General features: G+C 46.1%; 1 long non-coding RNA gene across 1 annotated transcript; it reads left to right on the top strand.

Moving 5' to 3' along the window:
• The first annotated feature begins 55195 nt into the window (after positions 1-55195).
• On the top strand, positions 55196-124134 carry LOC144785392 (uncharacterized). Its single transcript, XR_013601851.1, has 3 exons — positions 55196-55717; positions 57890-58048; positions 124077-124134. It is a non-coding gene; the product is annotated as an uncharacterized LOC144785392 (long non-coding RNA).
• The last annotated feature ends 20045 nt before the right edge of the window (positions 124135-144179 follow it).

Here is a 144179-nt window from a genome sequence, read left to right as displayed (position 1 = left end):
GCCATGTCTGAACTGGGGTGGCAGAGTGGGCTAAAGAACGGTGATGGATTTAACCCAGATCTTTTGACTGGGTGTGAGTGTTTGATTGATTCAGATGCTCCGTCCAGCACCACCCCCTTTTGTACCGCTTTTGGCCGCCATAAGTGTGGCAGGGTATGCTCAGACGTGAGTCCCTTGCTCACTTAGCCACTGGATTCAAGCAAGCCAGGCTGAAGACGGCTGGAATGCCAGAAACAGGTCCTCGGAAGCTTGTTTTCGGTCCAGGGAAGGCATGGCTTGGCAGTTCGGGCTGGACTGTTCCCATGAGGCACAGGGTCAGACTGATTTGCATATAGCCATGTCTGAACTGGGGTGGCAGAGTGGGCAAAAGAACGGTGATGGATTACACCCAGATCTTTTGACTGGGTGTGAGTGTTTGATTGATTCAGATGCTCCGTCCATCACCACTCCCTTTTGTACCGCTTTTGGCCGCCATAAGTGTGGCAGGGTATGCTCAGACGTGAGTCCCTTGCTCACTTTGCCACTGGATTCAAGCAAGACGGGCTGAAGATGGCTGGAATGCCAGAAACCGGTCCTCGGAAGCTTGTTTCCGGTCCAGGGAAGGCATGTCTTGGCAGTTCGGGCTGGACTGTTCCCATGAGGCACAGGGTCAGACTGATTTGCATATAGCCATGTCTGAACTGGGGTGGTAGAGTGGGCTTAAGAACGGTGATGGATTAAACCCAGATCTTTGGGGGCGCTAGAGGGCGCGCAAGCGGAATGGCTGCTTGAACACGCAGCTCCCGCACCTTGGTAAATGATCCTGCATATATCTGCTGCCACGGAGTGCCAAACCTCCTGATTTTCACGTCATCTGCTGCAGGTGTCCCACTCTACAATCGTCCCAAGTCTGGTGGCGCTCTGTTGCTCGCAACTCGGGATGTGAGCGGTTGAAGTTCCAGCGGAGATCGCACTGGAGCTGACGGATTGCGGTGGCCGGCTGCAGCGGTCTACGATACACCGGGGATGACCACGAGGGTCTGGGCCACATGACGGAGCTGACGGCGGCCTGCTGCTGAGACCTCGTGTGTGGACCTGGCCGGGCGGTAGGAGGCTGTCACCCCGCCCGTGTAGAACCCCCTCCCATCTACTGCTACTACCCTCGCTCCTGGGGCTTTGGACTGACCCGCTACTGGTTGCTGGCGGGAGCCGCGGCGCGGCCTGTGTCCTGGATCCGTGTGGGGACCCCCGACTGCCCGGGGCTCTTGGAGGTGCGGTGAGTCCCTGAAGCATACCGGATCCGGGATCGTGTGTTGCGCTTGGCCCCCGTGGTGCACGGCGCCGCCGCGCTTTTACCCGGAGCGTCCATTACGCTGCTGCCCCACCTCTGGACCCTGAGTGGGCCTGCGGACTGCTGCGCCGCCGGCTGCTCCTCCGGACGGGGCCCTGCTCCTCTCCCGACTCGGCTGCGGCCTGGCTCCTCCTCCGGGGACCACGATACACGGGAGACTCACGCTGCACCTTCCCGAGGGGGCTCCTCCTATGCCACCCCTCTTCATCGGTGCCCCGCCACTCCCGGAGTCCACTCACCTGGGCCATCGGCGCCTCCATTGAAACGCGCACGGAGGTCCCGGAGCCTCCCCTGCCTCGGCGCCTTCTCCTGCTCGGCCTCACGGCACCTGAGATCCACGCAGGCCTCCTGTACCCCTGAGCCCGCCTTTGCATTGGCCCTTGCTGCCCTACCGTGGCGCCTGCGGCGTCGCTGCTCTTCTGCAGTCGCCTCCCTCTGGGATACCCTGACGCGCTACCACGCTCCACGGCGCACAGGTGCGGAGATAGCTTACCACCATGGTGCGGCCTGAACATCGGCAGGCGAAACTTAGCTTTGGAGGCGCAAAAAAAGGCGCGAAATCGGTACAAGCGGATCCTGCACCTAGTGCATCGTCCCCACAAGCTACCGGCTCAGCTACCACAAACATTGATCTGACCAACCTAATACAGGAGATGCGGCAGGGGTTTGCCACGGTGGTTGAGAAGGTGGATGGAGTCACTGCTCGACTGGACGCGCTGGTACACAAAGTTGACCGTCACGAAGAGCGCATCACAACTAAGCATGAGCGCAAAATCCGCTCCGATCGCGGATTTTTCGGATTTTCGGTAAATCCGCGATCCGCGAACTCTCGCGAATTTACCGAGAATCCGCAATCCGCGATCGGAGCGGATTTTGCGGTCAAAAGTTCAAGCCCCATGTAAATAATTTACGATGGTGCCGGCAAGCTGCCAGCGCCATCCTCAAATGGTTACTTAATTAGCTTCGACAGGAAGCTCTAACAGATAAGATAAAGCAGGGGCTCGAGCGCCTGCTTTATTTTATCAGTTGGAGCTTCCTGTTGAAGCTAATTAAGTAACTTTTGCAGGATGGCGCTGGCAGCTTGCCGGCGCCATCGTAAATTATTTACATGGTGTCTTCTTCTTGAATAAATATGAAGGGCAGGGTTCATTCTGGCACGACGGTCCTGGCACAAAAAAAAAACCTCAACAGGAAACACTTGCAGATATCAATAACGCATGTGCCCTAGTTGAAGCTTAAATTCAGTGACTCATTCATCAGCCCAAAAATAATCGTGAGCGCCCCCGTCCGTTTGGCCCCGCCCACACACTCGAGGTGTGCACCGTCTTCCCGCCATTTACCCACTATGATGGCCATTTCACTCCAGGGACCCCTGCGCACTTCGGCGCGATTGCATAGTAACACACACTTGGTCGCTGGAACTAGTTGAAGTGCAAATGCAGTGACTCATTCATCAGCCCAAAAAAAATTGTGAGCGTTGGGAGGCTGGGCAGATGTGCCTTCTTCACAAATATACCATCGAAAATCCGCTGTGATGCTGGCCAGATGCATTTGCATCTTTGACTTTCACGAGCGCAACCCCCGTGCTGTTCCTGTGACCAGGGGGCTTCTGTCTCTTAATCTGCTGCTCTGATCGATCTCTGACCTTTAATACACACAAGAGGCATGTGCGCTCGCATGGAAGCCCCGTCCGTTTGGCCCCGCCCACACACTCGAGGAAGCCCCGCCCCAAATCCGCAGATCCGCTAAATCCGCGGATTTTGCGGATCCACGATCCGTGAATCCGCAAATTCGTGAATCGTGGATCCGCAAAATCCGCCCATGCTTAATCACAACTGCGGAGCAACGTATATCCGACACTTCAGATGTTACCGCGACCCACACGACGCAATTGAGTAGGATGGACAACTTGCTTAGGGTCATTGCGGCTAAAAATGAGGACTTGGAAGCTCGCAGCCGCCGGAATAACATACGGGTCACCAACGTGCCGGAATCCACAGACACGGGCAGGATGGAGCTGTACATCGAGAAGTTGCTCAGAGGCTCGATTGGCGAGGATGCCTTCTCGCCACAATTCATCGTGGAAAGGGCCCACCGCTCCCTGGCACCCGTGCCCAAGCCTGGGCTCCCACCGAGGCCCATAATAGCTCGTCTCTTGAATTACCGTGACCGGGATACTGCGCTTCGGGCGGCGCGGACTCAGAGGTCGCTACATTATAATGGCGTGACGTTCTCCATTTATCCAGACTTCACGCCCATGGTTCAGGAAGAGCGGCGCAAATTCCTTCCGGTAAAGAAAAAGTTGCGAGAGGCCCAGATAGACTATGCGCTCTTGTATCCTGCGAAGCTCCGAGTCACGCACCAAGGCACACAAAGATTCTTCACTAATCCGCAAAAAGTTGAGGACTTCCTGAAATCGCTTCGAAGGACCCAGCGGGATGGTCGAGCAGATGATGAAGGACAAGAAGAGGCAGACTAGTCCCCAGCGCCCTGAAACGGCTAACTAAAGCCATGTGCTGCTCCTTACGCCTTGTCTACTCTGGATGTTGTTCTTTATACAAACTACTGCACAGACACTGGGGGAATTGCGGATGATGGACCTGCGCTGACCCTGCACCCCTGTGGTAACGTAAAACCAAGGTCCACTTTTCTGACCCTAGTCTCCCCCGAGGGCGGTACAGTGATGGAGCTCAGGGTCAGGGAGTGACTGTGCGTACTCTATGTGTTACCCCTATTGGGTGATCCCCTTTACCTTGCCAATGTTTGAGTTGTTGCTGTTGCGGGAATTGGGTGGGGAGGGTTGGGGGATGGGCTGTTGGGTGGGAGAGATCGGCTTCTGGCATGATTGGGATGCTGGGGTGGGTGGGGGGTGGGGATGTTTCAAGAGGCAACCATTGACTAGACTTTCCACGTGGACATTGTTCTGGTGTGCGCACCGTTGCTGGCTGGGCAGGGGTGGCTATGTTACGCTGCCTTTCTTAGCACCGCTATGTTATCTTACTGCTCTATCCATGGAGGCTCTGTCTGAGTGCATTCTGCTAGCCTGTTTGTCCCTTAATGCCTGGGGGCTGTACAAACTATGTATCTTTATGATAACCTGGGGTACACTCTGGCACCGCCAGGGTGGGGGAGGTTGCACTTTGCGGCCCTCTCGGGCTCTACCTTACTCATTGTTGTTTTGTCCATGGCTGATTTAAACGCGAATGCGCAATTGACATGTTTATCCTGGAATGTCCGCGGACTGAACAATGCTAAGAAATGCCGAAATGTTATTGCCTACCTCGATAGACATCATGTGCAGTTAGCCATGTTACAGGAGACACATCTGCCCGCACAGGGTGGCGCCACTTTTGCGAAGAGATGGGCTGGATACCGTATCTTTTCCTCTTATTCGACTTATGCCAGAGGTGTGGTAATTCTTGTTGCCCGCAATGTGCCTTTCCAACCATGTGGGGACATATCGGACAGAGAGGGACGTTATGCTCTATTGTGGGGCAGAATAGGCCGTGACCTGTATCTGTTTGTGTCCGTATATGCACCTAATATTGATTCACCTGCCTTTTTCACCACTCTATGGGGTAGGATTGTGGCTGTTGGGGCGCGACACATAATATGGGGTGGTGATTTCAACCTGGCGTTGGTACCCACATTAGACAGAGCAGATGGGGTTGGCTCCTATAAGCCGAGGGCCAGGGAGGCACTGGAGGGAGTTATCGAGGAGGGTGGCCTTTTAGATGTCTGGAGACACTTACATCCTAATGGAAGGGAGGGTACACATTTCACTTCTCATACTGGGACGTGGGCACGCCTGGATTACTTCTTAGTCACTAGGATGGTCGCTGCGGAATTAGTGGGGGCTACTCACCTGCCTAGAACCTACTCTGATCACGGCCCTGTACTTTTACGGTTCTGTATCCCTGGGTGGGACGCTCCCCGACCGCAGTGGCGGTTACGCCCTGCCGTACTTCTTGACAACCTGTTTCGCACTGAACTGGGGGAGGAGATAGCGGACTTCTTTCCCAGGAACAAGGGGTCGGTTGAATCGGTTGAAAACATATGGGAGGCGTTTAAGGTCACTGTCAGGGGGTACTGCATATCTAAAAGCCACGGGGTATTACGTGATATTTTGCATTCCATTACCACACTGGAGAAGGAGCTACGGGCCCTGGAACTCCGCATGACATCGGACACTGACCCCGGCCTGCATGCCACCTTTAGGGAGACACTGTCAAGGTATGAGGAGGAGGCTGCCAGGGAAGCGAAATACCGGGGCAAACACTGGGCAGCCCGTAAATACTGTGAAGGTGATAGGCCCGGGAAGGTACTGGCTACACTCACGCAACCCTCACATATACACCACACCATATTAGAAATCACTGACGCCGCCGGTACCACTGTGAGTGACTCGGATGCGATATTACACACATTCGTAACACACTACTCCTCACTGTACACTTCCACGGCTGAGGCGGATGCGCCATATGCATCGTACCTCAGCGATGTGGCGTTATGCTGGCTCAGCGATGGGGACAGGGAGTTTCTGGCGGCGCCCTTCGAGCTCGAAGAGGTGCGTGAGGCCATTATGTCCCTCAGGAACGGCAAGGCCCCGGGCCTTGATGGCATTCCTGCCGAGTTTTATAAAGCCTACATCGATGTTATGGCGCCAGTGCTCCGTGAGGTGTTTACGGAATCCCTTGCTGATGGTATTCTTCCCCGCTCTATGCGCGAGGTGGTGATCACCTCCCTCTTAAAACCAGATAAAGACCCCACATCCTGCGATTCTTACCGCCCGCTCTCCCTCTTAAACTGCGACGTCAAGATACTTGCTAAGGTACTAGCCACTCGGCTATCGCTCCTTATGACCAGACTTGTATTGCCTGATCAGTCTGGCTTTGTGGCGGGCAGATCTACGTCCCACAATCTTCGCACCCTCTTCTCCTTGCTCCGCACGGTTCACCCTGATACCCCGGTGGCAGCTGTATTCCTTGATGCCACCAAGGCTTTCGATTCTATTGAATGGCCTTACCTTTTTTCGGTGCTTGCCAGCATGGGGTTCCCTCAACTATTCCTGTCTTGGGTCCGCCTCCTGTACACGGATCCCACGGCCAGGGTGCTGATTAATGGACGACTGTCGCAGGCCATCACGCTCACGAGGGGCACCCGTCAGGGATGCCCGCTCTCTCCCCTGTTATTCGCCATCGCGGTTGAGCCTCTTGCCTGTCGCCTACGGCAACTGCATCGAACTGGTGCTGTGCAGTGCCTTCAGCGGCAAATTGACGTATCGCTCTATGCGGATGACATCACGCTATACGTCAAGCACCCTGAGACGCATCTGAATCCCCTACTTCGGGAATTTATTCTATTCGGCGGAGTGTCAGGAGTCCACATAAACTGGACCAAGTCGCAATTTTTCCCACTAACGGATGCGGTGCGCGACTTCCCCCTTGATTACCCGTTGGAGTGGTGTAGTACGGATCTCCGTTATCTCGGAATCCGCATCTCTCGTGACAAGGACGAGACACTGCGTTCCAATTACGGAGTGGCCATGACCAAATTAACTGCCTCCGTTGACAGATGGATCACGTTACCACTCTCTATGGCCGGGAGGGCCTCGCTCATAAAAATGGTGGTCCTACCCCGCTTTCTGTACCTTTTCCTCAATATCCCTTATTTCCCTGGCGCTTTCTTTTTCAAAACGCTCCGGACGGAGTTGCGCAGGCTTTTCTGGGGAGGCAAGAGCCCCCGGTTAAAATGGTCGACGCTGATCCTTCCCTATGACAAGGGAGGTTTTGATGTCCCTGATTTTGAGGCATACTACCAGTGCGCACAGGCGCAATTCGCCTACCACTGGATGGCTCCTACCCCCTTTATGCCACACATAGCGGTCGAAGACTGGATCGTGCACCCGATCCCTCTCAATGGGCTGCTGCACTGTCCTGAGGCGTCCATAACCACGCCGAATACCTCGGTTTCCTGCACTCTGGACGCGTGGCGCCGCATGGCTAAGAGTTTATCGTGCCCATTGATCTACTCGCCCAGGTTACCGCTTGCCTATCACCCAGAGCTCACACTGTTATCGGAAACGGGTTTCCGACGTCTTTGTGATACACTGCGTGTCACCTGCTGGGGCGATCTGTTTCATGAGGGTGGTTTCAAGTCAGCTGAACTGTTTTTCAGTACGCATGAGCGCACTCCCCTCGAGCTCTTTTATTACATTCGTTTGCGTGCGGGGATGAAAGATATCTTACCTGATTATCCTATTGAGCCCAAGATCCTTCCTCCGCTGCACTTCCTATTAGGGTCACAGGACGGGGCACATCTGGTCTCTGGACTCTACCGTCAGATCCGCAGTGCTGCCCCTGATCCGGAGTCCGCTGCTCGGATGCGCTGGTCTGCTGAGCTTGCGACTGAGGTGTCGGACGACCAATGGCACTACTGCTGTACGCTCACTTCCCGTATCTCTGCCAGTAGCAGGTTGAAAATTATCCACTATAAATTTCTTCAACGAGTGTACTACACGCCGGTGCGGAAACGTAGGTTTGGACTGGCGGATAGTGACCGGTGCGAGCGCTGTTGTGCTGACCATGCTGATTTTCTTCATCTGGCATGGGAGTGTCCCCAGGTGGCTCACTACTGGCGGCAGGTGCTGGAAGCTCTTGCCGAAATGGCGGAGGAGGTGGTTCCTGCGGACCCCCTGGTGGCCCTCCTCGGGTATACGATGCAGATGCCTAGAGGCTGCAGGAAATTCATTGACACTGCCTTACTCTTGGCCAAGCGGCGGGTCGCGTGCCGATGGGGCAGAGGAAGGGCGCCCAAATTCAAAGACTGGCTCACAGACTTGATATACTGCCAAGACCAGCATGCTACCTTTGCAGAACTGCTGCCTCCCTCGTGTCGTCCCAGTGACATCTGGGAGCCGCTTGTGCACTATCTGCTCGCACGCCCGGATGACAATGCTCGATCGGAAGGTCAGCCCGACGTCAATTAAGAACCTGAATTGTGCTCTAGACCCAGCCTGAAGTCCCGTCTGGGCTATCTTGATTCTCATTGCCCGGGCCCCCCCTTGTACCCCTGAGCAGTCATTGACATTATAGGCTATCCTGCCTTGGCCTACCCACCGCTCCTCCCTCTCTGTACGTGTCAGCTCTATACTATACTCTCTGCACGCTCCTACACCTTCAGCGGATGATGCTCCAGGGTTCCCTGCACCTTTCCACGACCGACCCTTGTTGGTTCCTCTTGTATTGGATCATGCATTCTGAACACGAGATCTCACACGCACCTCTGCTTGCCTGGGTCGCCACGCCAGAACTCTATCACTGATCCTGCTATACAGTCATGCATTGCCTTTTCGTTGTTACCTAGTTGGGGTGTTTTTGTGTTACTGTTTATGACTTTTGACAAACGGGAGAGAACCCTCTCTCGCAAAAAACCCTGTTCCACTGCTGCTCATCCTTGCTAGCCCCACGCCATCAGCTGCCGAACAAGATTACCATGTGTGTATGATTGCCGCCGGGCCCCCGGGATGCCGGCTATATGGCTGTGTACAGACCTCTCCATTCTGCTGCCGGCCTCCGGGTTGTGGGCGAAGCAAGCTGTGTACTGTGCTCTATCTCATACAATAAAGCAGATTTGAACTCCAAAAAAAAAAAAAAAAAAAAACCCAGATCTTTTGACTGGGTGTGAGTGTTTGATTGATTCAGATGCTCCATCCATCACCACCCCCTTTTGTACCGATTTTGACCGCCATAAGTGTGGCAGGGTATGCTCAGACGTGAGTCCCTTGCTCACTTTGCCACTGGATTCAAGCAAGCCGGACTGAAGACGGCTGAAATGCCAGAAACCGGTCCTCGGAAGCTTGTTTCCGGTCCAGGGACGGCATGGCTTGGCAGTTCGGGCTGGACTGTTCCCATGAGGTACAGAGTCAGACTGATTTGCACATAGCCATGTCTGAACTGGGGTGGCAGAGTGGGCTAAAGAACGGTGATGGATTAAACCCAGATCTTTTGACTGGGTGTGAGTGTTTGATTGATTCAGATGCTCCGTCCATCACCACCCCCTTTTGTACCGTTTTTGGCCGCCATAAGTGTGGCAGGGTATGCTCAGACGTGAGTCCCTTGCTCACTTTGCCACTGGATTCAAGCAAGCCGGGCTGAAGACGGCTGGAATGCCAGAAACCGGACCTCGGAAGCTTGTTTCCGGTCCAGGGAAGGCATGGCTTGGCAGTTCGGGCTGGACTGTTCCCATGAGGCACAGGGTCAGACTGATTTGCATATAGCCATGTCTGAACTGGGGTGGCAGAGTGGGCAAAAGAACGGTGATGGATTACACCCAGATCTTTTGACTGGGTGTGAGTGTTTGGTTGATTCAGATGCTCCGTCCATCACCACCCCCTTTTGTACCGCTTTTGGCCGCCATAAGTGTGGCAGGGTATGCTCAGACGTGAGTCCCTTGCTCACTTAGCCACTGGATTCAAGCAAACCGGGCTGAAGACGGCAGGAATGCCAGAAACCGGTCCTCGGAAGCTTGTTTCCGGTCTAGGGAAGGCATGGCTTGGCAGTTCGGGCTGGACTGTTCCCATGAGGCACAGGGTCAGACTGATTTGCATATAGCCATGTCTGAACTGGGGTGGCAGAGTGGGCTAAAGAACGGTGATGGATTAAACCCAGATCTTTTGACTGGGTGTGAGTGTTTGATTGATTCAGATGCTCCAGCCATCACCACCCCCTTTTGTACCGCTTTTGACCGCCATAAGAGTGGCAGGGTATGCTCAGACGTGAGTCCCTTGCTCACTTTGCCACTGGATTCAAGCAAGCCGGGCTGAAGACGGCTGGAATTCCAGAAACCGGTCCTCGGAAGCTTGTTTCCGGTCCAGGGAAGGCATGGCTTGGCAGTTCGGGCTGGACTGTTCCCTTGAGGTACAGGGTCAGACTGATTTGCATATAGCCATGTCTGAACTGGGGTGGCAGAGTGGGCTAAAGAACGGTGATGGATTAAACCCAGATCGTTTGACTGGGTGTGAGTGTTTGATTGATTCAGATGCTCCGTCCATCACTACCCCCTTTTGTACCGCTTTTGGCCGCCAGTGTGGCAGGGTATGCTCAGACGTGAGTCCCTTGCTCACTTTGCCACTGGATTCAAGCAAGCCGGGCTGAAGATGGCTGGAATGCCAGAAACCGGTCCTCGGAAGCTTGTTTCCGGTCCAGGGAAGGCATGGCTTGGCAGTTCGGGCTGGACTGTTCCCATGAGGCACAGGGTCAGACTGATTTGCATATAGCCATGTCTGAACTGGGGTGGCAGAGTGGGCTAAAGAACGGTGATGGATTAAACCCAGATCTTTTGACTGGGTGTGAGTGTATGATTGATTCAAATGCTCCATCCATCACCACCCCCTTTTGTACCGCTTTTGGCCGCCATAAGTGTGGCAGGGTATGCTCAGACGTGAGTCCCTTGCTCACTTTGCCACTGGATTCAAGCAAGCCGGGCTGAAGACGGCTGGAATGCCAGAAACCGGTCCTCGGAAGCTTGTTTCTGGTCCAGGGAAGGCATGGCTTGGCAGTTCGGGGTGAACGGTTCCCATGAGGCACAGGGTCAGACTGATTTCCATATAGCCATGTCTGAACTAGGGTGGCAGAGTGGGCTAAAGAACGGTGATGGATTAAACCCTAATCTTTTGACTGGGTGTGAGTGTTTGATTGATTCAGATGCTCCGTCCATCACCACCCCCTTTTGTACCGCTTTTGGCCACCATAAGTGTGGCAGGGTATACTCAGACGTGAGTCCCTTGCTCACTTTGCCACTGGATTCAAGCAAGCCGGGCTGAAGACGGCTGGAATGCCAGAAACTGGTCCTCGGAAGCTTGTTTCCGGTCCAGGGAAGGCATGGCTTGGCAGTTCGGGCTGGACTGTTCCCATGAGGCACAGGGTCAGACTGATTTGCATATAGCCATGTCTGAACTGGGGTGGCAGAGTGGGCAAAAGAACGGTGATGGATTGCACCCAGATCTTTTGACTGGGTGTGAGTGTTTGATTGATTCAGATGCTCCGTCCATCACCACCCCCTTTTGTACCGCTTTTGGCTGCCATAAGTGTGGCAGGGTATGCTCAGACGTGAGTCCCTTGCTCACTTAGCCACTGGATTCAAGCAAGCCGGGCTGAAGACGGCTGGAATGCCAGGAACCGGTCCTCGTAAGCTTGTTTCCATTCCAGGGAAGGCATGGCTTGTCAGTTCAGGCTCGACTTTTCCCATGAGGCACAGGGTCAGACTGATTTGCATATAGCCATGTCTGAACTGGGGTGGCAGAGTGGGCTAAAGAACGGTGATGGATTAAACCCAGATCTTTTGACTGGGTGTGAGTGTTTGATTGATTCAGATGCTCCATCCATCACCACCCCCTTTTGTACCGCTTTTGGCCGCCATAAGTGTGGCAGGGTATGCTCAGACGTGAGTCCCTTGCTCACTTTGCCACTGGATTCAAGCAAGCCGGGCTGAAGACGGCTGGAATGCCAGAAACCGGTCCTCGGAAGCTTGTTTCCGGTCCAGGGAAGGCATGGCTTGGCAGTTCGGGCTGGACTGTTCCCATGAGGCACAGGGTCAGACTGATTTGCATATAGCCATGTCTGCACTGGGGTGGCAGAGTGGGCTAAAGAACGGTGATGGATGACACCCAGATCTTTTGACTGGGTGTGAGTGTTTGATTGATTCAGATGCACTGTCCATCACCACCCCCTTTTGTACCGCTTTTGGCCGCCATAAGTGTGGCAGGGTATGCTCAGACGTGAGTCCCTTGCTCACTTAGCCACTGGATTCAAGCAAGCCAGGCTGAAGACGGCTGGAATGGCAGAAACCGGTCCTCGGAAGCTTGTTTCCGGTCCAGGGAAGGCATGGCTTGGCAGTTCGGGCTGGACTGTTCCCATGAGGCACAGGGTCAGACTGATTTGCATATAGCCATGTCTGAACTGGGGTGGCAGTGTGGGCTAAAGAACGGTGATGGATTTAACCCAGATCTTTTGACTGGGTGTGAGTGTTTGATTGATTCAGATGCTCCGTCCAGCACCACCCCCTTTTGTACCGCTTTTGGCCACCATAAGTGTGGCAGGGTATACTCAGACGTGAGTCCCTTGCTCACTTTGACACTGGATTCAAGCAAGCCGGGCTGAAGACGGCTGGAATGCCAGAAACCGGTCCTCGGAAGCTTGTTTCCGGTCCAGGGAAGGCATGGCTTGGCAGTTCGGGCTGGACTGTTCCCATGAGGCACAGGGTCAGACTGATTTGCATATAGCCATGTCTGAACTGGGGTGGCAGAGTGGGCAAAAGAACGGTGATGGATTACACCCAGATCTTTTGACTCGGTGTGAGTGTTTGATTGATTCAGATGCTCCGTCCATCACCACCCCCTTTTGTACCGCTTTTGGCCTCCATAAGTGTGGCAGGGTATGCTCAGACGTGAGTCCCTTGCTCACTTAGCCACTGGATTCAAGCAAGCCGGGCTGAAGACGGCTGGAATGCCAGGAACCGGTCCTCGTAAGCTTGTTTCCATTCCAGGGAAGGCATGGCTTGTCAGTTCGGGCTCGACTGTTCCCATGAGGCACAGGGTCAGACTGATTTGCATATAGCCATGTCTGAACTGGGGTGGCAGAGTGGGCTAAAGAACGGTGATGGATTAAACCCAGATCTTTTGACTGGCTGTGAGTGTTTGATTGATTCAGATGCTCCATCCATCACCACCCCCTTTTGTACCGCTTTTGGCAGCCATAAGTGTGGCAGGGTATGCTCAGACGTGAGTCCCTTGCTCACTTTGCCACTGGATTCAAGCAAGCCGGGCTGAAGACGGCAGGAATGCCAGAAACCGGTCCTCGGAAGCTTGTTTCCGGTCCAGGGAAGGCATGGCTTGGCAGTTCGGGCTGGACTGTTCCCATGAGGCACAGGGTCAGACTGATTTGCATATAGCCATGTCTGCACTGGGGTGGCAGAGTGGGCTAAAGAACGGTGATGGATGACACCCAGATCTTTTGACTGGGTGTGAGTGTTTGATTGATTCAGATGCACTGTCCATCACCACCCCCTTTTGTACCGCTTTTGGCCGCCATAAGTGTGGCAGGGTATGCTCAGACGTGAGTCCCTTGCTCACTTAGCCACTGGATTCAAGCAAGCCAGGCTGAAGACGGCTGGAATGCCAGAAACCGGTCCTCGGAAGCTTGTTTCCGGTCCAGGGAAGGCATGGCTTGGCAGTTCGGGCTGGACTGTTCCCATGAGGCACAGGGTCAGACTGATTTGCATATAGCCATGTCTGAACTGGGGTGGCAGAGTGGGCTAAAGAACGGTGATGGATTTAACCCAGATCTTTTGACTGGGTGTGAGTGTTTGATTGATTCAGATGCTCCGTCCAGCACCACCCCCTTTTGTACCGCTTTTGGCCGCCATAAGTGTGGCAGGGTATGCTCAGACGTGAGTCCCTTGCTCACTTAGCCACTGGATTCAAGCAAGCCAGGCTGAAGACGGCTGGAATGCCAGAAACAGGTCCTCGGAAGCTTGTTTCCGGTCCAGGGAAGGCATGGCTTGGCAGTTCGGGCTGGACTGTTCCCATGAGGTACAGAGTCAGACTGATTTGCATATAGCCATGTCAGAACTGGGGTGGCAGAGTGGGCTAAAGAACGGTGATGGATTAAACCCAGATCTTTTGACTGGGTGTGAGAGTTTGATTGATTCAGATGCTCCGTCCATCACCACCCCCTTTTGTACCGCTTTTGGCCGCCATAAGGGTGGCAGGGTATGCTCAGACGTGAGTCCCTTGCTCACTTAGCCACTGGATTCAAGCAAGCCAGGATGAAGACGGCTGGAATGTCAGAAACCGGTCCTCGGAAGCTTGTTTCCGGTCCAGGGAAGGCATGGCTTGGCAGTTCGGCCTGGACTGTTCCCATGAGGCACAGGGTTAGACTGATTTGCAAATAGCTATGTCTGAACTGGGGTGGCAGAGTGGGCTAAAGAATGGTGATGGATTAAACCCGGATCTTTTGACTGGGTGTGAGTGTTTGATTGATTCAGATGCTCCATCCATCACCACCCCCTTTTGTACCGCTTTTGGTCGCCATAAGTGTGGCAGGGTATGCTCAGACGTGAGTCCCTTGCTCACTTTGCCACTGGATTCAAGCAAGCCGGGCTGAAGACGGCTGGAATGCCAGAAACCGGTCCTCGGAAGCTTGTTTCCGGTCCAGGGAAGGCATGGCTTGGCAGTTCGGGCTGGACTGTTCCCATGAGGCACAGGGTCAGACTGATTTGCATATAGCCATGTCTGAACTGGGGTGGCAGAGTGGGCAAAAGAACGGTGATGGATTACACCCAGATCTTTTGACTCGGTGTGAGTGTTTGATTGATTCAGATGCTCCGTCCATCACCACCCCCTTTTGTACCGCTTTTGGCCTCCATAAGTGTGGCAGGGTATGCTCAGACGTGAGTCCCTTGCTCACTTAGCCACTGGATTCAAGCAAGCCGGGCTGAAGACGGCTGGAATGCCAGGAACCGGTCCTCGTAAGCTTGTTTCCATTCCAGGGAAGGCATGGCTTGTCAGTTCGGGCTCGACTGTTCCCATGAGGCACAGGGTCAGACTGATTTGCATATAGCCATGTCTGAACTGGGGTGGCAGAGTGGGCTAAAGAACGGTGATGGATTAAACCCAGATCTTTTGACTGGCTGTGAGTGTTTGATTGATTCAGATGCTCCATCCATCACCACCCCCTTTTGTACCGCTTTTGGCAGCCATAAGTGTGGCAGGGTATGCTCAGACGTGAGTCCCTTGCTCACTTTGCCACTGGATTCAAGCAAGCCGGGCTGAAGACGGCAGGAATGCCAGAAACCGGTCCTCGGAAGCTTGTTTCCGGTCCAGGGAAGGCATGGCTTGGCAGTTCGGGCTGGACTGTTCCCATGAGGCACAGGGTCAGACTGATGTGCATATAGCCATGTCTGCACTGGGGTGGCAGAGTGGGCTAAAGAACGGTGATGGATGACACCCAGATCTTTTGACTGGGTGTGAGTGTTTGATTGATTCAGATGCACTGTCCATCACCACCCCCTTTTGTACCGCTTTTGGCCGCCATAAGTGTGGCAGGGTATGCTCAGACGTGAGTCCCTTGCTCACTTAGCCACTGGATTCAAGCAAGCCAGGCTGAAGACGGCTGGAATGCCAGAAACCGGTCCTCGGAAGCTTGTTTCCGGTCCAGGGAAGGCATGGCTTGGCAGTTCGGGCTGGACTGTTCCCATGAGGCACAGGGTCAGACTGATTTGCATATAGCCATGTCTGAACTGGGGTGGCAGAGTGGGCTAAAGAACGGTGATGGATTTAACCCAGATCTTTTGACTGGGTGTGAGTGTTTGATTGATTCAGATGCTCCGTCCAGCACCACCCCCTTTTGTACCGCTTTTGGCCGCCATAAGTGTGGCAGGGTATGCTCAGACGTGAGTCCCTTGCTCACTTAGCCACTGGATTCAAGCAAGCCAGGCTGAAGACGGCTGGAATGCCAGAAACAGGTCCTCGGAAGCTTGTTTCCGGTCCAGGGAAGGCATGGCTTGGCAGTTCGGGCTGGACTGTTCCCATGAGGTACAGAGTCAGACTGATTTGCATATAGCCATGTCAGAACTGGGGTGGCAGAGTGGGCTAAAGAACGGTGATGGATTAAACCCAGATCTTTTGACTGGGTGTGAGAGTTTGATTGATTCAGATGCTCCGTCCATCACCACCCCCTTTTGTACCGCTTTTGGCCGCCATAAGGGTGGCAGGGTATGCTCAGACGTGAGTCCCTTGCTCACTTAGCCACTGGATTCAAGCAAGCCAGGATGAAGACGGCTGGAATGTCAGAAACGGGTCCTCGGAAGCTTGTTTCCGGTCCAGGAAAGGCATGGCTTGGCATTTCGGGCTGGAGTGTTCCCTTGAGGCACAGGGTCAGACTGATTTGCATATAGCCATGTCTGAACTGGGGTGGCAGAGTGGGCTAAAGAACGGTGATGGATTTAACCCAGATCTTTTGACTGGGTGTGAGTGTTTGATTGATTCAGATGCTCCGTCCATCACCACCCCCTTTTGTACCGCTTTTGGCCACCATAAGTGTGGCAGGGTATGCTCAGACGTGAGTCCCTTGCTCACTTTGCCACTGGATTCAAGCAAGCCGGGCTGAAGATGGCTGGAATGCCAGAAATCGGTCCTCGGAAGCTTGTTTCCGGTCCAGGGAAGGCATGGCTTGGCAGTTCGGCCTGGACTGTTCCCATGAGGCACAGGGTTAGACTGATTTGCAAATAGCTATGTCTGAACTGGGGTGGCAGAGTGGGCTAAAGAATGGTGATGGATTAAACCCAGATCTTTTGACTGGGTGTGAGTGTTTGATTGATTCAGATGCTCCATCCATCACCACCCCCTTTTGTACCGCTTTTGGTCGCCATAAGTGTGGCAGGGTATGCTCAGACGTGAGTCCCTTGCTCACTTTGCCACTGGATTCAAGCAAGCCGGGCTGAAGACGGCTGGAATGCCAGAAACCGGTCCTCGGAAGCTTGTTTCCGGTCCAGGGAAGGCATGGCTCGGCAGTTCGGGCTGGACTGTTCCCATGAGGCACAGGGTCAGACTGATTTGCATATAGCCATGTCTGAACTGGGGTGGCAGAGTGGGCTAAAGAACGGTGATGGACGACACCCAGATCTTTTGACTGGGTGTGAGTGTTTGATTGATTCAGATGCTCTGTCCATCACCACCCCCTTTTGTACCGCTTTTGGCCGCCATAAGTGTGGCAGGGTATGCTCAGACGTGAGTCCTTTGCTCACTTAGCCACTGGATTCAAGCAAGCCGGGCTGAAGACGGCTGGAATGACAGAAACCGGTCCTCGGAAGCTTGTTTCCCTTCCAGGGAAGGCATGGCTTGTCAGTTCGGGCTGGACTGTTCCCATGAGGCACAGGGTCAGACTGATTTGCATATAGCCATGTCTGAACTGGGGTGGCAGAGTGGGCTAAAGAACGGTGATGGATTTAACCCAGATCTTTTGACTTGGTGTGAGTGTTTGATTGATTCAGATGCTCCGTCCAGCACCACCCCCTTTTGTACCGCTTTTGGCCACCATAAGTGTGGCAGGGTATGCTCAGACGTGAGTCCCTTGCTCACTTTGCCACTGGATTCAAGCAAGCCGGGCTGAAGATAGCTGGAATGCCAGAAACCGGTCCTCGGAAGCTTGTTTCCGGTCTAGGGAAGGCATGGCTTGGCAGTTCGGGCTGGACTGTTCCCATGAGGCACAGGGTCAGACTGATTTGCATATAGCATGTCTGAACTGGGGTGGCAGAGTGGGCAAAAGAACGGTGATGGATTACACCCAGATCTTTTGACTGGGTGTGAGTGTTTGATTGATTCAGATGCTCCGTCCATCACCACTCCCTTTTGTATCGCTTTTGGCCGCCATAAGTGTGGCAGGGTATGCTCAGACGTGAGTCCCTTGCTCACTTTGCGACTGGATTCAAGCAAGACGGGCTGAAGATGGCTGGAATGCCAGAAACCGGTCCTTGGAAGCTTGTTTCCGGTCCAGGGAAGGCATGTCTTGGCAGTTCGGGCTGGACTGTTCCCATGAGGCACAGGGTCAGACTGATTTGCATATAGCCATGTCTGAACTGGGGTGGTAGAGTGGGCTAAAGAACGGTGATGGATTAAACCCAGATCTTTTGACTGGGTGTGAGTGTTTGATTGATTCAGATGCTCCATCCATCACCACCCCCTTTTGTACCGATTTTGACCGCCATAAGTGTGGCAGGGTATGCTCAGACGTGAGTCCCTTGCTCACTTTGCCACTGGATTCAAGCAAGCCGGGCTGAAGACGGCTGAAATGCCAGAAACCGGTCCTCGGAAGCTTGTTTCCGGTCCAGGGAAGGCATGGCTTGGCAGTTCGGGCTGGACTGTTCCCATGAGGTACAGGGTCAGACTGATTTGCATATAGCCATGTCTGAACTGGGGTGGCAGAGTGGGCTAAAGAACGGTGATGGATTAAACCCAGATCTTTTGACTGGGTGTGAGTGTTTGATTGATTCAGATGCTCCGTCCATCACCACCCCCTTTTGTACCGTTTTTGGCCACCATAAGTGTGGCAGGGTATGCTCAGACGTGAGTCCCTTGCTCACTTAGCCACTGGATTAAAGCAAGCTGGGCTGAAGACGGCAGGAATGCCAGAAACCGGTCCTCGGAAGCATGTTTCCGGTCCAGGGAAGGCATGGCTTGGCAGTTCGGGCTGGACTGTTCCCATGAGGCACAGGGTCAGACTGATTTGCATATAGCCATGTCTGAACTGGGGTGGCAGAGTGGGCTAAAGAACGGTGATGGATTAAACCCAGATCTTTTGACTGGGTGTGAGTGTTTGATTGATTCAGATGCTCCATCCATCACCACCCCCTTTTGTACCGCTTTTGACCGCCATAAGTGTGGCAGGGTATGCTCAGACGTGAGTCCCTTGCTCACTTTGCCACTGGATTCAAGCAAGCCGGGCTGAAGACGGCTGGAATGCCAGAAACCAGTCCTCGGAAGCTTGTTTCTGGTCCAGGGAAGGCATGGCTTGGCAGTTCGGGCTGGACTGTTCCCATGAGGTACAGGGTCAGACTGATTTGCATATAGCCATGTCTGAACTGGGGTGGCAGAGTAGGCTAAAGAACGGTGATGGATTAAACCCAGATCTTTTGACTGGGTGTGAGTGTTTGATTGATTCAGATGCTCCGTCCATCACCACCCCCTTTTGTACCGCTTTTGGCCACCATAAGTGTGGCAGGGTATGCTCAGACGTGAGTCCCTTGCTCACTTAGCCACTGGATTTAAGCAAGCCGGGCTGAAGACGGCTGGAATGCCAGAAACCGGTCCTCGGAAGCTTGTTTCCGGTCCAGTGAAGGCATGGCTTGGCAGTTTGGGCTGGACTGTTCCCATGAGGCACAGGGTCAGACTGATTTGCATATAGCCATGTCTGAACTAGGGTGGCAGAGTGGGCTAAAGAACGGTGATGGATTAAACCCTGATCTTTTGACTGGGTGTGAGTGTTTGATTGATTCAGATGCTCCGTCCATCACCACCCCCTTTTGTACCGCTTTTGGCCACCATAAGTGTGGCAGGGTATACTCAGACGTGAGTCCCTTGCTCACTTTGCCACTGGATTCAAGCAAGCCGGGCTGAAGACGGCTGGAATGCCAGAAACCAGTCCTCGGAAGTTTGTTTCCGGTCCAGGGAAGGCATGGCTTAGCAGTTCGGGCTGGACTGTTCCCATGAGGCACAGGGTCAGACTGATTTGCATATAGCCATGTCTGAACTGGGGTGGCAGAGTGGGCAAAAGAACGGTGATGGATTACACCCAGATCTTTTGACTGGGTGTGAGTGTTTGATTGATTCAGATGCTCCGTCCATCACCACCCCCTTTTGTACCGCTTTTGGCCGCCATAAGTGTGGCAGGGTATGCTCAGACGTGAGTCCCTTGCTCACTTAGCCACTGGATTCAAGCAAGCCGGGCTGAAGACGGCTGGAATGCCAGGAACCGGTCCTCGTAAGCTTGTTTCCATTCCAGGGAAGGCATGGCTTGTCAGTTCGGACTCGACTGTTCCCATGAGGCACAGGGTCAGACTGATTTGCATATAGCCATGTCTGAACTGGGGTGGCAGAGTGGGCTAAAGAACGGTGATGGATTAAACCCAGATCTTTTGACTGGGTGTGAGTGTTTGATTGATTCAGATGCTCCATCCATCACCACCCCCTTTTGTACCGCTTTTGGCCGCCATAAGTGTGGCAGGGTATGCTCAGACGTGAGTCCCTTGCTCACTTTGCCACTGGATTAAAGCAAGCTGGGCTGAAGACGGCAGGAATGCCAGAAACCGGTCCTCGGAAGCATGTTTCCGGTCCAGGGAAGGCATGGCTTGGCAGTTCGGGCTGGACTGTTCCCATGAGGCACAGGGTCAGACTGATTTGCATATAGCCATGTCTGAACTGGGGTGGCAGAGTGGGCTAAAGAACGGTGATGGATTAAACCCAGATCTTTTGACTGGGTGTGAGTGTTTGATTGATTCAGATGCTCCATCCATCACCACCCCCTTTTGTACCGCTTTTGACCGCCATAAGTGTGGCAGGGTATGCTCAGACGTGAGTCCCTTGCTCACTTTGCCACTGGATTCAAGCAAGCCGGGCTGAAGACGGCTGGAATGCCAGAAACCAGTCCTCGGAAGCTTGTTTCTGGTCCAGGGAAGGCATGGCTTGGCAGTTCGGGCTGGACTGTTCCCATGAGGTACAGGGTCAGACTGATTTGCATATAGCCATGTCTGAACTGGGGTGGCAGAGTGGGCTAAAGAACGGTGATGGATTAAACCCAGATCTTTTGACTGGGTGTGAGTGTTTGATTGATTCAGATGCTCCGTCCATCACCACCCCCTTTTGTACCGCTTTTGGCCACCATAAGTGTGGCAGGGTATGCTCAGACGTGAGTCCCTTGCTCACTTAGCCACTGGATTTAAGCAAGCCGGGCTGAAGACGGCTGGAATGCCAGAAACCGGTCCTCGGAAGCTTGTTTCCGGTCCAGTGAAGGCATGGCTTGGCAGTTTGGGCTGGACTGTTCCCATGAGGCACAGGGTCAGACTGATTTGCATATAGCCATGTCTGAACTAGGGTGGCAGAGTGGGCTAAAGAACGGTGATGGATTAAACCCTGATCTTTTGACTGGGTGTGAGTGTTTGATTGATTCAGATGCTCCGTCCATCACCACCCCCTTTTGTACCGCTTTTGGCCACCATAAGTGTGGCAGGGTATACTCAGACGTGAGTCCCTTGCTCACTTTGCCACTGGATTCAAGCAAGCCGGGCTGAAGACGGCTGGAATGCCAGAAACCAGTACTCGGAAGCTTGTTTCCGGTCCAGGGAAGGCATGGCTTAGCAGTTCGGGCTGGACTGTTCCCATGAGGCACAGGGTCAGACTGATTTGCATATAGCCATGTCTGAACTGGGGTGGCAGAGTGGGCAAAAGAACGGTGATGGATTACACCCAGATCTTTTGACTGGGTGTGAGTGTTTGATTGATTCAGATGCTCCGTCCATCACCACCCCCTTTTGTACCGCTTTTGGCCGCCATAAGTGTGGCAGGGTATGCTCAGACTTGAGTCCCTTGCTCACTTAGCCACTGGATTCAAGCAAGCCGGGCTGAAGACGGCTGGAATGCCAGGAACCGGTCCTCGTAAGCTTGTTTCCATTCCAGGGAAGGCATGGCTTGTCAGTTCGGACTCGACTGTTCCCATGAGGCACAGGGTCAGACTGATTTGCATATAGCCATGTCTGAACTGGGGTGGCAGAGTGGGCTAAAGAACGGTGATGGATTAAACCCAGATCTTTTGACTGGGTGTGAGTGTTTGATTGATTCAGATGCTCCATCCATCACCACCCCCTTTTGTACCGCTTTTGGCCGCCATAAGTGTGGCAGGGTATGCTCAGACGTGAGTCCCTTGCTCACTTTGCCACTGGATTCAAGCAAGCCGGGCTGAAGACGGCTGGAATGCCAGAAACCGGTCCTCGGAAGCTTGTTTCCGGTCCAGGGAAGGCATGGCTTGGCAGTTCGGGCTGGACTGTTCCCATGAGGCACAGGGTCAGACTGATTTGCATATAGCCATGTCTGCACTGGAAGGGCCGAGTGGGCTAAAGAACGGTGATGGATGACACCCAGATCTTTTGACTGGGTGTGAGTGTTTGATTGATTCAGATGCACTGCCCATCACCACCCCCTTTTGTACCGCTTTTAGCCGCCATAAGTTTGGCAGGGTATGCTCAGACGTGAGTCCCTTGCTCACTTAGCCACTGGATTCAAGCAAGCCAGGCTGAAGACGGCTGGAATGCCAGAAACAGGTCCTCGGAAGCTTGTTTACGGTCCAGGGAAGGCATGGCTTGGCAGTTCGGGCTGGACTGCTCCCATGAGGACCAGGGTCAGACTGATTTGCATATAGCCAAGTCAGAACTGGGGTGGCAGAGTGGGCTAAAGAACGGTGATGGATTAAACCCAGATCTTTTGACTGGGTGTGAGTGTTTGATTGATTCAGATGCTCCGTCCATCACCACCCCCTTTTGTACCGCTTTTGGCCGCCATAAGGGTGGCAGGGTATGCTCAGACGTGAGTCCCTTGCTCACTTAGCCACTGGATTCAAGCAAGCCAGGATGAAGACAGCTGGAATGTCAGAAACCGGTCCTCGGAAGCTTGTTTCCGGTCCAGGAAAGGCATGGCTTGGCATTTCGGGCTGGAGTGTTCCCTTGAGGCACAGGGTCAGACTGATTTGCATATAGCCATGTCTGAACTGGGGTGGCAGAGTGGGCTAAAGAACGGTGATGGATTTAACCCAGATCTTTTGACTGGGTGTGAGTGTTTGATTGATTCAGATGCTCCGTCCATCACCACCCCCTTTTGTACCGCTTTTGGCCACCATAAGTGTGGCAGGGTATGCTCAGACGTGAGTCCCTTGCTCACTTTGCCACTGGATTCAAGCAAGCCGGGCTGAAGATGGCTGGAATGCCAGAAATCGGTCCTCGGAAGCTTGTTTCCGGTCCAGGGAAGGCATGGCTTGGCAGTTCGGCCTGGACTGTTCCCATGAGGCACAGGGTTAGACTGATTTGCAAATAGCTATGTCTGAACTGGGGTGGCAGAGTGGGCTAAAGAATGGTGATGGATTAAACCCAGATCTTTTGACTGGGTGTGAGTGTTTGATTGATTCAGATGCTCCATCCATCACCACCCCCTTTTGTACCGCTTTTGGTCGCCATAAGTGTGGCAGGGTATGCTCAGACGTGAGTCCCTTGCTCACTTTGCCACTGGATTCAAGCAAGCCGGGCTGAAGACGGCTGGAATGCCAGAAACCGGTCCTCGGAAGCTTGTTTCCGGTCCAGGGAAGGCATGGCTCGGCAGTTCGGGCTGGACTGTTCCCATGAGGCACAGGGTCAGACTGATTTGCATATAGCCATGTCTGAACTGGGGTGGCAGAGTGGGCTAAAGAACGGTGATGGACGACACCCAGATCTTTTGACTGGGTGTGAGTGTTTGATTGATTCAGATGCTCTGTCCATCACCACCCCCTTTTGTACCGCTTTTGGCCGCCATAAGTGTGGCAGGGTATGCTCAGACGTGAGTCCTTTGCTCACTTAGCCACTGGATTCAAGCAAGCCGGGCTGAAGACGGCTGGAATGACAGAAACCGGTCCTCGGAAGCTTGTTTCCCTTCCAGGGAAGGCATGGCTTGTCAGTTCGGGCTGGACTGTTCCCATGAGGCACAGGGTCAGACTGATTTGCATATAGCCATGTCTGAACTGGGGTGGCAGAGTGGGCTAAAGAACGGTGATGGATTTAACCCAGATCTTTTGACTTGGTGTGAGTGTTTGATTGATTCAGATGCTCCGTCCAGCACCACCCCCTTTTGTACCGCTTTTGGCCACCATAAGTGTGGCAGGGTATGCTCAGACGTGAGTCCCTTGCTCACTTTGCCACTGGATTCAAGCAAGCCGGGCTGAAGATAGCTGGAATGCCAGAAACCGGTCCTCGGAAGCTTGTTTCCGGTCTAGGGAAGGCATGGCTTGGCAGTTCGGGCTGGACTGTTCCCATGAGGCACAGGGTCAGACTGATTTGCATATAGCCATGTCTGAACTGGGGTGGTAGAGTGGGCTAAAGAACGGTGATGGATTAAACCCAGATCTTTTGACTGGGTGTGAGTGTTTGATTGATTCAGATGCTCCATCCATCACCACCCCCTTTTGTACCGATTTTGACCGCCATAAGTGTGGCAGGGTATGCTCAGACGTGAGTCCCTTGCTCACTTTGCCACTGGATTCAAGCAAGCCGGGCTGAAGACGGCTGAAATGCCAGAAACCGGTCCTCGGAAGCTTGTTTCCGGTCCAGGGAAGGCATGGCTTGGCAGTTCGGGCTGGACTGTTCCCATGAGGTACAGGGTCAGACTGATTTGCATATAGCCATGTCTGAACTGGGGTGGCAGAGTGGGCTAAAGAACGGTGATGGATTAAACCCAGATCTTTTGACTGGGTGTGAGTGTTTGATTGATTCAGATGCTCCGTCCATCACCACCCCCTTTTGTACCGTTTTTGGCCACCATAAGTGTGGCAGGGTATGCTCAGACGTGAGTCCCTTGCTCACTTAGCCACTGGATTAAAGCAAGCTGGGCTGAAGACGGCAGGAATGCCAGAAACCGGTCCTCGGAAGCATGTTTCCGGTCCAGGGAAGGCATGGCTTGGCAGTTCGGGCTGGACTGTTCCCATGAGGTACAGGGTCAGACTGATTTGCATATAGCCATGTCTGAACTGGGGTGGCAGAGTGGGCTAAAGAACGGTGATGGATTAAACCCAGATCTTTTGACTGGGTGTGAGTGTTTGATTGATTCAGATGCTCCATCCATCACCACCCCCTTTTGTACCGCTTTTGACCGCCATAAGTGTGGCAGGGTATGCTCAGACGTGAGTCCCTTGCTCACTTTGCCACTGGATTCAAGCAAGCCGGGCTGAAGACGGCTGGAATGCCAGAAACCAGTCCTCGGAAGCTTGTTTCTGGTCCAGGGAAGGCATGGCTTGGCAGTTCGGGCTGGACTGTTCCCATGAGGTACAGGGTCAGACTGATTTGCATATAGCCATGTCTGAACTGGGGTGGCAGAGTGGGCTAAAGAACGGTGATGGATTAAACCCAGATCTTTTGACTGGGTGTGAGTGTTTGATTGATTCAGATGCTCCGTCCATCACCACCCCCTTTTGTACCGCTTTTGGCCACCATAAGTGTGGCAGGGTATGCTCAGACGTGAGTCCCTTGCTCACTTAGCCACTGGATTTAAGCAAGCCGGGCTGAAGACGGCTGGAATGCCAGAAACCGGTCCTCGGAAGCTTGTTTCCGGTCCAGTGAAGGCATGGCTTGGCAGTTTGGGCTGGACTGTTCCCATGAGGCACAGGGTCAGACTGATTTGCATATAGCCATGTCTGAACTAGGGTGGCAGAGTGGGCTAAAGAACGGTGATGGATTAAACCCTGATCTTTTGACTGGGTGTGAGTGTTTGATTGATTCAGATGCTCCGTCCATCACCACCCCCTTTTGTACCGCTTTTGGCCACCATAAGTGTGGCAGGGTATACTCAGACGTGAGTCCCTTGCTCACTTTGCCACTGGATTCAAGCAAGCCGGGCTGAAGACGGCTGGAATGCCAGAAACCAGTCCTCGGAAGCTTGTTTCCGGTCCAGGGAAGGCATGGCTTAGCAGTTCGGGCTGGACTGTTCCCATGAGGCACAGGGTCAGACTGATTTGCATATAGCCATGTCTGAACTGGGGTGGCAGAGTGGGCAAAAGAACGGTGATGGATTACACCCAGATCTTTTGACTGGGTGTGAGTGTTTGATTGATTCAGATGCTCCGTCCATCACCACCCCCTTTTGTACCGCTTTTGGCCGCCATAAGTGTGGCAGGGTATGCTCAGACGTGAGTCCCTTGCTCACTTAGCCACTGGATTCAAGCAAGCCGGGCTGAAGACGGCTGGAATGCCAGGAACCGGTCCTCGTAAGCTTGTTTCCATTCCAGGGAAGGCATGGCTTGTCAGTTCGGACTCGACTGTTCCCATGAGCCACAGGGTCAGACTGATTTGCATATAGCCATGTCTGAACTGGGGTGGCAGAGTGGGCTAATGAACGGTGATGGATTAAACCCAGATCTTTTGACTGGGTGTGAGTGTTTGATTGATTCAGATGCTCCATCCATCACCACCCCCTTTTGTACCGCTTTTGGCCGCCATAAGTGTGGCAGGGTATGCTCAGACGTGAGTCCCTTGCTCACTTTGCCACTGGATTAAAGCAAGCTGGGCTGAAGACGGCAGGAATGCCAAAAACCGGTCCTCGGAAGCATGTTTCCGGTCCAGGGAAGGCATGGCTTGGCAGTTCGGGCTGGACTGTTCCCATGAGGCACAGGGTCAGACTGATTTGCATATAGCCATGTCTGAACTGGGGTGGCAGAGTGGGCTAAAGAACGGTGATGGATTAAACCCAGATCTTTTGACTGGGTGTGAGTGTTTGATTGATTCAGATGCTCCATCCATCACCACCCCCTTTTGTACCGCTTTTGACCGCCATAAGTGTGGCAGGGTATGCTCAGACGTGAGTCCCTTGCTCACTTTGCCACTGGATTCAAGCAAGCCGGGCTGAAGACGGCTGGAATGCCAGAAACCAGTCCTCGGAAGCTTGTTTCTGGTCCAGGGAAGGCATGGCTTGGCAGTTCGGGCTGGACTGTTCCTATGAGGTACAGGGTCAGACTGATTTGCATATAGCCATGTCTGAACTGGGGTGGCAGAGTGGGCTAAAGAACGGTGATGGATTAAACCCAGATCTTTTGACTGGGTGTGAGTGTTTGATTGATTCAGATGCTCCGTCCATCACCACCCCCTTTTGTACCGCTTTTGGCCACCATAAGTGTGGCAGGGTATGCTCAGACGTGAGTCCCTTGCTCACTTAGCCACTGGATTTAAGCAAGCCGGGCTGAAGACGGCTGGAATGCCAGAAACCGGTCCTCGGAAGCTTGTTTCCGGTCCAGTGAAGGCATGGCTTGGCAGTTTGGGCTGGACTGTTCCCATGAGGCACAGGGTCAGACTGATTTGCATATAGCCATGTCTGAACTAGGGTGGCAGAGTGGGCTAAAGAACGGTGATGGATTAAACCCTGATCTTTTGACTGGGTGTGAGTGTTTGATTGATTCAGATGCTCCGTCCATCACCACCCCCTTTTGTACCGCTTTTGGCCACCATAAGTGTGGCAGGGTATACTCAGACGTGAGTCCCTTGCTCACTTTGCCACTGGATTCAAGCAAGCCGGGCTGAAGACGGCTGGAATGCCAGAAACCAGTCCTCGGAAGCTTGTTTCCGGTCCAGGGAAGGCATGGCTTAGCAGTTCGGGCTGGACTGTTCCCATGAGGCACAGGGTCAGACTGATTTGCATATAGCCATGTCTGAACTGGGGTGGCAGAGTGGGCAAAAGAACGGTGATGGATTACACCCAGATCTTTTGACTGGGTGTGAGTGTTTGATTGATTCAGATGCTCCGTCCATCACCACCCCCTTTTGTACCGCTTTTGGCCGCCATAAGTGTGGCAGGGTATGCTCAGACTTGAGTCCCTTGCTCACTTAGCCACTGGATTCAAGCAAGCCGGGCTGAAGACGGCTGGAATGCCAGGAACCGGTCCTCGTAAGCTTGTTTCCATTCCAGGGAAGGCATGGCTTGTCAGTTCGGACTCGACTGTTCCCATGAGGCACAGGGTCAGACTGATTTGCATATAGCCATGTCTGAACTGGGGTGGCAGAGTGGGCTAAAGAACGGTGATGGATTAAACCCAGATCTTTTGACTGGGTGTGAGTGTTTGATTGATTCAGATGCTCCATCCATCACCACCCCCTTTTGTACCGCTTTTGGCCGCCATAAGTGTGGCAGGGTATGCTCAGACGTGAGTCCATTGCTCACTTTGCCACTGGATTCAAGCAAGCCGGGCTGAAGACGGCTGGAATGCCAGAAACCGGTCCTCGGAAGCTTGTTTCCGGTCCAGGGAAGGCATGGCTTGGCAGTTCGGGCTGGACTGTTCCCATGAGGCACAGGGTCAGACTGATTTGCATATAGCCATGTCTGCACTGGAAGGGCCGAGTGGGCTAAAGAACGGTGATGGATGACACCCAGATCTTTTGACTGGGTGTGAGTGTTTGATTGATTCAGATGCACTGTCCATCACCACCCCCTTTTGTACCGCTTTTAGCCGCCATAAGTTTGGCAGGGTATGCTCAGACGTGAGTCCCTTGCTCACTTAGCCACTGGATTCAAGCAAGCCAGGCTGAAGACGGCTGGAATGCCAGAAACAGGTCCTCGGAAGCTTGTTTACGGTCCAGGGAAGGCATGGCTTGGCAGTTCGGCTGGACTGCTCCCATGAGGACCAGGGTCAGACTGATTTGCATATAGCCAAGTCAGAACTGGGGTGGCAGAGTGGGCTAAAGAACGGTGATGGATTAAACCCAGATCTTTTGACTGGGTGTGAGTGTTTGATTGATTCAGATGCTCCGTCCATCACCACCCCCTTTTGTACCGCTTTTGGCCGCCATAAGGGTGGCAGGGTATGCTCAGACGTGAGTCCCTTGCTCACTTAGCCACTGGATTCAAGCAAGCCAGGATGAAGACGGCTGGAATGTCAGAAACTGGTCCTCGGAAGCTTGTTTCCGGTCCAGGAAAGGCATGGCTTGGCATTTCGGGCTGGACTGTTCCCATGAGGCACAGGGTCAGACTGATTTGCATATAGCCATGTCTGAACTGGGGTGGCAGAGTGGGCTAAAGAACGGTGATGGATTTAACCCAGATCTTTTGACTGGGTGTGAGTGTTTGATTGATTCAGATGCTCCGTCCATCACCACCCCCTTTTGTACCGCTTTTGGCCACCATAAGTGTGGCAGGGTATGCTCAGACGTGAGTCCCTTGCTCACTTTGCCACTGGATTCAAGCAAGCCGGGCTGAAGATGGCTGGAATGCCAGAAATCGGTCCACGGAAGCTTGTTTCCGGTCCAGGGAAGGCATGGCTTGGCAGTTCGGGCTGGACTGTTCCCATGAGGCACAGGGTTAGACTGATTTGCAAATAGCTATGTCTGAACTGGGGTGGCAGAGTGGGCTAAAGAATGGTGATGGATTAAACCCAGATCTTTTGACTGGGTGTGAGTGTTTGATTGATTCAGATGCTCCATCTATCACCACCCCCTTTTGTACCGCTTTTGGTCGCCATAAGTGTGGCAGGGTATGCTCAGACGTGAGTCCCTTGCTCACTTTGCCACTGGATTCAAGCAAGCCGGGCTGAAGACGGCTGGAATGCCAGAAACCGGTCCTCGGAAGCTTGTTTCCGGTCCAGGGAAGGCATGGCTCGGCAGTTCGGGCTGGACTGTTCCCATGAGGCACAGGGTCAGACTGATTTGCATATAGCCATGTCTGAACTGGGGTGGCAGAGTGGGCTAAAGAACGGTGATGGATTTAACCCAGATCTTTTGACTGGGTGTGAGTGTTTGATTGATTCAGATGGTCCGTCCAGCACCACCCCCTTTTGTACCGCTTTTGGCCACCATAAGTGTGGCAGGGTATGCTCAGACGTGAGTCCCTTGCTCACTTTGCCACTGGATTCAAGAAAGCCGGGCTGAAGATAGCTGGAATGCCAGAAACCGGTCCTCGGAAGCTTGTTTCCGGTCCAGGGAAGGCATGGCTTGGCAGTTCGGGCTGGACTGTTCCCATGAGGCACAGGGTCAGACTGATTTGCAAATAGCATGTCTGAACTGGGGTGGCAGAGTGGGCAAAAGAACGGTGATGGATTACACCCAGATCTTTTGACTGGGTGTGAGTGTTTGATTGATTCAGATGCTCCGTCCATCACCACTCCCTTTTGTACCGCTTTTGGCCGCCATAAGTGTGGCAGGGTAGGCTCAGACATGAGTCCCTTGCTCACTTTGCGACTGGATTCAAGCAAGACGGGCTGAAGATGGCTGGAATGCCAGAAACCGGTCCTCGGAAGCTTGTTTCCGGTCCAGGGAAGGCATGTCTTGGCAGTTCGGGCTGGAATGTTCCCATGAGGCACAGGGTCAGACTGATTTGCATATAGCCATGTCTGAACTGGGGTGGTAGAGTGGGCTAAAGAACGGTGATGGATTAAACCCAGATCTTTTGACTGGGTGTGAGTGTTTGATTGATTCAGATGCTCCATCCATCACCACCCCCTTTTGTACCGATTTTGACCGCCATAAGTGTGGCAGGGTATGCTCAGACGTGAGTCCCTTGCTCACTTTGCCACTGGATTCAAGCAAGCCGGGCCGAAGACGGCTGAAATGCCAGAAACCGGTCCTCGGAAGCTTGTTTCCGGTCCAGGGAAGGCATGGCTTGGCAGTTCGGGCTGGACTGTTACCATGAGGTACAGGGTCAGACTGATTTGCATATAGCCATGTCTGAACTGGGGTGGCAGAGTGGGCTAAAGAACGGTGATGGATTAAACCCAGATCTTTTGACTGGGTGTGAGTGTTTGATTGATTCAGATGCTCCATCCATCAGCACCCCCTTTTGTACCGCTTTTGACCGCCATAAGTGTGGCAGGGTATGCTCAGACGTGAGTCCCTTGCTCACTTTGCCACTGGATTCAAGCAAGCCGGGCTGAAGACGGCTGGAATGCCAGAAACCGGTCCTCGGAAGCTTGTTTCCGGTCCAGGGAAGGCATGGCTTAGCAGTTCGGGCTGGACTGTTCCCATGAGGCACAGGGTCAGACTGATTTGCATATAGCCATGTCTGAACTGGGGTGGCAGAGTGGGCAAAAGAACGGTGATGGATTACACCCAGATCTTTTGACTGGGTGTGAGTGTTTGATTGATTCAGATGCTCCGTCCATCACCACCCCCTTTTGTACCGCTTTTGGCCGCCATAAGTGTGGCAGGGTATGCTCAGACTTGAGTCCCTTGCTCACTTAGCCACTGGATTCAAGCAAGCCGGGCTGAAGACGGCTGGAATGCCAGGAACCGGTCCTCGTAAGCTTGTTTCCATTCCAGGGAAGGCATGGCTTGTCAGTTCGGACTCGACTGTTCCCATGAGGCACAGGGTCAGACTGATTTGCATATAGCCATGTCTGAACTGGGGTGGCAGAGTGGGCTAAAGAACGGTGATGGATTAAACCCAGATCTTTTGACTGGGTGTGAGTGTTTGATTGATTCAGATGCTCCATCCATCACCACCCCCTTTTGTACCGCTTTTGGCCGCCATAAGTGTGGCAGGGTATGCTCAGACGTGAGTCCCTTGCTCACTTTGCCACTGGATTCAAGCAAGCCGGGCTGAAGACGGCTGGAATGCCAGAAACCGGTCCTCGGAAGCTTGTTTCCGGTCCAGGGAAGGCATGGCTTGGCAGTTCGGGCTGGACTGTTCCCATGAGGCACAGGGTCAGACTGATTTGCATATAGCCATGTCTGCACTGGAAGGGCCGAGTGGGCTAAAGAACGGTGATGGATGACACCCAGATCTTTTGACTGGGTGTGAGTGTTTGATTGATTCAGATGCACTGTCCATCACCACCCCCTTTTGTACCGCTTTTAGCCGCCATAAGTTTGGCAGGGTATGCTCAGACGTGAGTCCCTTGCTCACTTAGCCACTGGATTCAAGCAAGCCAGGCTGAAGACGGCTGGAATGCCAGAAACAGGTCCTCGGAAGCTTGTTTACGGTCCAGGGAAGGCATGGCTTGGCAGTTCGAGCTGGACTGCTCCCATGAGGACCAGGGTCAGACTGATTTGCATATAGCCAAGTCAGAACTGGGGTGGCAGAGTGGGCTAAAGAACGGTGATGGATTAAACCCAGATCTTTTGACTGGGTGTGAGTGTTTGATTGATTCAGATGCTCCGTCCATCACCACCCCCTTTTGTACCGCTTTTGGCCGCCATAAGGGTGGCAGGGTATGCTCAGACGTGAGTCCCTTGCTCACTTAGCCACTGGATTCAAGCAAGCCAGGATGAAGACGGCTGGAATGTCAGAAACCGGTCCTCGGAAGCTTGTTTCCGGTCCAGGAAAGGCATGGCTTGGCATTTCGGGCTGGACTGTTCCCATGAGGCACAGGGTCAGACTGATTTGCATATAGCCATGTCTGAACTGGGGTGGCAGAGTGGGCTAAAGAACGGTGATGGATTTAACCCAGATCTTTTGACTGGGTGTGAGTGTTTGATTGATTCAGATGCTCCGTCCATCACCACCCCCTTTTGTACCGCTTTTGGCCACCATAAGTGTGGCAGGGTATGCTCAGACGTGAGTCCCTTGCTCACTTTGCCACTGGATTCAAGCAAGCCGGGCTGAAGATGGCTGGAATGCCAGAAATCGGTCCACGGAAGCTTGTTTCCGGTCCAGGGAAGGCATGGCTTGGCAGTTCGGGCTGGACTGTTCCCATGAGGCACAGGGTTAGACTGATTTGCAAATAGCTATGTCTGAACTGGGGTGGCAGAGTGGGCTAAAGAATGGTGATGGATTAAACCCAGATCTTTTGACTGGGTGTGAGTGTTTGATTGATTCAGATGCTCCATCTATCACCACCCCCTTTTGTACCGCTTTTGGTCGCCATAAGTGTGGCAGGGTATGCTCAGACGTGAGTCCCTTGCTCACTTTGCCACTGGATTCAAGCAAGCCGGGCTGAAGACGGCTGGAATGCCAGAAACCGGTCCTCGGAAGCTTGTTTCCGGTCCAGGGAAGGCATGGCTCGGCAGTTCGGGCTGGACTGTTCCCATGAGGCACAGGGTCAGACTGATTTGCATATAGCCATGTCTGAACTGGGGTGGCAGAGTGGGCTAAAGAACGGTGATGGATTTAACCCAGATCTTTTGACTGGGTGTGAGTGTTTGATTGATTCAGATGGTCCGTCCAGCACCACCCCCTTTTGTACCGCTTTTGGCCACCATAAGTGTGGCAGGGTATGCTCAGACGTGAGTCCCTTGCTCACTTTGCCACTGGATTCAAGAAAGCCGGGCTGAAGATAGCTGGAATGCCAGAAACCGGTCCTCGGAAGCTTGTTTCCGGTCCAGGGAAGGCATGGCTTGGCAGTTCGGGCTGGACTGTTCCCATGAGGCACAGGGTCAGACTGATTTGCAAATAGCATGTCTGAACTGGGGTGGCAGAGTGGGCAAAAGAACGGTGATGGATTACACCCAGATCTTTTGACTGGGTGTGAGTGTTTGATTGATTCAGATGCTCCGTCCATCACCACTCCCTTTTGTACCGCTTTTGGCCGCCATAAGTGTGGCAGGGTAGGCTCAGACATGAGTCCCTTGCTCACTTTGCGACTGGATTCAAGCAAGACGGGCTGAAGATGGCTGGAATGCCAGAAACCGGTCCTCGGAAGCTTGTTTCCGGTCCAGGGAAGGCATGTCTTGGCAGTTCGGGCTGGACTGTTCCCATGAGGCACAGGGTCAGACTGATTTGCATATAGCCATGTCTGAACTGGGGTGGTAGAGTGGGCTAAAGAACGGTGATGGATTAAACCCAGATCTTTTGACTGGGTGTGAGTGTTTGATTGATTCAGATGCTCCATCCATCACCACCCCCTTTTGTACCGATTTTGACCGCCATAAGTGTGGCAGGGTATGCTCAGACGTGAGTCCCTTGCTCACTTTGCCACTGGATTCAAGCAAGCCGGGCCGAAGACGGCTGAAATGCCAGAAACCGGTCCTCGGAAGCTTGTTTCCGGTCCAGGGAAGGCATGGCTTGGCAGTTCGGGCTGGACTGTTCCCATGAGGTACAGGGTCAGACTGATTTGCATATAGCCATGTCTGAACTGGGGTGGCAGAGTGGGCTAAAGAACGGTGATGGATTAAACCCAGATCTTTTGACTGGGTGTGAGTGTTTGATTGATTCAGATGCTCCATCCATCAGCACCCCCTTTTGTACCGCTTTTGACTGCCATAAGTGTGGCAGGGTATGCTCAGACGTGAGTCCCTTGCTCACTTTGCCATTGGATTCAAGCAAGCCGGGCTGAAGACGGCTGGAATGCCAGAAACCGGTCCTCGGAAGCTTGTTTCTGGTCCAGGGAAGGCATGGCTTGGCAGTTCGGGCTGGACTGTTCCCATGAGGTACAGGGTCAGACTGATTTGCATATAGCCATGTCTGAACTGGGGTGGCAGAGTGGGCTAAAGAACGGTGATGGATTAAACCCAGATCTTTTGACTGGGTTTGAGTGTTTGATTGATTCAGATGCTCCGTCCATCACCACCCCCTTTTGTACCGCTTTTGGCCGCCATAAGTGTGGCAGGGTATGCTCAGACGTGAGTCCCTTGCTCACTTTGCCACTGGATTCAAGCAAGCCGGGCTGAAGACGGCTGGAATGCCAGAAACCGGTCCTCAGAAGCTTGTTTCCGGTCCAGGGAAGGCATGGCTTGGCAGTTCGGGCTGGACTGTTCCCATGAGGCACAGGGTCAGACTGATTTGCATATAGCCATGTCTGAACTGGGGTGGCAGAGTGGGCAAAAGAACGGTGATGGATTACACCCAGATCTTTTGACTGGGTGTGAGTGTTTGATTGATTCAGATGCTCCGTCCATCACCACCCCCTTTTGTACCGCTTTGGCCACCATAAGTGTGGCAGGGTATGCTCAGACGTGAGTCCCTTGCTCACTTAGCCACTGGATTCAAGCAAACCGGCCTGAAGACGGCTGGAATGCCAGAAACCGGTCCTCGGAAGATTGTTTCCGGTCCAGTGAAGGCATGGCTTGGCAGTTTGGGCTGGACTGTTCCCATGAGGCACAGGGTCAGACTGATTTGCATATAGCCATGTCTGAACTAGGGTGGCAGAGTGGGCTAAAGAACGGTGATGGATTAAACCCTGATCTTTTGACTGGGTGTGAGTGTTTGATTGATTCAGATGCTCCGTCCATCACCACCCCCTTTTGTACCGCTTTTGGCCACCATAAGTGTGGCAGGGTATACTCAGACGTGAGTTCCTTGCTCACTTTGTCACTGGATTCAAGCAAGCCGGGCTGAAGACGGCTGGAATGCCAGAAACCGGTCCTCGGAAGCTTGTTTCCGGTCCAGGGAAGGCATGGCTTAGCAGTTCGGGCTGGACTGTTCCCATGAGGCACAGGGTCAGACTGATTTGCATATAGCCATGTCTGAACTGGGGTGGCAGAGTGGGCAAAAGAACGGTGATGGATTACACCCAGATCTTTTGACTGGGTGTGAGTGTTTGATTGATTCAGATGCTCCGTCCATCACCACCCCCTTTTGTACCGCTTTTGGCCGCCATAAGTGTGGCAGGGTATGCTCAGACGTGAGTCCCTTGCTCACTTAGCCACTGGATTCAAGCAAGCCGGGCTGAAGACGGCTGGAATGCCAGGAACCGGTCCTCGTAAGCTTGTTTCCATTCCAGGGAAGGCATGGCTTGTCAGTTCGGGCTGGACTGTTCCCATGAGGCACAGGGTCAGACTGATTTTACATATAGCCATGTCTGAACTGGGGTGGCAGAGTGGGCTACAGAACGGTGATGGATTTAACCCAGATCTTTTGACTTGGTGTGAGTGTTTGATTGATTCAGATGCTCCGTCCATCACCACCCCCTTTTGTACCGCTTTTGGCCACCATAAGTGTGGCAGGGTATGCTCAGACGTGAGTCCCTTGCTCACTTTGCCACTGGATTCAAGCAAGCCGGGCTGAAGATGGCTGGAATGCCAGAAACCAGTCCTCTGAAGCTTGTTTTCGGTCCAGGGAAGGCATGGCTTGGCAGTTCGGGCTGGACTGTTCCCATGAGGCACAGGGTCAGACTGATTTACATATGGCCATGTCTGAACTGGGGAGGCAGAGTGGGCAAAAGAACGGTGATGGATTACACCCAGATCTTTTGACTGGGTGTGAGTGTTTGATTGATTCAGATGCTCCGTCCATCACCACCCCCTTTTGTACCGCTTTTGGCCGCCATAAGTGTGGCGGGGTATGCTCAGACGTGAGTCCCTTGCTCACTTAGCCACTGGATTCAAGCAAGCCGGGGCTGAAGACGGCTGGAATGCCAGGAACGGGTCCTCGTAAGCTTGTTTCCAGTCCAGGGAAGGTATCGCTTGTCAGTTCGGGCTGGACTGTTTCCATGAGGCACAGGGTCAGACTGATTTGCATATAGCCATGTCTGAACTGGGGTGACAGAGTGGGCTAAAGAACGGTGATGGATTTAACCCAGATCTTTTGACTGGGTGTGAGTGTTTGATTGATTAAGATGCTCCGTCCATCACCACCCCCTTTTGTACCGCTTTTGGCCACCATAAGTGTGGCAGGGTATGCTCAGACGTGAGTCCCTTGCTCACTTTGCCACTGGATTCAAGCAAGCCGGGCTGAAGATGGCTGGAATGCCAGAAACCGGTCCTCGGAAGCTTGTTTTCGGTCCAGGGAAGGCATGGCTTGGCAGTTCGGGCTGGACTGTTCCCATGAGGCACAGGGTCAGACTGATTTGCATATAGCCATGTCTGAACTGGGGTGGCAGAGTGGGCTAAAGAACGGTGATGGATTTAACCCAGATCCTTTGACTGGGTGTGAGTGTTTGATTGATTCAGATGCTCCGCCCATCACCACCCCCTTTTGTACCGCTTTTGGCTGCCATAAGTGTGGCAGGGTATGCTCAGACGTGAGTCCCTTGCTCACTTTGCCACTGGATTCCAGCAAGCCGGGCTGAAGACGGCTGGAATGCCAGAAAACGGTCCTCAGAAGCTTGTTTCCGGTCCAGGGAAGGCATGGCTTGGCAGTTCGGGCTGGACTGTTCCCATGAGGCACAGGGTCAGACTGATTTGCATATAGCCATGTCTGAACTGGGGTGGCAGAGTGGGCTAAAGAACGGTGATGGATTAAACCCAGATCTTTTGACTGGGTGTGAGTGTTTGATTGATTCAGATGCTCTGTCTATCACCACCCCCTTTTGTAAGGCTTGTTTTGCAGCACCAATTTCCATGGGTGTGATGGGTTCCTTTAGTTCTAGGACTTGTGCTTGGTCCAGTGCTGGAAGCGTTATTTGGGAGAGGACAGTGGCAAGTGATGCATCATCATAAGTATATTTGGACGTGTAGAGGGCCCTATAGTGTTGGGTTAATTATGCATGTATTTCTACCTGTGTGTGTATTAGTTGGCCTGTCACAGCACCGAGCATCATTATAGGTTGAAATACCTGGTCCTGTTTTATAAGCCACGCCAATAAGTGGCCCGCCCGGTCTGACCGCTCATGCACCATGGCAGAGTGCACAGCGTAATATATATTTCACAGTTGTCCCAGAAATTCTGCCAGTTCTCCCTCCTTGCTTCCAATGACACCATGCCCCCATGACCAGTCACTCAGTCAGTTTCTAATTGCAGCAGCTCACCCTCCACCTTCAACACCAATTCCTCTTAGTGCTTACGGATGGTCTGGCTGATGCCCAAGCATCTGCCTCTGACCACCACATTAAACTCCTCCCACTCTGTCAACAAGTCCCCAGTCGACCCCATATTGTGTTAAAAATATTCAACCGTGGCTTCTCCCACTGCTCCATGGAATTCTGCATCATCCAGGGCCGCGGGTTCGAAGGCATCAAGCGGTCACCGTGGGTGAGGCGAATCCCATGAGAAGCTCAGGAGTTGGGGGTTGTGATCTGAACGCGTGCGACCAAGGCACTCCATGTGGTCCATCATGTTGTGGAACAATGGGTACCCCATTATTCTGTCACTACGTACATGTAGTACATGTGGGGCCGACTAAAAAGAATATACCTTCATACTAGGATAGCGTGTCCACCACAAGTCTCCTAATGACCGTATCGAAGCCAATTGCACAATGTTCGCTCATTGTTAGTGGGTTGTGTGCCTGACAGCGGGGGAAGTAGTGGTCCAATGAGACATCAGTGACTGCATTATAGTCGCCCCCTATTAACCACAGGTGACCACTTCAGCTAGCCAGTACCGCCACAGGTGAGTGGTAAAATTGTGCTTGTTCGGAATACAGAACAAATTAAAACATTCACCCCCAGTCAAAAGATCTGGGTTAAACCCATTATTCTTGTGCCCACATTGCCTCCCCAGTTCATTCCTTACCATATGTAAATCAGTCTTGACCCTCTGCTTCATGGGAACAGCCCGAACTGCCAAGCCAAGTCCTTCCTTGAACGGAAACAAGCATCCTAGGACTGGTTTTGGGGTTTCACCTCTTATCAACCAGGGTAGTTTGAATCCAGTGGCACAGAGAGCCCAGTGTTTGACGGCATATATCAAACCCTATATCAACAAAACTCCATTAAGGGATGCCTTTATAAATACGTACCTCCCGTCAGGGTCAATTTTTACTTCTTCCGGTATTAGTGGTGTTCCCGCCTTCACCCATTTTAGGATACCCCACGCATATGATTAATAGTCAGTGGCATAGACCTGTCCCTGCCAAAGGTGTCGCAGGCGCTCAACCTCAAGGCTAGTCAGGTGAGTGTCCTGTGGAAGAGCTATGTGCACCGCTCTACGTCTGAGATAGGAATAGACCGAGTAACGGCGTGATGGTATCTGCATGCCCCTCACATCAGTGCAACTATAGTGCCTAGTGCAGTAGGTTTTATGTGTTTAAAAAGTAGTAGCAGAGTGGTGAGGTCGAGCAACTCACCTATAAAACAATCAAGACTGGCCTCATCAAATCACAGCCTGTGATGGACACGTTAAGGTAACGAGTGCCCTAGGGAGGTGGCTAAAAGTTGTGAACAGTTAAAAAATGAAAGTGGAGGCCGGGGTCCTCACTCTGAATACATATTAGAAGTCACAGCATCTGATGTGGCAAGGATAGTGACTGAGGTGGCTTGTTGTCATAGCCCTACCTCGACGTGTTCGGTCTGTGGGTACCTGTGGGCTTGGTGCCACCCAGTCCATGTTTTATAGACCTTGAGGAGGGGCCCTGACTTTAAGCCACCTCATAAGTAAATAAACAAAAGAAATCCAACATCAAGGGAAGGAAAGAGTGATCAATGGATATTGAAGCACTCAGTGTTTGTTAAAATACCCCTCACACACCAAAAGGCCCCTTGGTGTCATGCTTCATCATTGGGGTCTTCGCACCCCTCTATCGGGATGCGGCGTGCTGCGACCTACGGATACGCGGGAGCACTATAGAGTTGGCTATGTGTGGTGTACAGTGTGTGGGGTATGTGACTAAAGTGAGTAGGGAAAAAGTGGTGAAGGAAATTAAAAAGTATCTGGCACTCGAGTGAAAATTTTTTTTATTCTGAACTCTGGCTGATACTAGTAAAAATAAGTGCAGGGCGAGATCAACCTGTTATATTAATGAACAGGATCTCTGGTGTGCTGTGTTTGTCGACATGTTTCGGAGACAAGCTCCTTCTTCAGGACAGGGGCACAAACTCCCTTCCCTACTCACGTCTTCTTCTACAAAAAAAGTGTAATATTTACAAAAAAGTGAAATTTTGTAGGAATAGGCTAAATGTGCCTACAGCGGTCTGCTACAAGTACAATGACCTGTAGAAAGACAAAAACCAAAAAACTAATGGTTACCCATGTAGCGGGTAGTTGCAAGGCGCAGTCGCCTAGAACCACACCATGTGCTTTTTAATAAGCTAGTAAAAAGGACTCACAACACAAACAACATAAAACACATAGAACTAGGATTTTTACTGTCAGGTATACTCATACTTGTGAAGCCTGGTTGGTGGGCTTCATGAACAGCGCGTTGGGGTGTAGCTTCAATGGCTATCTGTGGTAGAGAATAATGCATTTTGTAAATAGCCATCTATTCCCACTTACTTCTAAGGATAAAGGTCGATTTCAAATGAGATGTTTTCTTGGATGGTATACTCACAAGGTCCGGACACTTTGATCACCGCCTTACCCCTCTCGCTGCTCCGCTGGTATGGAGTCATGCGAAAGACATGGGTATTTATACTCTGTTTTGTTAATTGGTTTCGTTAATTGGGCGGAAACCGGAGTGTCTCCATGTATGGGTATTCCGCATGGTAGCCATACAGGGCGCTCGTATGTTGCTGCCGTGTTAACATGAGAATCGCGTCTGTCTGGTCTTGTCAGTGCCGCTTGACGCCGCTACTTCCTCGCGCATGCGCAGTTCTTCGTTCCTTCGCGCATGCGCACAGCCTGCAAGCGCTCCGATTCTTGAATGGGAAGCGCTGAGGATTTAGTGTATTCGAGAAGTGCCAATTATCTTCAGAGTGGTACAGTATGTGGTCACAAGGCTTAGTACAGCGGGTGAGAAAAACAGTAGGAGCAGTGTTGTTCCCTCGATGTTTTTCAATAGGACACTACTTGAAAAAACTTCGTGGTCCTTTCTTGAGAGTAATGGAATATTTGGCTGTGTGATCTGTGGCATAGGTGTTATTATGATGTTCATGCTGACAGTTGGCTCCATGGCACATCATCATTGAGCCCATTGATATGTGTGCCCAGACGGAACACCCATCTTTGTTCCTTTTGGAAAAGGCCAGCATCAGTGGGTAATTGTTCGATTATTGTCCATCTCAAATCATTAACGCAATGTTGCATTGTGAGAAAATGTGTGGCCATTTTCGTTGTGCTTTTCTTGCATCGTACGTTACTTTTGTGTTCATTTAGACGCGTTTTTATGGCTCGTGTTGTCATTCCCACATATTCAAGGTGGCAAGGGCATTTGATGAGGTAGATAACGTTTTTTGAGTTGCAGTTCGTAAATCTACGCTGCTCCCATGTTGATCCATTACTGAAGGTGAGTTTTTTACTTTTTTCCGTTAAGTGACAGCTGCTACAGTTCCCACAGGGAAAATGGCCTTGGATCCCTATTGATAGTTGCGGGGACACAGTAGTAGGTTTTGGTCTGGTGTGTACCAAAATGTCTCTTAGGTTGCGTCCTCTGCGGTGGGCAAACATCGGTTTGTCTAGATCCAGATCACCATTTGTTAGTATTCTCCAGTGCTTGTTCACTATCTTGGATACTTCATTCGACATGGTGTTGTAGGTTGTCACACAGATTGGTCTTTTATTTCCAGTGGGTTCCCTTGTTCGTTCCTCCAGTAATGACTCTCTGTTGTTATTTCTTGCTCTTTTTAGCGCTTTGTTGATGATCCTGTTTGGGTATTCTCGTTGTTTGAGTTTGTCTTTGAGGTCAACCGCTTGTTCCTTGAAAATAGACACATCTGTGCAGTTACGCCTTAAGCGCAAGAACTGCCCGTAGGGCAGGTTTTCCCGTAGATGCCGAGGGTGAAAGCTATCGTACCTCAGTAGGCAATTTCTGGAAGTAGGTTTAAAATGGGTAGTCGTTTTTAGTATGCCTGCATCTGCATAGATGTTGAGATCTAGGAAAACCATTGTTTGGTCAGAAATTGTGCTCGTGAATTTCAAGAATGTGTTTTGGGTATTTAACCAAATCACAAAGGTTTCCGCTGACTGGCGGTCGCCTTGCCATATGACCAGGATGTCATCAATGTACCTTCTCCAACATTTTATATTTGACCTGTACGGGTTCTGTTCATGGAGTATCTTGCTGGTCTCTAGGTGGTGCACATAGAGACCAGCCAGGCTGGGAGCAAAGGTGCTTCCCATGCTGGTCCCGTGGCATTGTTGGTAAATAGTTGTTTTATATTGGAAAAAGTTTTTTTGCAGAGCCAGTGAGATACATTCCAGAACTAAGCCTCGTGGTGTTTGATAATTCCATTTGGTGGTGAAGAGTACTTCTTCGATGATCATCAACGTTTCATCGTGGGGCAGGCTGGTGTATAGACTTTCCACGTCAAGGGACATGAGTAGTTGGGTATGTGGGTCAAAGGTCATTTCCTGAAGAAGTTGTAATACTGCCTTGGTATCCTTAAGGTACGTGTTTGTAGATTGCACCAACGGTCTCAAGAATGCGTCCGCAAATTTTGACAGTGGTTCTAGGATGGAACCAATGCCTGAGACTATTGGTCTCCCCGGAGGTTTTCTGAAGTCCTTGTGTATCTTTGGGATACTGTAAAAATAGGGGATGCGGGGTTTCTTTTGCTCAAGGAATTCGCCTTCCTTTTTGCTCAGCCAATTGTGTGTTAGACCCTCCTCAATCATACTTCCGATCTTTATCCTGAGTTGTTCCGTTGGATCCTGTTGTAGAACCATATAATTGCGTCTGTCCGACAGGAGGCGCATGCATTCAGTGTCATAGTCCTCAGCGGACTGTAACACTATTGCTCCCCCCTTGTCCGCTGGTTTTATGACTATACTGGTGTCTCCAGATAGACTCTTTAAGGCAAGTTGTTCCTCCTTTGTAGTATTATGGAAGACTTGTGTGGATGACACATCTAATTTGTTGACGTCCGTCATGACAGCCTTTTCAAAGGCGAGTAGTTCGATTGGGAGTGCTGGGTCTGGAGGTGTGAAGGTCGATTTAGGTCTCAGACCAGTGTCTGTTGATGTGGTTATTGTCGGTTTGTCACTGAAAAAGACCTGTAGTTTCAGTTTTCGTACAAATTCTTTCATTTCGACATTTACTTTGAAGATGTCCGGTTTCTGTGTTGGTACAAAACCCAGTCCTTTATTTAGTACCTGTCTCTGGATACTCGTGAGTGGTTTAGAGGTGAGATTCACCACTAGGTCCCTCTCTGGTTGCTGGTTGATGCCTGGTTCGGTAGGGAGCCCGTCATGCTCCTGGTTTGTCTGGGGTTCCCTTGGTCTGTTGACTCCCATGTGACGTTGTTGCCCTTCCGGTTCCTTCCCCGTGTTCCTGGACGGGAGCCTAAAAAAGGCTGTGGATCATAAAAACCTCCATTGTAGTCTTGGTTCCATTGTGGGAAACTTTGTATATCCGGTTGATGGTTGAACTGGAAAGGTTGGAAAGGGGGGGGTTGGGGTGGTCCCATGAATTGTGGATACTGGGGCGGGTATCCCCTCCATCCTCTTTGTCTTGGGAATTGTTGTCGTCTTTGTCTCCATCCGCCTCTATTCGGGCGGTTCCTTCTGCCACCGCTGGAATTCGAACTGGCGGAGCTGCCGTCTGATCCATCACTATCTGTGTCATTTCGCGTGGATACATAGTCAGCCCTGGTGTATGGGTACGTTCCTTCCGGTGTAAATTTATCTTTGTCCTTACTCAATTTATTGAGTTTGTTTTGTTTCAAGGTGAATTCAAATTCCGTCATTTGTTGGTTCAATTCATCCAGTCTAGTCTTTAGGTCTTCTGTCGACATGTATGTTTTTAATTTGACTTCGATTTTGCCGATCTCTATTTTAAGTTCTTGTGTGATTCTGGTTGCTGTTTTTATTATTAGAACCAACCAGTCCCTGGTACAATGCCAAGAGATCAGTGACCACTCTTTTTTAAATTGTAAGTCGGTCTGAAAAATGAACGGTTCATTTTTTACAATAAGTCCTGCAGGTCCCATCTTGTTCCTCAAGTATCCTGTCATTATCAAGCCATGTAGAGCTGCCTTTATTTGGTTGCGTCTTAGTTTTACCAATTCATTCCAATCATCAATGTTTGGGCCGGGTTCAGGGTTGGTAAGTCCCTCAAAAGGGTTTACTGCTGCCAAAATTCTGCCAATCTCATCTTCGCCGAAGGTTAAGCCATGTTCGTCCTCCATTTCAGAGAGACCGCTGTGGTATACAGTGACCTAGTGTATGTGTTTATGTGTTGTGGAGAGGTTGGGTTACTCCCGCAGCTGCACGCTGCCTAGACTATAATTTAAACAAAGGAGGGAGGTAGAGCTATTAGTTGGATTTATACTCCACTATCATAAGTAAATAAACAAAAGAAATCCAACATCAAGGGAAGGAAAGAGTGATCAATGGATATTGAAGCACTCAGTGTTTGTTAAAATACCCCTCACACACCAAAAGGCCCCTTGGTGTCATGCTTCATCATTGGGGTCTTCGCACCCCTCTATCGGGATGCGGCGTGCTGCGACCTACGGATACGCGGGAGCACTATAGAGTTGGCTATATGTGGTGTACAGTGTGTGGGGTATGTGACTAAAGTGAGTAGGGAAAAAGTGGTGAAGGAAATTAAAAAGTATCTGGCACTCGAGTGAAAAAAATTTTTATTCTGAACTCTGGCTGATACTAGTAAAAATAAGTGCAGGGCGAGATCAACCTGTTATATTAATGAACAGGATCTCTGGTGTGCTGTGTTTGTCGACATGTTTCGGAGACAAGCTCCTTCTTCAGGACAGGGGCACAAACTCCCTTCCCTACTCACGTCTTCTTCTACAAAAAAAGTGTAATATTTACAAAAAAGTGAAATTTTGTAGGAATAGGCTAAATGTGCCTACAGCGGTCTGCTACAAGTACAATGACCTGTAGAAAGACAAAAACCAAAAAACTAATGGTTACCCATGTAGCGGGTAGTTGCAAGGCGCAGTCGCCTAGAACCACACCATGTGCTTTTTAATAAGCTAGTAAAAAGGACTCACAACACAAACAACATAAAACACATAGAACTAGGATTTTTACTGTCAGGTATACTCATACTTGTGAAGCCTGGTTCGGTGGGCTTCATGAACAGCGCGTTGGGGTGTAGCTTCAATGGCTATCTGTGGTAGAGAATAATGCATTTTGTAAATAGCCATCTATTCCCACTTACTTCTAAGGATAAAGGTCGATTTCAAATGAGATGTTTTCTTGGATGGTATACTCACAAGGTCCGGACACTTTGATCACCGCCTTACCCCTCTCGCTGCTCCGCTGGTATGGAGTCATGCGAAAGACATGGGTATTTATACTCTGTTTTGTTAATTGGTTTCGTTAATTGGGCGGAAACCGGAGTGTCTCCATGTATGGGTATTCCGCATGGTAGCCATACAGGGCGCTCGTATGTTGCTGCCGTGTTAACATGAGAATCGCGTCTGTCTGGTCTTGTCAGTGCCGCTTGACGCCGCTACTTCCTCGCGCATGCGCAGTTCTTCGTTCCTTCGCGCATGCGCACAGCCTGCAAGCGCTCCGATTCTTGAATGGGAAGCGCTGAGGATTTAGTGTATTCGAGAAGTGCCAATTATCTTCAGAGTGGTACAGTATGTGGTCACAAGGCTTAGTACAGCGGGTGAGAAAAACAGTAGGAGCAGTGTTGTTCCCTCGATGTTTTTCAATAGGACACTACTTGAAAAAACTTCGTGGTCCTTTCTTGAGAGTAATGGAATATTTGGCTGTGTGATCTGTGGCTGTAGGCACATTTAGCCTATTCCTACAAAATTTCACTTTTTTGTAAATATTACACTTTTTTTTGTAGAAGAAGACGTGAGTAGGGAAGGGAGTTTGTGCCCCTGTCCTGAAGAAGGAGCTTGTCTCCGAAACATGTCGACAAACACAGCACACCAGAGATCCTGTTCATTAATATAACAGGTTGATCTCGCCCTGCACTTATTTTTACTAGTATCAGCCAGAGTTCAGAATAAAAAAATTTTTCACTCGAGTGCCAGATACTTTTTAATTTCCTTCACCACTTTTTCCCTACTCACTTTAGTCACATACCCCACACACTGTACACCACACATAGCCAACTCTATAGTGCTCCCGCGTATCCGTAGGTCGCAGCACGCCGCATCCCGATAGAGGGGTGCGAAGACCCCAATGATGAAGCATGACACCAAGGGGCCTTTTGGTGTGTGAGGGGTATTTTAACAAACACTGAGTGCTTCAATATCCATTGATCACTCTTTCCTTCCCTTGATGTTGGATTTCTTTTGTTTATTTACTTATGATAGTGGAGTATAAATCCAACTAATAGCTCTACCTCCCTCCTTTGTTTAAATTATAGTCTAGGCAGCGTGCAGCTGCGGGAGTAACCCAACCTCTCCACAACACATAAACACATACACTAGGTCACTGTATACCACAGCGGTCTCTCTGAAATGGAGGACGAACATGGCTTAACCTTCGGCGAAGATGAGATTGGCAGAATTTTGGCAGCAGTAAACCCTTTTGAGGGACTTACCAACCCTGAACCCGGCCCAAACATTGATGATTGGAATGAATTGGTAAAACTAAGACGCAACCAAATAAAGGCAGCTCTACATGGCTTGATAATGACAGGATACTTGAGGAACAAGATGGGACCTGCAGGACTTATTGTAAAAAATGAACCGTTCATTTTTCAGACCGACTTACAATTTAAAAAAGAGTGGTCACTGATCTCTTGGCATTGTACCAGGGACTGGTTGGTTCTAATAATAAAAACAGCAACCAGAATCACACAAGAACTTAAAATAGAGATCGGCAAAATCGAAGTCAAATTAAAAACATACATGTCGACAGAAGACCTAAAGACTAGACTGGATGAATTGAACCAACAAATGACGGAATTTGAATTCACCTTGAAACAAAACAAACTCAATAAATTGAGTAAGGACAAAGATAAATTTACACCGGAAGGAACGTACCCATACACCAGGGCTGACTATGTATCCACGCGAAATGACACAGATAGTGATGGATCAGACGGCAGCTCCGCCAGTTCGAATTCCAGCGGTGGCAGAAGGAACCGCCCGAATAGAGGCGGATGGAGACAAAGACGACAACAATTCCCAAGACAAAGAGGATGGAGGGGATACCCGCCCCAGTATCCACAATTCATGGGACCACCCCAACCCCCCCCTTTCCAACCTTTCCAGTTCAACCATCAACCGGATATACAAAGTTTCCCACAATGGAACCAAGACTACAATGGAGGTTTTTATGATCCACAGCCTTTTTTAGGCTCCCGTCCAGGAACACGGGGAAGGAACCGGAAGGGCAACAACGTCACATGGGAGTCAACAGACCAAGGGAACCCCAGACAAACCAGGAGCATGACGGGCTCCCTACCGAACCAGGCATCAACCAGCAACCAGAGAGGGACCTAGTGGTGAATCTCACCTCTAAACCACTCACGAGTATCCAGAGACAGGTACTAAATAAAGGACTGGGTTTTGTACCAACACAGAAACCGGACATCTTCAAAGTAAATGTCGAAATGAAAGAATTTGTACGAAAACTGAAACTACAGGTCTTTTTCAGTGACAAACCGACAATAACCACATCAACAGACACTGGTCTGAGACCTAAATCGACCTTCACACCTCCAGACCCAGCACTCCCAATCGAACTACTCGCCTTTGAAAAGGCTGTCATGACGGACGTCAACAAATTAGATGTGTCATCCACACAAGTCTTCCATAATACTACAAAGGAGGAACAACTTGCCTTAAAGAGTCTATCTGGAGACACCAGTATAGTCATAAAACCAGCGGACAAGGGGGGAGCAATAGTGTTACAGTCCGCTGAGGACTATGACACTGAATGCATGCGCCTCCTGTCGGACAGACGCAATTATATGGTTCTACAACAGGATCCAACGGAACAACTCAGGATAAAGATCGGAAGTATGATTGAGGAGGGTCTAACACACAATTGGCTGAGCAAAAAGGAAGGCGAATTCCTTGAGCAAAAGAAACCCCGCATCCCCTATTTTTACAGTATCCCAAAGATACACAAGGACTTCAGAAAACCTCCGGGGAGACCAATAGTCTCAGGCATTGGTTCCATCCTAGAACCACTGTCAAAATTTGCGGACGCATTCTTGAGACCGTTGGTGCAATCTACAAACACGTACCTTAAGGATACCAAGGCAGTATTACAACTTCTTCAGGAAATGACCTTTGACCCACATACCCAACTACTCATGTCCCTTGACGTGGAAAGTCTATACACCAGCCTGCCCCACGATGAAACGTTGATGATCATCGAAGAAGTACTCTTCACCACCAAATGGAATTATCAAACACCACGAGGCTTAGTTCTGGAATGTATCTCACTGGCTCTGCAAAAAAACTTTTTCCAATATAAAACAACTATTTACCAACAATGCCACGGGACCAGCATGGGAAGCACCTTTGCTCCCAGCCTGGCTGGTCTCTATGTGCACCACCTAGAGACCAGCAAGATACTCCATGAACAGAACCCGTACAGGTCAAATATAAAATGTTGGAGAAGGTACATTGATGACATCCTGGTCATATGGCAAGGCGACCGCCAGTCAGCGGAAACCTTTGTGATTTGGTTAAATACCCAAAACACATTCTTGAAATTCACGAGCACAATTTCTGACCAAACAATGGTTTTCCTAGATCTCAACATCTATGCAGATGCAGGCATACTAAAAACGACTACCCATTTTAAACCTACTTCCAGAAATTGCCTACTGAGGTACGATAGCTTTCACCCTCGGCATCTACGGGAAAACCTGCCCTACGGGCAGTTCTTGCGCTTAAGGCGTAACTGCACAGATGTGTCTATTTTCAAGGAACAAGCGGTTGACCTCAAAGACAAACTCAAACAACGAGAATACCCAAACAGGATCATCAACAAAGCGCTAAAAAGAGCAAGAAATAACAACAGAGAGTCATTACTGGAGGAACGAACAAGGGAACCCACTGGAAATAAAAGACCAATCTGTGTGACAACCTACAACACCATGTCGAATGAAGTATCCAAGATAGTGAACAAGCACTGGAGAATACTAACGAGTGGTGATCTGGATCTAGACAAACCGATGTTTGCCCACCGCAGAGGACGCAACCTAAGAGACATTTTGGTACACACCAGACCAAAACCTACTACTGTGTCCCCGCAACTATCAATAGGGATCCAAGGCCATTTTCCCTGTGGGAACTGTAGCAGCTGTCACTTAACGGAAAAAAGTAAAAAACTCACCTTCAGTAATGGATCAACATGGGAGCAGCGTAGATTTACGAACTGCAACTCAAAAAACGTTATCTACCTCATCAAATGCCCTTGCCACCTTGAATATGTGGGAATGACAACACGAGCCATAAAAACGCGTCTAAATGAACACAAAAGTAACGTACGATGCAAGAAAAGCACAACGAAAATGGCCACACATTTTCTCACAATGCAACATTGCGTTAATGATTTGAGATGGACAATAATCGAACAATTACCCACTGATGCTGGCCTTTTCCAAAAGGAACAAAGATGGGTGTTCCGTCTGGGCACACATATCAATGGGCTCAATGATGATGTGCCATGGAGCCAACTGTCAGCATGAACATCATAATAACACCTATGCCACAGATCACACAGCCAAATATTCCATTACTCTCAAGAAAGGACCACGAAGTTTTTTCAAGTAGTGTCCTATTGAAAAACATCGAGGGAACAACACTGCTCCTACTGTTTTTCTCACCCGCTGTACTAAGCCTTGTGACCACATACTGTACCACTCTGAAGATAATTGGCACTTCTCGAATACACTAAATCCTCAGCGCTTCCCATTCAAGAATCGGAGCGCTTGCAGGCTGTGCGCATGCGCGAAGGAACGAAGAACTGCGCATGCGCGAGGAAGTAGCGGCGTCAAGCGGCACTGACAAGACCAGACAGACGCGATTCTCATGTTAACACGGCAGCAACATACGAGCGCCCTGTATGGCTACCATGCGGAATACCCATACATGGAGACACTCCGGTTTCCGCCCAATTAACGAAACCAATTAACAAAACAGAGTATAAATACCCATGTCTTTCGCATGACTCCATACCAGCGGAGCAGCGAGAGGGGTAAGGCGGTGATCAAAGTGTCCGGACCTTGTGAGTATACCATCCAAGAAAACATCTCATTTGAAATCGACCTTTATCCTTAGAAGTAAGTGGGAATAGATGGCTATTTACAAAATGCATTATTCTCTACCACAGATAGCCATTGAAGCTACACCCCAACGCGCTGTTCATGAAGCCCACCAACCAGGCTTCACAAGTATGAGTATACCTGACAGTAAAAATCCTAGTTCTATGTGTTTTATGTTGTTTGTGTTGTGAGTCCTTTTTACTAGCTTATTAAAAAGCACATGGTGTGGTTCTAGGCGACTGCGCCTTGCAACTACCCGCTACATGGGTAACCATTAGTTTTTTGGTTTTTGTCTTTCTACAGGTCATTGTACTTGTAGCAGACCACTGTAGGCACATTTAGCCTATTCCTACAAAATTTCACTTTTTTGTAAATATTACACTTTTTTTGTAGAAGAAGACGTGAGTAGGGAAGGGAGTTTGTGCCCCTGTCCTGAAGAAGGAGCTTGTCTCCGAAACATGTCGACAAACACAGCACACCAGAGATCCTGTTCATTAATATAACAGGTTGATCTCGCCCTGCACTTATTTTTACTAGTATCAGCCAGAGTTCAGAATAAAATTTTTTTTCACTCGAGTGCCAGATACTTTTTAATTTCCTTCACCACTTTTTCCCTACTCACTTTAGTCACATACCCCACACACTGTACACCACACATAGCCAACTCTATAGTGCTCCCGCGTATCCGTAGGTCGCAGCACGCCGCATCCCGATAGAGGGGTGCGAAGACCCCAATGATGAAGCATGACACCAAGGGGCCTTTTGGTGTGTGAGGGGTATTTTAACAAACACTGAGTGCTTCAATATCCATTGATCACTCTTTCCTTCCCTTGATGTTGGATTTCTTTTGTTTATTTACTTATGATAGTGGAGTATTAATCCAACTAATAGCTCTACCTCCCTCCTTTGTTTAAATTTTAAGCCACCTCAGTCACTACCTCAGTCACTACCTCAGACGTTGTGACGTCTAATCTGTACTCTGAGTTGTTCGACCTCACCACTCTGCTACTACTTTTTAAATACATATTATCTACTGCACTAGGCACTAAAGCTGCACAAATTGTGTTTTACCACTGTGTTGTGAGCAATTGCTACGTGTTTACCCACAGTGGGCTATCTTAGGGGAGGGCCGCTACATCAACAGGTACTACACCTTCCTGGTGCAACTGATGGTAAAATTAGGTTAACACACCACATTACCAGTGTTATTTTGTGTAGACATATCACATTTTAACTAGGTCCTGAGGAATTGCTGCCAGATCAAACAGACTAATAGGCAAGAAACATGTTGACTGCATGAGATTAAGCGCAACAATGTGCAACATCATTGCAGATAGGCACCACTCCATTTTTTAACCAGGTTGGGAGGAAGCATCATTAAATATTTTGCCTGCCTCTTCCATTTCCCTGCTTTAAATCACATGGTCTACTTGACTTACACTTTTGCACTTCTACACTCCCAAGGCCCCTTACACCCACTGCACCAAATGGCAAGGAATAAAATCTCTCCACCAAAGACCCCCTGCATAGGGTGCCCGTCGGGTATTGCAGTGCCGACCTGACAAGGAGCATGACCGATGATGAAACATGACATCCAGCGGGCTGGGTGTGTGAGGGCCCTCATTCCGTAAGAAAGGCTCCCCCTTCCCTCCTTTCGTTAGATACCTGTTTTCTTCCTGCTTAGGATCCCGCCTCTTTACCTTTTTACCTTCCTTCCCCCTTAGGAACTGCATACCTATTTGCTTTGTGCATGGTATCCATAGAAATGTCACCCCGTGGACAAGTAATGTATGTACCTCCACATCATGTCATGATGCACATTACTGTGTAGACATACAATGTGCGAAATAGTTGACTGTGTGTTGCATAACCTGCAAATGAGATACATCAAACAACAAGCTTGAGGGGTGTACAGCAATGACCATTTCCCCTCTGTCCCACAGGTGACCAAGAACTGACTGCAGAGGACGACAACATCAGCCTGCATCCCGGAACCAGGACTCCCTGGATTTTGAGGATGCTGTGCTTGAAGCCGGCCAGGGCGCAACAGGTCCCAGGACACCACTGTTCCTCCACCACCATATCAGCAACAACAACTATGCTGACCCCTGCTGGAACAACCTGTGCGGCCTCCACCACCACCACCACCACCAATGCTCCCTGCAACACTCTCCCTGCCCCAGAGGATGACCACCCCACCCACTAACTGAGGAGGGCAGTGGTGAGGCCTCAGGTCCGTGACAGCAGGGCAGGTTGGAGGGCAACGGGGAGTCTAAGCGAACAGGGCACTGGAACCAAAGCCCCGGACAACATCACCAGAGTCCTTGGGGCCTATGAACAGGTCCAGGTACAAACAGGCCAGGCTCAGGAAGATTAGAGCGAGCTTCACCTGCTGCTCTGGTCCATAGACACCCGCATGGGCCAAATCTTGGACCTCTTGGGCCAGCTAGTGGCGGTTCTGAGGGATAGGCCTGCGGCACAACCAACACCTCCACTTCCTCCGGTGGCCTGCAGGATGACAGTTGAATATCCACCCCTGCGGCCACAGAGAGGGGGGACTCTTCAGACCCCAATGGCCCGCAGCAGAGGCCCCCCTGCCAAACGACCAAGGAGCCGTCTGAAGAAATCCAAGGGATAAACCCATGGCACAGCACCTGCCAAATGCCAGTCAAGGAGCCAGCCATGATGGCAACCCTCCTAACTATTGCATTGACTTTGATGACTGTCCTTCCCCACACTGCCTTGTTAATGGCATCCGTCTGTTGGACTGGGTCACCACATCAATGTGGTAACTACTCAATTGTCTCATCTATCCTCAATAACAACTCATTGCTTCACAATTTACCATTTTGTAAATATTCACTCCCCTCTCACATGTAGCCATTATAAATAAACACTCCTTACACACCTATGTTGTTGTGTCTACTCCGTGTTTATCACAGGATGTGCAATGTTTACCATGATGACAGTGGCGGTTCTGAGGAATAGGCCTGCGGCACAACCAACATCTCCACTTCCCTCCGGTGGCCCGCAGGATGACAGTTCCATATCCACCCCTGCGGCCACAGAGAGGGGAGACTCCTCAGACCCCAATGGCTCGCAACAGAGGCCCCCCTGCCAAACAACCAAGGAGCCGTCTGAAGAAATCCAAGGGACGAACCCATGGCACAGCACCTGCCAAATGCCAGTCAAGGAGCCAGCCATGATGGCAACCCTCCTCACTATTGCATTGACTTTGATGACTGTCCTTCCCCACACTGCCTTGTTAATGGCATCCGTCTGTTGGACTGGGTCACCACATCAATGTGGTGACTACTCAATTGTCTCATCTATCCTCAATAACAACTCATTGCTTCACAATTTACCATTTTGTAAATATTCACTCCCCTCTCACATGTAGCCATTATAAATAAACACTCCTTACACACCTATGTTGTTGTGTCTACTCCGTGTTTATCACAGGATGTGCAATGTTTACCATGATGACAGTGGCGGTTCTGAGGAATAGGCCTGCGGCACAACCAACATCTCCACTTCCCTCCGGTGGCCCGCAGGATGACAGTTCCATATCCACCCCTGCGGCCACAGAGAGGGGAGACTCCTCAGACCCCAATGGCTCGCAGCAGAGGCCCCCCTGCCAAACAACCAAGGAGCCGTCTGAAGAAATCCAAGGGACGAACCCATGGCACAGCACCTGCCAAATGCCAGTCAAGGAGCCAGCCATGATGGCAACCCTCTTCACTATTGCATTGACTTTGATGATTGTCCTTCCCCCCACTGCCTCGTTAATGGCATCCATCTGTTGGACTGGGTCACTACTCAATTGTCTCATCTACCCTCACTAACAACTCATTGCTTCACAATTTACCATTTTGTAAATATTCACTCCCCTCTCACATGTACCCATTATAAATAAACACTCCTTACACGCCTATGTTGTTGTGTCTGCTCCGTGTTTATCATAGGATGTGCAATGTTCACCATGATGACAACGTACCAGGAGCACAGATTATTTGTAGGCAAAGAGAGGCTGAAGGGACCTAGGGAAATACAACAGAACAATATTCACTAGTCAGGAGGTGGCCTCACATCCATCACACAACACATGTCATCAAGGTACTCCAATCTGCACACATTACAATGAGCAACTGTACCAACATAGACACCCTGTATCTGTGCCAAACTACCCTGTCCCAGAAACATTTGCAGCGAGCACTGAGTCAACAACAGGCTGCAGTAACAAAGCTCACATAGACTTTTTCACCAACAACGACATCAGCAGACAAGGACCCGTTGTACATTGTCACTCACCTTCAAGTGAAGTAGTGGTTGATGAGCTGTTGACGCAGGTCGACACCTTCCTCCTCTCCACTATCCTCGTCACTGGACATGGGTTGGTTTGCAGGCGGGGGCCTCAGCTGCTCATCAGCATCCAGGAGCATAGGGATCTCCTTGCCAAGGCCAGGTTGTGGAGCAAGCAGCAAGCAACTACAATCGGACACACCTTTTTGGGCGAGGACATCTGTTTACCTCCGGTCTTGTCAAGGCAGAGGAAACGTGACCGCAGGAGACCAAAAGTACGCTCCACCACACAACGTATTATAAAGAAAAATGGTCCTAGACGTTAATTCCTGATATATAATGTAATTATAAATCAATCAATCATTCCTTTCATTTTTGCTCGTCATCAGATTGAATCCATGATGATAGACATTAATCAAAATAAAACATATACTAGCCCAAAAAATGTTTGTTGTCATACAGAACACACTTGAAACAGGAAAATCTGTCTAACCAAATCTGGGGGACTGTATGATTTAATGCATACTTAAAATCATCAGTTTTTTCAACAAATAGAAAAACACAATTATTTACATATAAGAGGGGGTTTTTGTCAAAATGACGTGCATAGAGAGAAGAGATAGTAAGTGCTCGTGCGTTAAAAGCGACCAAAGAGGTCAGTGAGGGTCAATATAAAACAAATTAAGGTTTTAAACTAATAAGGTTCAATCCTAAAGTTAAAGAATGAGCCTGCCCTACACAAATGCAAAAAAAAGGGTAGTTCTTTCTTGCCGGTACAGAAATGATAAAATCCTCTATTTTCAGGTAAGCACCGCGAGAAAAAGGGCTTGAGGAAATCACAGGTGCAGGCTCCAGATGAAAGAGTATGTCGACGTTTCGACCCGAAGATAAACAGGGTGACTGGTTTCCTCAGGGGCGGGTCTTCATCAGGACGGGTAAAGGGTAAGGACTCAATATGCACAAGGTAAAGTAACCCCAACAACACGTGGGTACCTGTAACAACAAACAAGCGGGCTAGACGTTATTCATGAGACCTATATCCAGTGTCAATTATCCACCAGAGGAAAAACCATTGGAGGAACTCACCCTTTAATCGGTGTGCCACAGAATGCGCAATTAGTCAGCGCCCACCAGCCTTGGAAAAACTCAGGCGGTTCCAATGCAATAGTCCATGCTAAAGGAGCAGAAGGAAAATAACCCTCAGTCATCTTTATTCAACAGCCATGGGAGACATTTTTCTGGACAGCCTTAATGTTCATGATGTGGCATAATGTATTAATTAGTCCAACATAAAAGTGATGTTGTACTCATACACCAGATTACCCGAAAGTATAATCAGAACCAGCATGCTGTGTATTATTTAACAGCACTGCGCCTACCAAGTCCGCATAGTTTGGTCAATACATCAAAAATTTACTTTAAAAATAACCACAATTGGGGGGGCGTGGTCTGGCCACTGCTGAAGATGGCCGCCTAATCTGTGAGCTCCGTCACGAGAGGGGCTTCAAAAGGAGTTGGCACCCATTAAATGCGAGCCTTTTGACATCATGTCAGCATTAAGAAGGTCATGAAGTCAACGAGGAACAGGTGTGCTGTTTTTTTTTCAGCGTGGGTGACTCTGTTCCTGAGGAATGGAAACTACGACACCGGAGCTCCGTGTTGAGAGGATGTCCTGACGTCACTGGCAGGCTTCCTTTTCATTTAATGAAACGTATTTCTATCCACAGCACAGCTTAAATAACTGTGCTCACTGAGGTGAGAATTACAGGACACTGCATAAATCTCTTCCGAGGATATGTGGCTGTTTTCCTTTCAGCGCCACTTTTTCAGCCTCTGACAGGAACCAGCTGTCCCTGCTCGAGATTCTGAAGTAAGATAAGCTGACTGGATTCATGAATCTTGAAATACAGAAGCTGAGAGAGAAAAGCACGGAGCCTTTCATTATGAGTCATGACTTCAGCTGACTTCAGTCAAGGTCTGTAAAGTTCATTTGGAGTTCATATGCTTGCTCTTTTAAATAATTACTTCAAGAAGCGTGGGAGGGGCTTCAGCTTTGAGGGGCTTCAGCTGTAATCACTGGTGTGAAGTCTGCCTTCCTCTGAGGAATTAAACGTGGCTGTTTTGTGGTGCTGAATTATCTAATTATAATAAACAAAGGCTTTACTCTTTTGTGAGTGAAATCTGAGTATTCTGCGCACAGTCTGCAACATGGTATACCAAGGCTTACATTTTTCACTGTGAAGTGCCTGGTATGTCGACAGAGGTTTCTTTGGTGAAGGAGACGGTGGTGAAAAATCCTAGCTGAAATATAATTGACATTGGAGCAGTTCCTGTGCTATTTTTGGAAAATATCCTCTTAAGCCTTAACTAAATTACAATAAGGTTTTATGAAGTTTATGTGTTACTGGGATGGCTGCCCTATGAAATTAAGCTGTTGTGGTGTTCAGCACACAGTTTAACTGATCAAATGCCCAGACTGCCTTTTATGTTTCTGGCGCAATTTGGATTTACTCTTCTCAGCCGCCATTTTGAATGCCTGAGTGCCTCACACACTTCTCACGCTGCAATGTGCTCTTATGATGCAAACTGTGTTTTCTACGTTCCTGAAGAATGTTAAAGAGGAGGGATGTCGTCTATACTGGCTCTTATTCTCCACCGCTGCTCCTTCACTTCTCGCATATCATTAGCAGCCAGGTTGTCTTTGGAATATAACACCTGTCTCCATGCTCCTGCATACTGCTTTCTTCAATATGCCTCCTCAGCTTTCTGACTTTATGGCCTCTAATGCTTAAACTGGCTCTGTTTTTCTAGCACTGGATTTGGTTACTCAGGGTTGCATGCTCTTTTATATATCCTGTATTTCCTCAGAAGTGGGATTTTATGAGCTTGTTCCTGCGTATATAGGAGAATTAACTACGTATTTGCGCTCCTCATCAAGAGCGTTTTTCAGGTTTCTCCTCCTTGCCTACTGCTGTACTTTTCAATTGTGTTCTATCACTTCATTTTTTCACGCTTTCCTTGACCCTTTATGGGGAAGCTCCGCAACTTAAAACTGTCTAAGGTCAATAAACTACCTGCTGGCTCGGATTCTGACTCCACATTTCAGGACATGGAGGAGGACAAAATGTCCAAGTCTGACACTTCGCATGGTGCTATTCCCAAATCCCAAAATGGTGGCAAAATATCTTCCACCTTAGCTTCCACCAAACGTCTCAAAAAAGACCCGCCTTCTCCAGGTAATGCCTCCACCTCTTCATCCATGGACCTTATTTTGGAAGAATTGCGAGCCCTCAAACCCTTCATGGAAGCCACCACTAAAAATATGCAAGCCATGCAAGAAAAATGGTCATCCATGGACTCTCGTGTCCTCATCCTAGAGCAATCTACGGAGTCTCTTCAATCCTCCTGTTCACGTCTCCCTGTTATGGAAGCGGAAATACTTCTTCTTAAAAGACAGACAGAGGACTTGGAAAACAGAAATCGTAGGAACAAACTTCGTTTGTATGGTCTTCCTGAACTTACAGAAGGGTCCAACCCTACAGTGTTCTTTCAGTCTTTTCTCTCAAAGATTCTAGACGCTCCTGCTTTAGCATCCATCAACATTCAGACAGCCCACCGTCTTGGTCCTAAAGTTTCTGCTAAACCCAGAGGAGTCATCATGTTGTTCCTTCAATACACTGACCTTTTGCAAGTTCTTTCAGCCGCTAAGCTAAAGAAACAAATCTTCTGGGAAGGTCATCGGCTGTATTTATCTCAGGATGTCTCCAAGGCCACTGCTGATAGGCGGAAAAGGTTCTTGGACTTGCGTCCGCAACTTAGAGCCCTCAATGCTCGTTATGGCCTTCTTCAGCCGTGCCTTTTCAAGGTTACCTACAAAGACAAAACTACCACTTATGAGGATCCTGCTGTCCTGCAAGCGTTCATCCGTCAACATAGTCCTGAAGTTATGGATGTCTCCAGACCGGTTTGGCTCTCTTTGCAGATGCGGAATATTCTGAAGATCCTTCAATGTTGTTGAATTTGTTCTCTAGTTATACTCTTCTCTTAGTGTTGTCTTTTTTCCCTTGCTTCTTTGCCATTTTTTAACTTATTCCTTTTCTTCTCTTTTGTACGTCACATGCTTTTACCCCATTTCTCTTATTTACAGATGGCTTCCTCTTTTTCCCATCCCTGACATTTCCCAATGTCTCTGTGTACTGCCTACTGGACTTGTGTAATAGAGCTATGGTGCCCGCTCCTGATGTTTCTCGCCGTCGTCTTCCTCTTGGCGCCACCACCCCGTCCTCGTTTGCGTTTTTTCCGTTTTGTAAGTATGTCTCTCAGTCGTCCATTTTGGACTTGTACTGTCTTCTTGCTCTTTTTGTTTCTCTCTTTTTCTTCACTCTTCTCTGTCATCTTTCTTTCCTTTCCTTCTATTTCTGCATCAATGTTCCTTCTCATTTCACTATCTATTTCTCCTGCCTTCTTTATACTTTTCCTATTCTACTCCTTCTACACTTCTCCTTTTTTCCATTCTATCAACCACTCCATTATTCTTGCATGTAACAAGCATGTTATCGCTAGTTGCTTTTATATATTGCTTCATTCAGAGTTACAACATGGAATGTTAAGGGATTAAATAATCCCATTAAAAGACAGAGGGTTTTATCTCACCTGGCAAGACTTAAATCTGATGTTGCCCTCCTCCAGGAATCTCATCTTTCGGAGGCTGAAGCTTTAAAACTTAAAAGATGTTGGGTGGGTCATGTTTTCTGTTCCCCCACTGTTGATAAGAAAAATGGTGTTGTGATTTTGCTACACAAGAAATTACATATTGCTTCAGTTTCTGATGAATGTGATGTTAATGGCCGTTGGGTCATTGTTAACTTGCTTATTGATAATGTCCCCCTTGTTCTTTTTAATGTGTATGCCCCTACTGGAACTGATAAATCCTTTTGGCCCTCTATTTCTGACAAATTAGCTTCTATATCTGCAGATTACATTTTGTTTGGGGGGACTGTAATCAAATTATGGACCCCTTCCTCGACCGTCATTTCAAGTTCAGATTTATTCCCTCCAAGATGCATTCCCAATTTGTCAAAACTTCTCAGCATAATGCTTTGGTAGATATCTGGAGATTATGCAACCCTGACCTCCGAGAGTATAGTTTCTTCTCACCCCCACACCAATCCCAATCTCGTATCGATCATATTTTCCTTAGTAAACCCCTAGCCCAGCATGCCATCCATTCTGAAATAGGCTCCATTCTTCTCTCTGACCATGCCCCGGTCCTTGTGGACTTTGACCTCCTCCCATTCTCGCCTCACTCAGGCAGATGGAGATTCAACAATGCTTTACTCCAGAATCCCACTTTTTGCTCTGAGTTCTCTACTTTTGCCAATGAATTTTTCATTTTTAATCACACTCCTGAATCTTCTTTTGTCATGGTTTGGGACTCATTCAAAGCAGCTTCTAGGGGTTTCATTATCAATTTTGTGGCTAGACGGAAAAAACTCAGAGAAGCTAAGTCAGCTCAAATCCTAAACGAAATTAAACAACTAGAACTCGTTTACCACTACACTAACTCGGAGTCCTCTCTTAAAAAACTTCTCGAGGCAAAAATCTCCTTCAATAGATTTACAACGGAAGCTGCCTCTAATCTTCTATTAAAATGCAATTCCCGGTACTATGGTGGCAAAAATAAGATGGGGAAGCTTCTAGCTAATTATTTAAAAATAAGGAAGGAACGTACAAAAATTGAATCTATAAAAACTTCCTCGGGTGAATCTTGTTTCAAAGACAAGGATATTCTCTCTGAATTCGTCAAGTTTTATGATAATCTTTATACTCCTGAACTGGTTCCCACACCTGTAGATCTTCTTTCCTATTTCCATCACCTTCCTTCTCCTTCTATATCTCATGTTAATTTCGACTCTTTGGACCTTGACTTATCTCTTTCTGAGATATCTCTTGCTGTATCTAAACTACGACATGGGAAAGCCCCTGGCCCTGACGGCTTCACCATCGAATTCTATAGTCATTTTGCCTCCCTCCTTCTCCCTAAACTCCTACTCCTATTTCAATCCTTCCTTGATTCAGGGACTTCGACCGGATCCTTTCAACAAGCTTTAATTTGTTTAATTCCCAAAGAAGATAAAGATCACTCTCTTTGCAAGAACTATCGCCCGATTTCTCTGGTCAACACCGACTATAAAATACTAGCAAAAATTCTAGCTCTACGTTTGGATCCCCTCTTGCCAGATTTAATAGGCCCCGAACAATCCGGTTTTGTAAAGGGACGTCTTTCTTCAGACAATTCGCGAGTCTTTCTTAATATTATTAGCAGGGCCTACAAGTTAGATCTTCCTCTCGCAGCTATCTCCTTGGACGCGGAGAAAGCTTTTGATGGGATTGGGTGGGATTTCATGTTTCAGGCTCTTCAATGGTTTGGCATTCCTTCTAAATTTATTTCTATTATCTCCTTACTCTATTCTAATCCTCAAGCTTCCATTTTCGTCAATGGGATGACCTCTGACTATTTTTCTTTACATAGAGGTGTGCGTCAAGGATGCCCACTTTCCCCTTTACTATTTGTTTTAGCTCTAGAACCCTTTCTTACCAAGATTCGTCAAGACGACAGGATTTCTGGGTTTCCCTTCGGTTCCACTCAAGTTAAACTTTCGGTTTATGCGGATGATATCCTCTTTTATTGCTCTGACCCCCTATCCTCTTTACCTCCTTTCTTACAACAAGTATCCTCTTTTTCTGAGGTTTCTGGCTATCGACTAAACGTCGATAAATGTGAAGTACTTCCTTTGAATCCTCTATGTCAACGACATCATTTCGCTCACTCGGGTTTTTCCTGGCAACCATCTAAAATCAAATATCTGGGTGTTTTATTCGCGCCACATCTATCCGACACTCTTAAATTGAATTTTACTTATATTTCTCAGAAACTGGACTCGGCCATTACTCGTTGGCACCCGCTCTTTCTATCATGGTGGGGTCGCCTTAACTCCATAAAGATGATGCTTTCTCCTCTTCTTCTTTATACCCTATCTATGCTTCCAATTCATATTCCGGTTTCTTATTTCAAAAAAATGGACTCTCTGCTTTTACAATTTTTGTGGCAGGGCAAGCGCTCTAGGATAGCCATTGCTTCTTTGCGGAAAGATAAAGCTCAGTCCGGTATTCGTTTTCCCGACTTTAGAGAATATCACCGAGCTTTTGTTCTGAAACAAACCATCCGTTGGCTTTCGAATGATATTCCCTTTTATCCTCCCATATGGTTACCCTTGGAATCTTCCTTCATTTTTCCTTTCAACTTCCGAGAACTTTTATCCTTCAAGTCCTTTCCTGCTTGCCTTCAATCTCCTATTATATCTCATTGTCGTGCTCTTCTTCTTCCCTTTCAATCTTCTTCATATCCCTCCCACGCCTCTCTTCATGAACAACCTATCTGGTTTAATCCTCATCTTAAAATTCGTAATCGTACTATTTATTGGAAGGTCTGGCATTCTCGAGGATTGTGTTGGATCTCTCAATTACTGTCTCATAATATCCCCTTATCCTTCTCTAATCTTAAGTTTTCTTTCTCATTACCCTCCAGTACCCGTTCACAATACGATTCACTTCTCCCTGTTCTTACCTCTTATCTTCAGTCATTGCCACTTTCCAACAATATTCCTTTAGAGCTCAAAACCACTTCCTCCTTAATTGATTCTACCCCCTCTGCTTCTTCCCTTTATAATTCTTTTCGCTACACGGCTACTCGAGAGAAATCTAAAATTGAGCTTGCTTGGGAATCCGATCTATCTCAACAATGGTCGGTTCTTCTCTGGGAGAAAATCTGGTCCAAACTTCATGGTACCTCTAGAGCTGCTAATAATACCCAAACTTTATACTTTATTTATAATAGAATTTTATTCACTCCTCTCTCCCTTTCCCGTTTTTCACCAGAGACACCCTCTACCTGTTGGTCTTGCCCTTATCCCTCAGCAGATTTAAAACACATGCTCTTTGATTGTCCGCATATTTCCAGGTTCTGGCACTCTGTGTGGGCCCAAATCCAAAAGATTTTTCATTTTCAGGTTCCCTTCTCCCCTGCCCTTATTTTTCTTGGCTCTGTCTCACCTGACCTTCCTCAGTCCTCCAATCACTACCAACTCCTTGACCTCTTAATAGCGGTCGCCCTGCATTCTATCACATCTAACTGGAAACAAGCTGCAAACGTGTCCTATCGTTCTTGGTGGAACGCTGTGTGTTTTCATCACAGATTAGATACTAATTTCGTTTCCCCCATTTCACTGGCAATTAAGCGAGATCTTATATGGCTTCCTTTGGTAAATTACCTATGCCCCGACAAGCTCCTTCATGGACCCTGAGGCTGTTGAGGTCCGTAAACCACCATGAATTTCCCTTTCCTTTTGTTATCTGTAATCCCAATATTATCATAAAGTGTATTTGATGTTCACACCCTTTTTTGCTATTGATATTTTCATGCTCATTTACCTGCCTTATTTGAGATTTTATTGTAATTAGCTAATGTATTTTCCCTCCATTGTAATTATTGACATACCCTTCTTACTGTTTCTTCTTTTCTACCCTCCTCCTTTTCTTATTTAATCTTCAATAAAAATCAAACTTAAAAAAAAAAATAACCACATTTGGCATATGAACAAAAAATGCACCACTCGTGCGTATGTGACTCACCACGTTAAATTCAAGGTCTCTGTCCCCAGAATTTTGAAAAGTATAACTATGGAGAAAGGTAGAAGTAAAAATCCCATCAGTACCGACACGCACGGATAAACCTAGAGTATAAAACAAGGACGCGTGGAAAGTCCTGATTCACCTACCCGTAGTTAACAGCGAGGCAGCATATAGCTAGCTCCGTCTCAGTATGCTGTTTCCGACACCAACTCCGCGTGAAGGAATGCGGAAATGGCGAGCGCACCGCTGTTAAAAAACCCCAGCAACACTCCCGTTTCCGGAAGTCTCTGCAGTACGTCATTCCAGTGCGTCCCTACCTAGCAACCACAAGGGCGTCATTGGAAACGTGGTCGAGTCTCTATCAATCACAGACTGTTTAATTCTACCTTTCTCCATAGTTATACTTTTCAAAATTCTGGGGACAGAGACCTTGAATTTAACGTGGTGAGTCACATACGCACGAGTGGTGCATTTTTCGTTCATATGCCAAATGTGTTTATTTTTAAAGTAAATTTTTGATGTATTGACAAAACTATGCGGACTTGGTAGGCGCAGTGCTGTTAAATAATACACAGCATGCTGGTTCTGATTATACTTTCGTGTAATCTGGTGTATGAGTACAACATCACTTTTATGTTGGACTAATTAATACATTATGCCACATCATGAACATTAAGGCTGTCCAGAAAAATGGCTCCCATGGCTGTTGAATAAAGATGACTGAGGGTTATTTTCCTTCTGCTCCTTTAGCATGGACTATTGCATTGGAACCGCCTGAGGTTTTCCAAGGCTGGTGGGCGCTGACTAATTGCGCATTCTGTGGCACACCGATTAAAGGGTGAGTGCCTCCAATGGTTTTTCCTCTGGTGGATAATTGACACTGGATATAGGTCTCATGAATAACGTCTAGCCCGCTAGTTTGTTGTTACAGGTACCCACGTGTTGTTGGGGTTACTTTACCTTGTGCATATTGAGTCCTTACCCTTTACCCGTCCTGATGAAGACCCGCCCCTGAGGAAACCAGTCACCCTGTTTATCTTCGGGTCGAAACGTCGACATACTCTTTCCCCTGGAGCCTGCACCTGTGATTTCCCCAAGCCCTTTTTCTCGCGGTGCTTACCTGAAAATAGAGGATTTTATAATTTCTGTACCGGCAAGAAAGAACTACCCTTTTTTTTGCATTTGTGTAGGGCAGGCTCATTCTTTAACTTTAAGGATTGAACCTTATTAGTTTAAAACCTTAATTTGTTTTATATTGACCCTCACTGACCTCTTTGGTCGCTTTTCACGCACGAGCACTTACTATCTCTTCTCTCTATGCACGTCATTTTGACAAAAACCCGCTCTTATATGTAAATAATTTTGTTTTTCTATTTGTTGAAAAAACTGATGATTTTAAGTATGCATTAAATCATACAGTCCCCCAGATTGGGTTAGACAGATTTTCCTGTTTCAAGTGTGTTCTGTATGACAACAAACATTTTTTGGGCTAGTATATGATTTATTTTGATTAATGTCTATCATCATGGATTCAATCTGATGACGAGCAAAAATGAAAGGAATGATTGATTGATTTATAATTACATTATATATCAGGAATTAACGTCTAGGACGATTTTTCTTTATAATACTTGATACCCAGGTCCTTTGACTTTTGTCGGGTTACCCCATGTTTATAACACCCACCACACAACGTGTCCTCCCATGGGCATCATTGTAGCGGACTTCACTTGGGGTCCTGGAATTCCTCAGTGGGCTCAGCAACCAAGGACGGTTGGGATATGCAGAATCACCTACGTGTGAGATACACAGATCAACTTTGTAATATAACTGTAGCAGAGGGCAGCATGTCACACACAGAGCACGCTACTTGACCCTGCGTACTCACCGACAATCCATGCATGCTCCCGAAGCAGATTAGCCATCAGCCTTGGCACAATGCTGTTACACATGATGTACGAGTCATGGGCCGAGCCAGGGAATTTTGCAAAGACATGTGAGATGATCATATCGGCCTGGCACACTACTTGCACATTGATGGAATAGAAATGTTTCTTGTTCCTGTAGATGTGCTCATGTGCCTGTGGTGGAACAATCCAACATGTGTACAGTCAATGGCACCAACAACATTGGGGATGTGCCCAAGGGCATTAAAATCACATTTCACACCCGCTAATTCATGTCTCCTGGGGAAATAGATATCTCTGTCCTTGTAGATCATCATAGCGGAAAGGACATCACGTAGCACCATGCTAAACATAAATTGTGACATTCCACCTGCACTTTACGCAGTGGACTGGAAAGATCCAGTAGCAAAAAATGCAGGGCCACCATCACTTTAGACATTGGTGTGAAAGCCATCGGATATGATCTGCGAGGCCGCAGGTGGGGCTCCAACATAGCACATCGGTCTTATAGGGTGGGTCAATCCAGATGGAATTTCTGTATCACCTCCTCATCCTCCATGTCTGCCAGCACTGTGAATGGACGATGCACATTTGGTCACCCCCTAGGTGAGGTGAAAGGGGATGCATGTCAATGCAATAGACCAAGAGATGTGTCTGACATCTTATGTTTTGACTGACACAACGCCAACAATGACTGTCATCACAGTTAGGCTTACAGCCCAACTTACATGTAGGGACACCTTCAGCTACACCAGTGGTACACCTCCCACTTTTCACACAGCTAGCACCTTCAAAACAATATCTGAGCATGTGAATGCACAAAGGGATATGGCCACATCTTGCCTGAGCAGCCCTGAGAGTAGTAGTTCATACAGCATATGTGTGAAACTGCAACACTACTGTCTCCTACCTAGCTGCTGTACCTGCCACATCTTCTTGCATAAGTCGAACAGGGCACACATCAACAACACAATGAGCACAGTCTGTGTGTAAAGTACAAGTATGTGCATGAGCAAAGAAAAGCAAACATGGAAATATGCACATTGTGTAGTCAGACATTCATCGCTGTGAGTTGCTTAGCCTTATTACAAATGGACATGTATACCCATTGGAGAGTACATCGCAACACTGTTCTGTGTACATGGCCCACAAGTCACATGTGAGGGAGTAAATGCCAATGTTTTCAATCATATACATCAACATGGCATGTGTAGTCAGCAGTGGGATAAATATTACATTGGCATTGTATGCACAATCTTGTGCCATAAATCATGTGTCTATTGTGCATTGTTGAGAACTGGCCATTGGCCATTCACACAACATGATGTAACCATAGGTTCTGTAAAATGCTCTGCCACCCAAATCACGGTCACTGGCACCAATGTATGGCTGCCAATGGTAAAGTCTATAATACAAGTGACTGCCTGTCATTTGACCCTACCTGCACTGCGATTGCAAAACCCTATCGTTTTGCTCTCTTTTAACCAAAATTTGATATTCTCAATCCACTTTTACTAGATTGATCAACAATATTTTCAAAGGTCAATTGTAACCATTAATCATTTGTTACATTTACTTTACCATAATCCACATATGTTTCTTACATGAAACTTATAATATCAAACATAAACATATCGTAACTTTGAAGTTCAATACAATAAAAATACATTAACATCAACGCTGTGTTGAGTCCCAATGCATTTCGGGATATGATCCCTTCTTCAGGGGAACTGAAAAATGAAAACATTGTACATCACTTTTCTGTCTAATATACAAAGTGGGTAAACATTCGCTGAAAGTTCATTTAGATTTCCACAACAATTATAATCTGCTCAAATACAATAGAAAATGCACAACTTATACTCAATTTCTCTAGAACCAGCACAAAAATAATCACTAAAAGATTACTTATTGTTATGAAAGAACCACCACCTTGAATCCAAAACAAGCTCATCACTGTAGTGTGAATATTGTTGAAATTCCCTTACCAACACGTTAAAAATGATGTCACCTATCCAGGTCACAATAATCGCTCGGTGGACTCACTCCCTGAGTAAACCCTGAAGCTTCTGGTTATTGCTCAGAACCTGTTTGCAAAAAGTCTAATCATACCTCTATGCAAACAAAGATTTACTGTGAGTCAACAACCTTCACAGAACGGTAACTGCCACTTTGTGAATGATCGCCTAAAATTCACGAAATATTCAATGTCAGTGAATGTTCTCAAATACGGAAATCGTTCTGTCATTAAAAATGCAATATGAAACCGAAGTACCTCAATGGAAGACTAGTCATCTGCTGCTTCAAACTTTGACCTTCTAGATTTACTGTTCGACATGTATATGCTGGTTAGAACCTGCAGTGTTTCTTGAAATGAAAAGATGTAATAACAACCGTCACCGACACTTTCTGATTTGTATAGGCTATAATTCAATCACCACATTATTCCCCCAACCATACCTCAAAATTAGCACAGTATCCTTAAATCGTGTGTAGCTTCACACTGGTACAAGCAAACAAACAACATATGTGCTCAGTATGTTACCCTCAACCACCAGCTATATGTACTCTTTGTACCCCCATCAGTCCGCCTTCTGGCAGTTCAAAATATCACCATCCGTACCTTCACAGTGCCTTTTTAATGCCGCATCTCCGTTGTGTGTGTATTCAACGCCGTAGACACCATGCCGTTCTTAATATCACTGTTTCACAGACTCCCGGTGTGCGTCGAAGGACGCGCCCTGTTACTAAGACCAATGAAGGACTAAGCTCCCTCAACTGCAATATTAAACAACGTTCCACCATCGTGGAGTGATCTCTCTGATAGTAACTGCGAGTTAGTTATATCTCCAAAATCTAATAAGTACTCAAACTCATGCCGCTACCTGATCTTGCTGTAATTCTAATGATTTTCATGTAAATAAACCATAACGCACCCGACTTTGAGAAAAAACTCCGATTTGACTGATATACGCTAGTCCTTCTATTGTGTCAATACCTACACCATCTAGAGCGCCGACGTATACCCGCAAATACTGTGTGTATTTATGTAGTGAAAAAGATTTGTGAAACTTAAATAATGGAATTGTTAGTGTTTGTCTCAGACATGCAAAATAAAAAAATTATGAAAATAAAACCAATGTGCACTTTTTGGTCAGACCTAAAGTCATAAAATACAGTACAATCAATCTAAAATGAGAAAGTGTATGCTACAAAATCATAACTGCTTACATGCTTACATTCAGGCACACTATATAACAAGCACCATATTCAAAGCAAAAAGGCCTGTAACTCTAGCTTGTAACCATGAATGTGCTCAATCTACATGTAGATCTACACTTCCTGCATGAGTACATAACTAGTCTTGCTTGCCTTGATCTTGAAATTTAAGCATGACGGATATATGGATTAATGTTAACTGATACATTTCCCTAATATTCCCTACATCCCTAATACAAAGTCACGAGTTATTGTTTATACACTTTATGATTATTTAATCTATTAGGGACCCTGTTTGTTTGTTATTAGATGTTATAAAAAGCTGTAGCGATATCGATGTCGAGGGGGCTCCAACCATACCATCCTCGTAGTCTCCGCTGTTTACCTGTCCGACATAAGATGAGGATAAACATCCGGAAAACTACTGCTACCAGCATGCCTAGGGACAAGACACATGGAGGCTCAGGGCGTAACTTACTAAAGCACCTCCTTAACGATGGGAAGGTGCTTGTCAATCAACCTGTTTCTGTGGGAATGGCGGATGGTGTTCCCCGCCGGATTTCAGCTTGAAGATTGCAGCCGTTGCTGTCCTGGACACTTATTGAATACCGTTTTTGGAATCGAGTCAGGTATTTCAGCGGAAGGAGTGCGGGCTCGCCTCCTCCGCATCCGCCTCGTATCTGTGCATAGTTTTAGAAAGGAAAAGCCACGGTGCAGTTTAAACGCGCTATTCCGCGTTTACATCGCATTCGGCGGCTGAGAAGGGTTATTGCCTCTGAACGCGTCTGATGACTAAGACGCGCTCTGCGTAATTTCCTTTCAGCAGTATCCAGGGGGAGGTGCCTTGTTTAATTTCATTCTGTTGGTGACCTCTTGCCGCAGTTCCTGTTTATACCGGTCACTCTTTCTTGAACGCTGCTGCTCCAGTTATTCCTGTTATTCATTCTTTGTGCTCGATCACCAGAAGAACAGTCCATTAGAACTAGCGTTGTGCCCTTTTAACAACGCTATCACACTTGGAAAAGAACTCTTCCTGGGTGTATTTAATCTTATGGTGACTTTGAGATTCTTCACGTTTTCCAGCAGCAAGTACAGACTGCGCATTTTTGTATACACCGAACCAGCTAAAGAGCCATTTGAGTTGGACTACTATACCCTTATTTTTTACTTTTTGTTTTGGGACACAAGGGACAGGATCTACCTTGTCTAGATGTAAGACTTTCTGTGTGGACGTCCTTCCAGGTACCTAGCAGTTCTTTTGACCAGAGCTTGAGGGAACCACAGAACCCACAGCTAGTTTCTTATTTTATCCACTTCCCTTTTCCCCGGGGCAGGAGTCCACACAGAGGGATTACAGACTCCTTTGTTGGGGGTCGTGTCTAGGAGGAATTGGGGGGCCTATCTTCAGACATCGTCTCCGCTGGTCACAAGGATAAGGTTAGTGGCATTTATATATTCTTGGGCTACTGGCAATCCCGACAGATTGACAAGCCTAATTATACACGCACCTGCCTAGACGATGGACATCAATGTCGTGTTGGCCTCTGCGGTGGAAAGCTTGGCAGCTTTGCAGCAAGAGGTACACACTTCAAGAACTGAGAACAAGGTACTACATAAGGAAGTACTGAGAGAAAGGGTCCCAGTGTATGGTCATTAATTAATAAACTTCAAATGAATATAGAGGAACAATCAATTAAGCTACACTGTCTTATTCATCACATAGCTTTTATATTCAATATCATATCTTAAAGGCACAATTTACAAAGGCTGTGTGGTGCCCCAAAGGAGGAGGGAGGTGAAAGTGAGGGTGGTGTAGAAGGGAAATAGTGACATTAAAAAACAACCAAATGGACAAGTCTGTGCATCTGTTAATTTAAATATATAAACTAACACAAAACCATAAGTTCATTGAATCACTTAATTACAAATCATACTTCACAGTATACATAAATGTTATAATGGTGGCGTGAAGCTGATGATACGAAAACAGTTGTCGACGTTTCGACCCTCTGACAGTTGCAGGAAATAGTGTAACCCTTGCTGCGGGGTCTTCTTCAGGACAGGGTAGGGGCTGACCACCTAATTCAATACATATCAAAAGTCAATTAATTTAGGCTCCTGAAACTAGGTACGCAGTCAATGTAGCACACTGAAGGTATTGGAACATACCAAGATCAATTGGCGCTCTTTATCAATTAGTCAAGCGAAGAGTGATGGACATCACAGATATGTTTCAGATCCTACAATTAAAAACGGGAAAATATAAATGCCTAATCACGTCCTAATCTATGTTATTACTGTGGCACAAAAACTGGAAAGGCACTTACATGCTGTGCCGAGTTCTCTGTTACTTGGAAGTGGCGTAGACGGTAGGGAAGACACGAATCGCAGGTGGAGGTCACAGGGACTGTCACAAAGAAAGACAATGGTGGGGAGACCTAGTTAACCCTCTACAACGGAATACTTCCGATTGAATGGCGTACAACAATGAATGAAGCTTACCCGTGGGTAGATTGCAAGAAGCTTCATCCACGTTGACTCCTCGTCGGGGCCAACCGGCATCACACACTAGTTAAGGAAAGGGACGGGTTACCTAGCATCGAGTACAAAAGAGTATGGCGTGTGAAGGAAGCCGTATCTTACACAGGCTAGGTTACTCACCAAAAACGGAATGAATCCGATGTCTAGGGGGCTCGCGTCTCACAATGGCGGAGAACGCTTCCGGCTAGAGCGGTAACTAAGGCAACTGCATCACATGGGTGTAGTTGCACTGAAAAAAGACTTGCTTACAGAGTCGGAAAAAACGGGTCAAGTATGCGATCCTTCTTAAAATAAATCAAAAGGTCAAAAAGAGGGTGGTTAAGGGAATCCTAACATTAGAAACCACTTACACGATCATGTGGGTAACATTTTTAACCAGATTGTGAAGGCGTCATTATACTGCGTGTCCCGCAGTACAAGAGGGAAGGTAATGAGAGATATCTGATGGACCTAACATCTGTATCTTTGATTACATCAGATAGTGGCTGCGTAAGGTGAGATGGACATTTGCTCAGTGCGAGACACGTAATATAATTAGACCTATTTGAAGTGTGTTTCCACGGTTGCACACTAGCAGTTATACTGGTCGTCAACAAATTGCATACCTTGCTTGAATTATAAATCACATATAAGATATCAACTCATTGTCCCACCATTGTGTGCTAAACATGGTATAGGTCACGACCACCTGAATCTTTGCATATATTCCAAATGTCATATCATTACAGTATGAGGGAGAAAGTAAAAAGAGAGATATTGTCAACAAACAACAATACATCGTATTTATCAGTGGTCATCACATACATGGCGTACCAATCACAGGACGGTAAAGGCCATACGTGTCAAAATTCATATATCTCAAAATTGCCTACAAAACCATAATCAGAAAGGAACATGGGGATAACTGCGAATAAGTTAGGGCAATGTTGACAATTGAGAAAATGAGCTGTCCAGTTCATTAAGGCCGTTTTGAATAGAGTAAAAAAACAGCATCCATTTTAATTCCCGTCTGTTGAGAATACTGGCAATACTGCCTCCACGAGGTCCTAGAGTTGCCTTCTCAAGCACCACCCATCGTAAACTGTCGGGGGAGTGGGCGGTCGATTTGAAATGGTCAACAAGAGGTGCCCCCTGTACTTCGCATCTGATCCGACTCATGTGTTGGAGGATCCTCATTTTAGCCTTCTGTTGTGTTTGCCCAATATAAATCAAATTGCATGGACATATTATTGCATAAATGATGTTGGAGGTGTTACAGTTGCTATGGGATTTGAGCTGAATTTTGCGTTGGTTATGCTCAAATTCTTTGGTTTGTATAGTGCTCCCGCAGGCCTTGCACTGCCCGCACCTGAAATGACCGATAATTGGTGGAAGGTTCCATAGAGAGGCGATAGTTGTGTCCTCCGGAGTGGGTAGGAAGGATCTTACTACATAGTCTTTAATACTCTTTGCCTTCCTGAAGGCGTGTAATGGTGTACTAGTCTGTTGGATGTCGTCTGCAATCAAATCCCAGTGTTGATTTATAATGCGCTTAATTTTGTTGCTCTTAGTTGAAAAAGTCGTCACACAGACAAGCCGCTCATGTTGTGGATCAGTTTTGTCTATAGGGGTGAGTAATTCTTCACGAGGGTAAAACCAAGTGCGTTTCCTAGCTCGTCTCACTAGACGTCGCAGGTATCCACGTTGTTGGAGACGATTGGCAAGATCTTCTGATTCATCAAAATAATGTAAGGGATATCAAAAAAGGGAGTGAAGAGGTGGTGCAACTCAGCACCGCGGTGGGCTAATCCTCCTCTTACGAAAGTATGAATAATCAACAGAGACCACCTGAAAATAAATCAGTAGATATTCCGATGTAGTTGGAGTATACTCAGTGTGTTAAAATACCCCTCACACACCAAAAGGGCCCTTGGTGTCATGCTTCATCATCGGGGTCTTCCCGCCCCCGCTGCGGGACGGGGCAGTGCTGCGACAAGCGACTACGCCGGAGCACCTTTTTATTGTGAGTGCTATGTGAGTGAAATGAGGTGAGTGTCAGTGGGGTCAGGAGTGATATGAGTGAGGATTAAAAAATACCTGGCCTAGTGTTAGAAAAAACTATTTAATAGGCACTGGCTGGTATTGTTAAAAAAGGGTGAGGCGGAGGGCAAGAGCGGGTTACTAGCCTTGCTCTCCTGTGTGGGTCAACATGTTTCGGGGCGACATGCCCCTTCGTCAGGACCGGGTATAGATCCCCCTGTCACTCACTAATGTGCTCCCACAGATTGAGAGTGTAATGTATTATCAATGTGTATAGATAAACTTTATAGATACACGTGTTAAAGCTAAATCAGAACTTCTGATGATATAAGCCTGAAAGGATAAGAACACAGGTTTTAGAAAGAGCGCGAATCCCAATGCGCTGGACTCATGAGTACCTGTAGGGAAAGAAAATGCAAAAGAGAGGAAAAAAAAAAACCACACTTGTCGGCTATTCCATGACACGCCGGACGGTCCTTGGGAGGGCCATGTTGCCAAATAAAGTGATCGTGGGAACGAATAATCAGACATACATTTAGACACACACAACACTGTAGAGCACCAGAAACTAGCAGCGAGATGTATATACAACAAGATACATACTTTTTAAATGAGGAGGCAATGCCTCATGAGCCAAGCTGGGCGAAGGGTACAAAGGGTCCAACTGTGTGAAGGAATGAAAAGAAGGGGGGGAGAAAAAGGAAGAGAAGGTATTGCTAGGACCTAGAGTGGCTATATACACTAAGTTGATCAAAATAGTGGATTCCAGGTCGGTTCCATCGGCTATGCCGTACTTACTCAACCCCAACACCTCAATGCTTCCTCCTTCGTCAGTGGCTTCCGTGGTAATGGTAAGCCAGAGCGGGGCGGGTCTTTTTATAGTCTGGCTATAACAGGATGATTGAGTACTGATTGATTAACTCGATTCCGATGTGAGCGTTCGATCGAGTAGTTATGCCGGGAATCCAGGGCGGCCATTGTTAAGTGTCCGCGAAAGGCTGGGAGGAGGCGCGTTTTTTGAGATCATTAATAGGGTATGGATGTCCTATTGTAGTGGTAAATCGTAATAGGCAGGTAGTTTCAAATGGCAGGTAAAATATACCGATGTCCGCGCTGGTGAGTGATAGGGCGTCTAAACAGACACAACCGCGCATGCGCGGAGAAGCTCTGTCTGCAGTTTTCGCTTGGCGCATGCGCGGAGGAAAGCGTGCCTTCGCGCTACTCGATAGTGAAGGTCTGAGCTGCATGGGAAGTTCCCTAGTATTTAAAAAAGGGGAGGCAAAACACGCAGCGTTATGTTCTTACAGTATAACTGCAGAGCATGGGAAATATCTGGTTTTTTATCATTGCAAATGTTATACACACTATAATAACAACGCATATTAACCAATCCTGACTCACATAGCTCAGCCTGTAGATTTTTTGGGGTGGCGGAGGGGGAAAAAAAGGAGAAAAGGATTGTTTAACTGTGATTAGACACTGTCTTCATGTTCAGATTATGCGAGCAGGGGCTCACATAGTACCTGGAATGGATTATACCCTGAGTTGGGACCAGGGAATGTCGTCGTTCAACCCTGTTAGGTGGGTGCCCAAGCGGTAAACCCAACGTTGTTCCTTAGCTAGAAGGTCCTTGTCACTTCTGTAGGCTTCTATGACTGTCCATTTTAGGTCATCCACACTGTGACCCATTGTGGCGTAATGGGTGGCCATTCTCGTGGTAGTCTTTTTGCAACGTACGTTGCTGCGATGTTCGCCCATCCGTATTTTGACAGGCCTTGTGGTCATGCCCACATATTCTTTTTTTATACGGGCAGGTGATCAGATAGACCAAGTTCCGGCTGTTGCAGTTAGTAAAGGAACGTTGTTCCCATGTAGACTGGTTGGAAAAAGTGATATTGCGACTTTTCTGCATGTACTGGCAGGATGTGCATGAGCCACATGGATGGTGCCCGCCAACAGTTGAAAGTTTGGGGGGTCCCTCGTTTGTGAGTTGTTTTGGTCTTGTGTGGACCAACAGATCCTTAAGGTTCTTACCTCTTCTGTGTGCAAACATAGGTTTTGGGAAATCTAGTTTCCCGCAATTTAGTATTCTCCAGTGTCTGTTCACAATCTTTGTGATTTGGTTAGAATTGGTGTTGTATGTTGTGACACAGATAGGGCGTTGGTCTTGTTCCTTTTTCCCTGTGGGTTCTAATAGGGCTTCCCTGTTGTTGTTCCGTGATCTCTTAAAACCCTTATTGACCACCTTACTAGGATAGTTTCTGTTACTGAGCTTGGTTTTCAAGTCAGCTGCTTGGGTCTTAAAGTCTTGAATAGCGCTGCAATTACGCCTAAGGCGGAGGAATTGTCCGTAGGGTAAATTGTCACGTAGATGTTGTGGGTGAAAACTGCTATATAGCAACAGACTGTTTTTAGCCGTAGGTTTGAAGTGGGTGCATGTTTCCAATTTACCATTGGAGGGGTAGATATTGAGATCAAGAAATACAAGGTTCTCCTTGGAGGCTGAGTGGGTGAACTTGAGGAACCGGTCTTGTTGGTTCAGCCAAGTCATAAACTGGACAACAGAGTCTTGGTCACCCCTCCAAATGACAAAGACGTCATCAATGTATCTTTTCCATGCGACCACATGGTTCTTGTAAGGATTCTGGTCGTTCAGGATTTTGGTGGTTTCGAGGTGGTGCACGTAGAGCCCTGCTAGGCTCGGCGCACAGGTGCTGCCCATACTCGTGCCGTGTTTTTGTAGATAGTATGTATTTTCATACATAAAATTTTTTTTCTTCAGGGTCATGGATATGCATTCAAGGACCACCTGTCTCGGGGTGTGGTAAACCCAAGCGGTAGAGAACAGAACTTCCTCAATTATTTCCAACGTCTCTTGATGGGGGAGACTCGTGTAGAGGCTCTCTACATCCAGACCTAAGAGGAGGTCTTGTTCAGGGTCAAAAGTTATTTCTTTGACCAACTGAAGGACAGCTTTGGTGTCCTTTAGATAGGTACTTGTCCTTTGCACTATTGGTCTTAGGAAGGCATCGGCAAATTTTGATAAAGGTTCAAGAATTGACTGTATCCCAGATACTATGGGGCGTCCAGGTGGATAGGGGGCGTCCTTATGAATCTTGGGAATGGTGTAAAAATAAGGAGTTTTGGGATTTTTTTGAATCAGAAAATCACTCTCTTGTTTTGTTAGCCAATCATGTGCCATTGCTTCTTCAATCATAATGAGGATACAAATCCTAACTTCTTCAGTCGGGTCTTCCCTTAGTATTTGATAATTGAGTCTGTCTTCAAGTAATTTCCTGCATTCTCTATCGTAATTGGTATATGTTTGTATCACCGTAGCCCCGCCTTTGTCGGCTGGCTTAATTACAATAGTTTCATTATTGGCGAGTTCGTGGAGGGCAGTTCTCTCAGATCTGGAAGTGTTGTTAAAGATGTCTCCAGCGTCCGTGGATAACTTTTCCAGATCTACCATGACCGCCTTTTCGAAAGCTAACAGTTCAACTCCCCTTTTTTAAATACTAGGGAACTTCCCATGCAGCTCAGACCTTCACTATCGAGTAGCGCGAAGGCACGCTTTCCTCTGCGCATGCGCCAAGCGAAAACTGCAGACAGAGCTTCTCCGCGCATGCGCGGTTGTGTCTGTTTAGACGCCCTATCACTCACCAGCGCGGACAACGGTATATTTTACCTGCCATTTGAAACTACCTGCCTATTACGATTTACCACTACAATAGGACATCCATACCCTATTAATGATCTCAAAAAACGCGCCTCCTCCCAGCCTTTCGCGGACACTTAACAATGGCCGCCCTGGTTACCCGGCATAACTACTCGATCGAACACTCACATCGGAATCGAGTTAATCAATCAGTACTCAATCATCCTGTTATAGCCAGACTATAAAAAGACTCGCCCCGCTCTGGCTTACCATTACCACGGAAGCCACTGACGAAGGAGGAAGTATTGAGGTGTTGGGGTTGAGTAAGTACGGCATAGCCGATGGAACCGACCTGGAATCCACTATTTTGATCAACTTAGTGTATATAGCCACTCTAGGTCCTAGCAATACCTTCTCTTCCTTTTTCTCCCCCCCTTCTTTTCATTCCTTCACACAGTTGGACCCTTTGTACCCTTCGCCCAGCTTGGCTCATGAGGCATTGCCTCCTCATTTAAAAAGTATGTATCTTGTTGTATATACATCTCGCTGCTACTTTCTGGTGCTCTACAGTGTTGTGTGTGTCTAAATGTATGTCTGATTATTCGTTCCCACGATCACTTTATTTGCCAACATGGCCCTCCCAAGGACCCTCCGGCGTGTCATGGAATAGCCGACAAGTGTGGTTTTTTTTTTCCTCTCTTTTGCATTTTCTTTCCCTACAGGTACTCATGAGTCCAGCGCATTGGGATTCGCGCTCTTTATAAAACCTGTGTTTTTATCCTTTCAGGCTTATATCATCAGAAGTTCTGATTTAGCTTTAACACGTGTATCTATAAAGTTTATCTATACACATTGATAATACATTACACTCTCAATCTGTGGGAGCACATTAGTGAGTGACAGGGGGATCTATACCCGGTCCTGACGAAGGGGCATGTCGCCCCGAAACATGTTGACCCACACAGGAGAGCAAGGCTAGTAACCCGCTCTTGCCCTCCGCCTCACCCTTTTTTAACAATACCAGCCAGTGCCTATTAAATAGTTTTTTCTAACACTAGGCCAGGTATTTTTTAATCCTCACTCATATCACTCCTGACCCCACTGACACTCACCTCATTTCACTCACATAGCACTCACAATAAAAAGGTGCTCCGGCGTAGTCGCTTGTCGCAGCACTGCCCCGTCCCGCAGAGGGGGCGGGAAGACCCCGATGATGAAGCATGACACCAAGGGCCCTTTTGGTGTGTGAGGGGTATTTTAACACACTGAGTATACTCCAACAACATCGGAATATCTACTGATTTATTTTCAGGTGGTCTCTGTTGATTATTCATACTTTCGTAAGAGGAGGATTAGCCCACCGCGATGCTGAGTTGCACCACCTCTTCACTCTCTTTTTTGATATCCCTTAGTCTATAGACAGCGTGCAGCTGTGGGAGTTTTTTTGCTCCAATTAGAGTTGACCGGAATTTCTGGACCTCAGTAGTAAATCCAATTTGGTTTTTTCTACTTTTCTTACCTTTTTCCTATCACCCCATACACATAGTCACAACGCTTTACACACACATCCAGTACATACACCTCTTACTAGCCACGATGGAGGAAGCTGGAGGCCTCGCATTTGACGATGAGGAGGTCGACAGGATCCTAGCAACCCTACGCCCATTCGAAGGGCTGAGCAACACAGAACCAGGCATCAATGAAGGCGACTGGGATGAGTTGGCTGCTCTTAGGAGAACACAAATAAAGACAGCCCTGCACGGGCTTCTCATGTCCGAGTATTTGAAATCAAAAACGGCCCCTCCTGGCCTAATAGTGAAAAACGAACCGTTTATCTTCACTCATGATTTGGAATTTAAGAGGGATTGGTCTCTAATAAGTTGGAGGTGTACTAGGGACTGGCTAGTCCTCATAGTAAAAACTGCGACAAAACTAACACAAGAACTTAAAATAGAGATAACCCAGTTAGAGGTGAAGATAAAAAGTTACCTATCCCCGACTGCTCTGAAAAAAAGACTGGAGGAACTAAATCATGAAATGACAGAATTTGAATGTACCCTGAAGAAGAACAAGTATAAAAAAAACACAAAAAAGATACAGAAAACTTTACGCATGAACGCATATATCCCTACATCAAAAAAGATCATGTGTCCAAAAATCAGAACAACGATCAAGACACTGACTTTTCTGATACAAGTTCCAACGGATCAAACTCCAGTAGGAATAGCAACCAGAGCACACGAGGAGGAACACAATTCTTTGGCAAGGGCTACCCACGGGGAGGGAGAGGTTGGGGCCCCTATCAAGGACCACCTCCCTTCATGCAAGGACCTCCAGGTTTCATGCAATACCCACCAGGGCCCGCCTTCATGGGGAATCAATTCCAACCATGGGACCAACAAATGCCCCCTTTCAACCACTATGGCCAACCGCCTTTTTTAGGCCAGCGCCAAGGAACAAGAAAGGGCCGAAATCGGAAAGGTACACAGGTCCACTGGAATCAACAGCCAGTGACACCCCTAGGTGTATCAACTCGGAGCCAAACAGCGTCGACCAGTCGAGGAACTTAGTGGTAAATTTGTCAGACCACTTACTAACGGAAGCCCAGGAGAATGTCCTAAGTAAGGGCTTGGGTTTTGTTCCGACTCACAAAATGGATAAATTCAAACTCTGCCAAGAGATGAAAGAGTTTATGCGTAAACTTAAGCAAAAAGCTTTTTTTCAGGATTCAAACAATGAAACAAACGTCCAATCAGATACAGGCCTAAAAAACAAATCCTCTTTCACCCCTCTAGACTCAACTTTACCAGTTGAACTGTTAGCTTTCGAAAAGGCGGTCATGGTAGATCTGGAAAAGTTATCCACGGACGCTGGAGACATCTTTAACAACACTTCCAGATCTGAGAGAACTGCCCTCCACGAACTCGCCAATAATGAAACTATTGTAATTAAGCCAGCCGACAAAGGCGGGGCTACGGTGATACAAACATATACCAATTACGATAGAGAAAGCAGGAAATTACTTGAAGACAGACGCAATTATCAAATACTAAGGGAAGACCCGACTGAAGAAGTTAGGATTTGTATCCTCATTATGATTGAAGAAGCAATGGCACATGATTGGCTAACAAAACAAGAGAGTGATTTTCTGATTCAAAAAAATCCCAAAACTCCTTATTTTTACACCATTCCCAAGATTCATAAGGACGCCCCCTATCCACCTGGACGCCCCATAGTATCTGGGATACAGTCAATTCTTGAACCTTTATCAAAATTTGCCGATGCCTTCCTAAGACCAATAGTGCAAAGGACAAGTACCTATCTAAAGGACACCAAAGCTGTCCTTCAGTTGGTCAAAGAAATAACTTTTGACCCTGAACAAGACCTCCTCTTAGGTCTGGATGTAGAGAGCCTCTACACGAGTCTCCCCCATCAAGAGACGTTGGAAATAATTGAGGAAGTTCTGTTCTCTACCGCTTGGGTTTACCACACCCCGAGACAGGTGGTCCTTGAATGCATATCCATGACCCTGAAGAAAAAAAATTTTATGTATGAAAATACATACTATCTACAAAAACACGGCACGAGTATGGGCAGCACCTGTGCGTCGAGCCTAGCAGGGCTCTACGTGCACCACCTCGAAACCACCAAAATCCTGAACAACCAGAATCCTTACAAGAACCATGTGGTCGCATGGAAAAGATACATTGATGACGTCTTTGTCATTTGGAGGGGTGACCAAGACTCTGTTGTCCAGTTTATGACTTGGCTGAACCAACAAGACCGGTTCCTCAAGTTCACCCACTCAGCCTCCAAGGAGAACCTTGTCTTTCTTGATCTCAATATCTACCCCTCCAATGGTAAATTGGAAACATGCACCCACTTCAAACCTACGGCTAAAAACAGTCTGTTGCTATATAGCAGTTTTCACCCACAACATCTACGTGACAATTTACCCTACGGACAATTCCTCCGCCTTAGGCGTAATTGCAGCGCTATTCAAGACTTTAAGACCCAAGCAGCTGACTTGAAAACCAAGCTCAGTAACAGAAACTATCCTAGTAAGGTGGTCAATAAGGGTTTTAAGAGAGCACAGAACAACAACAGGGAAGCCCTATTAGAACCCACAGGGAAAAAGGAACAAGACCAACGCCCTATCTGTGTCACAACATACAACACCAATTCTAACCAAATCACAAAGATTGTGAACAGACACTGGAGAATACTAAATTGCGGGAAACTAGATTTCCCAAAACCTATGTTTGCACACAGAAGAGGTAAGAACCTTAAGGATCTGTTGGTCCACACAAGACCAAAACAACTCACAAACGAGGGACCCCCCAAACTTTCAACTGTTGGCGGGCACCATCCATGTGGCTCATGCACATCCTGCCAGTACACGCAGAAAAGTCGCAATATCACTTTTTCCAACCAGTCTACATGGGAACAACGTTCCTTTACTAACTGCAACAGCCGGAACTTGGTCTATCTGATCACCTGCCCGTGTAAAAAAGAATATGTGGGCATGACCACAAGGCCTGTCAAAATACGGATGGGCGAACATCGCAGCAACGTACGTTGCAAAAAGACTACCACGAGAATGGCCACCCATTACGCCACAATGGGTCACAGTGTGGATGACCTAAAATGGACAGTCATAGAAGCCTACAGAAGTGACAAGGACCTTCTAGCTAAGGAACAACGTTGGGTTTACCGCTTGGGCACCCACCTAACAGGGTTGAACGACGACATTCCCTGGTCCCAACTCAGGGTATAATCCATTCCAGGTACTATGTGAGCCCCTGCTCGCATAATCTGAACATGAAGACAGTGTCTAATCACAGTTAAACAATCCTTTTCTCCTTTTTTTCCCCCTCCGCCACCCCAAAAAATCTGCAGGCTGAGCTATGTGAGTCAGGATTGGTTAATATGCGTTGTTATTATAGTGTGTATAACATTTGCAATGATAAAAAAACAGATATTTCCCATGCTCTGCAGTTATACTGTAAGAACATAACGCTGCGTGTTTTGCCTCCCCTTTTTTAAATACTAGGGAACTTCCCATGCAGCTCAGACCTTCACTATCGAGTAGCGCAAAGGCACGCTTTCCTCCGCGCATGCGCCAAGCGAAAACTGCAGACAGAGCTTCTCCGCGCATGCGCGGTTGTGTCTGTTTAGACGCCCTATCACTCACCAGCGCGGACAACGGTATATTTTACCTGCCATTTGAAACTACCTGCCTATTACGATTTACCACTACAATAGGACATCCATACCCTATTAATGATCTCAAAAAAGGCGCCTCCTCCCAGCCTTTCGCGGACACTTAACAATGGCCTCCCTGGTTACCCGGCATAACTACTCGATCGAACGCTCACATCGGAATCGAGTTAATCAATCAGTACTCAATCATCCTGTTATAGCCAGACTATAAAAAGACCCGCCCCACTCTGGCTTACCATTACCACGGAAGCCACTGACGAAGGAGGAAGCATTGAGGTGTTGGGGTTGAGTAAGTACGGCATAGCCGATGGAACCGACCTGGAATCCACTATTTTGATCAACTTAGTGTATATAGCCACTCTAGGTCCTAGCAATACCTTCTCTTCCTTTTTCTCCCCCCCTTCTTTTCATTCCTTCACACAGTTGTACCCTTTGTACCCTTCGCCCAGCTTGGCTCATGAGGCATTGCCTCCTCATTTAAAAAGTATGTATCTTGTTGTATATACATCTCGCTGCTAGTTTCTGGTGCTCTACAGTGTTGTGTGTGTCTAAATGTATGTCTGATTATTCGTTCCCACAATCACTTTATTTGGCAACATGGCCCTCCCAAGGACCCTCCGGCGTGTCATGGAATAGCCGACAAGTGTGTTTTTTTTTCCTCTCTTTTGCATTTTCTTTCCCTACAGGTACTCATGAGTCCAGCGCATTGGGATTCGCGCTCTTTCTAAAACCTGTGTTCTTATCCTTTCAGGCTTATATCATCAGAAGTTCTGATTTAGCTTTAACACGTGTATCTATAAAGTTTATCTATACACATTGATAATACATTACACTCTCAATCTGTGGGAGCACATTAGTGAGTGACAGGGGGATCTATACCCGGTCCTGACGAAGGGGCATGTCGCCCCGAAACATGTTGACCCACACAGGAGAGCAAGGCTAGTAACCCGCTCTTGCCCTCCGCCTCACCCTTTTTTAACAATACCAGCCAGTGCCTATTAAATAGTTTTTTCTAACACTAGGCCAGGTATTTTTTAATCCTCACTCATATCACTCCTGACCCCACTGACACTCACCTCATTTCACTCACATAGCACTCACAATAAAAAGGTGCTCCGGCGTAGTCGCTTGTCGCAGCACTGCCCCGTCCCGCAGCGGGGGCGGGAAGACCCCGATGATGAAGCATGACACCAAGGGCCCTTTTGGTGTGTGAGGGGTATTTTAACACACTGAGTATACTCCAACAACATCGGAATATCTACTGATTTATTTTCAGGTGGTCTCTGTTGATTATCCATATCATCAAAATAATGATCTTTGTTGGAACAGTTCCTACGGATACGTAGGAACTGTCCAAAGGGCAAATTGACACGTAGTCCGCGAGAGTGGTGGCTACTGTATTGTAAAAGGGAATTCCTTTCAGTTGGCTTCCGGAAAAGTGTTGTGAGTAAGGTGCCAGAGTCTTCATAGATAGTAATGTCCAGGAAGTCGACGGTGTGGTTGTCTGACTGGATCGTGAATTTGAGATGTGGCGATTGTTGGTTAAGCCACGTATGAAACAGTGTCAGTTGGTCAGAATCCCCATCCCAAATTAATAGGATGTCGTCAATGTATCTCATCCAGAGACCCACGTGGTCTCTGAATGGATTGATGTTATTTAATCCAGTATAATCCTCAAAAGCTGACATGTAGAGAATTGCTACATCGGGAGCAAAGGGGGCCCCCATGGCTACTCCCTTAGTCTGGAGAAAGAACTGGTCCTTAAATATGAAAAAAATGTTAGTCATCGCTATCCTGAGTAAAGCAATGATAGACTCAGTGGGTACTGTTACTGGAGCCGGACGTTGTTGGAGACATCTAGTTATTACAGCAAGAGCTTCCTCTTGGGGAATACTTGTATACAAAGAGACCATGTCACATGTGGCCAAGATTTGGTGTTGCGGGTCAAAGGGCAATCTCTCCACAATATTAATTGTGTGCATCGTATCGCGCAGATATGAATTCGCAGATGTTGCAAGAGGTTTCAGAAAAAAGTCAATATAGCGCCCGAGGGGCTCAAGCATGGAGCCACAACCCGAGACGATGGGGCATCCGGGGGGGGTCAGCCATGCTTTTATGAATCTTCGGTATGGTATATATGGTGGCCAATCTTGGATTCTTGGGATTCAGATATTGAAACTCATTTTCTGACAAAAAACCCTGATCCATACCTTCCTGAGTTGATTCCAAAATTTCAAGAGCTAAGGCTCTTGATGGATCCAATCTAAGTTGTCGATAGCTGACACCATCATTTAATTGTCGGGAGATCTCAATTTCATATTTAGACACATCCTGCACAACAATAGCCCCGCCCTTATCTGCAGGTTTAATGATAACCTCAGCATTTGAGGCAAGTGACTGAAGTGCCGCCTTCTCTTTGATGCTTGTATTGTATTTGGTATAGGTATTGTATTTCAGTGTTTTTTGTACATCTCTCCAGACAACGGCCTCATAGGCTAAAATCTTGTGTGACATGGTGCCAGATGAAGGGACAAATGTAGAAGGTGTCCTTAGACCAGTGTATGATAGTTTTTGAAAAGGCACTGAATTACGAAAAAAATATTTTAAGCGGATCTTTCTGAAAAATTGAAAAAGTTCAGTACGTACAGTAAAGTTATCTGGTCTGTTGGTGGGGACATACGATAGTCCTTTACTTAATACTTTCAATTCATCTTCATTGAGATTATATCGTGAAATATTGACAACCGGGCTAAGGGTGGGTGTGGGATTCACCACCGATAGATCTTGTTGCGAGTGGTCCTTTCCCCGTGTTGGTCCTGTTGGAAGTGGACCTGCTTCTGGGCTTGGCCCCGGCCACCATCCCAATTCGTGGTCTGTTGTTGTTGACCTGGTTGTTGGCCCCTGGGCCGGTTGAAATCCCTGCCTCTCGGGGGTCACCATGATCCTTGGCCTTGTCCTAAAAAAGGAGGATACTGTGGATGTTGCTGGTAGCCGTAGTCTTGGTAGTTGTAAGAGTAGCTCGGGCCCGCTTGGTCTTGTTCTCCCTCTAAACTGTAAGATGAATCAGAGAAAGTTGAATAATTGCGTCTGCCACGATAGTTGCCACGCCCTCTATTAGTGAACCGCCCCTGATTATCCTGGCGGTAATAGTCGTCCTGAAGGTAAGGATAAGTTTTCTTCTTATCATACAGACGAATGTCCCGGGCAAGTTTTTCCAATTTGCGATTCTGTGTAGTAAGATCAAAATCCTTAAGTGATGCCTCTAGGTTATTGAGTGTTTCCTTGGCTCTGGCAAAATTGGCATCAGCTGATATTTCTGCCTTGAGTGCCTTGATTTTGGCTTCAATCAGTCGGATCTGTTCAGCAGCAGTCTCAACGCCTAACACCATCCAATGGCGAGAGCAGTTGTTTGCGACGTGACTGAATCCCTCCTTGAACTTGGGCACCTTAATGAAGATCGCTGGTTCAATTTTGATTTGTAAGCCCACCGGAATGATGTTTTCTTTAAGGTATCTCGTGAGTAGGTGACCATGCCACCGTGTGCGGACTAGTTTCTTCTCCAACCGTTCTAGGCGTGATATTTTGTCCTTTAAAGTAAAGTCAATGGTTGGGATATTGGTGGATAGAAAGATATTATCTGGATTTTCAAGAAGCCTATCGATATACTCTTCAGAGTAAGAAAGGAGTCCCCTTTCGACCATGGTGTGCTAAACAGAAATAAATTCTCAGAAAGAGACAAAGAACCTCGCAGACCAGCGTCTGCTCGAAGTAAAGTATAGCATACGGGTTCACCCAAATATAGTCACTGGGACCTGGGTAATATCAGTACTGAGAGAAAGGGTCCCAGTGTATGGTCATTAATTATTAAACTTCAAATGAATATAGAGGAACAATCAATTAAGCTACACCGTCTTATTCATCACGTAGCTTTTATATTCAATATCATATCTTAAAGGCACAACTTACAAAGGCTGTGGGGTGCCCCAAACGAGGAGGGAGGTGAAAGTGAGGGTGGTGTAGAAGGGAAATAGTGACATTAAAAAACAACCAAATGGACAACTTTGTGCATCTGTTAATTTAAATATATAAACTAACACAAAACCATAAGTTCATTGAATCACTTAATTACAAATCATACTTCACAGTATACATAAATGTTATAATGGTGGCGTGAAGCTGATGATACGAAAACAGTTGTCGACGTTTCGACCCTCTGACAGTTGCAGGAAATAGTGTAACCCTTGCTGCGGGGTCTTCTTCAGGACAGGGTAGGGGCTGACCACCTAATTCAATACATATCAAAAGTCAATTAATTTAGGCTCCTGAAACTAGGTACGCAGTGAATGTATCACACTGAAGGTATTGGAACATACCAAGATCAATTGGCGCTCTTTATCAATTAGTCAAGCGAAGAGTGATGGACATCACAGATATGTTTCAGATCCTACAATTAAAAACGGGAAAATATAAATGCCTAATCACGTCCTAATCTATGTTATTACTGTGGCACAAAAACTGGAAAGGCACTTACATGCTGTGCCGAGGACGATAAGTTCTCTGTTACTTGAAAGTGGCGTAGACGGTAGGGAAGACACGAATCGCAGGTGGATGTCACGGGGACTGTCACAAAGAAAGACAATGGTGGGGAGACCTGGTTAACCCTCTACAACGGAATACTTCCGATTGAATGGCGTACAACAATGAACGAAGCTTACCCGTGGGTAGATTGCAAGAAGCTTCGTCCACGTTGACTCATCGTCGGGGCCAACCGGCATCACACACTAGTTAAGGAAAGGGACGGGTTACCTAGCGTCTAGTACAAAAGAGTATGGCGTGTGAAGGAAGCAGTATCCTACACAGGCTAGGTTACTCACCGAAAACGGAATGAATCCGATGTCTATGGGGCTCGCGTCTCACAATGGCGGAGAACGCTTCCGGCTAGAGCGGTAACTAAGGCAACTGCATCACGTGGGTGTAGTTGCACTGAAAAAAGACTTGCTTACAGAGTCGGAAAAACGTGGTCAAGTTTGCGATCCTTCTTAAAATAAATCAAAAGGTCAAAAAGAGGGTGGTTAAGGGAATCCTATCATTAGAAACCACTTACACGATCATGTGGGTAAAATTTTTAACCAGATTGTGAAGGCGTCATTATACTGCGAGTCCCGCAGTACAAGAGGGAAGGTAATGAGAGATATCTGATGGACCTAACATCAGTATCTTTGATTACATCAGATAGTGGCTGCGTAAGGTGAGATGGACATTTGCTCAGTGCGAGCCACGTAATATAATTAGACCTATTTGAAGTGTGTTTCCACGGTTGCAGACAAGCAGTTATACTGGTCGTCAACAAAGTGCATACCTTGCTTGAATTATAAATCACATATAAGATATCAACTCTTTGTCCCACCATTGTGTGCTAAACATGGTATAGGTCACGACCACCTGAATCTTTGCATATATTCCAAATGTCATATCATTACAGTATGAGGGAGAAAGTAAAAAGATAGCTATTGTCAACAAACAACAATACATCATATTTATCAGTGGTCATCACATACATGGCGTACCAATCACAGGACGGTAAAGGCCATACGTGTCAAAATTCATATATATCAAAATTGCCTACAAGACCATAATCAGAAAGGAACATGGGGATAACTGCGAGTAAGTTAGGGCAAAGTTGACAACTGAGAAAATGAGCTGTCCAGTTCATTAAGGCCGTTTTGAATAGAGTCAAAAAACAGCATCCATTTTAATTCCGTCTGTTGAGAATACTGGCAATCCTGCCTCCACGAGGTCCTAGAGTTGCCTTCTCAAGCACCACCCATCGTAAACTGTCGGGGGAGTGGGTGGTCGATTTGAAATGGTCAACAAGCGGTGCCCCCTGTACTTCGCATCCCATCCGACTCATGTGTTGGAGGATCCTCATTTTAGCCTTCTGTTGTGTTTGCCCAATATAAATCAAATTGCATGGACATATTATCGCATAACTGATGTTGGAGGTGTTACAGTTGCTATGGGATTTGAGCTGAATTTTGCGGTGGTTATGCTCAAATTCTTTGGTTTGTATAGTGCTCCCGCAGGCCTTGCACTGCCCGCACCTGAAATGACCGATAATTGGTGGAAGGTTCCATAGAGAGGCGATAGTTGGGTCCTCCGGAGTGGGTAGGAAGGATCTTACTACATAGTCTTTAATACTCTTTGCCTTCCTGAAGGCGTGTAATGGTGTACTAGTCTGTTGGATGTCGTCTGCAATCAAATCCCAGTGTTGATTTATAATGCGCTTAATTTTGTTGCTCTTAGTTGAAAAAGTCGTCACACAGACAGGCCGCTCATGTTGTGGATCAGTTTTGTCTTTAGGGGTGAGTAATTCTTCACGAGGGTAAAACCAAGCGCGTTTCCTAGCTCGTCTCACTAGACGTCGCGGGCTTAATGAACTGGACAGCTCATTTTCTCAATTGTCAACTTTGCCCTAACTTACTCGCAGTTATCCCCATGTTCCTTTCTGATTATGGTCTTGTAGGCAATTTTGATATATATGAATTTTGACACGTATGACCTTTACCGTCCTGTGATTGGTACGCCATGTATGTGATGACCACTGATAAATACGATGTATTGTTGTTTGTTGACAATATCTCTCTTTTTACTTTCTCCCTCATACTGTAATGATATGACATTTGGAATATATGCAAAGATTCAGGTGGTCGTGACCTATACCATGTTTAGCACACAATGGTGGGACAATGAGTTGATATCTTATATGTGATTTATAATTCAAGCAAGGTATGCAATTTGTTGACGACCAGTATAACTGCTAGTGTGCAACCGTGGAAACACACTTCAAATAGGTCTAATTATATTACGTGGCTCGCACTGAGCAAATGTCCATGTCACCTTACGCAGCCACTATCTGATGTAATCAAAGATACAGATGTTAGGTCCATCAGATATCTCTCATTACCTTCCCTCTTGTACTGCGGGACACGCAGTATAATGACGCCTTCACAATCTGGTTAAAAAGTTTACCCACATAATCGTGTAAGTGGTTTCTAATGTTAGGATTCCCTTAACCACCCTCTTTTTGACCTTTTGATTTATTTTAAGAAGGATCGCATACTTGACCCGGTTTTTCCGACTCTGTAAGCATGTCTTTTTTCAGTGCAACTACACCCACGTGATGCAGTTGCCTTAGTTACCGCTCTAGCCGGAAGCGTTGTCCGCCATTGTGAGACGCGAGCCCCCTAGACATCGGATTCATTCCGTTTTCGCTGAGTAGCCTAGCCTGTGTAAGATACGGCTTCCTTCACACGCCATACTCTTTTGTACTAGACGCTAGGTAACCCGTCCCTTTCCTTAACTAGTGTGTGATGCCGGTTGGCCCCGACGACGAGTCAACGTGGACGAAGCTTCTTGCAATCTACCCACGGGTAAGCTTCGTTCATTGTTGTACGCCATTCAATCGGAAGTATTCCGTTGTAGAGGGTTAACTAGGTCTCCCCACCATTGTCTTTCTTTTTGACCATCCCCGTGACCTCCACCTGCGATTCGTGTCTTCCCTACCGTCTACGCCACTTCCAAGTAACAGAGAACTTATCGTCCTCTGCACAGCATGTAAGTGCCTTTCCAGTTTTTGTGCCACAGTAATAACATAGATTAGGACGTGATTAGGCATTTATATTTTCCCGTTTTTAATTGTAGGATCTGAAACATATCTGTGATGTCCATCACTCTTCGCTTGTCTAATTGATAAAGAGCGCCAATTGATCTTGGTATGTTCCAATACCTTCAGTGTGCTACATTCACTGCGTACCTAGTTTCAGGAGCCTAAATTAATTGACTTTTGATATGTATTGAATTAGGTGGTCAGCCCCTACCCTGTCCTGAAGAAGACCCCGCAGCAAGGGTTACACTATTTCCTGCAACTGTCAGAGGGTCAAAACGTCGACAACTGTTTTCGTATCATCAGCTTCACGCCACCATTATAACATTTATGTATACGTGAAGTATGATTTGTAATTAAGTGATTCAATGAACTTATGGTTTTGTGTTAGTTTATATATTTAAATTAACAGATGCACAGAGTTGTCCATTTGGTTGTTTTTTAATGTCACTATTTCCCTTCTACACCACCCTCACTTTCCCCTCCCTCCTCGTTTGGGGCACCCCACAGCCTTTGTAAATTGTGCCTTTAAGATATGATATTGAATATAAAAGCTACGTGATGAATAAGACGGTGTAGCTTAATTGATTGTTCCTCTATATTCATTTGAAGTTTATTAATTAATGACCATACACTGGGACCCTTTCTCTCAGTACTGATATTACCCAGGTCCCAGTGACTATATTTGGGTGAACCCGTATGCTATACTTTACTTCGAGCAGACGCTGGTCTGCGAGGTTCTTTGTCTCTTTCTGAGAATTTATTTCTGTTTAGCACACCATGGTCGAAAGGGAACTCCTTTCTTACTCTGAAGAGTATATAGATAGGCTTCTTGAAAATCCAGATAATATCTTTCTATCCACCAATATCCCAACCATTGACTTTACTTTAAAGGACAAAATATCACGCCTAGAACGGTTGGAGAAGAAACTAGTCCGCACACGGTGGCATGGTCACCTACTCACGAGATACCTTAAAGAAAACATCATTCCGGTGGGCTTACAAATCAAAATTGAACCAGCGATCTTCATTGAGGTGCCCAAGTTCAAGGAGGGATTCAGTCACGTCGCAAACAACTGCTCTCGCCATTGGATGGTGTTAGGCGTTGAGACTGCTGCTGAACAGATCCAACTGATTGAAGCCAAAATCAAGGCACTCAAGGCAGAAATATCAGCTGATGCCAATTATGCCAACGCCAAGGAAACACTCAATAACCTAGAGGCATCACTTAAGGATTTTGATCTTACTACACAGAATCGCAAATTGGAAAAACTTGCCCGGGACATTCGTCTGTATGATAAGAAGAAAACGTATCCTTACCTTCAGGACGACTATTACCACCAGGATAATCAGGGGCGGTTCACTAATAGAGGGCGTGGCAACTATCGTGGCAGATGCAATTATTCAACTTTCTCTGATTCATCTTACAGTTCAGAGGGAGAACAAGACCAAGCGGGCCCGAGCTACTCTTACAACTACCAAGACTACGGCTACCAGCAACATCCACAGTATCCTCCTTTTTTAGGACAAGGCCAAGGATCATGGCGACCCCCGAGAGGCAGGGGTTTCAACTGGCCCAGGGGCCAACAACGAGGCCAACAACAACAGACCACGAATTGGGATGGTGGCCGGGGCCAAGCCCAGAAGCAGGTCCACTTCCAACAGGACCAACATGGGGAAAGGACCACTCGCAACAAGACCTATCGGTGGTGAATCCCACACCCACCCTTAGCCCGGTTGTCAATATTTCACGATATAATCTCAATGAAGATGAATTGAAAGTATTAAGTAAAGGACTATCGTATGTCCTCACCAACAGACCAGATAACTTTACTGTACGTACTGAACTTTTTCAATTTTTCAGAAAGATCCGCTTAAAATATTTTTAGCGTAATTCAGTGCCTTTTCAAAAACTATTATACACTGGTCTAAGGACACCTTCTACATTTGTCCCTTCATCTGGCACCATGTCACAAAAGATTTTAGCCTATGAGGCCGTTGTCTGGAGAGATGTACAAAAAACACTGAAAGACAATACCTATACCAAATACAATACAAGCATCAAAGAGAAGGCGGCACTTCAGTCACTTGCCTCAAATGCTGAGGTTATCATTAAACCTGCAGATAAGGGCGTGGCTATTGTTGTGCAGGATGTGTCTAAATATGAAATTGAGTTATCCCGACAATTAAATGATGGTGTCAGCTATCGACAACTTAGATCGGATCCATCAACAGCCTTAGCTCTTGAAATTTTGGAATTAACTCAGGAAGGTATGGATCAGGGTTTTTTTGTCAGAAAATGAGTTTCAATATCTGAATCCCAAGAATCAAAGATTGGCCACCATATATACCATACCGAAGATTCATAAAAGCATGGCTGACCCCCCCGGACGCCCCATCGTCTCGGGCTGTGGCTCCATGCTTGAGCCCCTCGGGCGCTATATTGACTTTTTTCTGAAACCTCTTGCAACATCTACGGAGTCATATCTGCGCGATACGATGCACACAATTAATGTTGTGGAGAGTTTGCCCTTTGACCCGCAACACCAAATCTTGGCCACATGTGACATTGTCTCTTTGTATACAAGTATTCCCCAAGAGGAAGCTATTGCTGTAATAACTAGATGTCTCCAACAACGTCCGGCTCCAGTAACAGTACCCACTGAGTTTATCATTGCTTTACTCAGGATAGCAATGACTAAAAAATGTTTCATATTTAAGGACCAGTTCTTTCTCCAGACTAAGGGAGTAGCCATGGGGGCCCCCTTGGCTCCCGATGTAGCAATTCTCACATGTCAGCTTTTGAGGATGATACTGTTCTAAATAACATCAATCCATTCAGAGACCACGTGGGTCTCTGGATGAGATACATTGACGACATCCTTTTAATTTAGGATGGGGATTCTGACCAACTGACACTGTTTCATACGTGGCTTAACCAACAATCGCCACATCTCAAATTCACGATCCAGAAAGACAACCACACCGTTGACTTCCTGGACATTACTATCTATGAAGACTCTGGCACCTTACTCACAACACTTTTCCGGAAGCCAACTGAAAGGAATTCCCTTTTACAATACAGTAGCCACCACCCAAGCGGACTACGTGACAATTTGCCCTTTGGACAGTTCCTACGTATCCGTAGGAACTGTTCCAACAAAGATCATTATTTTGATGAATCAGAAGATCTTGCCAATCGTCTCCAACAACGTGGATACCCGCGACGTCTAGTGAGATGAGCTAGGAAACGCGCTTGGTTTTACCCTCGTGAAGAATTACTCACCCCTAAAGACAAAACTGATCCACAACATGAGCGGCTTGTCTGTGTGACGACTTTTTCAACTAAGAGCAACAAAATTAAGCGCATTATAAATCAACACTGGGATTTGATTGCAGACGACATCCAACAGACTAGTACACCATTACACGCCTTCAGGAAGGCAAAGAGTATTAAAGACTATGTAGTAAGATCCTTCCTACCCACTCCGGAGGACCCAACTATCGCCTCTCTATGGAACCTTCCACCAATTATCGGTCATTTCAGGTGCGGGCAGTGCAAGGCCTGCGGGAGCACTATACAAACCAAAGAATTTGAGCATAACCAACGCAAAATTCAGCTCAAATCCCATAGCAACTGTAACACCTCCAACATCATTTATGCGATAATATGTCCATGCAATTTGATTTATATTGGGCAAACACAACAGAAGGCTAAAATGAGGATCCTCCAACACATGAGTCGGATCAGATGCGAAGTACAGGGGGCACCACTTGTTGACCGTTTCAAATCGATCGCCCACTCCCCGACAGTTTACGATGGGTGGTGCTTGAGAAGGCAACTCTAGGACCTTGTGGAGGCAGTATTGCCAGTATTCTCAACAGACGGGAATTAAAATGGATGCTGTTTTTTGACTCTATTCAAAACGGCCTTAATGAACTGGACAGCTCATTTTCTCAATTGTCAACTTTGCCCTAACTTACTCGCAGTTATCCCCATGTTCCTTTCTGATTATGGTCTTGTAGGCAATTTTGATATATATGAATTTTGACACGTATGTCCTTTACCGTCCTGTGATTGGTACGCCATGTATGTGATGACCACTGATAAATACGATGTATTGTTGTTTGTTGACAATATCTCTCTTTTTACTTTCTCCCTCATACTGTAACGATATGACATTTGGAATATATGCCAAGATTCATGTGGTCGTGACCTATACCATGTTTAGCACACAATGGTGGGACAATGAGTTGATATCTTATATGTGATTTATAATTCAAGCAAGGTATGCAATTTGTTGATGACTAGTATAACTGCTAGTGTGCAACCGTGGAAACACACTTCAAATAGGTCTAATTATATTACGTGGCTCGTACTGAGCAAATGTCCATCTCACCTTACGCAGCCACTATCTGATGTAATCAAAGATACAGATGTTAGGTCCATCAGATATCTCTCATTACCTTTCCTCTTGTACTGCGGGACACGCAGTATAATGACGCCTTCACAATCTGGTTAAAGATTTTACCCACATGATCGTGTAAGTGGTTTTTAATGTTAGGATTCCCTTAACCACCCTCTTTTTGACCTTTTGATTTATTTTAGGAAGGATCGCATACTTGACCCGGTTTTTCCGACTCTGCAAGCAAGTCTTTTTTCAGTGCAACTACACCCACGTGATGCAGTTGCCTTAGTTACCGCTCTAGCCGGAAGCGTTCTCCGCCATTGTGAGACGCGAGCCCCCTAGACATCGGATTCATTCCGTTTTCGGTGAGTAACCTAGCCTGTGTAAGATACGGCTTCCTTCACACGCCATACTCTTTTGTACTAGACGCTAGGTAACCCGTCCCTTTCCTTAACTAGTGTGTGATGCCGGTTGGCCCCGACGACGAGTCAACGTGGACGAAGCTTCTTGCAATCTACCCACGGGTAAGCTTCGTTCATTGTTGTACGCCATTCAATCGGAAGTATTCCATTGTAGAGGGTTAACTAGGTCTCCCCACCATTGTCTTTCTTTGTGACAGTCCCCGTGACCTCCACCTGCGATTCGTGTCTTCCCTACCGTCTACGCCACTTCCAAGTAACAGAGAACTTATCGTCCTCAGCACAGCATGTAAGTGCCTTTCCAGTTTTTGTGCCACAGTAATAACATAGATTAGGACGTGATTAGGCATTTATATTTTCCCGTTTTTAATTGTAGGATCTGAAACATATCTGTGATGTCCATCACTCTTCGCTTGACTAATTGATAAAGAGCGCCAATTGATCTTGGTATGTTCCAATACCTTCAGTGTGCTACATTCACTGCGTACCTAGTTTCAGGAGCCTAAATTAATTGACTTTTGATATGTATTGAATTAGGTGGTCAGCCCCTACCCTGTCCTGAAGAAGACCCCGCAGCAAGGGTTACACTATTTCCTGCAACTGTCAGAGGGTCGAAACGTCCACAACTGTTTTCGTATCATCAGCTTCACGCCACCATTATAACATTTATGTATACTGTGAAGTATGATTTGTAATTAAGTGTATCAATGAACTTATGGTTTTGTGTTAGTTTATATATTTAAATTAACAGATGCACAGAGTTGTCCATTTGGTTGTTTTTTAATGTCACTATTTCCCTTCTACACCACCCTCACTTTCACCTCCCTCCTCCTTTGGGGCATCCCACAGCCTTTGTAAATTGTGCCTTTAAGATATGATATTGAAAATAAAACTACGTGATGAATAAGACGGTGTAGCTTAATTGATTGTTCCTCTATATTCATTTGAAGTTTATTAATTAATGACCATACACTGGGACCCTTTCTCTCAGTACTGATATTACCCAGGTCCAGTGACTATATTTGGGTGAACCCGTATGCTATACTTTACTTAAGGAAGTAGGCACATTGCGGAGAGAGGTAGCAGGACTAACACGTAGAGGTCCTGGAGGGGTTCCCTATATCAAACTGGCCACACTGCCTCCTCTTGTTTCTACCACTCACACTCCCTCTGTAGGAGCAGAACAGAAGGGAGTGGGTTCTTTGTACCTCCTCCTACCACAGTTCCCCCTACTGAGCCTGTCCACACAGTACATGTCTTACAAAACATGGGAATACCATTGGCACCCCCTGAACGATTCTTTGGGGATCCCAGGAAGTTTGAGACCTTTCTAAACCAGTGCAGACTACATTTTTTTGTAAACCTTGGGTGTTTCACGATGACCCAGCAAAAACGGCATTTATGATGTCATATATGGGTGGCAACGCGGCGAGCTGGACAATTCCTTTATTGGAGAGAAATGACCCTGTGTTGCACAGTTTTCCTAATTTTTGTTTAGAATTACAGAAACTTTTTGATAGGAAATCCCATATGATGACCCTTGACAGGGAACTTTTAACACTACGTCAAGGCTCCCAAGACCTGTTGACCTACATTACGTTTTTCAATAGACTAGTGGTCGAAACTGACTGATCTCCGGATAAACTAATCACTCTGTTCTATCAAGGATTGAGAGGGGAGCTCAAAGACATCCTGGCACAAGTGGTACAGCTTCCTAATACCTGCGAAGAACTTATAGATTTGACTGTCCAGTTGGACCACAGACTCCTTGAATGAAAAGGGGATAGAAACAGGGGAGATGGTTGGTATGTTTATCCCCGTTTCAAAAGCCCCATTGAAGACCGTCCCAATGCAGCAGAAGTAACAGAACCTATGCAAATAGGAGGCATCCGCGGTCCCCTTTCACAGGAGGAAAAGGAGAAAAGACGACGGTTGAAACAATGTCTGTATTGCGGTAAAGGAGGACATTTCATTAAGGAATGCAGAGCCAGAAATGCACTACCCGGACGCCCTTTCGTGCCTCGTGTCCAGGCAATCGTACAGACAGGAGAGCCGGTGGAAAACTAAAGAACCCAAAAAAGGAAGAGGTCTCTGCCTTGGGTTACCAACCTTCAACGATCTCACCAGTGCTTGCCAATACGCTACATCCAGCTGTCGCACACATGAACCTCAAAGTCACGCTATGGGTAACTTCCCATGACGCATTGGATATAGACGCATTGCTTGATTCCGGTGCCACAGGGAATTATATTGATCAAGAATAGGCCATGAAAATTGGAATCAGCTGCGAAAAGAAGGAAAAACCTGAACTGGTGAAGGCAGTCGACGGAACCGTTCTGTCCTCCGGTCCTGTGTCTTATCATACATGTTCCTTGTTGATGCAGTCCATCCAAATTCATCAGGAATACATCCAGTTCGATCTTATCGACGCACCTCAATTTCGGCTCATCTTGTGCATGCCGTGGTTGACCCTTCACAATCCCAAAGTCAGTTGGGCGGCACGTACCATTACTCTGTCATCTGACTATTGCAAGGAACATTGCAATCGAGACCTTCCTGTTAACAACACCCCTGGCATAACGCCTTCAGTGTGTCTGGCAATGGAAAGTTCCCAAGAACACTATTGTTGTGCTACCATCCTTCCTGAGGAGTACAACGAATATCTCCCTGTGTTCGATCAACAAAAGGCTATCACCCTGCCTCCATATCGGGTCTATGACTGCCGTATTGAACTGGTGCCCGGAGCAGTCATCCTGTGCAGTCGAGTCTATGCCTTGACCGAGAAGGAAACACAGTATCTAAAGACCTACATTGAGGAAAATCTTGCAACTGGCTTCACCAGACCGCCAATGTCACCAGCCTCATCCCCTATGTTTTTCATTCCCAAAAAGGATTGCGCCGAATTAAGACCTTGCATCGATTACAGAGCAATAAATCGTGTGACAGTCAAGAATCGATACCCTCTCCCCTTAATACCTGTGCTGATGGACCAACTGAAAGGAGCCCGTTATTTTACCAAACTCGATCTTCGCGGAGCGTATCATTTGGTCCGGGTCCAAAAAGGGGACGAGTGGAAAACGGCGTTTCGAACAAAATTTGGGTTGTTCGAATATAGGGTGATGCCCTTTGGGCTGTGTAACGTCCGTGCCACGTTTCAGTTTTTTATGGACGAGGTGCTGCGAGGATGTCTGGAAACCTTTTGCGTCGTATATATAGACGACATTCTGGTTTACTCTTCTACCCTTTCGGAGCATGTAACCCATGTGAAAACTGTGTTTGGCAAATTAAAGCAAAATTCGCTTTATGCGAAACTTGAGAAATGCCTGTTCCACGCTCAGGAAGTCTCTTTCCTTGGTTACGTAATCAATGCACAAGGCTTTCAAATGGACACAAATGAAGTCGATACCATCACTAATTGGAACACCCCTCGGAATGTCAAATCGGTGCAGAGCTTCCTCGGCTTCGCAAATTACTATAGGCGATTAATTGAGGATTTCTCTAAAATAATACATCCGATCTCCAGCCTTTTGAGGAAGAACACCCCCTTTGTTTGGAGCGAGGAGGCAGCTAAATTATTCCAGTTCCTAAAGAAGCAGTTTACCCAGGCTCCAATCCTTCATCATCCTGATCCGCAAATGCTTTTTATACTTGAAGCGGATGCATCTCAAAATGCTGTGGGAGGCGTGCTATCCCAAAGACATCCTGTGACTGGCCAAGTACATCTGGTTGCCTTTTTCTCAAAAAAACCTACGTCTTGCGAGATTAATTATACCATCTTGGACAAAGAGCTCCTTGCTATAAAAAGAGCATGTGAAGAAAGGCGTCATTATCTCCTGGGTGCGGTGCACACCGTAGAAATCTACACGGATCACAGAAATCTACTGTTTCTGAAGACCGCCAAGGCACTTACCCCACGGCAATTACGGTAGACATTGTTCTTTTCTGACTTCGATTTTATCACCAAGTATAAACCTGGGCGGCAAAACGGGAAAGCGGATGCCCTTTCCCGCATAGGAGAAGCAGAAAAGCAGCGAGAAACCGATGACATCGAGCCTCCTTTCATATTAATGGAAGTGGGCGATCCGACCCCATCGGTAGCCCTACTGTCCTCACAGGACTTCTTGGAAGAAGTGAGGATTGCTCTAGCAGATACGAACGTGCAGGAATGGGTCCAGGAAGATCCAGAGCATCGTGCCGAAAAAGATGATCTTGCCTATCATGGCACTGCTTTATTTATTCCGACAGAGGCATTGCGACAACAAGTGTTAGCATGGACCCACGATTCTATGTTGGGTGGACACATGGGAACATATAAAACCATTTCCAGTGTGGAACGTTCCTTTTGGTGGCCCCGAGTACGAGATGATGTGCGACACTACATTAAGAACAGTGCAGTCTGTGCACAAGGAAAGGCTACCCATGCAAAACCTGTGGGACTCCTCAGACCTTTGCCTAGTCCTCCACAACCCTGGCTTTCTATGGACTTCTGTGACGAGAAGACCGTGATCCTTGTTGTTGTTGACCACCTGACAAAAATGGGGCATTTCGTACCGCTGACAGGATTGCCCACAGCTGCGGGACTGGCAGGGGTGTTTCTCCAGCACATTGTACGGGCTCGTGGTATCCCTTGTGTTCTGATAACCAACAGGGGGACTCAGTTCACGTCTCGGTTCTGGAGGGCTCTCTGTAAGACACTGAACATTGATGCACGTCTCTCCTCCAGCTACCATCCCCAAACAGATGGTAAAACTGAACGTCTGAACCAGACGCTGGAACAGTACCTCCGATGCTTCACTCTGCAAAATAATATGGACTGGACTACATTGTTATGGATGGCAGAATTCGCCTATAACAACGCTGTTCACACAACTCTGGGTTGTTCACCTTTTTTTTGTCTCCAGGGCTACCACCCCAACACTCTCCCATTTGATTGGCCTGTTCGCTCTCCTGTACCCAGTATTCATGAACATCATGCACATCTCCGAGCGGTGCTTATATCCGCAAAACACAATCTGGCCAATGCTCAGTACACACAGAAACATTTTGCCGACAACAAAAGAACCCCAGAACCAGACTACAGGGTGGGGGATAAGGTATGGCTCTCCACTAAAAATCTCCATATAAAAGGGGTTACCAGACTGAAACCGAAATATGTGGGTCCGTACAGTATAGTTGAGGTCATCAACCCTGTGGCAATGAAACTCTCACTTCCTAGTTCTTGGCAGATCCATCCTGTTTTTCATGTTTCCCTGCTCCAATCCTTGTCCTCCCGGTATGAGACTGCCCGAGAAACCCCTTCCTGTTGAGGTAGATGGACAGGAGGTATATGAGGTGCAGACAATCCTTGACTTCCGGTTGGTTAGAGGAAGGGTCCAGTATCTGGTGGATTGGAAGGGCTATGGACCCGAGGAAAGGACGTGGGAACCTGTGGATAACCTACATTGTCCTGAGCTGGTGGATCTCTTCCATGCACTGCATCCGGGTAGACCTGGTCAACCGCCGGGTCGGCAGTCCTCGAGAGGGGGTTCTGTAGTGATATCGATGTTGAGCGGGCTACAACCATACCATCCTCGTAGTCTCCGCTGTTTACCTGTCTGAGATAAGATGAGGATAAACATCCGGAAAACTACAGCTACCAGCATGCCTAGGGACAAGACACATGGAGGCTCAGGGCGGAACTCACTAAAGCACCTCCTTCACGATGGGAAGGTGCTTGTCAATCAACCTGTTTCTGTGGGAATGGCGGATGGTGTTCCCTGCCGGATTTCAGCTTGAAGATTGCAGCCGTTGCTGTCCTGGACACTTATTGAATACCGTTTTTGGAATCGAGTCAGGTATTTCAGCGGAAGGAGTGCGGGCTCGCCTCCTCCACGTCTGCCTCGTATCTGTGCATAGTTTTAGAAAGGAAAAGCCACGGTGCAGTTTAAACGCGCTATTCCGCGTTTACATCGCATTCGGCGGCTGAGAACGGTTATTGCCTCTGAACGCGTCTGATGACTAAGACGCGCTCTGCGTAATTTCCTTTCAGCAGTATCCAGGGGGAGTTGCCTTGCCTAATTTCATTCTGTTGGTGACCTCTTGCCGCAGTTCCGGTTTATACTGGTCACTCTTTCTTGAATGCTGCTGCTCCAGTTATTCCTGTTATTCATTCTTTGTGCTCGATCACCAGAAGAACAGTCCATTAGAACTAGCGTTGTGCCCTTTTAACAACGCTATCACACTTGGAAAAGAACTCTTCCTGGGTTTATTTAATCTTATTGTGACATTGAGATTCTTCACGTTTTCCAGCAGCAAGTACAGACTGCGCATTTTTGTATACACCGAACCAGCTAAAGAACCATTTGAGTTGGACTACTATACCCTTGTTTTTTACTTTTTGTTTTGGGACACAAGGGACAGGATCTACCTTGTCTAGCTGTAAGACTTTCTGTGTGGATGTCCTTCCTGGTACCTAGCAGTTCTTTTGACCAGACCTTGAGGGAACCACAGAACCCACAGCTAGTTTCTTATTTTATCCACTTCCCTTTTCCCCGGGGCACGAGTCCACGCAGAGGGTTTACAGACTCCTTTGCTGGGGGTCGTGTCTAGGAGGAATTGAGGGGCCTATCTTCAGACATCGTCTCCGCTGGTCACAAGGACAAGGTTAGTGGCATTTATATATTCTTGGGCTACTGGCAATCCCGACAAAAACAAACCATATCCAATTTATCATTTAACCCTTTGGGTATCATTGATTCCATAAACTTAATCCACCATATTTCCCTTTGCGAAAGACGTTTGGCGTTGTCAACGTTAGATCTCTGTTTAACTGCTTCTAACACTAGAAACCATAATTGTGGAATGGAATGGTTGTGCTTTACCCAATGTGTTGCCAAACTTGATGTGGTCGATTTATTTATGATGCGGCTCTTATGTTCTGTTATTCAAACTTTGACCTTCCTCTCAGTTTTGCCAATGTATAGTTGCCCACAGGGACATTTAATGCAATATACAACAAAGGCCGAATTGCAATCAGTCGAATCTCTAAGTTTAATCCTTTTCCCTGTTAGTAGGTGCTTGATCCTTCGATGACATTATTGCAGTGTATACAATTTCTACATTTCTTCATCCCTGTTCTCACATTTCCTGATCCCACATCCCTTGTGCTCTGTCGTGTCAATAATTATTTCAAGTTATTGCTTCTAGTATATGCAAACAAGGGTCTTTCCTGGAACATTCCTTTAAAATCTTCTTCATTCTGTAACAGTTCCCACCTAGTATTGATGATATGTTTTAGTTGTTCAGATTCAGTTGAGAATTTAGTAATAAAAACCATCCTTTCCTTTTTGGGTTTTGCTTTTGTTTGCAACAAGTCGTTTCTAGATGTTGTTTGTCAGGCAAAATAAGAATGACGTAAACAAAACTGCAGTAATTCCAGTATGAATACCTTGTGCGCTCCTACTTCAGTAGATTGGAGTAATGCCCATTCGCAAGCTTCTATCCCTTCTGGAAAGGGATTTGGGGTATATAGTGCAATGACATCTATAGTACATAAAATGATATCTTGTGTTGTCAGTTGTACTGTCTGCAGAAGCTGTAGAAAATGTGATGTGTCTTTGACCAATGTTTTTCAATTCTGTACAAATGGCTGTAAAAATTCATCAATATAATGACCCAATGGTTCAAATATTGAAGCTCAACCACTCAATATTGGTCTGAACGGAGGATTATGTAGATTTTTATGAATTTTGGGTAACATATACAATTTTGGACATCTTGGGTGTTGAGTTGTTAGAAATTTCTTAGTATTGTAATTGATCCATTTCATTTCAAATGCATTATCCAAAATCATTTCAAGTGTTTGTTTGATCTCTGTTACTGGTCGTTCATTAGTTTCAAATATGTAATTTGATCATGAACATGTTCATTAACTTTGTTCTCGTAAAACCAGGAATCCATTATTACTAATGCTCCCCCTTTGTCTGCAGTTTGAATAGTGATTGATGCATCATTAGCCAGATTTTCAATGATGTGTTGCTCATGTTTATTGATCTTTTGCCTCATTCTCTTATTCCATTGCATATTTTGAATATCCTGTTTAACCAATATCTCAAATGTATCTCAAATCTTATGCGATACTGGTGGCATGAAAATACTTGGTGGTTTAAATTCCTTGTACTCAAGAGTTTCCTTTTGAAAGACTTCAGGCATGGTGGGAACCACATTATCAAAAAATTGGCGAATTTGCAATGTCCGTATAAACCTAAATAAAATTGATTTCAGTTTCAAAGTGGTTGCTGTTGTACGTGGGGACGAACAATGTGCCTTTCTCTAACACTTGTAATTGCTTTTTGCTGAGAACTTTGGGAGAAATATTGATTACTAAGGTTTGGTCTTGCTTCGTAAGTTCTGACTTATGGAGTCCTTTCCCGCACGAAGTTTTCTTGATTCCGCTGTATCCGGTGGTTTGCCTGTTGACGGGCCCTTGTCTAAGAAACCTTGTTGAGGAATTGATCCACTTGTTGTTGCGGATGTTCCATTACCCTCTACAATTAGTGTTGATGTTGATGACTTCAGTGGTTGGCGAGATGTTGATAATTCGTGGTCTGAGACCACGCTTTCCTGGGAAGATGTCACAATTCTAGTTGGAGGTTTACGTTGAGCGTACACTTCTGCCCAAGTGTATACTTCATTTAGTTTATAATCTATGGTGTACCATTTAAATTTCCTCAGTTTACGGTCTTTTGTATCTTTGCCATATTTGTCCAGCTTTTCATTGAGATCTTTTAGTATTGCATCCCATTCTTCTCCTTCTATTTGTCTGGTTAGTTCATTTTTTAGTAAATCTATTTCTTCTTCCAAATCCTTGATTATTTTCACCAATTCTTCCAACAATAGTAAAATCAAATCTAGCCAGCATTTGTTTAAAATGGCATGCCACTTTTACATAAAGTGCTTGTTGAATTGCAGTTTATATAACATTGGCTTTATTGGTAAGCGTAAACCTCTGGGTATTCTTTGTACCTTGTGGTATTGTATTAAAGTTGATGCATGTAACTTCTGGTTTAACACTCTTGTGGATAAGAATTCAAGTTGTCGTAATTGTTGCGGTATTGACCCACTTTGTTTGCTAAAAGACTGTATATCCGAATTTAATGAGTAAATGTCCTCAGCCTGAGCTGAAGTGTATGTTTTAGTTTCTGCTTTAATATCAGTAATATTGGATATTGAATCGAACTGCATTTTTAATCTCGGTGGGTGCAACAGTACCGTTAGCTAGAAAGATAATGTAAATAATGGATTGTTCTGTGCACACCTTATTCTACGTCTTAGTTATTCCACACTTATAATAAACCTTAACTCAAAACAGGCGTGCTAGGAGGGAAGGAAGTATCTACCCTCCACCATCATATAAAGTCTATAATACAAGTGACTGTCTGTCTCTTGACCCTACCTGCAGTGCGATTGCAAAACTCTATCGTTTTGCTCTCTTTTAACCAAAATTTGCTATTCTCTTACCAACGCGTTAAATCTGATGTCACCTATCCAGGTGACAATATTCGCTCGGTGGACTCACTCCCTGAGTAAACCCTGAAAATATATTTGAAAATATACAATAAACCACCAAAGCTTCTGGTTATTGCTTAGAACCTATTCGCAAAAAGTCTAATCATACCTCTATGTAAACGAAGATTTACTGTGAGTCAACAACCTGCACAGAACGGTAACTGCCACTTTGTGAATGATCACCTAAAATTCACAAAATATTCAATGTCAGTAAATGGTCTCAAATACGGAAATAGTACTTCCATTAAAAATGCATTATGACACCGAAGTACCTCAATGGAAGACTAGTCATCTGCTGCTTCAAACTTTGACCTCCTAGATTTACTGTTCGACATGTATATGCTGGTTAGAACCTGCACTGTTTCTGGAAATGAAAATATGTAGTATCAGCCGTCACCAACACTGTCTGATTTGAATAGGCTATAATTCAATCACCACATTATTCCCCCAACCATACCTCAAAATTAGCACGGTATCCTTTAATCGTGTGTAGCTTCACACTGGTACGATGACCCTTTCTCAGCGGTACAAGCAAACAAACAACATATTTGCTCAGTATGCTACCCTCAATTACCAGCTATATGTACTCTTTGTACCCCATCAGTCCGCCTTCTGGCAGTTCAAAATATCACCATCCGTACCTTCACAGTGCCTTTTTATCGCAGCATCTCCGTTGTATATGTGTTCAACGCCGTTGACACCATGCCGTTCTTAATATCACTGTTTCACAGACTCCTGGTGTGCGTCGTAGGACGCGCCCTGCTACTAACATCAATGACGGACTAAGCTCCGTCAACTGCAATATTAAACAATGTTCCGCCATCGTGGAGTGATATCTCTTATAGTAACTGCGAGTTAGTTATGTCTCCAATATCTAATATGTACTCAAACTCATGCCGCTACCTGATCTTACTGTAATTCTAATGATTTTCATGTAAACAAACCATAACGCACCCGACTTTGAGAAAAAAACTCCGATTTGACTGTTATACGCTGGTCCTTCTATTGTGTCAATACCTACATCATCTAGAGCACCGACGTATACCCGCAAATACTGTGTGTATTTATGTTGTGAAAAAGATTTGTGATACTTAAATAATGGAAATGTTAGTGTTCGTCTCAGACATGCAAAATAAAAAAATAATGAAAATAAAAACAATGTGCATTTTTTGGTCAGACCTAAAGTCATATAGCTGTCCATAAAATACAGTACAATCAATTTAAAATGAGAAAGGTAAAGCCACACTTGCAATAGTGATAGATATATGGGTATTGCCAAATGGCGGTTGGCATGTTCCGCCACCCAAATCGCGGTCACTGGCACCAATGTGTGGCAGCCATACATGTAGCCCCTGTGGCGGAGATCACAGAAAAATTCGGGGTGGAAGTCGTGTCCTAAACAGACGACACTCAACTGGTTGTGGCTTTGACACAACCAGAGGAGCAGGTAGCCAGCAATTTCAGTACTTGTCTGCAGGAACCGGCAGTTTGGATGGCGAACAATTGCCTCAAACTAAATGGAAATAAGACAGAGGTGCTGATTGTTGGGAAGGCCCCATCGGTGTGGACCTCGGCTTGGTGGCCTCAAGCGCTGGGCCCTTTACCCTCACCTAGCGAACAAGTTAGGAATCTGGGGGTATGGCTCGCTACTAAGATCACTTTTGAGCACCACACAAGACGGGTGGCAGGCACATGTTTTGGCATCCTAAGGGGTCTCAGGAAGACACTGGACCTATTGCCACCGACAGCCAGGAAAATCATTGCCCATGCCTTATTACCATCAAGGATGGACTATGGGAATGTCCTCTATTTGGGAGCTAATGCCAAATGTACTCAGAGGCTGCAGCATATACAGAATGTGGCGGTACGCTTGGTCCTGATGCTGCCTAAGAGAGCCCCTTCGAAGAGGGTGCTGAAAACACTACACTGGTTTCCGATCAGGGAAGGGGTGCTGTTTAAAGCCTTATGTGTTAGTCACCGAATCACACAGGGGAAAGGGCCCATCTATCTCCATAACCTGCTAACCCTATACAACCCTACCAGGCAGCTGAGATTTAGTGGGACGGGGCAGGTCTAGGTTCCGAAAGTCAGAAGAGCTAGGATGGAAGGGCGCTCCTTTCGCGTTCTGGCAGCTTAACACTGGAACAGACTTCCTCTGAGACTCTTGCTGGAGACGTCAGAGTTGGCGTTCTGCAAAGAGCTGAAAACGTACCTCTTTCCCAAAGAGTAGGCCTGGGCTAGGTAGCGGGTGAGTGGGATGAAATATGAGTTTGAGGTGCTCTGCTTGAAGCCGCACTGCAGCACGGGGACACACTAGCCTAGTGTAACCAGGCGCTTTATAAATTCAGTTATTATTATTATTATTATACCACAGTAGTGACCTCCTAGCCCATGCGATGTGTCACTGTCAATGCAAAGCCACACTCACTGTAGTGATAGATATATGTGTATTGCCAAATGGCGGTTGGCATGTTCCGCCACCCAAATCGCAGTCACTGGCACCAATGTATGGCAGCCATTCTGTGGTAGCGACCGCCTGGCCCCTGCGGTGTATCACTGCCAATGGCAAAGCCACTCTTGCATTAGTGATAGGTATATGTGTATTGCCAAATGGTGGTTGGAATGCTACGCCACCCAAATCAGGCCCTTATAGCCTAATGAGTTTTTAAAAATAGCGGTATGCGTACTCCGCCACCGCGGGCCCAGTCATTTGATACAATTGAAAGATACACAATCACGGTAGCGACCTCCTGGCCCCTGCGGCGTGTCACCGCCAATGCCACAGCCCTTGCAGTCAATGGGAACCGCAATCGCAGTAGCCTAATGCGTTTTTAAAAATAGCAGTAGGCGTGCTCCGCCACAGGGGTCCAGTCATTGGATGCAATTGAAAGATGCATGATCGCGGGGCGAATCCCTGGCCCCTGCATGTGTCTCCGCCAATGCCCCAGCCCTTACAGCTAATGGGAACCGCAATCGCGGTAGCCTAATGCAATTTTGAAAATCGTGGTAGGCGTGCTCCATTGGATCCATTTGAAAAAAGCTGACCTGGAACACCAATTGCAGCAGCTCAGAACCACTGAAACTACCCCTGGGGGCTATATATGTGTGGGAGAGAGCCTCACATTTCCAATGCTTCCATTGCCTGCTGCCTGACACCCCTCACCAACAACTTCTGCTGCTACTGTCTCCAGAACCTGCTGCCTGACACCCCTCACCACCAACTGCTGCTGCTCCTGTCTCCGGAGCCTGCTGCCTGATACTAATCACCACCAACTGCTGCTGCTCCTGTCTCCAGAGCCTGCTTCCTGACACCCCTCACTACCAACTGCTGCTGCTCCTGTCTCCAGAGCCTGCTGCCTGACACCCCTCACCACCAACTGCTGCTGCTCCTGTCTCTTGGACTCAGTGATGTCGAGGACTGAGAAGACCAGGGCCCATCCCTTCACCACCTAGGGGCTGAAGGTCCTGTAAGATGAGGTGCTCACACAGTAAGGGAGGCTATATGGTGCTCCAGATGTCATGGTAAGTGTTTCAGAGTGGAAGTGAGAGTGCAGGGAGTGCACACATGAAGTTGATCTGCTGCAGTATCTGCCTGAGAGTGTGGGTTTGTGTTATACACTGCCTAGTATGCTGTCTCCTGGGAAAAGGGTTGGTAGCCTATTTCACACGTTTCCCTGCCTGCCCAGCAATATTGGAGGGACATGTATATTTTTGTCAGCCATACAGTGACGAAGCAAGTTGGTAATACAGGAGTCAGGACAGAAATTGCCTGTGTGAATGAATGTGTGGGTCCCTGATGTTCTTGACAGGCTCAACTGTAGCCTTATCACGGTTTGATGTCCAGAGGTCAGCACTATGCTCAGGACTTAAATGCCAGAGGGTGACACTCTTGGTGATAATTCACCTATGACACAGCAGATTGTTGTACTTTTGTACAGAGCCCCTTCCATTTCCACAAGCATGTGTACTGACTCGCATGTGTAGGCACTGTTTATGCTCTCATATTGTCCCCTCATGTGACATTTCTGATGCCCCACTTTGGACCTCAGTGTGAGCCCACCTGGCTTGCACAGTCACTGTCCAATCTGACAAGGACACATCACTGAATGTACAGAATTAAACATTTGGGTTGTCTGCTAGACCAGTGGTTCCCAATCTGTGCGCCGCGGCACCCCAGTGCGCCATCAACACCTGTCAGGGGCGCCGCGAAAAGATGTTCACCAAGCACACAGTTTAGGAACCACTGACTAATAGACAATAAGGGTAATACGGGGGTGAAGGTCAGGATGCTGCACACAAGAATTTATAAACCATGGAGGTTTATTCTTTCAGTTTAAACACAGGAGTTCAGGAGGCCAGAAAGAGGCCGGAAAAGTGCAAGCGCTGCAGCACCTTAATTTGCAGTTCAGGCAGAGCCTTTTTGGGAAGGAGGACAGGCCCGAGTGGGTCACACAAGGTCTGCAGGCAGGTAGACGGGGGCTGGGATGTAGGTCAGTGAGCATGGAATTAGGCTTGGAGGTGTACCTTAAGATGGAGGAAATAAAATGTCCTGTGCACTAAAAGTAAAAGGAAATATTTGCAGACAGCCTGCTTTTACACACAACATCCCCTTGAAAATAATCATTTACAGCGCCTGGAAGCCATCTCTGGTGCAGCACTGCATGCAAAAGCAGGCGGGTGAAAACTTGTGGCCACTAGCAGTGTTATCCAATTTACAAATATTATAGAAAAATCTCAGTAGGTTTATATTCCTGCTAAGAGCTGTGCAAAGCCTTTCACTAATGTACGTTGCTTTCATAATTTTCTATTTTGCTAATTTTAAACACAGTGGGGCTGTGCAAGGACATTGATTGCCTTTCAATCTTCCATCAACAAGTCCTGGGCACTTAGACACTCCCCATTTGCGCCACAGATTGTTTTGAACCAAACTTGTTAAAGTTTGCACAGTGTCACCCCAATAGTCCGTGGACATTTTTTTCTTATATATGTCACTGCTGGGATGTAGGTCAGTGAGCATGGAATTAGGCTTGGAGGTGTACCTTAAGATGGAGGAAATAAAATGTCCTGTGCACTAAAAGTAAAAGGAAATATTTGCAGACAGCCTGCTTTTACACACAACATCCCCTTGAAAATAATCATTTACAGCGCCTGGAAGCCATCTCTGGTGCAGCACTGCATGCAAAAGCAGGCGGGTGAAAACTTGTGGCCACTAGCAGTGTTATCCAATTTACAAATATTATAGAAAAATCTCAGTAGGTTTATATTCCTGCTAAGAGCTGTGCAAGGCCTTTCACTAATGTACGTTGCTTTCATAATTTTCTATTTTGCTAATTTTAAACACAGTGGGGCTGTGCAAGGACATTGATTGCCTTTCAATCTTCCATCAACAAGTCCTGGGCACTTAGACACTCCCCATTTGCGCCACAGATTGTTTTGAACCAAACTTGTTAAAGTTTGCACAGTGTCACCCCAATAGTCCGTGGACATTTTTTTCTTATATATGTCACTGCTTTAATTGTCCTGTTTGAACAAGCAAGTTTGTGTGCCTCCCAGACTAGAATGACGCAATACAAATGGGCTGCAGAAGCATCGTAAATTGAAATGTACATTCAATAATACAGTACAGTTTACTTATTGAATCATAATATAGGTTCCAGCATTAAAATCAGCCTCTCCAATCATGCATCTGTTGGTCCTGGGTTGGCCTTGATGCAGGTAGAAATGTTCTCCCAAGAATATAGAAGTCAGTCTTCGACTCTCCGAAGCTATGCAGGTAGAGATGTGCTCCCTAGTATATAGAAGTCAGTCTTCAACTCTCCGAAGCTGCCTGCTCTGTAAACTCAGTGGAAATGATGTAGCAACGCTTATTGTGCAGTGTAGTAAACAGGGCATGGTGTGACACTGATAGTAGGACAGGAACACAACAATAATCAGGACAGTAAAATTTTAAGTACAAAGGCAGCAGGGAGAAGCCTGCTCCAGATCCAGGGCTGCCGGCGCACATCATAATGCTGTCAATGCACATTCCAGATCTGCCAGTACATCTCACAGGGCTTTCAGTGCACATTTCTGGGCTGGCAGTGCCAAACATAGGGCTATCAGAGCCAACGCATGCCAAAGAGCCCCAGAACGCATTCCAGATCTTCCAGTGCATCCAAGAATTTTAAGGGCCACTTTGCCCTGCCCTCTGCATGATCCAAGTGCCCCTGGTTTAGTAAAGTGTAGCTATCTGCCCCTTCATTCTACACATATCCATTGTGCTTTACTGCCACAAATAATGAAACACATAATAGCTGCACTCTTACACCTAGCAACAGCACGAAAGGTGCAGATGAGAATTATTTATTTGGTCCCCCACCCTTCTCCCCCTCCATTTGGTTCCCAGGAGTGAGCTCCACATCTCATCTTTGATTATAATACCTTCATCGGCTTCATACCAATTATTTTCAGGGAGGCTGGGTATACATCCCCCCCTCAAAACCCCCCACCCCGTCAAAAAAAAGGAGCATAATGGGGAGCCGTGGCCAACGGCCTAAAGGTAAAGGGAATCGCAGGATGAAAAAGTTTGGGAACCACTGTGCTAGACTATCCATCATACAGCCATCTCAGACCTGTAGATTGCACACGACAGGCCTTGTAAGAAGGGTGTGAGATTGTGAGATCATGTCCCTAAATTTGACCTCAATAACACAGTGAGCCATTCAAAGGGCAAGGACATTGAGGGTTGCGCAATGTTGGACACAGTGTGTCTGCCCGAAACATAATTTCCAATGTAATGTATGACTTGCTCACCCACAAACTGTATAGTAGATGTAGCATCCCTACACATAGCTTTCTTTGCTGGCATACTGCGTGTATGAGATTGGCAGGTACTGTGTCTGCCCTCATACCTGCATGCATTTTCGTATGATTCTCCCATGCTAATGTACTCTGTGAGATGCCGTATTGTCTCTACTAGACATATCTGTGAAGTAGTGCTGAGTTAGTATCATGCTCCTGTACTGAGAGATAGTGGTACATAACCCTGTGTCACTGTTTTTCCCTCTTGTCTCCCATGCCTGCAGCTCAAAGTCCACCAGTGTAAGGCCGTGTGGAGGGCCATTGCATGTAAGGTGTGGGCTCTGGGTGTCTCCAACTGACACCAGTGGTGAGGCATCAAGCATGACTGCTACACACAAGCACACTGACATCGATGTGACCAGTACTTGGAGGGGGACAGGAGTCTGTTTGTGGTATCACAGCCAGAGACACCAACCTCAACATCATCTGTCGCCAGCGTTGACACATCTATGTTGGGAGGCACACGGAGCAGGAACTCTGCCTCCTCTTCCACGATACAGTGCCTAGTGCTCAAACTCCCAGCTACTTTCACTAGTGCTGCCCTTGTTCACACGTGTAAGAAGGGAAGAGTGTCCTTCACCCCAGGCACCGCTGCCCCTGCCCCTGCCTCCCCTGCCGCCCCTGCTTTCATCAGTGTTGAGTCTCTGGACCTTTTGCGCCAGCTGTGTGTGGGCCAGACAACTCTCCTCAATGCCTTCCTAGAGCACGACAAAAAGTTGGCACAGGTAGTTACTTTCATGGAGGGCATTCATTCAGATGTGGGTTGGCTACAGCGAACTGTCCAGTCTTTGTCCTCCGCAGTGACGGCAGCCATTCAGCTGCCACAGTCTCAGAGTCCAGCTCCAGTCCCTTTGGCCAGCCCTCTGCCAGTGGCTACATCTGACGATGGTGACCACACACCACATACCTCAGGCTCAATATACAGCACACACAGCACACAACAGCCCAAGCGGGCCCGAGTGCAGACACCACCCCCCCCAAAAAAGCAAAGCCACCCCAGAGCGCAAAGGCAAAAGCCCTTCAGGTGACACTCAGGGGCATAAAGCCAAGAAGCAGGCCTCAGGCCCACATGCCTCAGAGGCATCCCCAGCCAAGAACTCTCCTGTCTCAAAAGCGTCTCGCAGGGAAAAGCAATTAATTCCCATTCCTGCTGTGAAGCTGGTGCCAGCTAAGGGTCCACATAAAGAGCCCGCAAAGGCAGATTTACCCACAACGTGAACTCCTATCCAGAGCCCCGTGAAGCAGTGGAAGGAGGTCAGTGTAGGGGGTTCAACTGGTCAACAGGTGATGGGGAGAAAAGGCAAGGCCAGGCCAAGCGTACCACCGGATCCAGCAGGTCCCCGAGGGAGAGCCACCGGCTGCACCTGGTGCAGCTTTGGTGGAGAGTGCGCCTGTTGTGGCCGCAACACCTAACACTACTCCCAAGAAAAAACTTCCATTTAGACTCTCCAAGAAGTAGAATTTCACCCCTCCACATTCTCCTTGCTACACTGTGTCTAACGGTAGCATGACTCCACCTCCACGTGCCTCCACACCACCTGGTCCAAGCAGCCCTCCAACTTTCAAAGCCACTGATGCCTCTGCCTCAGCTGGGCCTCTCACTCCCAGGTCCAGTCCTCCAATTGGCCTGACACTCAGCCACCTCCCAGTCCAACTGACAGACAAGTCTGAGTCAAAGTCCCCCTGACACACCTGTCTCTCCTACAGCGGTACCTGGACTGCCCATTGTAATCCCCCTAACTGTGTTGCTGACATTGGCAGTGTACAGTGTCACCCAGTCCCCGGGCTGGATCTAATCCATACACGTGCCTACTCTGCACTTTGGACTGGCCACTGGCCTTGCTTTGTTTGCCCATTCCCTGTGCAGCTTCTCATGTACCTACTCTACACTTTGGACTGGCCACTGACTTTGCTGTGCTTCCCCTTTCACTGTGCAGCTTCTCATGTACCTACTCTGCACTTTGGACTGGCCACTGTCCTTGCTGTGTTCGCCCATTCCCTGTGCAGCTTCTCATGTACTTACTCTGCACTTTGGACTGGCCACTGGCCTTGATGTTCATGGCAGTGTTTGCCCATTCCATGTGTAGCTTCTCATGTACCTACTCTGCACTTTGAACTGGCCACTGGCCTGGCTGTGTTCGCCCATTCCCTGTGCAACTTCCCATGTATCTACTCTGCACTTTGGACTGGCCACTGGCCTTGCTTTGTTTGCCCATTCCCTGTGCAGCTTCTCATGTACCTACTCTGCACTTTCGACTGGCCACTGTCCTTGCTGTGTTCGCCCATTCCCTGTGCAGCTTCTCATGTACTTACTCTGCACTTTGGACTGGCCACTGGCCTTGATGTTCATGGCTGTGTTTGCCCATTCCATGTGCAGCTTCTCATGTACCTACTCTGCACTTTGAACTGGCCACTGGCCTGGCTGTGTTCGCCCATTCCCTGTGTAGCTTCTCATGTATCTACTCTGCACTTTGGAATGGCCACTGGCCTTGCTGTGTTTGCCCATTCCCTGTGCAGCTTCTCGTGTAGTCACTCTGCACTTTGGACTGGCCACTGGTCTTGATGTTCATTGCTGTGTTTTCCCATTCCCTGTGCAACTTCTCATGTACCTACTCTGCACGTTGTACTGGCCACCGGCCTTGATGTTCATTGCTGTGTTTACCCATTCCATGTGCAGCTTTTCATGTATCTACTCTGCACTTTGGACTGGCCACTGGCCTTGCTGTGTTTGCCCATTCCCTGTGCAACTTCCCATGTATCTACTCTGCACTTTGGACTGGCCACTGGCCTTGCTTTGTTTGCCCATTCCCAGTGCAGCTTCTCATGTACCTACTCTGCACTTTCGACTGGCCACTGTCCTTGATGTGTTCGCCCATTCCCTGTGCAGCTTCTCATGTACTTACTCTGCACTTTGGACTGGTCACTGGCCTTGATGTTCATGGCTGTGTTTGCCCATTCCATGTGCAGCTTCTCATGTACCTACTCTGCACTTTGAACTGGCCACTGGCCTGGCTGTGCTCGCCCATTCCCTGTGTAGCTTCTCATGTATCTACTCTGCACTTTGGTCTGGCCACTGGCCTTGCTGTGTTTGCCCATTCCCTGTGCAGCTCTCATGGAGTCACTCTGCACTTTGGACTGGCCACTGGTCTTGTGTTTGCCCATTCCCTGTACAGCTTCTCATGGACCTACTCTGCACTTTGGACTGGCCACTGGTCTTGTGTTTGCCCATTCCTTGTGCAGCTTCTTAATTACCTGCTCTGCACTTTGTATTGGCCACTGGCCTTGATGTGTTTGCTCATTCTCTGTGCAGCTTCTCATGTACTTACTCGGCACTTTGTACTGGCCACCGGCCTTGATGTTCATGGCTGTGTTTGCCCATTCCCTGTGCAGTTTCTCATGTACTGTGACGGGGTGGCGGGGCTAGGGAGTGACAATGCTGATGTACACGCAGACGGCTGGTCTGCTCTACCGTTGACCCCCCTTTCTGTTGTCCCTATACAGACTGATGCCTATGCTGCCGTACCTGGGGATTGGTGGTCGGCTGTCCCGCGGATACCCCCGGTCACCCCTGCAGTGAATGACGACCCTAGCCTGCAGGACTGGGGCACAAAGGAGACCGATAGCATATGGAACTTTGCTCCGGTAAAAGAACACGGCCCCTTTAACTACAGACTACACGACGGCGTGGCCACGCCCCCTGAGGGCGTCGAGGAATCAAAAGCCGGAAGAGAGAAGGAGACGACGGACGGCGTTTCCCTGGAGGCGGAAGGTGTGTTGGAGTGGAGACGGAGAGCAGTGGAGTCGAGTGTTGGAAGCGGAGGTGAAGCGTGCGGAAGGAGCCCAGCTGAGACCGACAAGCCAGGAGGCCACCGATTCGGCGCTTCGCCCTGCCACGGTCCCACGGGAGGAGCGTGGCTGGACAAGGTACGGGGTACTGTGGCCGGCTGGGTGGGGAGGAGCGACCCGAAGAAACCGAGAGCCCCAATGTAAATATTGTACAGTCAGATATCCCCCCCCTTCACGAGCACACCGAACGGCTGTTGTTAACTGAGCACTTGGTTGTCCCTCACTCCCTGGGCCCTTGCAAGTCGTGCACGGACATCCCAGTGATTGTGCCTTCTCTTGTTTTCTTTCCTTTCCGGGACGCCTCCGGACGAGTCTGCACTCCTGTACCAGAGGGCGACGAGATCTACTTCCCTCCATACCGGCGAGAGCGACTCGATACCCTACATCACTCTGGAGTATTCAGGATTCACGAGAGGTGTCAGGACGGAGACCTCAGACTTTGCCAAACTCAGAGCGTCCTCTAAAAGGCGTAAAGCATACTTAAAAATAAAACCTTCTTTAAGAGCACTCTTCCCTGACTCTGCATCTTTGGATTCCACCCCCCTGGCTTCTGCTGCGTCTTCCCCTGTGATCCCCGAGCCTGCCCCTTTACATGTACCTACTCTGCACTTTGGACTGGCCACTGGCCTTGCTGTGTTTGTCCATTCCCTGTACAGCTTCTCATGTACCAACTTTGCACTTTGTGCTGGCCACTGGTCTTGCTCTTGTCTACTTTTGGTGCCTATATGTGTAATATGTGAATACAGACAGGTACTCCTGTGTCTGCTTTGTCAGTGTCCTAGCTAAATAAAGGGTTTTATGTGTGGCTATGCTTTAATGTAACACATGCTCTGTATGCCACTTTAACATTGCCAATGGTTGATTTGACTTTTTCAGGATTTTGCGGAGGTGACAGGCACTTCAGTTCTTATTGAGTCTAAGGCTTGGGGTGCAATGATGGGTATTTGTGATAAGCTTCTACTATCCTAATCAATCTATGGTGATGTTAGCTAAATTGTAAACATGGCATGTTGGAATGCACTGCCAGCACATAGTGGGATTCTATTCACAGTATTGCAGGCAGGCTGTCCAGGGTCTATCATCTATGTGTGACCTTTCTTGATGTGTGACCCGCAGTGTTGGTGTATGGTCATCTTGTGATGGCCAGTCATCACAGTCACATGGGTAGGTTTCAATGTGTGCACTTGTGTGGTCATGAAGTGTGCAGTGTGAAGGGGTGACTTTGCACACATGTGTAACCCATGAGCTGAGAGCCTGTTAGTTTGATTTGGCAGCCCTGTGTGTGTGATTTTGTGCACTTGTGGGAGTTGTAGGTTGTGCACTATGCAGTGTGTTGGTGTGTCCTTGCACTTCTGAAAGACCCCAACTTGTAGTTGGTGCCAATTGTGAGTATGTAGAGTGTGTGACTGGCAACTCGGTGTTGTGTTTTGTTGATTAACCATGTGTCTTGATACTGTTTGTGCTCACTGTGCAGATCTGCTCAGCCACACTGACATTGTGGGTGTGTTTTCTCATACATTGCTGTCACTTTTTTCTCCAGTATGACATGCAGGATGTGAAGTTATATCATCCCCTATCTGTGCTTCTGATGCCTACCCATTGTGAGTGAGCACTCCATCTATTTGTGTATGGTGCACTCCAGACATGTCCACTGCTGATGTACACAGCACTTCACTCTCATGTCAGCTGTCCCCTTGGATTGCCAGTGTGTGTGCCTCCTCACCACATTATTTGTTACACTACGCTTTGTGGTGATGATCTGTGCACAGGACCAATGTGCCACTCAGGACAGTTTTTCAATTGGTTATATGTGATTTTCTTGTACTGTTTTGCAGTCATGGTTGCTCATATATTTAATAATTAATGAACACCTTGATTGTCTTTTTGTGACCGAAACATGGCTGGCCTGGTGCAACCCTGATATTGCAAATAAGGATATCTCATTCAGAGATTAGACAGACTAGAGCTACATGGGGAGGCCTGGCATTTATCCATCTTGGCACCCTTAGGTGTTCTATAACTCAACTACTTGATTTAAAAGGAGCGGAGGGCATCAGTAGTTTCTTTATTCAGTTACATGACTCCTTCTCATTTGCGGGAGTACTTCTTTACCATCCACCAGGACCCTATAAAGACTTTCTTGATAATATTGGAGAAGTAGTCAGTACATTAGCTCTTAGATTTTCCAATCTTATGGTGTTAGGAGATCTCAATTTTCATTCGGACTCACAAAATGACTCAGGGGTAACATGCTTTAAGGCGAAAATGGATATACTTCGTCTAGAACAACGCTCCCTAGATGCCACACATAGTGCAGGCCATACGTTGGACTGTATCTGCTCCAACTTGGAAACTCTTAAGGTGAAGACCCCAGTTGAGCAAATGTGGACTGATCATAAATGTATCCCTTTCGAGATTTTGTCAAAGAATAGACCTCTCTTTAGGGAAAATAATAGCAAAGCCACCCAACAGGTAAAATCCAGATGGAAGGAATTAACAGCTCACCAAAATTTGCTCTCAGTAGCATAAATGTGTAGACCTAACTTGCAAGGTGACCCTATCCCCGATACCCAGCTTTTTGTCCAGTTCATGCACGACCTAAAAGACCGGTTGGCACCATCTGTTCCACATCACAGCAGACTAAACAAGAAGCCATCTGCCCCATGGTATTCGCAAGCCCTAAAATAACAACAAGGCCAGGTCAGGTCATTGGAACGCAGAAAGAGTCAAAACTATGAGGATACAGAGCTAAACCATTTTAAAGTAGCCCCTAGGAAATACCATGCCTTGATAAAAACTACCAAAAAAGCCTACTACATAGAGGCAATTAATACTACCCAGGCAAACCAGAAAGTGATTTTTAAAATAGTCAATTTACGAGACCAAAAACTTACAACAAGAGATTCCCCCTTCTCAGAGTCTCTGTAATGACATTGCAGAATGCTTTGAAGAGAACGTTTGCATACTACAAAAGGATTTCCCCCTGCCTATCCCTTCCTCCACTAATAATGATTTTCAGGCAGATTGGGACAAAACCTTGCTCCCGTTGTGATCCCTGCCCCCCATTAGTATTACCCACTCTTATTGATATTGTGAACCCTATTATAATCAATATAATAAATTCCTCCCTTTCCACTGCCAAGATTCCAGCAGATTGGAAACTCACAGCTGTAAAGCCTCTTCAAAAGAAACAAATTCCGGATCCGGCGACCCTGTCTAATTTAAGCCTCATCTCTCTCCTACCAAGTCTGTGTAAGTTGACAGAAAAATTTGTAAATAAATTACTCACAACATATCTGGAGGAAACAAATCTGCTTCACTCTAATCAATCTGGCTTTAGAGCCAAACACTCCACAGAATCTGCACAATTGTAAACGGCTGAAATCCTCAAAGCTGCCGTGGATCAAGGAAAAAGAGCAGTATTGGTATTACTAGACCTGTCTGCGGCCTTCGACATGGTCTCACATGCCATCCTTTTAGACCGCCTCACCTCCTTTGACCTCTCGGGTCCTGTCCTTGATAAAGAACTTCCTGCAGGATCACAAGCAAGTGATTACACTTGGCCAATATAAGTCACCAGAGAAGGCACTTCTCTCAGGGGTACCAAAGGGATCGAGTCTCAGTCCGACTCTCTTTAATGTCTATATGGCTCCACTGATTAAGCTGATATCGTCCTTTAATATTGATACTATCTCATATGCGGATGATATACAGCTAATCTTGGTGCTGGAGAATAACACCACACAGGCAGAAGAAAATCTCTGCGACTGCCCGACTGCAACTTTCAGTTGGATGAATGCAAACCACCTAAAGTGTAATTCCGAAAAAACTGAAATGTTACCCCTAGGCCAAGGACATTTCTTTTCACCCAAATTTTGGTGGCCAGCAAATACCACCCCTCCTGCAAACACAGTAAATGTGGTTAGGAATTTGGGAATTACATTTGACACCATTCTGTCATTCAAACAGCAATTGCTGGCAGTTGCTGGAACTTGCTTCCATAGTATAAAAAATCTAAAGATATTTTTTGACCTGATTTCTTTTTCAGCAAGGCAAACAGTGGCCATAGCCTTTATTACATTGAGTCTAGATTACTGTAATAGCCTCTATGCAGGGAGAAATAAGTCAGTCCTACATAGGCTATGAAGGGTCCAGTATGCTTCAGCACGACTAGTCCTGAGGTGGCTCAGAAAGTCATCTGCATCGGCTGCCCTAAACACACTTCACTGGCTGCCAATTTACAAACGCGTTATTTTTAAGGTCCTCTTCATTACTTTTAGGATTTTTCACTCCTTGGGCCCTCAATATCTTCACACACTCTTTAAGCGATAAACTCCTTCCCGAAGTTTAAGATCAACTAAAGCCAATATACGTAAAATGCCAGCTTTCAGATTAGCAACGAAGGGAGGAAAATCACTCATAGTGTTGGGTTCAAAGGCATGGAATAAACTTCCTCCACAGCTTTGTCAGATTACATCTGAGCTTCATTTCAGGAAAGCCTTAAAAACCTGGATTTTCAGCGCATCTGATTCTCTCTGCAAAACTCTGACTATTAGCAGTCCACCAGGTTCAGATGTTGCCCTCCCTGGATTCCATTTAGCGCCACGATGCTCCTTTGGAGTGACAGTTTGTGCTCTATAAATGGACATTTACATTACATTACATTTACATTGCATATGCAGTTCAACTGTTTGTGCTGCACAGTCCTCTCGTCATGTCTGGGTGTCCCAGACTTGTGCATCTGTGAATGATGGGTGAGCTGTATGTGTGTTTGCTGAGGTACTTCTTCCCTTCCTGAGTGTGATGTTGTCTGTGTGCTATGGTGATTTTTGTTGTGGGGGTTTATGGTGTGGCACTCAAATCTGTGTGGAACTGGTATGTTTGGTGTGCACACACTGCTTGTTGTGCATGCAGTGCTGTGACTGTATGTTGCCTTGTAATTGTCTGGTGTGAATCCCCTGATGTACAGCTGTGTCTGCAATATGATGGATTGGCATGTGCATATGGTGTGTGTTTGATGTGGATGTGTGCAGTGTTTGACCTGTGTTGTCTCTTACAGCTGACAGATGCTCGGTGTGTGATGTTCTATCTGCATGTCAATGTGTGTGATTTATTTGTGCATTGTAATACATTCAGCTGTGTTTTGCAAGTGTAGTGTGCATTGCATGTCTGTCTGTAACATGCACCTAGGGCTATTCTTGTTCCTGGGCTTGTTTTGAGTGCACCTTGGTATTTTCTCCTCTTATATTTGACCTGTCACTTGTCAGGATTGTGTATGTGCAAGCATGTGGTACCATGTTGACTTGACGGGTGGTGAGGTATGTCTCTCTGTCTTTTCTTATTGGCCCATTGCTCCCAGTTTGTGTCTATGATTGTTTTGAGATGATGCACGTCTTGTCTGTGTTGGGGTATGGTGTCTGTGCATTGTTCCTGAGTGATGATGTTGTGTACTCCTGTTCCGTCTGGGCTCCTATTGCCTTCCCACTGTTTTACTGCACAGGTCTGGGCTTACTGTACTTCTGTGCATGTTGTTAATGAGTTTTGTGTTTGGCTGCTGTTTATGTGCCACCATTGGTTCAGGCATCCCTGAGTGATCTATGTGTGTGATGTTTGTGGATGCCCCCAGGGAGTGTGATTGTTTGTCTGTGTATTCACAGGACATTATTGGCACCATTCTGTGTGTTTGACACTGGTGTTGAGTGTTGCAAGTGTGAGGTGGTTGGGGGAGGGGTATGTGTAAAGGACCCAACTTGTGTTTGACAGTCATGGAGTGTGACAATGGGCCCTCTGTGTTGTGCTGATGGCATACACATGTCAAGTTGTTGGATGCAGATGTGTGGCTGATCACTGTTTGACTTCAGACACTTCCTATCATCCCTGTGAATATGCATGGGCTGCCTTGTTGTCTCCCTGAGTTGTTGCACAGAGGTGACTGTGGTTTCATTTCACTCACTGTGCCAGCCATGTGTGATTTGATGGGCTAAGGGTGTTGTTATATGGTCCTTCTTTTGCATGTGATATACACATGCTTTCTGGCTAGCTCCTTGGCGTTCCATTTGTGTCCCTCAAGAAAAGAGAGAGGGACCCAAACACCAAAGGAGAAGGGTACCAGAATACACCTTAGTCCGAAAGAACCCCTTTTGGTAAATTTCCCATGTTCAAATTCACACTCACAACATGAACCCTATGTCACCAATATAAAGACCACGAACAAAGAGATAAAAGAATCAAGTAACAAATACAATTGTATAAGCAGTAAAAAAATGTGTTTTTTAATTAATACATTTATACGTGTAACAAAATACAATGTGTACTGTAAATAAAATACATATGGGAACTTCTTCTTAAATTCAATAAAAAAACAACACATGGAGACCAATATACCTTAACACTGTACGAGACGGCTTGAATTCAAGGGAAGAGCGGGATCGGCTAATAGGGGCTACCTAAAGAGTGAACCAATACTGTACTTGGCCTATATTTGTAGTTTAGGGATAGAAGGGACTATTTTATAATGTTAGATGTTGTTTGAACCAGCTGAGAGTCTTGACTGTGCAAGATACTACTAGTGAGTAACAGAATTCCCATATTTAAAAATACATGACGTTATCGCCTATATGATTATCTTCAATTATTCTTTGTGGTTATATCGTAAGCATTGGTATATACTTACCTGCTATTACTAGATTGAGCCACTAGATGGAGTTATCCCATAAAATATCTTTTGGAGATTTTTCATGTATCTTTTCGGAAAGGTGTTTACTTTTGGTATTTCAATTGAAAAACCATATTTGTATCAATTGATATACACATGTTTTGGCGATTTCTAGTTAGGTAAGTGACAACCATCTGAGATGAATATGGGTAGTAATATTACGATGCCCGGTTTTAATTTCCACTTGAAGATGGCGCCTGTTGTTGTAGACGTAGACCACGTAGATCACGTGGTGTACATAGCCAAGACTATTTTGGTCTGTCCGGCTGCAATATGCATTACAAGATGGCACCCGTTCTTTGAGACATAGATCACGCCGATCACAAGGTGTACCCAGCTAAGACTGTTTTGGTCCGAGTAGGAGGGTTTATAAACGGCATTTTTAGGGGGTTTATAAACGGCATTTTTAGGTAGTTGCATCTTATCCACCGACAGAGGCTTATAACCGATATGCCTCTCAATATTATTCAGGTAAAACGCAGGGTTCACCTTTATTATTTTTCTTTTGGCGAGAATAGCCTAATCTGATGGGTGGAGGATTTTTTTGATACGTTAAGAAAGGGGCACGCTGCGGGAACCTTTTTTACAACAGTATATTACGGTTATAGGCCATAGATGGTCCTCTCTGCATGTGGTTCTATTTCATGCAATGCATGGTTTATAACGGCATTACTAGGTAAAATTGACTTTCCCTAACTTTTAATGAGTAGTTCTGTGTCAGGATATCTAATTTTTCCATTTTGGCATTTCTCGTAGAAATCGAGACTGGAGGGCGATACCCAATCAACATTCAGGATTTTTTAAGTGGATGTACAAGGAAAAGAAGAGTCATGTTGAGTCCTTCTAGGTAAACAATATAAATAGGATTTTTTTTGGTAAGTAGCCGGTTGGTCCTTGTTGGAAAAGTAAAATGAGGAACTTCGATTTATAGGAACATAGGACTTTTAGAGAAGATACAAGACATTTCTTCCTGAATACACGCCACATTCTTAAAGGTAAATCTCATACTAGGGTGTGGCGTGTTAATGAAAGTTACAGGCACGTTTATATGTAGAGTGATAATAGTCTCCTTCTTGATTAGGTACTGGCCACACAAACATATATCAATTTGGACCGTATCTTCGTAGTTGTGGAATCGTGCAGCAAGGTGCGCTTCACTGCAATGAAGGTAATCGTTGCAAGATATCATTGTTGATTCCACCACTAGCATAACAAATGGAATAATTTTGTATCCATAAATCTAATTAATATATTTGGATTCTGTATTACAGATACATATAGGAGCAAGAAAAAGAGGATTCTTTCTTTTCCATTCTAATTTCAACTGAGGCCTATTGAGCTCTATTTTTGAATTTGAATAAGGTTACTTTTTCTGCCTCATAATGCTTTTAGAGCACTCTGGATGTATGAATGCAGATATTATGGGTGTGTTTGACTGAATGTGGAAACCTTTAATGTCACCAGTGTTTTGAGGATATGCTTAAGCAGGGGGGTAAAACATCAAGCGATTCGATAATCATATTCTGATATTTTTGTGTGTGTTACAGAATTGAGTTTAAACAATTGGGAGCTATTGTTAAATCCTGAAGAAGGTGACGGGCAAAATATTGTGCCCACCGAAACGCGTTGATGCACTGATAAAGGAAAGCCTACTGAAAATCTGTATGGACAACTGTTAAGATTAATAATTTCTTTGACAATAGAGAAATTGATCGATGTGAGATTTAGTAGTTCTCTCTGTGACTAGGAAATATTTTTGTGCTTGTTCTCCCATTTTTGTTGCTGCTATGATTCATCATTAATTCTGTATGGTTTTTAATTGTATCAACAATATTGGTCTCCATATGGTTTTTCTCATAGGTTTTATGAAGAAGTTCCAATGTGTAGTTTATTTAGAGTAAGCATTGTATTTTGTTACACGTATACATGTATTAATCAAAAACATCTTTTTTTACTGTTTATACAATTGTATTTGTTGCTTGATTCTTTTATCTCTTTGTTCGTGGTCTTTATATTAGTGACTTAGAGTTCATGTTGTAAGTGTGCATTTGAACATGTGAAATTTACCCTAAGGGGGTACTTTCTGACTAATTTCTATTAGTGTCCACCTCACTTTAGCTTTGTCCTTTTCTTGTCCTCCATTGCTGCTGACATCCGATCTGTTTAGGTGGCTGTTTGTCAGTGTGAGGTGTGTCTAGTTGAATGATTGTTCATATTCATTGTGAGTGTTCATTTTGTGATTTGCTTGACCTGAGTGTAGTGTGGGTGTGGTGTGAGGGTTGCCCTGGCCTTGAGCTTATGTGCTGAGTGTTCCTCTGCAGCCCCACCTGCTGAGACTGTCTCCCTGGTTGTTTGGTGTGTGTACAGGGTGTTGGTTCACCTGGCTGGTTATTGTGCATGGGGAGCACAGAAGGAGCACATTGCATGCCCCTTAATGGTTGTGGGGGGCATAGAGTGTAGAAGGTAGAGGTGTGGCCCTATGATCTTTGTGGACTGCCCATGCCTGGTACTGGCCCTGCCTTCTACATTCTGTACATGTTTTCCCGGGTCTTCAACGCTGCAGTGATGTGAACGGGACATTGCATGGATATCGCGGTTGATGGGTGACCTGGATGCGGAGGGGTGATTTAGTGACAGGTAGGACATGAGTGGGCAAACTTGTGTATGTGTTCCTGTCCCCACCAGGGTGTCTGGTGTGGATAGGAACCGTATATCCGGCCTGGAGTTGTGTGTTTTTTGTTTGTGTGCGGAGTTGTGTGATTGCGTACCTGCGGCAATGTCCCTGACGGTGCATAACTTGCTGGTTGTGTATCAGGTACAGCACTGGGAAGACGTGTACAGCTGGATCCATTGCGGTCGGGACCGGCAGTTTGGTTTCGCGCTCCGCTGTCATGCTTCCACCATTTCTGGTTGGGTGGTTTCTCCGCTGCGGTGTGATTGGCTGTTTGGGGCATCCTGATTTGTACAGCGGACGGGATGTCATTCTGCACGGCGGTGGGTCTCTACTGGTCCCCACCGCCACGGTAGTGGATGAATTTTTATGGCAGTTCACGTCGCACTGCGGCGGACGGGAAAAGCGCTATGTTTGGCCATACTAATATGACAGCCGTGAGGACAGCTGCTGGCGTGCGGTGGTGCCTCCACCCGCCATCCTAATGGGCCCCTAAGTGTGATTAGAGTCATTTTCTTGCCCGAAATCTGTCAAAATAGAAGCTTCTGAGTAGGAGGAAAACTCTGTAAACATGACAATTTTGGTCACTGTGAGGCATTAAAAAGTGTTTATTCAACATGAGGCATGATCAAATTGACATTTTGAGTCATTCTTTGTATAGTCCAAAAATACATTTTCTGATGAAAAACGATGATGTCTTGAACTTTCTCTAGATGGTCGGTAATGGTGATTTTTGTATGTTTAGTGTTTCGACTGTAAATTACTATTGCTTGTCAATTATCACTTTTGGAACTAAAATGAGTGTGTTTAGAGTCATTTTCTTGCCCTAAATTGGTCAAAATTGAAGCTTCTGAGTAGCAGGAAAAGTCTGTAAAAATGGTAATTTTGGCCACTGGGAGTCTTTAAAAAAGTTGTTATTCAACATGAAGCAGGATTCTGTTGACATTTTGAATCATTTTCTGAACAGTCCAAAAAATCAGTTTCCTGATGAAAAATTATGACCCCCGGACCTGTTGAACTTTCTCCAGATGGTCAGTAATGGTATTTATTAATGTTTAATCTTTTTACTTTAAATGACAATTGCATATAAACTATCACTTTTGGAACTAAAATTGATGTGTTTAGAGTTATTTTCCTGCCCGAAAATGATTTAAATGCAAGCTTCGGAGTAGGAGGAATAGTATGTAAAAATGGCAATTTTGGGTACTAAAACTTGGTTATTCAACATGAGGCACAATCAAATTGACATTTTGAATCATTTCTTGTACAGTCTAAAAATACATTTTCTGATGAAAAATGATGACCTGTTGAACATTCTCAAGATGGTCACTAATAAGGTATTTTTTTGATGTTTAATCTTTTGACTGTACATAAGTATTGCATGTGAACTATCACCTTTGAAACTAAAATTAGTGTGTTTGGAGTCATTTTCCATCCCAAAATCGTTCCAAAAAAAAGCTTCTGAGTAGGACGAAAAGACTGTAAAAATGGCAATTTTGTTCACTGTGAGGCTTTAAAAAGTGGTTATTCAACATGAGGCATGATACAATTTACATTTTGAATCATTATTTGTACAGTCCCAAAAATTATTTTTGTGATGGAAAACGATGACCTGTCAAACTTTCTCCAGATGGTCAGTAATGGTGATTTTTTAATGTTTAATCTTTTGACTGTACATGACTATTGCATGTAAATTTTCCTGTCCGAAATCAGTTAAAATGAAAGCTCCTGAGAAGGAGGAAAAGTCTGTAAAAATGGCAATTTTGATCACTGTGAGGCTTTAAAAAGTGGTTATTCAACATGAGGCACGATCCGATCGACATTTGAATAACTTTTTGTAAAATCCAAAAAATCAATTTTCTGATGAAAAATGATGACCTGTCAAACTTTATAAAGATGGTCAGTATTGACGATTTTTTAATGTTTAATCTTTTGAAAGCCTGGGCATAGTTCGCGAAGTAGCGCTACGCGTAGTTACGCGAAGTACACTTTGCACTACGGGAGCTATGCGTAGCAGTACGTGAACTGCGTTGTACCTTGTTCGCTCTGTGCAAGATGCCGTTTTCAATGATAGCACTGTGCAGACAAGCATCTGGCACTGTACAATCATTAAAAACAGCATTTTGCACAGTGCGAGCTATAGTTTTCTGCCGCTCAAGTAGATTTTACTCGAGCTGCAGCTTTCTTAAAGCGGACTGGTAGTTTCTCATCGTGAGTGGTCGCGAGCATAAGCGACCACTCGCAATGAGAAACCTGACCTTCTCACATTGAGAATCTCGCCCGGAGATTTATTTTCCACGCTCGCGATCGGCAACTTAATGTTGCTGATCGCGAACAAGGAAAAAGTCTCGCCGGGATGTCATTTTGCTTGCTCGCGGTCACCAACTTGACGTTGAGGACCGTGAGCAAGCAAAAAGTGACCGCTACGCTACGTGTGTTTGCACGGTGATACGTGCAATTTGCGTAGTGCGAAGTAGCAGAAACTTCGCAAACTACGTGAGCGTAGCGTAGTGCTTTGCCCAGGGTTAATCTTTTGACTAAGGACGCTGATTTTTGTGTCACAGAAGCTCCGGCCATGAGGGAAACGGCGGTGGGGCAGCACTGCCAATTCCAAGCGCTGTGTGGGCAACGGCAATAGACTACATCCCCCAGGTGCCCCAGGGACCACCGGCGCACCTGTGACGCCACAGCCTGCGCCCAGAGGCGCTACTAAACAGCGGAGCGCCGAGCGCTCTGGGGGGACCAAGGATGCTGATTTTTGTGTCACAGAAGTGCCGGCCGTGAGGGAAATGGCGGCGGGGCAGCACTGCCAATTCCAAGCGCCGTGAGGCCAACAGCAATAGACTACATCCCCCAGGTGCCCCAGGGACCACCGGCACACCGGTGACGCCACAGCCTGTGCCCGGAGGCGCTACTAAACAGCGGAACGACTCCCGCCCCGGGGGACACGAGTGGGTGTCGCCGGGCTAAGCCCGGGCAAAGTGCGGGCCATCTGCGGATAACAGGGGCCAGAAGAGGATGGGCCGGGCCACCCACCTTGGCTTCAGTGATGGGTAAGCGAAAACAGGACACCAATGGGGAAGGGGGTGGGAAGAAGGCCAAGGTCCAGAGAAAATCAGTCTATTATCTTCTATCTGACATCGGCGGTGGGGGTTTTAAGTGTCGAAATAGCCAATGCAGAGAAGGAACTTGGACTGATTATTCCTGCTAATATACCTGAGGACCAATTAAGTATGACTGTACCGGTTCCGACATCTAGCATCCCTTTGGATCCTGTAGTATTGATTAAGAATCCACCACATGTGTCCAATAGTGGTATAGACGCAACTGAAGACCCGATCAGCGATAAAGGGGGAGATTCCACGGGCCAAGTAGGTACGGGCCTGGTGGGCATTGAAGGGAAACGAAGGAGACCTAAGAAGACCACTAAAAGACCAAAAGCAGGAGCTGCTACACAATCTATTAACCCTATTCTCCTTGATCAACTGGCGGCTCTCGTGGAAGAAATGTTTGAATCACGGCTGGAGCCTGTTCTTACAGGCATAGCCAAGAACATTGTGGACACACTTAACACTTGTTTTGCTAGCCTATTGAAGAAATGTGATTATGTTGATAAATTCATAAAAGAGTATAGGGATCATTTCTCTAGGGACAAACAAGTAGGTGAGGAGCCTAACCGTAATGGGGTTAAAAGGAGGCATCAAGGCTCCACGGAAATTACGCTACTGGTAGTGGTTCCCGTTAGTGGAGCTAACCCTGTGAGCATGGGGGGTACTATTATAACAAAGGATGGCTTGCTCCCAAATAATAATATGCTTGAAACTATATCTAGGGATGCTGGAGCGGCGAAACACTCAAGGATACGCCTTAGCAGTAACAGGCCCATTCCATTTAAGGGAAATACTCTGGATCTTCCACCAGATGCCGCTCCCCTGGTGGCTGTTTTAACCGGGGTGCCCTCCTTAACTAGCAATATGGTAGAGTCTACTCAAGATCTTATGAGGAAGTCTAAAATTTGGTGCAACCCGCTTAGCAGTGGTGGTGCAGACATTTCGCCTTATATTATCATGGCGAGACGGGTTGGGTGGGTTGGGTGGCGTAATAAATGTGTATCTGGGGATGGTGTGGTGGTCAATTTTAACAGACCCAATGTTGCAAATAGATTGTTCTGGGATGCTTCAGATATTGGAGAGCCAGGCATCAGGCCACTTCCACTAGGTTACTTTTATCCACCGGTACCCGGCACACAAATAATATTGTCTGCACAGAATAACCCAGCCCCTAGGTTGAATCAGCTGTTTCATGTCTCCCAAAGTAATGTAGCAAGAAGGCCTATGCAGAGAGAAGAGCGATTAGTACTGACACCCCCTTGTCTTCCCGGCAATCCTCTAACTGATTGGGACATAGATATAGTTCTAGCAAATCATTTTTCCCCATTAGCCAATATGGAGGATAATGATTGACTACGGGACACAAACTTACATCTAGCGGTATCCTCCAGGGTGTTGCACAGCGCGCCTACCTGTAAATTCTTAGTTGGAACGTGGCTGGAGTTAGACAAAAATGAAATTACGACATTTGGGTTGACTTTGTTAAACAGTTCGATATTATTGCCCTGCAAGAAACATGGGATATGTCTAAAAGTTTTAGCCTGGACGGGTATTTCAGATTGCTGTTGGACCAATTCCTGGATTAGGGGGTAGACCAAAAGGAGGTTTAATTTTGCTTAAGTCACTAAAATGAAGTGGTTTCCTAAAAATGCTGGATTCGGGGTCCAATAATATATTAATTCTTGAGTGGGCCTCCCCAGATCCCCCGACTATTTTAATAATTATTTTTTATAATGCCAGTGAGAAGGATCTGTTGAACCAACAACTAGGTTCCCTGTTGATTTCTTGATGAATTATAAATTAACACATGACACTTTATTTGAAATTATTTTAATGGGTGATTTTAAAATCCATCCCTGTAGTTGGGATTGTGTTCTAGAGAACCATCTAGGTTCGCCAGGCTCTGTGGTCCCGCATTTCGAACATACTAGACAGGGAGAGGCCCTGGAGGACCTCCTAGCTAACATGAACCTCTTCTAGGTAGCATGTGATCTGGGAAAGGAGAGGGCCGCCACATTTAAGGGCAAAGAATGTGACACTGTCATTGACTACATCTTTGTATCGTCTGTTGTATTAGCCAGGGCAACTCTATATGATGTAGTTGTCTCTGTGTATAGTGACCATAACCCGGTGACCCTGGAATTGGATCTGGGGGAGGTTACTGATACATGGAATAGGTTATCTACTGGGGTTAACCATTTGACATCAAAAGATCAAGGTAGGAGGCTTAACTGGGCTAGGGTGATCCCAGAAGCGTTTATGGAGGATTTATTAATAAAGGCTGATGATAACCTGGCTGTATGTCTAGATAGTGATGCCCCGAGTCAGGACATTATTTGTGCCTATGTTTCAATCTGCAACCAGATCGGAAAGGATCCGAAGGTGAAAAATAAAGGGAAACCAAATAAACTGTGTAGATGGTTTGATGATAATTGCTCCAAAGCTCACGGCGCTCTTTTGCAAGCATTAAAACAAAAACCTAGAGATAGAGGGAAAGTTGCCAATTTAAGGAGGATATGTAAATTGGCTATTGCTAACCGTAAAAAGGATATTAAAACTGAGGACTGGAACAATATTTTATCAGTGGATGTTTTAAGAGATAGTAGCAAGTTTTGGGCAAACATTAACCATCCCTTCTTTTCAGGTCAAGAGAACACAATCTTAGACTGTGTAATTCCAGACGATAAATGGTTCGCACATTTTAGTGAGATCTATGGCAGTGAGGTCACTGCCTGCCAAGAGACTGATCACATACCTATGCTCCCAGCTCCACCTCTTACGTTTAGTGAGGACGATGTTTACAGAGCGATAGTGGAGATGTCCAAATATAAAGCCCCAGGACCGGACGGCGCGCCAGCAGACCTATATGGTACCTTACCCAAATTCTGGGCAAATATTTTGACTAACGTTTTTAATGCGTCTAGCATTAATGGGTTCCCTGCATCTTGGGCTACTTCTATAATAATCCCAGGTTTTTAAAAAGGGCCTGAGGGACAACCCCTCCTAATACAGACCTATCTCATTGATCGACTCTGCTGTTAAAATCTTGGGCAGAGTCATCATGCATAAACTTAGGGATTGGCTGGAGGAGAGAGGGGTCCTCTCCAATCTTCAATACGGGTTCAGGGAGCAGAGAAGCACCCTAGATCAATGCCTAAATGTGCACCTTTTAATAAGTAAATATACTCAGGCCAAGGAAGGGTTGCTTTATATCGGATTTATGGACCTTTCCTCGGCCTTTGACCTGGTTAACCGGGCAAAACTTTGGTTGATTTTACTAAGCATAGGGATAGACCAAGCTTTAGTAAATTCTTTAGCTACTCTTCACCAGGGGCTTTTAGCATCAGTCAGGGTTACGAGGGAGGGGGGTTGCACAAGTCACTTTAGCTCCAAGCGGGGTGTTAGGCAAGGGTGCATCCTGGCGCCCCTCCTTTGCACATTATACATCAACGCCCTTGACAAGTCGCTAGAGGGGGCCTTATTGGATGTTCCGCGTATAGGAGATTCCGCAATCCCGGTTCTCCTATATGCGGATGACGCAGTGTTATTGGCTCGAACTGGCTTGGGTCTCCAGAGGTTGTTGGATTCCTTTGGGGACTTTATTGGATCTTTAGATCTGCAGATAAATAACAAAAAGTATTATGTTATGGTGGCGGGTAGATGACGTAGGGGCCTAAAATTAAAACGCTTCACATGCAACGGCACAGAAGTATCAAAGGTACCTGTCTTTACATATCAGGGGGTACTTTTTGATGAAAAAGGTACTTGGGGACCTCAACAGAAGATTAAATGTAATGCCATAGCCAGGTCAACGGCGGCACTAATGGGCTTTGCGAAGTGGCTGGGGGCTAGACCTATCGAGGCAATTTTAAATGTGTGTTTAAATGTTTACAAATCTAAATGTCTGGCCATCGCCTCGTATGGTGCCTCAATATGGGGCTTTTGCCCCCAGAAAAGATACAGGTTGCAAAAAATAAAATTTTAAGACCCCTCTTAGCGGTTCCCCAATCCACCCCCATATTTTCTTTACACTCCGAATTGGGGTTGGGATACATTATAGATCAACTGAAAATTGCCCCATTGATATGCTGGATAAAGACCTGGTTGAACCATGAGATTACACTGAATCACCTTATTTCAAGAGATTGTATCTCTTTGGAGAAGGTTGATAGGGTGCCCTGGTTAGTTTATATTAAGGACATGTTTTTCAAACTTGGACGCCCAGTAATTTATTTGTCACCTGATCTTATTAAAAAGGAGGATTTATCGTGGACTAAGACATTTTTTTGAGTATGCCATCTCTGGATCGTAAGGAATGGGAGCTGATGAAACCATGTGTCAGAGCTAATTATGTTTTACTAACCTCATTGTCACTTGAGCCATATTTAAAAATTGTTACAATCCCTTTTCATCGCCACCTCTTAATTAGATTCAGGTTCAACATAATTCATATGTCTCTCGGTTATTTTCCAGTTTGGGGCAAACCTGTAACTTCAATCCCCTGTAGCTGTGACAATTTTTCAAACCAAGACACAATGCACTTTATTATGTTCTGTGAGCATTACGTCAATATTAGGAAAAAGTTTTTAGTACCGCTATTAAGAGAGGCAGGGTTTTTACAAGTTAGACCCGCACTTAGCTATTTGCAACTGCAAAGTAGTACTCGTGTAATATTTGGCGTTGCTAGTTTCTTGGTGACTGCTGTATGTAACAATGCTAAAAGAACCGCTGTTCGTAACCACCCTGTCTGGTGCTATTTCTTTTTAATATAGTATTTATCAATCAATCAATCATAGCATTTGTATAGCGCACTACTCACCCGGAGGGTCTCAAGGCGCTTGGGGGAAGGGGACTGCTATTGCTCGAACAGCCAGGTCTTAAATTGTCTCCTGAAGGCGAGAAGGTCCTGGGTCAGACGAAGGTGGGTGGGGAGGGAGTTCCATGTCTTGGCCGCCAGGTAGGAGAAGGATCTTCCTCCGGCGGTGGCTCTTCGGATGCGTGGTAGGGTGGAGAGGGCGAGGCTTGTCGAACGTAGCTGGCGGGTGGGCGTGTAGAAGGTCAGGCGGTTGTTGAGGTACTTGGGGCCCAGGTCGTGGAGGGACTTGTGTGCGTGGGTGAGGGGTCTGAACGTGATTCTCTTGTTGACGGGGAGCCAGTGCAGGTCCCTCAGGTGGCCGGAGATGTGGCTGCGTCGGGGGATGTCCAGGATGAGTCGGGCGGAGGCGTTCTGGATGCGTTGGAGTCTTTTCTGTAGCTTGGCTGTGGTTCCGGCGTAGAGGGTGTTTCCGTAGTCCAGTCGGCTTGTGACGAGTGCCTGGGTGACCGTCTTCCTGGTTTCGGTCGGGTTCCATCGGAAGACCTTGCGGCGTATGCGTAGGGTGTTGAAGCATGATGAGGAGACGGCGTTGACTTGTCTGGTCATCGAGAGGGAGGAGTCCAGGATGAAGCCCAGGTTGCATGCGTGGTCTGTTGGCTTGGGAGTGATGCCCAGGGCGGGGGGCCACCAGGAGTCATCCCAGGCGGAGGGCGATGGTCCCAGGATGAGGACTTCCGTCTTGTCTGAGTTAAGTTTCAGGTGGCTGTTCTTCATCCACTCGGCGACGTCTTTCATCCCTTCGTGTAGGCTAGTTCTGGCGGTGGCGGGGTCTCTGGTGAGGGAGAGGATCAGTTGGGTGTCGTCGGCGTAGGAGATGATGTTGAGGTTGTGTTGGCGTGCGATAACTGCAAGGGGTCTCATGTAGACGTTGAAGAGGGTGGGGCTGAGTGATGATCCTTCCGGTACGCCGCAGATGACTTCGGTGGCCTCTGATTGAAACGGGGGGAGGCGGACTCTCTGTGTTCTTCCGGCAAGGAACGAGATGATCCATTCCAGTGCCTTCTCTTGGACACCTGTGTTGCCGAGGCGTTGTACTAGGGTGCGGTGGCAGACAGTGTCGAACGCTGCGGAGAGTATATAACCTTTTAATATGAAATTTTATTAATTGTGTATATTGTAGTATCATTTGCACTGATGATTGTATGAATTTTATTAATTGTGTATATTGTAGGATAATTTGCATTGATGATTGTATGGATTTGGAACTATGTACTGTTTATATATGCTTTTATGATTTTAAGTAATCGAATAAAGTGTTTTGACTGACTGACTGACTATAAATGACTATCACTTTTGGAACTAAAATAAGTGTACTGAGAGTAATTTTCCTGCCTGATATTGGTCAAAATAAAAGCTTCTGAGAAGAAGCAAAAGGCTACAAAAATGGCACTTGTGGTCACTGTGAGGCCTAAAAAGTGGTTATTGAATATGAGGCATGATCCAATTGACATTTTGAATAATTTTTTATGCAGTCCAAAAAATGATTTGTCTGATGAAACACCTGTCGACCTTTCTCCAGATGGTCAGTAATAGTGATTTTTTTAATGTTTATCTTTTGACTGTATATGACGATTGCATGTGAACTATCACTTTTGGAACTAAAATAAGTGTGTTTGGAGTCATTTTCCTGCCCGTAATCTGTGAAAATAGTAGCTTCTGAGTAGGGGGAAAAGTCTGTAAACATGGCAATTTTGGTGACTGTGAGGCTTCAAAAAGTGGTTATTCAACAGGAGGCACGATCAAATTGATGTTTTGAATAATTTTTTCATACAGTCCAACAAATCAATTTCTGATAAAAATCAATGACCCCAGACCTGTCAAACTTTCTACAGATGATCAGTAACAGTGATTTTTTTAATGTTTGATCATTTGACTGTAAATAACAATTGCATGAGAGAAATCACTTCTGGAACTAAAATAAGTGTGTTTATAATCATTTTCCTTCCCAAAATTGGTCAAAATAGAATCTTCTGAGTAGGAGGAGAAGTCTGTAAAAAAGGCAATTTTGGTCACTGTGAGGCCTAAAAAAGTGGTTATTCAACATGAGGCACGATCCAATTTACATTTTGAATCATTATTTCTCCAGTCCAAAAAATCAATTTTCTGATGGAAAACGATGACCTGTCGAACTTTCTCGAGATGTTCAGTAATGGCGATTTTTTATTGTTTAATCTTTTGACTGTAAATGTCTATTGCATGTGAACTGTCACTTCTGGAACAAAAATGTCTGTGTTTAGAGCCATTTTCTTGCCCAAAACCAGTCAAAATAGCAGCTTCTGAATAGGAGGACAAGACTGTAAAAATGGCAATTTTGGTCACGGTGAGGCTTTACAAAGTTGTTATTAAACACGAGCTACGATCCAATTGGCATTTTGAATAATTTTTTGTACAGTCCAAAAATCTATTTTCTGATGATAAATGATGACCCTGGACCTTTCGAACTGTCTCCAGATGTTCAGTAATGGTCATTTTTTTTAATGTTTATTCATTTGACTGTAAATGCGTATTGCATGTGAACTACCACTTTTGGAACTAAAATAAGTGTGTTTAGAGTAATTTTCCTAACCAAAATAGGTCACAATAAAAGCTTTTGAGTAGGAGGAATAGTCTGTAAAAATTGCAATTTTGGTCACAGTGAGGTCTGAAAAGTGGTGATTCAACATGAGGCAGGATCCTATTGACATTTCGAATAATTTTTTGTATAGTCCCCCCAAAACATTTCTGATGTAAAAATATGACCCCGGACCAGTTGAACTTTCTCCAGATGGTCAGTAATGGTTATTTTTAATGTTGTTATCTTTTGACTGTAAATTACTATTGCATGTGAACTATCAATTTCGGAAGTAAAATTAGTGTGTTTAGAGTCATTTTCCTGCCTGAAATCAGGCTAAATTTAAGCTTCTGAATAGGAGAACAAGACTGTAAAAATGGCAATTTTGGTCACTGTGAGGCTTTAAAAAGATGTCATTCAACATGATACATGATCCAATTGACAATTTGAATCATTTTTTTATACAGTCCAAAGATTTGATTTTCTGATGATAAACGATGTCCCCGGACCTGTCGATCTTTCTCCAGATGGTTACTAATGGTGATTTTAATGTTTAATCTTTTGACTGTAAATGACTACTGCATGTGAATTATCTCTTTTGGAACAAAAATAAATGTGTTTAGAGTCATTTTCCTGCCTGACATTGGTCAAAATTGAAGTTTCTGAGTAGCAGGAAAGTCTGTAAACATGGCAATTTTGGTCAGAGTGAGGCTTTAAAAAAGTAGTTATTCAACAGGAGACACAATTCAATTGACATTTCGAATAATTTTTGTATACAGTCCAACAAATCAATTTTCTGATGAAAATCGATGACCCAGGACCTGTCAAACTTTCTTCAGATGGTTGGTAATCGTGATTTTTTTTTAATGTTTAATCTTTTGACTGTAAATGAATATTGCATGTGAATTATCACTTTTGGAAATAAAATAAGTTTGTTTAGATTCATTTTCTTCCGAGAAATTAGTAGAAATAGAAGCTTCTGAGTAGCAGGAAAAGTCTGTAAAAATGACAATTTTGGTCACTGTGAAGCTTTAAATAGTGGTTGTCAACATGAGGCACAATCCATTTGACATTTTGAGTCATTTTTTTGTAAACTCCCAAAAATCAATTTTCCAAAGAAAAAATATGAACTCTGACCTGTTAAACTTTCTCCAGATGGTCAGTAATAGTGATTGTTTAATGTTTATCTTTTGACTGTAAATGACGATTGCATGTGAACTATCACTTTTGGAACTAAAATAAGTGTGTTTAGAGTAATTTTCCTGCCCGAAATATCTCAAAATAAAAGCTTATGAGTAGGAGGAAAAGTCTGTAAAAATGGCAATTTTGGTCACAGTGAGGCCTTAATGGTAGTTATTCAACATGAGGAAGGATCCTATTGACATTCTGAATACATTTTTTTATAGCCCCCCAAAAAAAATTCTGACGAAAAAATATGAAACCAGACCTATTGAACTTTTTCCAGATGGTCAGTAATAGTTATTTTTTAATGTTTAATCTTTTGACTGTAAATGACTTTTACATGTGAACTATCACTTTTGGAACCAAAATAGTTGTATTTTGAATCATTTTTCCTACCCAAAATCTGTCAAAATAGAAGCTTCTGAGTAGGAGGAAAAGTCTGTAAAAATGGCAATTTTGGTCACAGTGAGGCCTTAATGGTGGTTATTAAACATGAGGCAGGATCCTATTGACATTCTGAATACATTTTTTTATAGCCCCCCCCCAAATAAGGTCTGACGGAAAAATATGAAACCAGACCTATTGAACTTTCTCCAGATAGTCAGTAAGGGTTATTTTTTAATGTTTAATCTTCTGAATGTAAATGACTTTTACATGTGAACTATCACTTTTGGAACCAAAATAGTTGTATTTTGAATCATTTTTCCTACCCAAAATCTGTCAAAATAGAAGCTTCTGAGTTGGAGGAAAAGTCTGTAAACATGGCAATATTGGTCACTGTGAGGCTTTAAAAAGATTTCATTCAACATGAGGCAAGATCCATTTGACATTTTGAATCATTTTTTATACAGTCCCAAAAATTAAATTTCTGATGATAAACGATGACCCCGTTGAACTTTCTCCAGCTGGTCAGTAATGGTGATTGTTTTGACTGTAAATGACGATTGCATGTGAATTATACCTTTTGGAACTAAAATAAGTGTGTGTAGTGTCATTTTCCTCCCCGAAATTTATCAAAATATAACATTCTGAGCAGCAGGAAAAGTCTGTAAAAATGGCAATTTTGGTCAATGTGAGGCTTTAAAAAGTGGTTATTCAATATGAGGTACAATCCAATTGACATTTTGAATCCTTATTTGTGCCGTCAAACAAAATACCATTTACAGATGAAAAAAAATTAACCAGACCAGTCGAACTTTCCATAGATGGTCAGTAATGGTGATTTTTTAATGTTTAATCTTTTGACTGTAGATGACTATTGCATGTGAACTATCACTTTTGAAACTAAAATTAGTGTGTTTAGAGTCATTTTCCTACCCGAAACAGGTAAAAATAAAAGTTTCTGATTAGGAGAAGAAGACTGTAAAAATGGCAATATTGGTCACTAAGAGGCTTTAAAAAGATGTTTTTCAACATGAGGCATGGTCCAATTGTCATTTTGAATCATTTTTCATACAGTCCATAAAATCAATTTTTTGATGAAAAACTCAAACCGCGGACCTGTCAAACTTTCTCCACATGGTTACCACTAATAATTTTTTTTAATGTCACTGTAAATGAATATTGCACGTGAATTAGCACTTTTTGAACTAAAATAAATGAGTTTAGAACCATTTTCCTGCCAAATTTGCTAAAATTAGAAGCTTTTGAGTAGGAGGAAATGTCTGTAAAAACTTTCTCTTTTTTTAATGGTGAATCATTTGAATGTAAATGTCTATTGCATGTGAATTATAACTTTTGGAACTAAAATAAGTGTGTTTAGTGTCATTTTCCTCCCCTAAATTGATCAAAATATAACATTCTGAGTAGCAGGAATGTAAAAATGCAATTTTGGCCACTGTGAGGCTTTAAAAAGTGATTATTCAACAGGCCTGATGCATTTGACACTTTGAATCATTTTTTTGTAAACTCCAAAAAATCAATTTTCTAAAGAAAAATATATGAACTCTGACCTGTTAAACTTTCTCCAGATGGTCAGTAATGGTGATTGTTTAATGTTTATCTTTTGACTGTAAATGATGGTTGCATGTGAACTATCACTTTTGGAACTAAAATAAGTCAGTTTAGAGTAATTTTCCTGCCCGAAATATCTAAAAAAAAAAGCTTTTAAGTACGAGGAAAAGTCTGTAAAAATGGCAATTTTGGTCACTGTGAGGCTTTAAAAAGATTTCATTCAACATGATACATGATCTAATTGACATTTTGAATCTTTTTTTATACAGTCCAAATGTGAGAACTTGGCCTGTTGTATGATGTCTCCAATTCTGGGGGCACCTTGTATCAGTCCAAACAATCCCTTATGGTGGTGGTTGTAAGTCAACCTTAAAAGACAAGCTATCCTAATGGTAGCATGGACTAAGCAGCCTGCAGGCTAAACTCAAGAGGGCATGTGAAGCCAGTTGTTTTATCATATGCAGTCCTGTAATATCAAATGAAAGGACACCACACAAGTTACATATTATAAAAATATATGTATTTATTACTAGAATAATCCTCTATACTCTTTATGAGTATAGAAGCACAAGCGTTTAAACAAAAGCACAGTATAACATTCAAAAGTTGCACAATTATGGATAGGGCCGGTGGCCACTCAAACCATATATCAAAAAAGTGGTATTAGTATCACCTTTCAAACTGTGGCAAGGCCTAGGGCCTTGGGAATCGCTGGGACTACACTAGACTAACAGCAGTTAGGACGGGAGTAGCCCGCGGGAATCGGGTGCAGCGCTAAATGCCCACGCATGCACCAATGCAAAGTCAATGGTGCGTAAAAGTTATCGAGTTACAGTTTTGGAAGTCTTCCGACTGGAATAGAATTACCACACTTTAAACTTAGACACTGGAGGTGTATACCACTACAGGAGCACCAGTGTTAGATCGTTACCTCACCCACAGGAAGCGGGTGCATAGGTGCCAAAGTGTGTCGGGTTTCGTCGTGGAGATCTATGGAGCCTGGAGATGAAGATGCTGCAGGAGGCCAGGAGAGAAGAGTCCGGTTGGATACAAGGGTGGATCGAAGATGTAGAGTACCTGAAAGCAGAGGGGACAGAGTCTGGGTCACTCAGCAGTGACCAGGATGGAACCAGGAAGGAACCAGGCAATGCCGGGCGCAATCAGGTGGTTGACAGGAAGCTTGTCTCCACTGGACTCTGGGGCATCGAGGGCATGCAAGAGTGGATCACGGACTGTCCTATAAAAGTTCTCGCTGTCGGCGGTGTCGGCTTCCGGATTGGAGTCAACAGACCTTGGCAAAGGCAACCCACGCAGGATTGGATAATCGCTTTTTGTTCAGACCAGCAAGGTCAGATAGATTGCTCCTTTTCAGGGGCGCGAAGGCCAGTCTGGAGAAACCAGACTAGCAGTGTAAAGTTGAAGGTTCATCGGTACTGGGGCCACTAGGCAACGGGCAAGTGACCGGACCAATGCGTCAAGCAGGAAAATGCAAAAGGGCCCCACACAGCACTCGATGAGTGTGGAGGAGAGAGCTTCGGTGCAAAAGTTGCTCTAGGCTGGGGCTTCTCAAACCCCAAAGCACAGCTACGAGGGTGCTTTGGGAGCTGCAGGGTCAGCACTTTGTAGTTTTTATAGGATGGCCGGCCCCACGCTTCACGTCTCTTCCACGGGTCTCAGATTCGCTGGGACTGTGGATCGGGTTGTTAGAAGTACATGGAGCTGGGTATTGTTGATCTCTGTTGCTCGAGTTCTGGCGAGAACTGCAACAAAGCAAACTGTTGGGCGCTGGATGGTGCCTGTTTGCACAGGGTGGTCACTCCTTGACCACAAGGGAGATTCTTCAGTCTTCTATGTCGAGTAGGATGTCGAAGGGTCCAGAGTTTAATTTCATATGTTTCAGTCAGGATAATCTGATGTGCACTGGCACAGCTCCTACCTTTATTCCAAATCAAGGGGCTGGATTACCTGCTAGGTCCCTCCTATGGGTGGGACCCAGGAAGGGGGTGGTTACACCCCTTTCCCTTTGTCCAGTTTCGGGCCAGGACTGGGGCTGGAGTGCCCCAGAACCAGTTTGACTGGATTTTGCATGGGACACCTTGTGTGCCCCAGGCAGTGTCTAGTTTCATTCAACCCTCCCTGCTCCAATCCACTATCTCCTGTCTGGGGAGGTGTAGCACCTCCCTGTGACAGGAAACTCTTTTTCCAAGCCTCCCCTGCCAGGTTTCCCATTGGTTAACGAATGCGACACGCTGGAATATCACAAATCCGTAAGTAAAATGTCCCCGCTTTAACCGGTTAGTTAGCATCAAACATTAAGAAACCCAGCGCTCTGCTCTTTGACAATAAGTTAGCTGTTTCTGCATTAAGCGAGAGTTGGCATTTCTCAAATGATAGAGTGGCTCGTATCGAATTAGAACATGTCACCTTAATAGCGTAACCCAGGGTTCTGTAAAATAATCGAGCGTTTTTCATTATAGCTTTTTCAGTTCAGTGTTGTTCAACCTACGAGTATGATAAGATTGGTCATGTGTAATTCTAGGTTTAAGCACAGGGAAGAGATCTGATATGGCTATGCATGTATGACATCACGTTCACTGTTTCAGCAGAAAAATTGGATTGAGTATGTTAATGAGTTATATGTTATGTACTATGTGTTACATTAACAGGCCGGATGGCTCATAATATTTTCCTTGTTTGTTTCAATTTAGACCCCTGAGGAAGGGTCCTATATGACCCGAAATGCATTGGGAAGATATAAAATGTGCATTTTGATGAATTGTAAATCATTTACAAAGTTTTGAAGAATAATCAAATGAAAGAAAAAAACAATAAATAAACATAATGGTTTGAAACCACTTCCATATGGAGTAATCTTCATTAAAAATGAATATAATGGAGTAAGACCTTTTTGGTCTTTGTACTACAGTGCACACCACCTTTGAAAACGGTAACACCGTTTTCCCCTAACCAAAGTATTCAGAACAGTGTCTCTAGACAAGACACTAGGTAGGATGAGCACGCAAACAAAGCAAAGATAAAAAATTTGAGTAATTACAACAAAAGAGAGTGCCGTATGGACTATCAGTAAGTATCCCTGGAACAGCAGTAAGGAAATGGCTCCAAACGCTGCAGACAGGCTCAGCTCATGCTAGAGCACCATCTCACATAAAACCAAGCACTCTGCCTCCAGGATTGTTAAGGCCTGCCATAGGAGTGACTGATTGGTATATATGTGTCAAGATAAAGGTTTAGATACAGGTATACTGTATCTAAGCAAGGGGTGAGTACACCACCTTGCCCCAGGTGAGGGATCAGCCAGTTGTGTCGATTTATATGGCCAGCCAGAGGTGGCAAAAGATGTGCTGCAGTCCCTGGTAGGCCTTGGATGCATCTATGCCCTGGGCACCTATAGTGCACTGTACAGGGGCTGATAAGGTGTCCAGTACCAAATTGGTGATGTACCTATAGTACATGTCTGTGAATTTAGAGAGAGAACAGCAGGCTGTGGGTCTGATTAGCAGGCCCACAGCCACATTAAGTCGAAAACCAGTGAAGCAAAAAGCAAAAATTTGGGTGACCATAGGAAAGCAGACCCTACTCTCTTACACCAATGAGTTGATTTTCTGATGATAAACGATGTCCCCGAACCTGTCGATCTTTCTCCAATTGGTTACTAATGGTGATTTTTAATGTTTAATCTTTTGACTGTAAAGGACTACTGCATGTGAATTATCTCTTTTGGAACAAAAATAAATGTGTTTAGAGTAATTTTCCTTCCTGAAATTGGTCAAAATTGAAGTTTCTGAGTAGCAGGAAAGTCTGTAAACATGGAAATGTGGGTCACAGTGAGGCTTTAAAAAAGTGTTTATTCAACAGGAGACACAATTCAATTCGCATTTTGAATAATTTTTTTATACAGTCCAACAAATAAATTTTCTGATGAAACTCGATAACCCAGGATCTGTCAAACTTTCTTCAGATGGTCAGTAATAGTGATTTTTTTAATGTTTAATCTTTTGACTGTAAATGAATATTGCATGTGAATTATCACTTTTGTAACTAAAACAAGTTTGTTTAGATTCATTTTCCTCCACGAAATTAGTAGAAGTAGAAGCTTCTGAGTAGTAGGAAAAGTCTGTAAAAATTGCAATTGTGGTCACTGCGAAGCTTTAAATAGTGGTTGTTCAACATGAGGCACAATCTATTAGACATTTTGAATCATTTATTTGTAAACTCCCAAAAATAAATTTTCTAAAGAAAAAATATATACTCTGACCTGTTAAACTTTCTCCAGATGGTCAGTAATGGTGATTGTTTAATGTTTATTTTGTGACTGTAAATGACGATTGCATGTGAACTATCACTTTTGGAACTAAAATAAGTGTGTTTAGAGTAATTTTCCTGCTGGAAATATCTCAAATTAAAAGCTTCTGAGTAGGAGGAAAAGTCTGTAAAAATGGCAATTTTGGTCACAGTGAGGCCTAATGGTGGTTATTCAACATGAGGCAGGATCCTATTGACATTCTGAATACATATTTTTATATAACCCCCCAAACAATGTCTGACAAAGAAATATGAAACCAGACCTATTGAACTTTCTCCAGATGGTCAGTAATGGTTATTTTTTAATGTTTAATCTTTTGACTGTAAATGACTTTTACATGTGAACTATCACTTTTGGAACCAAAATAGTTGTATTTTGAATCATTTTCCTACACGAAATCTGTCAAAATAGAAGCTTCTGAGTAGGAGGAAAAGTCTGTAAACATGGCATTATTGGTCACTGTGAGGCTTTAAAAACGTTTCATTGAACATTAGGCGGGATCTTTTTGACATTTTGAATCATTTTTCATTCAGTCCCAAAAATTAAATTTCTGATGATAAACGATGACCCCGGACCTCTTGAACTTTCTCCAGATGGTCAGTAATAGTGATTGTTTAATGTTTATCTTTTGACTGTAAATGAGGATTGCATGTGAATTATAAATTTTGGAACTAAAATAAGTGTGTTTAGTGTCATTTTCCTCCCCGAAATTCATTAAAATATAACATTCTGAGCAGTGGGAAAAGTCTGTAAAAATGGCAATTTTCGTCAATGTGAGGCTTTAAAAAGTGGTTATTCAACATGAGGCACAATCCAAATGACGTTTTGAATCCTTTTTTTGTGCTGTCAAACAAAATACCATTACAGATAAAAAACGATGAACCAGACCTGCCGAACTTTCCCTAGATGGTCAGTAATGGTGATTTTTTACTGTTTAATCTTTTGACTGTAAATGACTATTGCATGTGAACTATCATTTTGGAACTAAAATTAGTGTGTTTAGAGTCATTTTCCAACCCGAAACAGGTAAAAATAAAAGTTTCTGATTAGGAGAAGAAGACTATAAAAAGGGCAATGTTGGTCACTGTGAGGCTTTAAAAGATGTTATTCAACCTGAGGCATGGTCCAATTGTCATTTTGAATCATTTTTTAAACAGTCCATAAAATCAATTTTCTGATGAAAAACTGTAACCGCGGACCTGCCGAACTTTCTCCACATGGTTACAACTAATAATTTGTGTTTAATGTTTATTCTTTTCACTGTAAATGAATGTTGCACATGAATTATCACTTTTTGAACTAAAATAAATGTGTTTAGAGCCATTTTCCTACCCGAATTTGGTAAAAATAGAAGCTTCTGAGTAGGATGAAATTTCTGTAAAAATTGAAGTTTTGGTCACTCTTCGGCTTAAAAAAGTGGTTATTCAACATGGGGCACTATTCAATTGATATTTAAAATCATTGATTGTACAGTCCAAAAAAATTAATTTTCTAATGAAAAACAATGTCAACTTTCTCCAGAGTGTCAGTAATGGTGCCATTTTTAATGGTGAATCTTTTGAATGTAAATGTCTATTGCATGTGGATTATAACTATTTTGGAACTAAAATAAGTGTGTTTAGTGTCATTTTACTCCCCTAAATTGATCAAAATATAACATTCTGAGTAGCAGGAATAGTCTGTAAAAATGCAATTTTGGTCACTGTGAGGCTTTAAAAAGTGGTTAGTCAACATGAGGCCCGATCCTATTGACATTTGGAAGTATTTTTTTGTACAGTCCCAAAAAATCAATTTTCTGATGAAAAACAATGACACAGACCTGTCAACTTTCTCTAGAGTGTCAGTAAAGGTGATTTTTTAATGGTGAATCTTTTGCCTGTAAATGTCTATTGCATGTGAACTATCACTTTTGGAAGTAAAATTAGTGTGTTTAGAGACATTTTTCTGTCTGAAATCAGTCAAAATAGAAGCTTCTGAATAGGAGGACACGGCTGTAAAAATTTCAATTTTGGTTACTGTGAGGCTTCAAAAAGTTGTTATTCAACATGAGGCCCGATCCAGTTGACAATTTTGAATCATTTTTTGTACAGTACAAAAATCTATTTTCTGATGAAAAACGATGACCCCGGACCAGTCGAACTTTCTCCAGAAGGTATAGTAATGATGATTTGTTAATGTTTAATCTTTTGACTGTAAATGACTATTGCATGTGAATTATCACTTTTGGAAATAAAATAATTGTGTTTAGAGTCATTTTTCTGCCTTAAATTGGTCAAAACAAAAGCTTCTAAGAAGGATCAAAAGCAGGTAAAATGGCAATTTTGGTCATTGTGAAGCTTTAAAAAGTGGTTATTCAATATGAGGCACAATCAAATTCACATTTTGAAAGGTTTTTTTGACGAATCCCAAAAATAAATTTTCTGATGAAAAACCTGTCGAACTTTCTCCAGATGGTCAGTGATGGATATTTTGTAATGTTTATCTTTTGACTGTAAATGACTGAACTATCACTTTTGGAACTAAAATAAGTTTGTTTAGAGTCATTTTCCTGCCCGAAATTGGTCAAAATGGAAACTTCCAAGTAAGACAAGACTGTAAGAATGGCAATTTTGGTAACTGTGAGGCTTTAAAAAGTGGTTACTCAATATGATGCATGACCCAGTTGACATTTCGAATAATTTTTTGTAAAGTCCCCCAAAGAATTTCTGATTAGTAAATATTACCCCGGACCTTTTGAACTTTCTCCAGATGATCAGTAATGGTTATTTTTTAATGTTTAATCTTTTGACTGTAAACAACTATTGCATGTGAACTATCAATTTTGGAAGAAAAATGTGTGTGTTTAGAGTCACTTTCCTGCCTAAAAATGGTAAAAATAGTAGCTTCTTAGTAGAAGGAAAGGTCTGTATAAATGGCAATTTTGGTAACTGTAAGGCTTTAAAAAGTGGTTGACCAGCATGAGGAACAATTCAATCAACATTTTGAATAATTTTTTGTACAGTCCAAAAAATCAATTTTCCGAAGAAGAACAATGACCCCAGATCTGTCTGACTTTCTCCAGATGGTCAGTAATG

This window comes from Lissotriton helveticus, chromosome 10 (assembly GCF_964261635.1).
Source record: "Lissotriton helveticus chromosome 10, aLisHel1.1, whole genome shotgun sequence".
NCBI classification, from domain to species: Eukaryota; Metazoa; Chordata; class Amphibia; order Caudata; family Salamandridae; genus Lissotriton; species Lissotriton helveticus.
Note: the sequence above shows the minus strand (reverse complement) of the source record. Positions and strands in the feature narration are given on the sequence as shown.